The sequence below is a fragment of the Mauremys reevesii genome, linkage group 1, assembly GCF_016161935.1.
Source record: "Mauremys reevesii isolate NIE-2019 linkage group 1, ASM1616193v1, whole genome shotgun sequence".
Lineage (NCBI taxonomy): Eukaryota > Metazoa > Chordata > Testudines > Geoemydidae > Mauremys > Mauremys reevesii.
In genome coordinates this window covers 198,987,963-199,132,141 of record NC_052623.1, presented here as the reverse complement: position 1 = coordinate 199,132,141, position 144,179 = coordinate 198,987,963, and the positions used below count along the sequence as shown (strand labels likewise).

The following is a 144,179-nucleotide window of genomic DNA, read 5'->3' as shown; positions in this document are numbered from 1 at the left end:
CATTAAGCAGATTCCCATTGGCTTTAATAGGCTCTGAGTGAGACCCTTAAATGACAGATAGAGACTATCTGCCCTTTTCACTGATGCCTCAAAATAAAATGTCAGGGTAAATTTCTCATCCCTGTCATTGGAATTGTTTTGTAATTAGGCTTGGCAGAATTCAATGTTTCTTTTTGGATAATTTTGACAGATCATATTGATGTTTATGTTTAATAAAAAATGGAAAAGATGCTTCAATTACATTTTCACAGTTGAGGGAAATGAGGGGGAGTTGTCCCTGAGAATGGGCTGGTCAAACAATTATTTAATGACAGTAGACACTGAGATCCAAAATGTTAAAGTTTTAACTGTTAAAACACAAATTGTCTATTTTGACATGTGATCTTGACAAAGTAAATTTCCATAAATCAAACCCAAATAATTTCTCAAGCAGCATTTTCCTTACTTTGTCTATTTGTAAATTTCTATTATCATCAGTGGAAACATTTTTTACTGGTTTGTGAGCACAGGGTGAAGCTGACATTTATTGATATCTTCCAACATAAATCCAACCCTTCCAAGCCTGTTTATAATCTCCCTGTTCTGATTCCTTGGTTCAGAAAGAGGATTGTGTCTGGAAGCATTTATTCAGAAATAGGACTGTAGGAATAAATGCCATCCACATGTACTACTTACCCCTCCTTTGTTACTTACTCCGGATGCTATCCTCAGTATGATATGGGTTAAGAAAGTGAAGGGTCAGGCTCTAATTTAGCTGACCCTATACAGTGACCCATCTCTGATAGATTTGTTTTGTTTTGGTCTGTATAAACAGGTGAAAAACTGGCTCCACTGAAGTCAATGGAAAAACTCCCATTCATCTAGCTGCAGCCAGAATTTCACCCAATATTCCAGTGATTAGAACGTGAACATAGAGAGAAAGAGAGAGAGGTTGCATAGGCCTTGAAACTGTCAGGATAAAATACTCTGAAGCAAAAATAACATTTTCCCTATCACTGCAATCACTTTGACCATGTGAACAACAAGGAGTCTGGTGGCACCTTAAAGACTAACAGATTTATTTGGGCATAAGCTTTCATGGGTAAAAAACCTCACTTCTTCAGGTCTTTATGGTGCCACCGGACTCCTTGTTGTTTTTGTGTATACAGACTAACATGGCTACCCCCTGATATTTGACCACGTGGGAACAAGTGTGTTCCAAATTTAAATTCTATTCTTGACACACATTTCTGGCCTGCTAATTTGAGCAATTTAAGAAAATAATATGGTACTAAAATATCTACTTTGTTATTCACAGTTCTTAGAAAAAGTGTCAGTTGTTACTCTAAAGGACATGAGAATTAGATGACAACTGCCCCTTTTTCCTCTACTTACTAATCCACCCCAAATCTTGCAGGAAGTAATGCAGTGTTTATGTTTTTGTTCTCCAGATTTAGGTCTGTGGGAGGCTTAATTTAAGACTACCACCCATTGGTATATGGTTGCTGTGGACATTTCCACAATTTCTCAAATGGATAAGAATGAGTACTGGAAGGTGTACAGTGACTGGGATGTTATTTCATGGTCTGTGGAACTACAGAAACTCAAAGAGTATACCTCACGACCCTTAGCCATGTGTATGACGAAGAAAGGGTGAGTTATAAGACCAGTATAGATGTGTGTATCTACAGTTAATATGTTTAGATGTTAAGAGCTGAGCTTTTTATTTGGGGGTACCTTTAGGCCACTACACACAGGGAAATACTGCAGCTGGACAATTGTTTCTCTCTGCTTAATGCTACTATTACTTATTTTTTGCATTATAGTAGTGCTTTTAGAGGCACCAACCACAATTGGAGTCCCTTGTGCTAGGCACTATCACAACACATAGTGAGAGTCAGCACTTGCTTCAAAGAGCTTATACTATAAACAGATAAGACAGAAAGGGTGGAAGGGGGAAGTCAATGATTGTTCAGAATGAGAAAAATCTAGGCTCTTCCTTCCTGAAGTGGGTGCAAATTCTTGATGTGTGGGAGTGCAGATATGTATAAACTAATTCAAACCAGTCCTCCAACTACGCTTTCTCTCAGTCCTTCCTTTATGATTTTTCTTTCACACAGACTCGTTGTAGGACTGAGCCACTTCAGTTTCTCTCCTCTTATCAAAAAATTAATATAGTTTTACTGGAAATCTGGCGATGGGTGACAAACATACTCTTTGGTGTGTTAATAAGCAGCAATTTTTGCCAACATTTTTAACCTAAAGCGAGGACCCTAAATCCATATTTAGGAAACTAAATTAAAGGCCTGATTTTCAGAAGCAGTGCACAGGCCACCTCCACTGATTTTGATGGGAGTTTTGAGGGTCAAATCCTGGCTCCAGTGAAATCAATGGGAGTTTTGCCAATGCCATCTACTACTGAACACTCTGTTGAAAATCAAACCTTGTATTTTATGCACTTAAATAAGGATTTACGGAACAAACTTTAAAGGTGCCTAACTCCCACTGGAGTAGGGCATCTGAATACCTTTAAAACTCTATCCCTAAGTTCCTAAACTTAAGGCAACCAAGTTTGAAAATGTTGGCTTTTCTAATTCAGAAAAAGGAAAAATGCTCTGGAGAAAGTTGCACTCTATGCTGAAGATGAACTTGAAGTGATCTCTTGAGATGGCTTTTATTTGTCTGTTAAGCAGAATGCACATTTATGGTGCAATATAAATAATAATAATGTTATCACCTCTCTCTATTCTGTTTTTATAATCTGTTTATTCTGCAAATTTCAGCAATAAAAATAAAGAAGATTTGGTTTGTGTTTTCTGTGAAGACCCATATCCATTCTTATTTTATGCAAACCAGTCCTCCCATCCAGGGTTATAAGGCACTCTGCATTTAAAGCTATCAGAGGAAAACAAAAGAAAAACAAACTACAGATGTGTTACAATAACGTTAAATAACTTAACTCCATAAAAGCAAGAGTCCCTCTCATATAATCAATTTTTCAGAAGTCCCCAAAGAAAATAAGGAGTTTAAAAAAAGAGATTCAAAGCCTTTTACCTGTAAATCACCATATTGCTACAGTAGATAGTAAAAGTAGTCATGAATTGATGGCCTACAACGGTCAATATTACATAGCAACAGTTACTATACTATGGTATCTGAGGCATAATAGTATTTCTCCATACATAGAATGGGAAATCATGAGGATATTTTGGACAATATAGTTTGGTCCATCATAACCATTGTTCATGAAATGAGTGGGATGACCTCAATCTGTTGTCTAGTGGATAGATGTCCACACTACAAAAAGACCACCAAATTAGCCCCTTTATTTGTGATTTCAGCAGGTAGTAGGGATGATTAACTGAGAATGCAGAGTGAAGGCTCATCCAGAACAGAGTAGAGGTACGCCACTGGGAGAGCATAGGGGAGGTTTGCACATCTTGCTGTTTGTGTATTCAGCTTTTCAGCGGATAAATAAAGTTCTTCAACTTCTAGGGCTGTCAATCCAGTACTTTCCATCACCAGTAAATCCACTTATGGCTTTAGAAAAAAGTACTGCAATAATTAAAGCAAAAATATGATCTGACAGTCTAGGCATTAATCATGCCATTTTGTATTAATCCAGTATTGCAGTCAGCACCTTTAAAAGCCTTCATTTATCACACTTCACTGTTTAAGCAGTTCCCATGAAATTTACAATAGTTCCTAATTCTAATGACAGGGAAATGCTGCAGATGTAATCAATAGTAAAAGTGGTACATGGCAAGGTTTTAAGAGCAACAACTGGATATTCATGTTAGACATTTTGAGGTACTACAAACACCATAAGCTCGGATCCTCCTGAGCTGTCCCCTCTCTCCCACCTGTGATTAGGGAGAGAAATGGTACAGAGGGAATCCTAATGTGCCTGGTTAAACTGGCTTTTCATCTCCTTTCCTTCACCATTCCCTTTCCTTCAATAGAGCATCACAAAGCATTTGGAGAGAATTCAGGGCTCTGGGCCAATTTCTGATCTATTTAAGACATGCTCACAGGATTTCAAAATATAAAACAGCGCTGACCTATCCAATGCCATTGCGTTAGAAATAATTTGGTGGGACAAAGTGCAGGATTGTAGTTTCACACTGAGTAGACGCTGTTTTGCATCCAGCCACAATGGAAACTTTGAAAGTTTTGTCTCCACATAAAAATGCTTCTATGGGCATTGCTCAAACATTTAGAAATAGATTTAAGTGGGTGGATGTCAAAGAGCAGTATTTGGAGTGTCTTGTCTCCACAGAGCCAGGAGCACTGGAACTTCAATAGAAGTAGAAGTAGGGGGGGCCATGAGACCCTGCCCCTCTGTGGCCCTGCCCCCTACTCCTCCTGAGGTCCCACCCCCTGGCCAGGCCAGAAGCCAGAGCCTGGCCATGGTAAGAATCACCCAGGGAGCCTCAGCCACTGTGGGGAGCCCTGGACCCTCCACCTGCCCTTGAAGGGGGGCCAGTTTGTCCAAGAGCAGCCCTGGCCTGCGTCCCGACCCCCGGGGTGCACTGTCCAGGGCAGGTGGAGGGTCTGGGGCTCCCCGCAGTGGCTTGGGCTCCCTGCGTGGCTCTTACCATGACTCAACTCTGGTTTCCAGCCTGATCGGGGCGGGGTTGCTCCGGGGAAAAGGAGGAGCAGGGCTCACAGAGAGAGGCCAGACCTTGCGGTAAAGACCCACCTCAGCTCCCCTGTCAGGAAGAGGCTGGTGCCACCAACAGAGGGCTACGCTTCATGGTGGGGGAGCCGATCACCTTGTCATCTCCCCTATCACAAAGCGCAGCCCCTGCCAGCGCCGCTCCATGCCTGCCTAAGGCTTGCAGTTTGAGGCGAGTAATGCAGCCCCCTGCCTCCCAAACTATGCTCATGTTCTGGCGCCCCTGCTCAGAGCCTGTTCCAAGCCCTTAAACTCAACAACTGCTTAAGAAGGGGCCTTAAAAATAACCCAAACTCCTTTAGTGATTGGGAATGTTCTCTTCCTCTTCTCTGTTTCTAGCTGCTTTCAAAGTCAATGGGAGCTGCTGAGGGCTCAGCGCTTTGGAATATTGGGCAAGATGCTGAGTCATCATGTGAGGACGTGTCCTCCCTTAAGTTCCACTCACATCAGAGAGAGTCAAGGGCACTCAGCACTTTGCAGGAGTGCTCAGCTCCCTGAAGGCTGAGTCCTTGAGGTATATCACTGAAGGACCTTACATATGGACCCTTCTTTTCCTCTTTATTCTCTCTCTAGAAGCCAAACTTGGATTCACACAGCTTTCCAAGTGAGTGGGGTTGGATGAAGCTCCTTCTGGGGTCTGTCAAGCACTGCTCCTACACCTGACCTCTAGCAGGATTTACTACAGATGTATACAAAGTGTTTCTGTCCCTCCTAAGGGTTTGGTGCACTTTCAGTCCTGTGCTTCCACCCTGCCAGCCCCAGGTTGAAGTGGCTTATTTAAAATTCTTTACAGAAGTACATTAGTATAAATTAGGAGGTGGAGGCCATTATCCTGCATAAAGTGTAAATTTTTATTCAAATAATTCTATTAGCATAATTATCTTTGAGAAATTAAATGTACATTATTACACTTGATGTGCCACAATTATAAAAAGCAAAATTTCACTTGTAAAGTTGTGCAGTTCTCAAGCAATTAGCCATATTGCACCCTGCAAACCAAAATTAAACACATAAATTAAAACAGCAGGGGGGGATAATAATGTTAGAGAGGGGGCATAGACTTTCTGTAGTTTGTTGCTTCCAAAGCTCATACTCTGACAAGAACGGGTCAGACAAGTGGGATTAACAGGGTTTCCCCTGACTATTCTGTCTTCTAATTTTAAAACTACTTGGCAGAACATGATGATAAAAGTATAACCTAAGCAAGTCATTGAAGTGTGTTCTTTCTACTCAGCTTGAGTATTGTTCTGATTTTTTCTCCACAGAAGAGTAAAAAGTATATTTTTTATTAATCAGCTGAAAGCATTGGTCTTGAATTCAGCACCCACTGTCTTAGTCAGTATGATTTGGACAGGCATCCTTCTAATCCTTCTGACTGTATTTATACACAGACATTTATAAACAGACATCTAGTACTTGACACACCCCTTTTGTCTGACCGGAGCTTACTCCCACCTCCACAAAAATAATCTGTATTTCAATGCACAGCCACAGAGAAAATAAAGCATCTGAACAACAGATAGAAACAAAATACAAATGCTGAAAAGACCTGCACTACCTGATGAGGTACTTCTAGAGAAACTTTATTCTATAAAATCTTCCTTATTTGGAATTTAGCGGTGTGCCCTTCCTGCTGTATCCAAATAAGACTGAGCTAATGCTATTACATAGGGGGTGAGGGAGACAACTGGAAGAAATTGCAGAGATTCTATCAGATTCCTCAGCTGAGGGAGCTCACCTAAAATTTGTTATTCAAGTTCATAACCTGAAGATACTGTTGACTGCTAAGCTGCCACTAGATATATAGGTCCCAGCTAGCATCTGCAAAGAGCTGAATTTCCTTTCAGACAGAACTTTATGAGTTGATTATGCTATATACTTTAAATAATGCTACACCTGAAATATATTCAAAAGCTCCATCCTTGCAAATGAAACATCCTACCTGGTTAATCATGGTTCTCACAAGGAACACTTTACATGAATGCACCACAAAATTCACTGACTTCCAGTTTGTTTCCTTTTACAATTCAGGGTGTTGATTTTGACCTAAGGTCCTAAATGGTTGGGTCCCAGCAACTTTACAGACCATGGCCCAGATCCTCAAACATATTTAGGCTTCTAACTGCCAGGATCTGGGCCTGTCTGTCTGGCTCATATGCTGGGGTGGAAGCTCAGTTCAGCTGAGGAGCTCCAGTTCCTTTAGTTTAAATAGGAGAGGTCTGACAGTCAAGACTGAAGTTCTTCAGTGAAACTTCTTCAGCTCTGGAATGCTTCCCCCCCTCCCCCTTGGTATGACGGGGTCTAGGTTTGTTGACTTTTAGGGCACACTTTTCTCTCATATTATCCAGAAGGATATAAGTGTGTTAAAGAAAGGTCATAGTCATGAGCAGTTTTCTGGGTAGGGAAGATTATGTTGTGGGCATTTATCTAGTTTATAATTTCAGCATGCATCTTTGTATATATTTGTTCATAGTCTCATCTTGAGAAGAGGAGCTGATTAATCCAAAGAAATAAATTAAAAATGATTCAAAGTGTTTTTCAGGAAAAAATTAGGCTTTTCCTTTACTGACTCTGCTGTGCTGAATTTGAATAAAGGAGGGAGACAACAAAAGTGGAAACAATAATTTAAAATGTCTCTCCAAGTTCTTATCAATTAGGTTAAATCCAAGATTACACAAAGTAATTGAATCAGATTGATCCAATATCATTTGTATTGCTTCTATAGTTCACTGGAAGGAGGAGTACCATTCAAATAACAGAGTTAATTCACACATTCATTTGGAAACATATAGGGTTTTCAAGCCCTGGCAAAGAAAAGAAGGATTATTCCTTAGGACCACTCTATGCCAGTTTGCAATGCTCATGCATATTTTGCTAAGAAAAAAGGTCAGCCAGCTCAGAATCTACTTCTGTTTAAAATTCATATAACTATTCCTGTGGGTTGGCAATATGTCCTTACCTGAACATGTATATCTTTGAACATACTGTAAGTATATTCAGGAGCGCTGCCAGCTTTTTTTGGCACCCTAGGCAGCAGAAGGTCCCGCCCCCGAAATACCGCCCCCCGACAGAGGCGGCGGAAGGTCCCGCCCCCAAAATACCGACGACCAGGGCGGCCGAAGATCCGGCCACTGCGGTTGCCGCCCCCCAAATGTTAGTGCACTAGGCAACTGCCTAGGTCACCTAATGGGTTGCGCTGGCCCTGAGTGTATTTGTGGCATAGTTTGATTAATTATTTCTTCTTTTTTGTCAAGTATTAGTACAATCAATCCTTGCATATTCAAACTGCAGTTAACTGGAGCTCTCTGTTATCCCAGGATTGGAGATGTCCCTCAGGGCATGCCTTTGGCACAGTAATCTTTATCCACTGAAGTATAACCAGCCCATAAGGCAACTGCCAGCACCTCCATCAATGGGGAAGCTGATTATCTATAAACAGGAGACCCTGGGTATAGACTTCAAAGCCGATTGGGCTAGTTCCCCAGAATATTCAAAGGCTTCTGTGCGTGCTCCTGAGATCTTTGGCTAAATCGGGAACTATTGCATTATTTGCCTTCATTTTCAGTTGCTACCAGGCTGTTACAGCAGAGTCTAGTAGTAGTGTAGTAGAGACTATCCATCTGTTTATTCTGGAAATGTTGTAAAAATGGGAGAAGGGCATATTTGGCTGGGATTGCCCCAATTTTCTGCATGTCCCAGGTCCAGATGAGTTACTTCCATGTCCTTAAGATTCCAGAATGACACTTTCCATCCTTCCTTTTCTCTTCTTGACATTAGGAGTAGCTATTCCATCTGTTGTTCTAGCTGCCACTGTTCCTTTCTTGCTCTTTGTTAATATGTCTATCTAAGTCCACAGGCAGGGAGGCAATCACCAGTGCTGCCTGCCTCATTCCCTGTCTATATATGTTATCCTGGGGTGGCAGCCCTCTGGCATGGGGATGAGAGAAAGGAAAATAAACCTGTAGCGGATAGGAAGGGAGACCTTTCAGGCTTGGGAGAGAGAAAAGATTGGAGAAGGAGAACAAGCTGTAAGATGAGAAGAGCGAAATTAAAACAGAAGGAAGATAGAGAGCAAGGAAATAGGAAAGAGTACATTTGTCCAGTATTGGTGCTTCAGTGGAAGCAAAGACTCTTGGAGATACAGGAGGTAGCTTAGCAGCTAACTTCCAAGAAGATGACTAAAGATGGACAGGAATGAGAGCAGGTGGGTGGGTTTTTTGGGGAGGATCACAATGCCCGGTAGGATTTCCTCTGTAGTTTTTAAGTGAACCCTGGCCCTGTGGGAGTGGGATGTAATGGTGTCTTTGAAGCTGCCATCTCATGGCACCAGATGAACTGATAAGAAACCAAATCAATCACAGCCAAACTCTGAACCTTTATGTGCCTTTTTTACTAGGTTGATGCAAGGCCGGCTCACAACATTTTGGCACCTGAGGCAGGGAGCTCAAATGACGCCCCATGCCCCTTCACTTGGGCCAAAACTTTGAAAGGTCTCAGTTCTGCCTTCTTCCTGTTCTACTCCTCTCATGGTACTGCTCTGCTACCTACTCCAATAAAGGAGAACTAACAAGTTAAAATGCCTTGTTCAAAAATGTTAAGTAACACTTAACTTTCAAATGCCTGAACAGCAAATGTAACTTTTCTTGTATGCATAGTAAACACTGGCATTTTTATCTGTTTGAATAATCAAAGTGGTGCTTTCCATGCCTTCTTGGTTGCAAAGATTTAAACAGTCTGGGCCAGCTCATGCTCTATTGAGATAGTTTCAAGGCCAACCATCCTCTCCTGTGTCATTGTGGAGCGTAGATGTGTTTTTATTAACTACAGCTTGAAGAAGCGGCATTCTCCACTGGCAACTGTTACAGGAAGTGTTATAAGTATGCGCAGAGCAACAAAAGCATTTGGAAAGAGGGTGGTCATCTTATTTGTGCACATATGTTCCAGAACAGCCTTTGGAGTTGATCCTGCTGAAATGTATCTTGAAAGGGCTTTCAGTTCACCTCCTAAATCACTTGCATCAATATCGCGCATGTCATCATGTGTCAACGTTGTCTCTAATGCCCTGCATTGCTGGTGTAGGTCTTCTTCAGGTATAGTGAGGAGTTTGGGAATATTATACCACATCCAAAATATACTCCATCTCTATGCATCTAGAGCAGAGAGAATACATAGAATCATAGACTATCAGGGTTGGAAGGGACCTTAGGAGGTCATCTAGTCCAACCCCCTGCTCAAAGCAGGACCAATTCCCAACTAAAATCATACCAGCCAGGGCTTTGTCAAGCCTGACCTTAAAAACCTCTAAGGAAGGAGATTCCACCACCTCCCTAGGTAACCCATTCCAGTGCTTCACCACCCTCCTAGTGAAAAAGTTTTTCCTAATATCCAACCTAAACCTCCCCCACTGCAACTTGAGACCATTACTCCTTGTTCTGTCATCTGCTACCACTGAGAACAGTCTAAATCCATCCTCTTTGGAACCCCCTTTCAGGTAGTTGAAAGCAGCTATCAAATCCCCCCTCATTCTTCTCTTTGGCAGACTAAACAATCCCAGTTCCCTCAGTCTCTCCTCATAAGTCAAATGCTCCAGCCCCCTAATCAATTTTGTTGCCCTCCATTGGACTCTTTCCAATTTTTCCACATTCTTCTTGTAGTGTGGGGCCCAAAACTAGACACAGTACTCCAGATGAGGCCTCACCAGTGTCAAATAGAGAGGACATGATCATTCCCTCGATCTGCTGGCAATGCCCCTACTTATACTGCCCAAAATGTCGTTAGCCTTCTTGGCAACAAGGGCACACTGTGAACTCATATCCAGCTTCTCGTCCACTGTAACCCCTAGGTCCTTTTATGCAGAACTGCTTCCTAGCCATTCGGTCCCTAGTCTGTAGCAGTGCATGGGATTCTTCCGTCCTAAGTGCAGGACTCTGCACTTATCCTTGTTGAACCTCATCAGGTTTCCTTTGGCTCAATCCTCTAATTTGTCTAGGTCCCTCTGTATCCTGTCCCTACCCTCCAGCGTATCTACCACTCCTCCCAGTTTAGTGTCATCTGCAAACTTGCTGAGAGTGCAGTCCATGCCATCCTCCAGATCATTAATTAAGATATTGAACAAAACCAGCCCCAGGACTAACCCTTGAGGCACTCCGCTTGATACCGGCTGCCAGTTAGACATGGAGCCATTGATCACTACCCACTGAGCCTGATGATCTAGCCAGCTTTCTATCCACCTCATAGTCCATTCATCCAGCCCATACTTCTTTAACTTTCGGGCAAGAATACTGTGGGAGACCATAACAAAAGCTTTGCTAAGTCAAGGAATAATACATCCACTGCTTTCCCCTCATTCCTTCATTACATATGCACCAACAGCAGACAATTTTCCACACTCTGGGTCCTAGTGGTGCCCCCGCACAGTCTGGCACCTGAGGCGGCCGCCTCAGTTCGCCTTATGGTAAGGCCAGCCCTGGGTTGATGGAGGGGGGAGATTGCAGGCTTTTATGTGCTTTTGCAATGAAACCACATCAAATACAGATGCAATGTCTCAGTGCAATTTATGGAGCAAAGACTGTAGGATTGGGGAGCTTTCTTTCTGCTTTCCCTCTATTAGAAGAGCTTTAATATCAGCCTGAAAATGGTACTGGAACCAATCATTAAAACATTAATGTTAATAAGTTCCAAAAGATAGAATGCACCCAAAGTTTTCTAATAGCTAGGGATTGCTAAACTCCTATAACCTCCTTGCGGTGGGGGTGGAGGGGGAGTATATTGGCAGTTATAGAGTGGGTGAATTTGGGATGTGTGTAAAGGACTTCACTGAAACTATGGAATGAGTCTAAGTAACCTAACTAGTAGTCAGGAGAAATAATAAAAGAAATGGATAATGACAATATTCGTGTTATATATACAAGTCTCATAACACTGTGTCAGGCATTAATCCTATTATACTTTTAGAGAGATTGAGGCTGAGAGTTTAAGGCCCAGGAGCCTAAATACCTAGGAGCCTAAATACCTCTGTGGATCTGGACCTAAGTGACGTGCTGACGGAGTCATTTTCAGAGTCAGGTTTAGGACTCAGGAGTTCCTGGCTCCCAGTCCAATGCTTTGACTAGTAGATAACACCAGTTTTCAGCAGATTCTAATCTTCCAAGTTCCCTGTAGGCTTTGTAAGTCTTTCTTTCATATATTTGAACCAAACAAATGGGGAAGATTAAGCAACCGCCATCCTGAAGAACTGGAACTGGGGTAGGAATAAAGCTAGAGGTCAGAAAGGCTCTTGGGAGTAAAAGCTTGGGATAATGAAATGGTTTGTTGAAAAGCCAGAAGGATTGTTGGGTCCAGGCTACTTAGAGCAGGTCCACAGTACACAATGGGAAAGACAAACTGGGTAGAAATCAAATCAGGATGGCTGTTAAGAAAGCCATGTTCTGTTAGTTAGTAACCGGAGATGGGTGGGGTGATATATTTATTGTAATCTGTATTTCATTTCTTAACCTTTAAATTGTTCAAGGCCAGATAGAAAAGATGGCCCATGTTCAGTTTCTTTCAGAGCTGGTTTATCCAGCCCCTACTGTTGGTGGGTGGAGTGTATCTACTGGCTTGAATAGGGAGTCAGGAACTCAGACTTCTATTGTTGACTTTGCCACTGACAGTGTGACCATAGTCAAGTAACTTCACCTGTTTTTTATACTCGCCGTCTGTAAAAGAAGGATAAGACTTGCCTATCTCACACGGATTATGCATTTACTATAATGAATGTTTACAAACTACTCTTGGATCTTCAAAGGAAAGGTGCTATAGAAGCACAAAGCACTGGTATTGATATTTCTTTTGATCTCTTCCCTCTGGGTAATGCTCCAAACAACCTATACCTTAACTGGGGTCAGGGCACTGGACTAGATAAAGATGAGAGAGAGAGCAAGTATAAGTAATAAACATGCAGGATCATGTAAAAATAAACTGGAATGCTTGCATTAGGTTGTAAATAGTTTCTAAAACTCTGAGGTGCTTGTACTGGGGGAGAAAAGGATGAAAACCTACTGTCTTGCTGTCTGTAATTTTTGTGTAAATTGCATCTCTGTGGGAGTAGAATGTACTGTTGTCCTTGAAGCTTCCATCTCATGTTTTTGGCACCAGTTCAGATTTGCTTGGGCACAAAGTCATTGTGATGGAATAAGTTGTCTACAACAAAGTTGTACTTCAAAAACGAGCATGGATGAGAAAAATCTCAGGTGCATAGAGTGCTGTTTAGTCGTAGTAGTCATCTATGTGGCTCTGTACATTTACAAGATGCTTTATAAACAGGGGTGTTATGAGGATAAATTCACTAATTTTCATCAAAATTCATGTGAGTACTCAAATACTCCTTTGACAATAGCTGCAGAAGTGCCAAGACAGAGATAGACCAGTGTAAAACACTTTCTCTGTCCCTATGAGTTTACTTTCTTTTTAAAGCAATCTAGGATATTTTCACAAAGCATAAATTCAAACGTGTTTTTTGTTGTAATCAATATTGTAGGAATGGCAGAAAATATTGCTACTATAACTAACTAGTAAATTAATACATCCCCTTGAACTAATTGATATATTTGATATAGCAACTAGTGTTGTAATGTACTTGTCACTAATTTGTTACTCAGATGGGTGGAAACATGCAGTGATGGTGCTGTGTGACTGGAATCTGAAACAACAGCACAATCTTCTATACATGCCCATGTCAGATGGTTGTGATGAATGGGTTCTTTAAATGCATACATATCCTTGAGGGACTTTGCACAGTTGCCATCCCATCATTAGCATGTTAGACTCTGTTAACCTGGTGGAGTCAGGGAGAGTCAGGGTTCTAAAAGGCGCTGAGATACAGATCCATGCACACGGGATGGGGTCTCCTCTGCTTTTGAGATGGTGAATTACACAACAAAACACCACAAACAAATAAAATACTGGTAAAAAGTACCAGGCTAGCAACCTTGGAGAATGGAGTCCTGTATGTATCCAAGCTACAGTATAGGTTTGCATTGCTACTGCCTATACCCGGCACTGTCCTGCCAGTACACTTTAACCCTGATCTAGAAGGACAACCTCCAAGTTTAACCCAGCTCCCAATTATGTCAGTGGGAGTCTTTCTAATCATGTCACTAAGCATTGGATTAGGACCCTAGAGGATAGTACAGTCTCTAATTCATTCAGACTGTGCACTGAGGCTGCTACAATGTGAGAGCTATTTGGTTCTAATTTTGATACCAGTGATGTCTGTTGGGTAATACCCATCCACTTGGATCTGGACTGAGATTATCAACTCTTAAAAAAAGCTAAACCACCACCACATGGTCCTAACTTTTGGTTAGTAGTGGCCTGGTCTGAACCTGAAATTTTGAAGTTGTGAGAATTTGTAAATGAAAGGGGCTGTGCTTCATAAAATCATGTGACATGGAGATAGGTCAAACGTGCAAGAACAAAGTGAAGACTGGCCCGAGCCACAAAGTATGGGGGTGTTGGGTCCTGGGGTTTAGATCTGCCTGCTGTAGAGACATGGATTGCAGTTCTGGATCTGAACTTCAAAGCTAGAGATTATTAAGATTTGGAGGCCTTGGACCAGGCCCATCATTAGATCTAATTGTGGAAAGAACTGGATAGTCAAGATGACGGTTCCTTAACTTGAGAAGTCATTTCCTCAGAGTGCTCCCCCCACGTAGTGCTTAACTCAATACAATGCATCACAAAGACCACACAGAGATAAGCATTCCAACATGTGTAAATTCCAGAATGCGGGAGACAGAGGAATAGGCTTGAAATCAAATTAACTCAAAGCAATGCTGATTAGAATGATATGATTGTTGTAAGTCATATTAATAGCTAAGACTTGGCAGTGAAATCATTCCCATATCTACACTGAGTGCTCTGGTTTGGGATTGTAAACATCTTGGCCAAAAGTCAGAACTGACTTTATTAATGTTGATATTTCCCCCCCTCTCCTGCAGCCACCGGGATGTTTCCCATTCGCAGTGTCAGAATATATATAAGGAGCTGTTACTCATGTAGTTTGACATCTGGCAGACTGCAGCTTGGACTGGTTTGGTTGTTAGTGTTAGTTTGACAGGATGGCACAAAGATTGACATACAGTTCTGACTGTCTCCTGTTAATAATGGCCTTGCATTATTTATCTTATCATACTTTATCTTATCAGTCGCCCAATCTATCCATAGTTTAGTAATGCTAAAGCAATAATATATTGATTGATAGTTATATCATAAGGGGGGGAATGCTTAGAATTCACTGAGCTATAATACTGTGGAATAAGCAGCTCAGATACATTAGGGCAGTTAAGAGAGGTGCCCTTCACATGGATCGGCCCCATCTCAACAAGAACAGGATGCCCACTGTCTGTGTGACACACTCTGCTCCATTGTTATGGGAGAGCCACAGTTGAGCATGTGAGGAGCAGATTGCACATTGTTCTCGTCCCCACCATGCATTAACTTTCTAGTTACCCTATCCACACTGGGAAACACCTATTTAAAAGCTGTGCCCTGAGGCAGCTGTCACTAAGGAATCCTTTGCCAGAGCAGCTGCAATGGAGCCACACAGCATAGGATTAAGTGGGAGTATTTTAGCCTGCACAGAGCCACCGTGCAGATGGCCTCGGCCTCCTCTAAATTCCCCAGGATTTATATAGAACCTGTGGCTTCTGATGACTGTACTGTGGGGGAGAGGCGCAAACCCCTTCAATTTTCCCACAGAACCATCCCAAGATGACTCTGCATGGGGATCCTCCTGGACACATCCTTCCATTCCTAACTCCCTCCCAGAGGTCCTTCTGCAGGACAGGACATTTTGACCACAAGTCAGAAATAAAGAATTGTGTGTGCCACTGCAAGGCACGCTTTCAGCTCATGCTTCTATTCTAGCTGTTGCTTATTTTTGTACAGTGAAAACAAATCGCTGTAAAATGTTACATGCCTCTAAAGTTTGAACATTTCAACCTACTGTCAAGTCAAGTTTTCCAAACCAAAGATTCAGACTGCTGAGATAACACACAAATAATAATATTAAAAAACCCACCATCTGTCTGCCTAAGCACTGATAACTTACTAATCACTCTTGGGTCTGAACGGCATACAAATAGATCATGCCTTATAGTACGTGTTATGCCATTCATATTATAAATGTTGGTGTATTGTTCACTATTTTAGGATTTTATAAAATACCTAAAAAGCATCTGCATGCATGGACCATAGAACAAGACGAACAGTGATTGCTATCATTCTGGCTTTGATGATACTAGCTGTTCCTCACAAATGACAAATATGAGCAAAACAAGAAAATCCACATGCTTGGAAGGGGTAATAAAGAAGGGTGATTTAAATGGTCAAGGATGGACTGACTGGAATATAAAGACCCGGAACCAAGATTTTAGCTGTGGAGGGTCTCCAGCTGACCATCTCAGAGAGGTAGTTCCACACACTTGAGAACTGCTTAACTGAGAAGACCCAGTCCCCAATTCAGTCAAGATAGAACCTTGCAAAAAAGAGAGCAAAGATTAGAGCAGGTGAATAAGTGATTTTTCAGGTTCACGACAGTTCCACAAAATAAATAAATAACTTTGGATCAAACCAAATCTGAACATTTCTGGTTAATCAAAAAAGTGCATTTTGAGGTGTTCCCCCCCCCCCCGGGAGCAAGGATTTAAACCAGACCCTCCCACATCCCAGCTGAGTGGCCTAACCACTGGGCTTAAAGTTATAAACTGGTGAGGGGGGAGAAGGGCGGGTAAGGTCAGCAATAGCAGCAGCACCACCACCTCCTCTTGTGGTTTTGTAAGTTTCCAAAACCGTGTGCGTCCAATCCACAAATAGTTTTGGGTCGACCAAAAAAACATATTTTTTTTTTGGAGGAATCAACTACTCATCCAAAAAAATTCTCCCAGCTCTAGTAAGGACAACTCAGCCAGTCTCAAAAACCTTAAATGGAACATCAGGTAACCCAGATGACCAGTGTTACTCTTTGTGAGCAGAGAGAAAGGGGAGAATGGTCATGTATCTAAAGAGAAGAAGGAGAGGGAGTTTGGTCTAGTGGTTGATGTAGAGCAGTACTTCTCAAAGTCGGGCCGCCACTTGTTCAGGGAAAGCCTCTGGCGGTCTGGGCCAGTTTGCTTACCTGCCGCATCCTCAGGTCCAGCCGATCATGGCTCCCGCTGGCCGCGGTTCGCTGCTCCAGGCCAATGGGGGCTGCGGGAAGGGCAGTCAGCATATCCCTCAGCCCGCGTGGCTTCCCGCAGCCCCCATTGGCTTGAAGCGGCAAACCACAACCAGTGGGAGCTGCGATTGGCCAAACCTGTGGACATGACCAGTAAACAAACTGACCTGGACCACCAGGGGCTTTCCCTGAACAAGCGGTGGACCGGCTTTGAGAAGCACTGATGTAGAGGACATGGGTTTCATTCCTGGATCTGTCACAGAATTGTTCTGTGCCCTTGAGCAGTTCACTCCATTTCTGTGTTCCTCATTTTCCCCATCTATGAAATGGAAGGTGCTGTGAAAATCAATTAGTTCTGTAAATCATTTTGAGAAACTTGATGGCAGGCATTGTAGAAATATAAAGTAAACGAAATTGATTAGAAACATTTTCTTAGATAATAGGGTAGGGGAGATGTAAGTACAGGAGGTGGCAGATAATGTAGTTTTAAATTTGGATTTAACGTATGTAGGATATAGTCCCCTACGGTGGAGCTCACTCCTGTAGGGGGCATTGCAAATGTTTCTAGTCCCAGAGAACACCATGTACTGGTGCAGATAACTTCACTCCTTAGTCAAACACTGACCGTGCGATGCTTCTTACAAAGTTGCACCCCAAGGGGACTAGATGTGTAAGTGCTTTTCCAAGCAATTATACATAATTATATTGTGATGCAAAGTGCCATAAAATGAATGAGAAAAGACATTTGCAAAAGAGCACAGTTATCTCTGTCACAATGTACATGCAGCAGAGTTTATACAGTTCATGCCAATCAGGTGTTTCCCATTTCTCCAAATTTACATTGCTGTATATTCTATTGATGCACAATATTAATTGAATTGGTTCCTCTTCTACACAGATGTAATATTAGTAAGAACTAAACATCTGAAAAAATGTCAGGTGTATCTTGTTGATAGTGGGTTCTCAATTGTTCTTCAGTCTCAGCCTTTGTTTGGGGGGGGGGGGAACCTAAATTATAGCTGTTATGGTGTGTGTGGGGGGGGAAATCAACTGTGACTCAAGTGCAACTGATGGAGCAATGTCTGTCTGAGTTTGCAGAGAGCCTAGAATAATGGCTCTGAGATGTCAACTGTCCCATTTATTTCAAATGGGTACTACTTATATGGCAGTTAAGGTACTTTAAGTGGTACTGTTCCACTGATCAAAGCATATAAGAAAGGAGGGGAGATGTATCACAAAGGTCTACACAGTATATGCTGAGTGACCATTCATTTTGGGTAGGACTTTAAAAACACATGGCGGGATTGAAGGGAGATGTGATTGGTTCCATTTTCCTGATCTGTGCTCAGCTGGCACAAGTTTGGAAAACACTGCCCTAGTGCACACACAATACTTCAACAAAATCAAAATTTGTGAATTGATTTCATTCTTTTTTTAGAAAAAGTATTTTGTTTCACCACCATGCTCTGTTTACATAAAACTGTTTTAAACTAAGAATCAGCCATAAGAGAAGTTAGCAGGTTGGCTGAATGTACTTAAGATAAAAGCTTGAAAGCTTGCACAGTAAATTTAATTCATTACATCTTAGCAGAATTTTAGAAGTTAATAACCTATTATAATCGTGTTGCTCCTCTGCTGAAGAACTTTTCTATACACATAAAAAACTTTACTTTTTCTAAAGCAAGTAGCATTGAAAAACAAATGTCACATTATACTTTAGTATTACCATTAACCATTACGGCACTGAGGACGAGTTTAGGTGTCCCTAGTGATATGTCCTAAAGATGATTAAAACAGAAACCCTCTTCTTTAACCATCTTGACAACCACCTGAAAGACCCATAACTCATCCCCAACCCATCAAAGCTAATGTCCTTCCTCTCCCTTCCCAATGCCCAATGCCACTCAATGTGCTGCCAACTAGGTTCCTTCCCAACCTCTACAAACCCAACACCCAGTTGATTCTATTGCCCCCTAGTGGTTGGCGGGGTTGCAGAATGACTTAGCACCAATAGAAGAGGGCCAGATCACGTGGGATGGAGACCAAGTGCTGATGGTTTCCAGCAGTGAAGAGAGAAGGCAGCTCAGGACTGACTCCAAGCAAGAATCCTAAGATGCTTCACTTCCCACTGCTGGAAATCCTTCTCAATCTTCAGCTCTAGTGCCCCCTTCCTCTCTTCTAAACTGCTCATTGGTGAAGAATCAGATCAGGAACAGAAAGGCTTTGCTTTACCCTCTTTGGGTGCTGTGTTTCACTTCACAGACTTTGGACACTCCTATGAATCGGGCACTCCTTCTTTCTTTGGGCATATCAGCTCTGGAACAAAATTTCCTCATCTCCATGCCACTGAAGTAATACCAGCTGACAGCAGCTGGCATCTTCTGCAATGGCTGCCAACTCTAAAACATCCTAACATGCTAGTCCTAGGGATGTGGGCAGTAAGATTCTTTAGATGTTCAACAGCACGCCCTCCCACAATTAATGCTAGATCCAGAGCCCATTTCAAGCCCAGCATAAAGAGCTTAGGCCCAGCGTTTTCAAAAACAGGTGCCTAAATAAGGTTTCCAAGCCCAAATTTACCTATCTATGGTAAATCACCTCCTTGTCTAACAGGTCTGCGGCATCCCACAGTTCCCACTGAATTTAATTGAAGCCATGGGTGTTCAGTGCTTTTGAACATAAGGTCACTTATTTAGAAGCCTGATAAGGACATAGGAATCTAACTTTAGGGACCTCTTTCTGAAATTCTTGGCATTGGCCCTTTGCTGATATATGATATGTGAATTTGCTCTAAAATTTGACGATAGTGACACCCTAGGAGCCCCTTTAGGCCAATTCGCAAAGGAGCACCCGACACACAATTGTCAGAATATTTAGCCAAATAACATCTTGTGAGGTATCATGTGACACCCTGGTCATTAATATTATTGTTTGATATATGTATACGTACTGGAAATATTGTTATAATATTATAATCCGAGTAGAGCAGATACCATTGACAGAGAAATGGTGTTTCATCTGTTTGCCTGTATCTCCAACATAAATTGAGCAAGGTAAGGCCAGACACAATGGAAATACATTTACATCTGAGGCAGTGGTGGGCAACATGCAGCCCGTCAGGGCAAGCTGCTGGTGGGCTGCCAGACCATTTGTTTATATTTGCATGGCTGCCCGCAGCTCCCAGTGGCCGGGAACGGCGAACTGCAGCCACTGGAAGCTGTGGGTGGCTGTGCAAATGTAAACAAACGGTCTGGTGACCCGCCAGCAGATTACCTTGTCGGGCCACAGGTGTCCCACCACTGATCTAAGGTAAACAAAGTGATTAAGCCAGTTGAAAAAGCAAACTGACCAAAGATGAGGAAGACGCATGGCAGCTACATACCAGTAGGGGAAAGGAATTTGTCTGGGTTTACTTTTAAAAAAACAAAACAAAACAAAAGCGTTTCAAAGGTTTACTGACTGTAAAAAGAAGGAGAAAGAACCCTTAGTTTTCCATCGCTTAGGGGACAGAGGAGAAAGTACCCTGATTCCATGACCCTTTTGCAGGAAAGGCTGGAGATGTTGGTCAAAGTCTTAGACAATGAAAAGGATGTTTTATTTTGTTGGTAACCATTTTCTGGTTTTGTTCCATCTTAGGGTATGTCTACACTACAAGAGTAGTTCGATTTAACTTAGGTCGAATTTGTGAATTCGACCTTATGAAGTCGAATTTGTGTATCCACACTAAGGACACTAATTCGACTTTGTAAGTCCACACTAACGGGGCAAGCGTCGACATTGGAAGCGGTGCATTCTGGGCAGCTATCCCACAGTTCCCGTAGTCCCCGCTTCCCATTGGAATGCTGGGTAGAGCCCCTATGCCTGCTGGGGGAAAAATGTGTCAAGGGTGGTTTTGGGTAACTGTCGTCATTCAACCGTCACTCCCGCCCTCCCTCCCTGAAAGCGCCGGCGGGCAATCTGTTCGCGCACTTTTCTGGTCAGTGACAGCGCAGACGCCACAGCACTGCAAGCATGGAGCCCGCTGCGATCATCGCTGCACTTATGGCCGTTGTCAACTCCTCGCACCTTATCATCCACCTCTTCCACAGTCAGCTGCTGAGAAATCAGGCGAGGAGGCTCCGGCAGCACGGTGAGGACATGCAGTGTCAGAGTAGCACAGACCTCTCACAAAGCACGGGATCCCGCGCCGTGGAGATCATGGTGGCAATGGGTCAAGTTCATGCTGTGGAACGGCGATTCTGGGCCCGGGAAACAAGCACGGACTGGTGGGACCGCATAGTGCTGCAGGTCTGGGATGAATCACAGTGTCTGCGAAACTTCAGGATGCGTAAGGGCACTTTCCTTGAACTCTGTGACTTGCTGTCCCCTGCCCTGAAGCGCAAGGACACCCGGATGCGAGCAGCCCTGACTGTGCAGAAGCGAGTGGCCATAGCCCTTTGGAAACTTGCAACGCCAGACAGCTACCAATCAGTAGCGAACCACTTTGGCGTGGGCAAATCTACCGTGGGGGTTGCTCTGATGCAAGTAGCCAACGCAATCATTGACCTACTGCTCACAAAGGTAGTGACCCTGGGAAACGTCCAGGTTGTCATAGATGGCTTCGCTGCGATGGGATTCCCAAACTGCGGTGGGGCTATAGATGGGACTCACATCCCTATCCTGGGACCAGCCCACCAGGCCAGCCAGTATATTAACAGAAAGGGCTACCTTTCAATGGTGCTGCAAGCACTGGTGGACCATAGGGGACGTTTTACCAACATCTACATCGGGTGGCCAGGTAAGGGTCATGACGCACGTGTTTTCAGGAACTCTTGTCTGTTTAGACGCCTGCAGGAAGGTAGTTTCTTCCCGGACCACAAAATAACTGTTGGGGATGTGGAGATGCCTACAGTGATCCTCCTGGACCCAGCCTACCCGCTAATGCCCTGGCTCATGAAGCCCTATACAGGCGCCCTGGACAGTGACAAGGAGCTCTTCAACTACCGGCTGAGCAAGTGCAGAATGGTGGTGGAGTGTGCTTTCGGACATCTCAAGGTGAGATGGAGGACCTTACTGACTCGCTCGGATCTCAGCAAAACCAATATCCCCATTGTTATTGCAGCTTGCTGTGTGCTCCACAATCTCTGTGAGAGCAAGGGGGAGACCTTTATGGCGGGATGGGAGGTTGAGGCAAATCGCCTGGCTGCTGATTACGCTCAGCCAGACACCCGTGCCATTAGAAGAGCCCAGCGGGAAGCGCTGTGCATCCGGGAGGCTTTGAAAGCTAGGTTCCTCAGAGAGCAGGGTAACCTATGACTGTCCAGTTTCTTTACAGAGAAGTTGAACCTGCCCCTGTTTCAGTTACTGTTGACTTTTTTCTGCGGTTACATACCCCGTTCACCAGGTTTCCCCCCTTCCAACAGACGTTTAAAAATAAAGTTAATGGAACATTGTTAATTAACAAAGTTTTCTTTACTAATGAATTCGCGTTAAAGGGTTCAAACAGGGATGCAGACTGTGGTGGGTACGGTGTGCAGTGATGTACAGACCGCTTCTACACTTGAGGAATGACAGGCTCCTGCTCCTACAGCGGTCTCTGGAGGGAGGACGCTTACAGGAGGGTGTGCAGGAAGGGGTGGGTTTGCAGGAAGGGGTGAGGGGTGTGTGGGAAGGGTGAGTAGGTTTAGGGAGATGAGGGCTCTGGCTGGGGCTCACGGCATCGGAGAGGCTCATGGCTAGGGTGGAAGGGCATGGTAAGGGCAGCCTGCCTTGCCATTTGTGGATGGCAGGCGCTAGGACCCTGGGGCAGCATACACCTCCCAGACTGACCTGGGGCAGCAGACACCTCCCAGAGTGACCCGGGTGCCTAGTGACTGCACTCTGTGTGTGACCTGCTGTTGATCCTGCCCCCATGTCTGTACCCTGTTAATGGTGGCTGTCCTATGCAATTAACAAACCCCTCCCCCCCCTTCACACAAAGTCTTCTGCAAAGAAAGATGACGGAAACAGTACTTAACAGCAAACTATTTTTAATACTCAACTACACAGTTGGGGGATGAAACTGGGATTTGGGATTGGGTGAGCCAGGAAGGGAAGCACTTCTCAAAATGTAGGGAATGAGAGCTGTTTGGTACATGAGCGCTCTGCTGGGGTGGAGTGACAGTTTTCACGGCCCCTAGCGCCCCTCCTTCTTGTTATTTTGGGTGAGGGGGGGACAGGACATTGTGGCGGGGGAGGGCGGTTGCAGATACAGTGCAGGGGGGCTCTCTCCTCCTGCCTGCGGTCCTGCAGAACATCCACAAGGTGCCGGAGCGTGTCCGTTTGCTCCCTCATTAGGCCAAGCAGCGTTTGAGTCGCCTGCTGGTCTTCCTGCCGACACCTGTCCTCCCGTTCGCTGTGTGAGCGCTGCTGCTGAGAGAGGGTCTCCCTCCACTGGCTCTGCTGGGCCGCCTCGGCTCTGGAGCAGGCCATCAGTTCAGCGAACATCTCGTCCCGAGTCTTTTTCTTTCGCCACCTAATCTGCGCCAGCCTCTGTGAGGGGGATGCCGGGGCAGGTCAGGAAACAGCCGCAGCTGTGTGATGGGAAAAAGGAAGTGATTTCCTTGCAAAGATACATGTTTGCGAACACTGAACACAGTCTAGTCTGTCTCTGTGAACAAGACCATACACGGCACCTATCTCATGCGCTCTCAGGACAAGTTCGAATTTTCAGCCTTCGCTTTCATTGCCTGGGGTCTTGCACTGGAGATCAGACAAGCGGGGCAGGACAGCAGAATCCGTGTAGCAGCCAGGCATGGTAAGCCGTAAACTTTAGGCTGCTTAAAAGTTAATGTATAGCAGTGCCCTCCTGCTGCAGGCAATCTGGAAAGCATAAACTCTGACCCTGTTCCACCCCCTCGCGGCTGTCCCCGGGAAAGATCCCTGTATGCTTCCCCTCTGCAGCCTCCACCACGTGGCTGTTAAACGACGCTTATTGTTATGCAAAGGAAAAGTGAAGCATTCCCAATAGTAACATTACACTAATTCCCCTAATTAGATGCAGCAGTCGCCGAGCGAGATCACCCTGAGGCGGGTCACTAAGACAGACAGAGAGTGCATGCTGCGTGAAACCCTGCACAGACCAGGGCACTATGCTGCCATGCTCATCGAGGCAATGCTCCCACAGTACCTGAGGATAGCCTGGCGCGGAAGAGTGTGCTTCCACGGAGCACCCAATAAGGCACCTCTCCCCAGGAACCTCCTGCGGAGGCTTTTCGAGTACCTCTACGAGAGCTTCGTGGAACTCTCCCAAGAGGATTTCTGTTCTATCCCCATTTGCATTGACCTTCTTTTCATATAGTTTTTATTCCTGTTTTTAAAAAAATAAATGTTTACATGTTTATAGCACTTACCGACTGATCCTTCCCCTGATTCAGAGTCCGGGTTAACGGCCGGGGAGGGTTGGTAGAGGATCTCTGTGAGGATGATGAAGAGATCCTGGCTGTCGGGGAAATCAGTATTGTAAGCGCTGTCGCCTGCCTCATCCTCCACAAACCCTTCCTCATCTTCCCCATCCACGAAAATGGCCGAGAAACTGCCCGTCGACACTGTCCCATCCTCAGAGTCCACAGTCACTGGTGGGGCAGTGGTGGCAGACCCATCGAGAATGGCATGGAGTGCCTCGTAGAAGCAGCATGTCTGGGGCTGGGCTCCGGAGCGTCCGTTTGCCACTTTGATTTTTTGGTAGCCTTGTCTCAGGTCCTTGATTTTCAGGCGGCACTGCGTCGCATCCCGGCTGTATCGTCTGAGTGCCATGGCTTTGGAGACCTTCTCGTAGGTCTTGGCATTACGTTTGTTGGAGCGCAGCTCCGAAAGCACAGACTCATCGCCCCACACAGCGATCAGATCCAAGACTTCCCGGTCAGTCCATGCTGGGGCCCTCTTTCTACTTTGAGATTGCATGGACCCCTCTGCTGGAGAGCTCTGCATCGTTGCCGGTGCTGCTGAGCTCGCCCCGATATCCAACCAGGAATTGAGATTCAAACTGGCCAGACAGGAAAAGGAATTCAAATTTTCCCGGGGCTTTTCCTGTATGGCTGGTCAGAACATCTGAGCTCGGACTGCTGTCCAGAGCGTCAACACAGTGGTGCACTGTGGGATAGCTCCCGGAGCTACTAAGGTCGATTTCCGTCCACACATAGGCTAACTCGACATAGCCATGTCGAATTTAGCGCTACTCCCCTCGTCGGGGTGGAGTACCAAATTCGAACTAAAGAGCCCTCTAGGTCGAACTAATTAGCTTCCTGTTGTGGACGGTTGCACGGTTAAATCGAATTAACGCTGCTAAATTCGACATAAACTCCTAGTGTAGACCAGGCCTTAGTATCACTTCAGTTTCTGTTCTTTGTTAATAAACTTTAGTTTTACTATAAACCATCTCAGCGCTGTTACACTGAATTAATTCCAAGTCCTCAGTGAAACCAACTGACCGGTGTGTGTACACCATCTCTTTGGAGGCAGTGAACTTAATAATTTCTGAGTGTCCCCAGTGAGAGGGAACTCGGGGACATCTCTGGGGAACTCAAACTGGAGTTCACTGAGTGTTACTGAAAAACAAGGTAAATTCTGGCAGGGTACTGATGATTTTCCTGGTGAAGCAGACACACTGGTATGACAAGGACCTGACACATATGGTTTAAGCTCCAGCAAAGCTCTCCCTTGCTAAGGCAGGGGAGTAACAGTCACTTGCAGTTCTGGGCTGCCTCAGGAGAGCATCACATATAGAGAGGAGCCACATCAGTAATTCATTTTGAGCTATAGCTTTCATCCTGCCCTCACTTTCTCAATCAGTGATGTGCCGTAAATACCACAGTTGGTTTTCTAATAGCATGCATTTTTCTATATTCAGTTTGAGTCCAGCAGCCTTAATTGCCGTCAGAGATTGTTTTAACCTTACATTATGTCCTTGCTCAGACTTCCCATAAACTGAAATGTCATCCATATAAACTTAGACTCCCTCTAGCATCTCACTCTTTCCCTTTCAAGATTTTCTGAGCTGGGTGACAGAGATGCAATGACAAAGAGGAGGCATCAAAAGAAAAACTTCCGAATGACATTTTACAGCCTGTGAGCTTGGCATTGTCAGGATGGAGCAGAACTTTCCAGAATCCACTATCTGCATCTAGTAAGGGGACTATCATTGCACCAGTTAACACCAAGATTCTGGGCCCTGTTACTGCTCTGGCAGTTCACATGGGCTGTAAAACTGCCTCACTTCAAAGACTAAAGCAGCTCTTAGCCGCCCTGGAGACATATTCCCACCTTTGCTCCCTCCAATTGGCTCCTGTGCCAAGCAGAGTTCAGCCAGAACACCAGGATCTCTATTTTCCACAATGGGAAGAATATATGTATTGCTTCTCGCTGCTTCATTGAGCCTCCTTATTCTATGTAGTTATGAATGTGCTCATCATTTGGATAACAGACACCATAGGTGTTCTGAATTCCCTCCGTTCACTGTTCAGGCAAGTTCATCCTTCCCTTGGGAAGCAGTGGGATTGGCATTCTCCAAGATGTGCTGACCGGGTAATATTTGTCCCCCTCTTTCAACAGAATCTGTACTGTTCCTCCTTGAAGCACATCCTTCTCATCAGGCACAGTACAGCTTCTTCTGTGCGTTTTATAAGCCCCTTGTGAATGGCTGTGGTTGGATTAGGAAGTGACGAAGAGGTCAGTCAGATATTCTTTGTAGCTTGTAGGAGCTTGGGATGGACACAGGGAATCCTGAGCTGCTGCAACTTTGCCTATTTACAAATCAGCCACCTCTGGCCCAGAATCAATGCTAAATTCAAGGCCTATGTTCCAAGGCTTGCAGTCAGTAGTCAAGGACAGTACATGAACGTTGCTTTTGGACACAGATCCCAGAAAACAGTCAAGCACAGGTGAGTGTTACCTATCTTCCAGATTCCTTTGCTTTGATACACACATTCCCAATATCCTAGTCTCTTACATTTCATGCACATGCTTGTACTACAATAAATTGGCATGACCAATGTACCTTGTGTACTATTCATTACCTTGTACCTATGCCTCTATACTGTCCCCTCTAATTCACCTTTTCTTCCAACCCAGAACAAAGGAATTTATTAGAATAAGAAAAACAATATCACTAAAAGCTACTCTTCTCTGCCTCCTTCATTGAATAGCTTCTTCCTAAAAACCTTTCCTCAGCTCCTTTATCTCCTTACACAAAAGAGTCCACTAAGGCTTCTTGCCCAGATGGTGGGGGAACCTGACCACACCCAGCTTTCAGCACAGGCCCTGGCTCCTTACAACTTGCAAGGGACCCTTTGCAGACCTTCTTAAATCTCTCTGGCTTACCCTGGTAGTTCACTGTACTCTCTGTAGGGTCATGGTGAAGGGCTCCAGGCTGAGAGTTCCCTCTCTAGGTCCAGGAATCCTGCAGCAGTGTCCTGCTTAGGGCAGTACTGGTCCTCCCCCCACCCCATTTTAAAGACCTCCTCCCACACATGACAGACAAGTCCAGAAGGGCAGTGTCAGTCCTAGCCCCTAAGGCCTCTCTGGCACCTTCCTTGTCAGTGTGGGGTCTATACTCCCCATCACACCTTACTTTAAAAGTGTAGCAGAAAGGTAACTGTGACAGGTTCGGTCACAGAGACCCCCTTGGAACTGTCACCTGACATGATGGAATTACCTCTGAACCCATTTTCCACTGTCAGCTTGAGACTCCAGAACCCTGCCTTGTTGAACCAGACACACCAGTCTGCTGCAACACAGACCCAGGTCTGGTCCACACCCCCAAAGCTGCAGACTTTAACCAAAAAACTGCTCAGCAAGTCACCTATCTTCAAAACCCAGACACCCAGCTCCCAATGAGACCCAAACCCCAAATAAATTCATTTTACTCTGTATAAAGCTTATACAGGATAAACTCAAATTGTCCACCCTCTATAGCACTGACAGAGAGATATGCATAGCTGTTTGCTCCCCCAGGTATTAAACACTTACTTTGGCTTAATTAATAAAGAAAAGTGATTTTATTAATTATAAGAAGTAGGATTTAAGTGGTTTCAAGTAATAACAGGCAGAACAAAGTAAATTACCAAACAAAATAAAACAAAACACGCAAGTCTAAGCCTAATACATTAAGAAACTGAATACAGGTAAAATCTCACCCTCAGCTGTTCCAATAAGCTTCTTTCACAGACTAGACTCCTTCCTAGTCTGGGCCCAATCCTTTCGCCGGTACAGACCTTGTTAGTTCCAGCAGGCATCTTAGGTGAAAAGCAAAGGATTTTACATGACTAGGACCTTCTTTGCTCTGTTCCACCCCCTTTTATATCTTTGGCATAAGGCAGGAATCTTGTATCTCTGGGTCCCCACCCCTCCTTCTAAATGGAAAAGCACCTGTTTTAAGAAGTATTCCAGTATCATGTGACCTAGTCATATGTCCTGTGAGACCTCATTGTTCATTACCCACCTCAATTACACAGGAATGCTTGCAGGTAAACAGAGCCATTTACATCCAATTGTCCTAGTCAATGGGAGCCATCAAGACTCTAAACCACGATTAATGGCCCATACTTTACATAATTACAATAGGACCTCATAGTTAACTTCATATTTTTAGTTTTAGATACAAGAATGATACATACATACGAATAGGATGAACACACTCAGTAGATTGTAGGCTTTTTTAATAATACCTTATAAGAGACCTTTTGCATAAAGCACATTCCAGTTACATTATATTCACATTCTAAGCATATTTTCATGCAGCATATGGAATTCAACATCACAGTAACAATACACATAAGCTCACAACCATATATTATCAAACTGCTTTAACAAGATGGGCCACATTTTTTCAGAGTGACTGTGCCATGGAGCACATCTCTTCTCATTCAGGACTACAACAGACTACCTGCTCTTGCGCTGATGATCACATAACAGCCTGTGCCAGCTACAGCAATCGATTATATGGAAAAAGTAATGCTAGGGAAGTATTTAACATATGTTTACTTTCTTTTAATGTCCTTTAGCAGCTGGAAACAAAGAAAAGCCAGCACCATGTGACCACTTAACTCCCCGTGGACCATCAGCAAGTGCTCTGTAAACCACAATTTATCCACAGGTCACAGTCTGTGAACATCTGCTTTAGACCGACTCATGATACAGATAGTAGTATATATTTTTGCCTCAGCTTCTAAATATAAAGTAGCAATGACCAAAAGAGGTTGCAGCCAACAGAGTGGGTTAAGGAATGGAGAGGGTTATTCCCTGAACTGCTGGTTGCACAGAAATCTTCAAGACCAACTACACTCAGAAAATTCCACAATAAACATTCTAATCTCTGCTCAGGTGAGAATATGACTCATTAGATACAAATCTATTGAGAGTGCCTATTATTTGTTTGTTCTCAATGTATTTCTTATAACTCTGGGTAAACACATTTTGTTTTGGCCTAATGCATGACTCACTATTGTTCAAATATTAAAGTTAAGTGGAAGCAGTTTCCTTATCTAGGCAGCTTCAAGTTTGTGTCTTGGTTCTTTTGTATCTATCGTGATTTGGTTGGTATAGGAGTGATACTGCTGCTGTCTGCTGCCTCCCTGCCACTGCTGTCTGCGACATCAGATTATGAGGTACCAGCACTTAACCCAGCTCTTACTGATTTCAGCAGACGGTGGGGAACCTCATTGCTAGTGCAGTTTCTGTGTTGTCTTTTGCTGCAACACTGTCCCCACACAAGATCTAAGGCTTAGCCCCTAGACCTGCTTAGCAGTGGAGCCAGCTGCAGGAATCATCAACCAGAAAGAAGGACTTTCGATTAAGTCTAATTGTCTCTCTCTCTCTCTTTAAATGCTGGAGTCATGTCAAATAATAGCTAATGCTCTCTAGTCCACACCAGCAGATAAAAATACCTATCCCTACCCACTCCTCCATCCAGTGGGATTTGGCATCTTTATCCCTTGCTTAGCAAAATAAGGTTCAGTTTAGGGTGACACTCTCCCATCCAGTCAGGCATGGTAAGCACTGTTCTGCTGCCCTTTACTCATGCAATAAGGATAACAATATTCCATCACCCCTGATTTCAAATACTGAAGTGATTTGTAACCCAAAACCAGTCAAAATTGATCATTTTGGCAGAGCAGCTCCATCTGCCCCATCTCTAGGCTTAGTAGACATGTCTACGCAAACACCATCTGCTCCCAAAGGCTTTTTCCCCAGCGCATGACTAGATGTCAGGGGAGTTCATTCAGCCCCTGCTTACACTTGCTTGCTTATACTGAGAATTTTTAGTGTACACATTTAACATTTCTTTACTGAAATGCATATCTAAGAAGCATCATAGAGATTCCTACTACATCCAGCAGGATTTCAGTGTTACAGCCTTGGGACCTAATTCAATGGAACTGCTTGCAGAGTGAGTTACTGCTCAGCATAAATAAGCATGGGGCTGGAACAATTTCTATAGTGGGGGTGCTGAGGGCCATTGAACCAAACTGTAAACCCTGGATCCAATGGAAACCACTTCAAGCCATGGGGTGCGGCAACCAGGGCCAGCTCTAGGCACCAGCAAACTAAGCACCAAGGACGGCAGAATTCCAGGGGCCGCATTGTAGTTTTTATTTTTATTTTTTTGCTTCAGCACAGTTGTGCTCTCTGAGGTGTTTTTTTTTGTTTTGGGGTTTTTTTTGTTGTTTTTTTTTTGCTTGGGGCGGCAAAAAACCTAGAGCCGTCCCTGGCGGCAATGCCTCAGAACCCCTAGTTCCAGCACTTATGTGAATAAGGATGGCAGGAATAAACCAAAAGGAGTCCAGTGAAAGAAAGAATCTTTATGCCACTGTATCCAGCTATATCTATCACTTGGGCTTTTATGCAAGTCATGCCAGTTTAACCTGAATTAGTTTTAAAAACAATTTAGTTAAACCGGTGTCATCCCTGTATAAACATCCTTGCTTTTGTAAAATTGGTTTATTTAGGTGTAGTTTAAACCTGTTTCTATGATACTGTTATTTTTAAATAGAAATAAAAGAGTCCATACAGACATTTGCACCTGTTTATTGAACTGCTTTTAAAAAAAAAGTTAAACCAGTATAACTTTCTCATGTAGATGAAGCCTAAGGAGTTCTCAGGGCTGGTCTACACTTGGAACTTACATCATCATAGCTATGTCTCTCAGAGGGGTGAACAATCCTCACCCAGACAGACATAGAATTCTTCTGTCAACCTAACTAACACCTCTCAGAGAGGTGGGCTACCTGTGCCACAGGGAGAACCCCTACCATCACCACAGGTAGAGTCTGCGCTGAAGTGCTGCTGTAGTGTTTAAAGTGTAGACAAGCTCTCAGACTTTAAACCAATTTTTCATTGTTTATGCACTTTGAAATTTCTGAAATCCATTTATATACTCTTGGGGTCTTTTCTGATTTCCATGTGATCCATAACATTAGACACAAACAGCATATGCAGACATTTTTCTCTTGGTGAGAAGCAGCATCCTCAGAAGGGACACTCAAAAAATGATCTTTAGAATCAATAGAGAATAAGGCTAAGATTATGACCCTGGAGCTGTCAGCTGTGACCTCCATGACATTTTCTGCTTCAGCCTCAGAGTGGCAGGGCTGGAGCTGTCAGCTGGGGGAGCTGGAGCTCCCAGCCACAGTGGGGGGACCTGCAGCTCCCAGCTGCAGCAGAGGCCCCAGCAGCTCGCAGCTGCTACCAGTGTTGGGGGGACCCTGGAGCTGTCATCCACAGCAGTGGCAGGTGCTCCTAGACCCCCTTCTTCCCTCCCACAGAAGGGCTTGGGCTGAGCTCTATTTTGTCACAGTTATTTTTAGTAAAACCCAGGGACAGGTCACAGGCTTCGGTGAATTTTTGTTTATTGCCCATGACCTCTCCGTGACTTTTGCTAAAAATAACCATGACAAAATCTTAACCTTAAGAATAGTTATTCTGCTTCAGCAGTTCATTTCATATTTGCTGTGGTTAACCTAGGAGTTTTTCAGTATCTTGCACAATTCCATATTATAGCTGCCCCAGGTCTTCCACTGTGAGATCTGTTTTTCAGTTGCTTATAACTTTAACCATTTGGGATTAAATTTTCCCTGTTCGGTGTCTGCGTTAGACTGGGCTGGGGTTGGAAAATTGCAGCCAAAAAGGATAAGCTGTTCCAAAGAATGAAGCCAGGGAAAGGTACTTTTTGGCCACAATAAAAAGTTCTGGTGACCTTCTCTTTGATATGGTCAAGGTTGAGGGAAATGGACAGAACCAGGAATAAACCCAAGATTCATGAGTCTCACCCTTCCTCTGCTGTCAGCAAGTATCTGACACATCTCTGGTAAACTGTGTCTCATCCCCTTTAATATTGGTCCACATAGAGGATGATAACCCACTATTGCCATCAATTACTCCATCAACTCAAGTGGCAGTTGTGCGGTAGAACTAAAGGTTCCAAATCTACTGATGACCCATGTGGCTGTCAAAATGATACCACATATGGAATGTCCTATTTATTAAGTTTGGTGTAAACAAAACCAACTTCCCACCCACCCCCTAAAAATTGCACACAATAACTGCATTAAAAGAACATTAAGGTTGCAAAGACAAGCACTCAGAAGTCTGGAAACACCAGACTTAAGGTTCCATGTGCAACCTTAATTTAGCCCCCTTGTGCATATGAATTAAGATACAGACTTGCCAGGTGATCAAGGGGACAAATCACTTCCTCTTGCTGTATCACAAGATATACTTTGAGTGATGAGGATATAAGCACTCACCACCACCCTCTCCTGGGGGCGTTCTGACCCTGGAACCGTAAAACAAAGTGCTAGCTGCACATTCTATCACCATCCTGCTGTTCTGGCTGTAGGGAGAAAACTACTGCCCCCTTCCCTTGTCCTGGTACAATCCATGCCCAGAGTATCCTAGCCCCTCACAGATAATAGGATTGTCCTTCCATTGCCCCCTGGAAGGGAAGGAACTACTATCCCATTTTACAGACACCAAACTAAGATGTCAAGTATCAGAGGGGTAGCCGTGTTAGTCTGGATCTGTAAAAGCAGCAAAGAATTCTGTGGCACCTTATAGACTAACAGACATTTTGCAGCATGAGCTTTCGTGGGTGAATACTTTGTCGGATGCAAACTAAGATGGAGAAAGTCCCCTGGCCCATGTGACACACACCTGGTGGAGAGCTGGTTGCTGAACACGGCCCCTCTAATGCTTTACCCACAAGGGCAGATTCACCACCTCCTGTCCTTTATCCTCTCCTCCTGCTTAGCCCTTTTTCTGTGGAGTCTCTGAGCATGAAACTAACTGGGGCTTCCTCCTCACTCAGTCTTCCAGGCTCTGCCCCAGCCTCCTACAACCATTGCAGCTGGCCCAGCTAAGGGAGGAGTGAGGACAGGTGACCTCATCCTGTCAAACGAAGCAGTGTTGGGTCTCACTGACTCTTAGATGGAAAAAATCTCATCCACCATCTGGAGGTAAGAACTATTCACTCATGTGGGCAAGGAGGACTCTAGGGATGGAGATGGGGTCCTGGCTACATATCATGGCTTAGAGCTTCCCTACCCCTAGAAATTTGTCCTGGGACAGAAACATCTTTATCATTGTGCCATCCTATTTCTATTCCCCAAAAAAGCATTCCATGATAATGTTGTCATCTCCTGTAGGAGGTTTCAGCCGCCATCACAGACAGAGATCACTATCTTGCATAGAGTTTCTGTCCCTCCTTTTTCTGCCCTCCAGCTCTGCTCACTCCAGCAGGACAAACCAAACCCTTAGCTCACTTCTGACTTTCTGATATCCAAGGGCTCACAGGAAGTAACTCTGTTGCCCCACCATGTGCTGCTTTTCTTATATGAGCAGCGGAGAAATCTCTCCTTTCAGAGCCAGCCCACTCATGAATTCCAACAACACTCATCTCCTCTGAATGGGTTTGCTTACCTGGAAATGGAGGCTTCTTTTGAAAGACCTTTGTGTATATGTGTTGGGGTAAGTGTAAGAAACCGAAGCTTTAGCAGTTTAGCCTGGAGAACCACCCATTTTATGACCTGACTAGGGCTCACCATCACAGTTGCCAACTTTCATGTGGTAAATAAGCACCCCGACTTTCACAATAAGCCAAAAAACAAGCTAATCCCATTTCAAAACAAGGCCAAAACAAGCCAGTCCCTAAGAACACTATGTGACTAGATCCCCCCAGCGTGTAGTCTGGGACTGTGATGGGCCCACTGTGCAACTCTGACTATCTCCCTGCCTTGCCCCTGCTTGCCGAGAGCCCATCAAAAAAGAAGCAAGAAGCTACAAGCCGATTAAGCCAAAACCAGCCCAATTTCTGCAGGTTTGGCATGTGTGCTCACCATCCCTGATGGAAGCTAGACTGTTCTCAGTGGTACCTCATGACAGAACAAGGAGTCTCAAGTTGCAGTGGGGGAGGTTTAGGTTGGATATTAGGAAAAACTTTTTCACTAGGAGGGTGGTGAAGCACTGGAATGGGTTACCTAGGGAGGTGGTGGAATCTCTTTCCTTAGGGTACGTCCATACTACCCGCCCAGGTCGGCAGGTAGCGATCGACTTCTTGGAGTTCGATATATCGCGTCTCATCTAGACGCGATATATTGAACTCCGAACGCGCTCCCGTCGACTCCGGAACTCCACCACCGCGAATGGCGGTGGCGGAGTCGACGGGGGAGCCGCGGACTTCGATCCCGCGCCGTCAGGACGGGTAAGTAGTTCGAACTAAGGTAGTTCGAGTTCAGCTACGCTATTCGCGTAGCTGAACTTGCGTGCCTTAGTTCGAACCCCCCCCCCCAGTGTAGACCAGGCCTTAGAGGTTTTTAAGATCAGGCTTGACAAAGCCCTGGCTGGGATGATTTATTTGGGAATTCGTCCTGCTTTGAGCAGGGGGTTGGACTAGATACCTCCTGAGGTCCCTTCCAACCCTGATATTCTATGATTCTATGAAGCTGATATTTTGTCCATGGAGCACATCTTTGTGGGAGGTGATGTCTCTACATCACAAAGAGCCAGCAGCAGATACACTACGCATGTCCAGGAATGGGCTAATCAGCCTGTAACAAAGGGTAAGTAAAATCATGGTTACATATAGACACCCTGAACAGGTGCAGGTCGGTGGGGATTGAATTTGGGCCCTCCACAACCCAAAGCACAAGTTCCTGTCACTGAAACTAAAGTCATTGATCAGACCTTTGCCATCCCTGCTGTTACTCCACTTTTCAGAGCACGTGTTTGGGGCTGAACTGGAGATACCAGAGCTAGACACTGCTGACCTTACTCAACGTTATCTGACTGCAGTCAGGGGAGGTTCTGTTTGAATAAGGTCTGCAAGAAAGGTCCCCATCATGCATAGGTGATATTGCTCCAGTATAACCAGGTGCTGCAGAGCCCTTTTGGCTTCTGCCCCAGTTGGGCTAATAAAGTCACTCAGAGATCCTGGGTTCAGTAACCACCGGTGCAGTTTATTTACAGGTTGTGCACCCACCACCTTTTCGCCATACAAGTAGCCCTTTACCATCTGCAGGTGGTGGGGGGGGGGCACAGTGCAGCACTACCTCCCTGCTTCCTTCTTCCACTCCCTGTGCTTTCCCTTTCCTCCTGCTCTGCCCTCAGCTTTGTGCCCGTAAGGCTTTTAGATAGCCCCAGCCTAATTCTGCAGCAGCTCTCTCTGCAACCCCAATTAGGACCAGGTGTTTTAATCAGCTCCAATTCTCCTCCCTTAATTGGAGCTGGAGTGACAGAGGGCTGGCTTAGCAGTTCCTGCTTAGCACTCTGTCACACCTCAGTACACAATTCCTCTGACCAGGGTAGATGCAAGGGTATTTAGCTTTGGAAAGAGGTGGTGTCTAAAGCTAATAACTTTTGAGATGGCTGGGTGGAAGGTGCTAGAGATCTGTAGATACTAACTCATGATCCCTCCCTCTGGAGTAGATCAGTATTTTCCCACTATCTGGGGCTAATAGGGAAAGTGACTGGCTACAAGAACACACACAGCATCATTGACATAAACAGGAACAAATCTCATTACTAGCAACCAATCCAGCTCCAATCCACTTCAGGAGGTATAGAACCCAGGACATGTCACTCTCACACCTAGGCCTTCCATCACAAGATCAAACATCCTCCCTTTCAAAAGACCATAGGAAGCACTGCCTGCAGAGACCCCCACCCCATCTCCATTCCCATTGCCAGAGCCCACTGCAAGTGAATGAGCAGGGAACTTCTCTGAGATAATTCTAGCATCTGCACAGTCTGGTTTCACTGTAAGGCTTCTGGGAGCCGTTTAAAGAGTGTTCCACTGAAGAGATTTTCCTTCTCTAACAAAGTGTTTCTGTTCTTCAGCCAGCAGAGTCTTCTTGCAGAATATGACAAAGCAGTTTAGTGATGGGCTGGAGGATTCATGCTGGTGGTAGCAGCAACTGCCATGGACCAAACTCTGTACCCCTGGCAACTCATGGTAGCTCTCATTCTCTCAGTGGAAGTTCTGCTTGTCTAATTAACTACTCTTGCCTGTGCACATTAGACAGAGGACTCAGATATTTGCACAAGGCCAACCCATAATGATCACAGCTACATTCAAAGAAGTGAAGAATATAAGTGAAAGAGTGAAGCTGGGGCATCTGTTGAGTTGATGCACTCAAGCCACCAGAGCCAAGAGAGAGAAAAAGGAAAATTCTCTAAGGTGGCTAGCAGCAGCACTGAGAAGACGCCCGAGATTAGAAATAAATATGAAATTAATACCAAGGGGTTTTCCTGTGTACTAAACCTCAAAATATCCTGCTATAACTTCAGAAAGGGTCCACAAACGTAACCAGTCACTCTAGTAGTTTGACGGCTCAGATTCAATCCCTAAACAAACACTTCTACCACTTGAGCTCCACAAAATTCCTGAGGTGGTAGCAGTGGTTAGTTCTTATCCTCTTTGCAAACTATCCGCCATGGAGAACTAACAGTCCAGGGACCTAAGGAAAGAGAGAAGCATAAGAGTCACCTTCCAGACTTGCTTTCTAATGCTACCCTTGTTGGGATGCATAACAGGAAATTGTGGATGGGGAAGGAGCCACATAGCTCCAAATCTGGATCCTGAGGCCCCAGAGAACTCTGTTCCAAACCCTAAAGCTTCCTCAGGAGCCAGACTGTTTTCTGCCTCCCTCCCGCAGCAGCATAGAATAAACTGTTTGCAGCCATGTCAAGTATCACCTCCTGAAACACTCACCTGTAGGTCACTGATGCATTCACAGAGCCCAGGCTGACGGTCAGGTATTCATGTGGGCTCTGAGAGGCTGGAAGATGTCATCTGCATTAGATCTTCCTGGGCAGCTGCTGAGGAGGCAGCCTCTCTACTCCCCTTACTAGTCTCCTGCCCACAGGAAGCAGCGGAGAGGGAAGAAGCAGAGCTAAATGGGGAACAACCAGCCATTCCATAGCTTTCCCCCTAAGTTCATCCCTAGCTCTTTCCTGCCACAAGTCAGACCCCAGGTTCTACAAAGCTGCCTCTGGCGCTCTCACTGCCCTGCTGTGAGTGAGGGAAGAAATGAGTCCCTGCCTTCCAGCCCTCAAACAGTGCTTGGGAATCCTCTAAGAGCAGTCAGTTTACGGCTTTTATGCATATTTATAAACTCATCATATTGCAGTGTCTTGGAAGAAACTGCACAATCCTTGGCAGCTCTGTGTTTGGAGGAACACTAATTCCCACATGGATTTCCGACAGGCAATCCTCAGGACCCTGTGTTAATTTAGAGGGAATAAACTGGCCCAGGGAGGCAGTGTTAACACGACCCTATCACTGTACAACACCAAGGGCATGTCTACACTTGCAAAGTTACAGCGCCGGCAGTTACAGCGCCACTCAGAGAGCACTGAAGGGAAACCGCTGTTGTGTGTTCACTCTGCCAGCTGCCTGCACAACAGCGTGTTCACATTTGCAGCGCTACTCGGAGCGGTGCACTCTGGGCATCTATCCCACAGAACATCTCTTCCTCTTCTGCTGCTAAGAGTTGTGGGAAGGCAGAAGGGGTCGTGGGGCACCCTGGGTCCTGTCTCAATGACCCATGATGCATTGCTTCACATCCCAGCAATCCCTGTGCTTCCATCTGCTTTGGCGCCATCTTTCAACAGTTTGTTTACTGCGCACCGTGCCTCTTCGGGCTGCAGGAATGGATCCCGAGGTGTTGACCAGAATGCTGCACACACTGACCAACACATCATGAGGGGCAGTGGAGTTATTCCTTAAACTACAAAGGCAAGAGGAGTGCAACATTGATCTCACCACGCATACTAGCTACAGCACGAGAATGCTTGTGGCGTTCACGGAGGTGCTGCCCACAGTGGAATGCCACTTTTGAGCTCAGGAAACAAGCACTGAGTGGTGGGATCACATCATGATGCATGTCTGGGATGACCAGCAGTGGCTACAGAACTTTCAGATGAGGAAAGCCACATTCATGGGACTGTGTGATGAGCTCGCTCCAGCCCTGAGGCGCAATGATGCGAGAATGAGAGCTGCCCTGTCACTGAAGAAGTGTTTGGTGATTGCACTGGCTATTCCAGACAGCTACCGATCAGTCACTAACCAGTTTGGAGGGGGAAAGTCCACCACTGGAGTCATGTTGATGGAAGTGTGCCAGGCCGTTATTCACATCCTGCTTTGAAAGACCATGACTCTGGGCAACATGCATGAAATTGTGGATGGCTTTGCACAAATGAGCTTTCCTAACTGCAGAGGGGCAATAGGTGGCACGCACATTCCAATTCTGGCACCAGACCACCTAGCCACCGAGTACATTAATTGCAAGGGGTATTTCTTAATGGTTCTCATTATGGGCATTTCACAGACATTAACGCAGGCTGGTCTGGAAAGGTGCATGTTGCATGCATCTTTTGGAACACTAGAAGCTGCAAGCAAGGACTTTCTTCCCAGACCAGAAGATCACCGTAGGGGAAGTCGAAATGCCCACTGTGATCCTTGGAGACCCCACCTACCCCTTAATGCTGTGGTTCATGAAGCCATTCATGGGGCAACTTGACAGCAGCAAGGAGCAGTTCAACAACAGGCTGAGCAAGTGCAGAATGACTGTGGAGTATGCATTTGGCCATTTAAAAGTCCGCTGGTGATGCCTGTATGGGAAGCTGGACATGGCCAATGACAATATTACTATGCTTATAGCCATGTGCTGTACGCTCCATAATATTTGTGAAGGGAAGGGTGAAAGCTTCACTCAGGGCTGGACCATAGAGGATCAGGACCTGGAGGCTGAATTTGAACAGCCAGAGACCAGGGCTATTAGAGGGACACAGCACAGGGCCTTAAGGATCAGGGATGCTTGCAGCAATTTGAAGCTGAAAGGCACTAATATTTGTTTCCATGCTCGGGATTGCAGTGCTTGTAATGCTAGGAGGTAATTGGTGCACATGATGCAAAAAGGGATAAAAGAGAACTGGATAAATTTAAAAGAGAACTGGATAAATTCATGGTGGTTAAGTCCATAAATGGCTATTAGCCAGGATGGGTAAGAATGGTGTCCCTAGCCTCTGTTCATCAGAGGATGGAGATGGATGGCAGGAGAGAGATCACTTGATCATTGTCTGTTAGGTTCACTCCCTCTGGGGCACCTGGTATTGGCCACTGTCGGTAGACAGATACTGGGCTAGATGGACTTTTGGTCTGACCTGGTACGGCCGTTCTTATGTTCTTATGTTCTAAGGGGCCTTAAGATAATTGTATGTTGCTTTGCAGTGCTCTTTTTGCATTCACTTAATAGAATAAAGATGGATTTCAAAGAAAAACAATTCTTTTATTTAAAGACAACAACCAGAGGAGAGAGTCAAATGAAAAAAATCATCAGCAGGGAGGGGGATGGGGGAATGGAAGGTCTCAAGAGGAGGAGGAGTCCCGGGACAGCTACAGATGTGTGTATGTCCAGGGATCATACCCAACCTTCTTTGGGGTATGATGCAGTGGGTGCTGTACTTCAGCCTGGCCACACTGAAGAAGGATGGGTGTTGAGTGCAGTGGGTATTGGGAGTCCAGACATCTGGACTGTGAGGAGGGAGGAGTGGAATGCTGTGGGTAGAGAGTGGAGCCAGGAGGTTGGTAAGAGTGTGTTGGCAGTGTGGGGGGAGGCACATGGGAAAGAGTTTTGCGACACAAGCTGCAGGGGAGGGTGGGCATGGAGTTGCTTGGTTTGAAGAGCTAGTATTGCCTGGAGCATGTCCGCTTGGTACTCCATAGCTGTTAAGAGCTGCTCCGTGGCTTCTTCTGGTATGCCGCATTCTCCTTTTGTTCCCTCTTCTCACTGTCCCGCCACTCCTTCAATTCCTTTTTCTCGGCAGTGCATCATAAACTCACACATAATGGAGCAGGCATGGTCACCTGAAAAGATGTACTGAGACCACTGCATGCATCACTGAGCAAACAGGAAGGGGACTTCCAAATTTGCAAAGGAATGTATGGGGTGGGGCTGACGGTTGGTCACCTGAGGGCAGGGCAGTAGAGTTCAAACCGATGGCCAGAGAGGTGAGAACAGGCATTGTGGGACACCTCCCGGAGGCCAATCACAGTGCTGTAACCGCCCTTGCAACCCCCCTGCAGCTTCCTTTTGGGTCAGGACCCCCAATTTGAGAAACACTGTTGGCCAGGTACCCAACTCTGAAGGGAGTGCCCCACCAGCAGCAGTGCAGATGTAAGGGTGGCAATACCATACCATGCCATCCTTACTTTTGCGCTGTTGCTGGTGGCAGCTCTGCCTTCAGAACTGAGATCCCTGCCAGCAGCCACCACTCTCTGGCTGCCCAGCTCTGAAGGCAGCACTGCTGCCTGCAGCAGCACCGAAGTAAGGGTAGCAGTACCGCAACACCCGCCCCCCCCCACCACACACATAATTACTTTATTACTCCCCCAACTCCTTTTTGGGTCAGGACCCCTACATTTACAACACCCGTGACATTTCATATTTAAATAGCTGAAATCATGAAATGTATCATTTTTAAATGCTCTGACCGTGAAATTGACCAAAATGGACCCTGAATTTGGTAGGGCCCTAGTTATAAGCAGAGCTGGCCCTAGACCAAGTGGCACCCCAGACAACGAGCATCTTCAGTACTCACCCCCCTCAGAAGAGATGCAGCACAGCTGTTAGCCCTGTCTTGTGCTGATGAACTGGCATTACTATTTCTTAATCCCTTTCAGAGTGAGCTCTGAATGTGCTAACACCTCCTCCCCCACATAGGAGCATGGCTCAGGGGAATTCCCAGGGATTGGGTTCGTCCACCACAAGCCAGGGAGTGGAGTTGAGATGCTCCATGGGTGCTGTGAAGGGCTGTAGTGAGAGAAGGGACTGAACCAATGTAATGCATGTGTCTCAGAAGGAGGGGGGTAATCTTCTGTGGATGGAGACTTTGTGGAGCAGCCAGAGGGGCATTAAACTAACAGAAAAGGAGGTTGCTAAGGTGTGAGGTTCACACTCAAAGTGTCATGAGTATGTTGAAGGGAGGTGGTAAAGAATGAAGTGAAGAAATGGAATTGTATTCACACTAATGCTAAGAGTGTGGGTAATCAGCAAGAGGAAGTGGAAACTCTCACTGATGAGGGAAATTTAACATTGCTGAGACTTGGTGGGACAATTCATGTGACTAGAATGATAAAATTGCTGGTTACAACCCATTTAGGGAGGACAGAGTGGGTGAAAGGGGGGAGGATGTCACTTGACACTACAGCCACCATTACCTGTTTTAAAGGCATCAGTAATTCAGAACTGCAAGCTCTTGAATACCTGTGGATCGATGTACTAGCTAACAAAGCCCAGAGGGAAACTGGTGGCAGTCAGTTACAGACCACTGAACCAGACAACAGGCTGAGTTGCTTCTTAAGCACCTGCTTGTAATGTGTAGAAAGAAAACTGTGTTATCCTTGGGGACTTTAATTGGTAAGACATACACAGGAGGGCTCATGCTGCCAGTAGTAAAATGTCATTGGAGTTTCTAAAAATTATAGACAATTTTCTAACTCAAAAGATATTGCACCCAACAGTAGGTAATTATTTTGGACTTCATTATGATGGCTAAAGATGAATTGATCACTGGACTGGAAGTTGGTGGTTCCTAGGTACTGATGATCATTACCTGATTACATTCATTATATAGAGAGAACAGTCCCAACCAGTAATATTTATACTTGGTGATTCAAAAGGGTTCATTTTCCAAAGGTGAGAAATGTTGCAAATGACATTGCTTGGAAGGAAAAAAAAATAGATAGAGGCATGTGAATGAAAATTGGGAGTTTAGTAAGTTTGTTAGAAGGGCAGAAGGACACATTCTCTAATCAAGAGTGAGGACAACTTTGGCTAAAACCCGTCCTGTGTAAGTGGGGAAGCCAACTGCATTTCTTGCACACTCACTACTGGGAGGAAGGATAGGGAATAGCAATATGGGGCAAGCACATCATATGGCTTCCAGCATAGCACAGAGATGCCCCTGGATCAATGGGACTGGGGACCAATTTTCTACAGGTCATCAGTCCTTGTGCAGTGCCCAGGTAATAGTAACTATTAGACACTGACTCCTGTCATGTGACAAGGGTATTTCCCTTTGTAGACTTGATCCAGATCATGTGATAGCCCATGATACAGACAGTCCAGGAAACATGTACATATGCAGGAGACCAGACTAGAGGATCTGGTGATTCCTTCTGGCGTTACACTCTAAGACGCTATGCACATTATGTCCATAAGACCCTGTTTTCAGTTGCTTACAACTGTCAAGATTTAACTGAAATTCTCCAGGATTGGCATCTGCATCTGTTTTTTTGCTGTTGTTTAATATTTTAGCCAAAACGGTTCAGCTGTTACCAAGACTGAAGTCATAGCCATGGTAAAAAAAATTCTGGTGACCTTTTATTTGAAAACCTCTAGTAACCCCTTGTTTTGGGCCAGGGACTTGAAATTTGGCAGTGGAGCGGTCTTTGTGTCAGGCACATTCTAACCCCAGGATATATGGCCAAGTTAAAAGCCTTTGAAAAATAGCAGTTTGCACATGCCTGATAGAGACTTAAGGGAATTTAGCTGCTAAACTCTAAGAAGATTCCATCTGCTCAGAGCAGGACTTTCCCTGCAACTGGACCTCTGAGTTATCGTGTGCTGCACTGTGTCCATGCACCAGAAATGAGAACAGGGAGTCTGTCTCTTCTGTGCTCTCACTGACCGCACTTGATGGGCCCCAACAGTGTGGAGGAGAAAGCTGCCCACGACTAATGCAGATGGGACAAGAGAAAGTCTACAGGAGGGAAAGTGAGGGAGAGTAGACTGGGACAGAGATCCTTAAGGAAAGGAGAGAGTGGAAACTGGGACTGGAGGCTGACAAGTGAGGGGGAACTCTAGGGCTGTTTGGGCAAGTAGACTGTGGGGGTGGGAAGAAAGAGGTGAGGGTGATGGGAGGCAGAAGTTCTGATGAGGAGTTAGGATGCAAGGGAAAGAACTGGAAATGGCTGAGCACAGAGACTGGGACAAAAAGTCTTGGGTTTGGGGGATACGGGGGGGCGGGAACAGAATGATCAGATAAGGAGATGGGATAGGGTGCTGGAACTGACTGGGCAAGGGACCGGGGAGTGTGGGAAGAAGTTCCATCCTGTGCACTTATCAAGGCAGGAGTCCTGTGGAAAATATAGTCAGTGATTTGTAATTAGACCATATCATAATGCATACACACAAAGGAGCTAAATTACGGTTGCATAGAGAGACAGTTCCAGCTTTTGAGAATTTTACTTTGCAACCTTAATAATGTTCTTTTAATGTGTTTTTGTGTGTAACTATATATATTAAGCAAGCATTTTTCTGTGTTACAGCTCCAACATTTGTTAACAACCTGTCATATATGTGCCTGTTATTTTTTTCTGCGGAGGTTGGGGGCAGTGATGTGTCTGTAAAAGAGTGGACTCATGATAAGCATGCCCCTTCTGCCAATAGTCAGTCCACTCCTGTAGTGGAATCTTCTCCCAGCTCAGCCTTCTGGCCAAAGTGCATTTTAGTTCCACATCTCTGAGGTGGACAAAATGTCCAACAAATAATAATCCTACTCCTTATATCTGGTCTTTAGCCCTCAACTCTGGGCCCCATGTGCCCTACATCCCCTCGCTCAGGGCTTTCAGTCACCTTTATCCCCTACTCAGGGGCCTCACACCACCTTCCCCACTGGCAGGTAAAGGAACCTAGGCCCTCCCATTACACTGGGTTCCAGTCCAGAGACCTTATAACAGCACACAAAGGCCTGGTCTACACTAAGCGTTTAAACCGGTTTTAGGAGCGTAAAACCGATTTAACGCCACACCCGTCCACACTGAGAGGCCCTTTATATCGATATAAAGGGCTCTTTAAATCGATTTCTGTACTCCTCCCTAACGAGAGGAGTAGCGCTAGTATCGGAATTACCATATCGGATTAGGGTTAGTGTGGCCGCAGATCGACGGTATTGACCTCCAGGTGGTTTCCCACAGTGCACCACTGACTGCTCTGGACAGCAATCTGAACTCGGATGCAGTGGCCAGGTAGACAGGAAAAGCCCCGCGAACTTTTGAATATTTCCTGTTTGCCCAGCGTGGAGCTCCGATCAGCACGTGTGGTGATGCAGTTAAAAATCAAAATAAAGAAAGAGCTCCAGCATGGACCATGCGGATGTGATTGCTGTAAGGGCAGGCAAATCTGTTCTATCAGCGCTCCATTACAGAAGACGAAATTCAAAATCATTTAAAAAAAATCTCCAGACAGACGCCATAGCAGGGACTCAGCGCACTGCTGCGTGACAAGCGTAACGGAAAGCCAAAAAATCAAATGGACGCTCATGGACTGGAGGACTCAAGCTATCCCACAGTTCCTGCAGTCTCCGAAAAGCATTTGCATTCTTGGCTGAGCTCCAAATGCTTCATGGGTCAAACACAGTGTCCACGGTGGGTCAGGGCATAGCTCGCCAATTTACGCACCCCCCCACCCACCCCCAGAAGTGAAAGGGAAAACAATCCTCTCTTGACTCTTTTACATGTCACCCTATCTTTACTGAATGCTGCAGATAGACGGGATGCTGCAGCACTCAACACCAACATCATTGCTCCCCCCCACCCCGCCATGGGTGGCTGATGGTGCAACATGACTGATATCCATCGTCATCATCAGCCTATTGGCACATGGGGCAGTGCAAAAGGACTGGTAACCATGCCGACTAGCATCAGTGAGGTCAATCAAGGGCGCCTGCTCCTAATTTTTCTTGGTAGATGGTGCTGTATGGCTAGTAACCGTCTTCATCATAGCAACAGGGGGCTGAGCTCCATCAGCCCCCACCCTTCATGTGTAAAGAAAAGATTCAATTGCCCCTGGACTAGCAGTGGGATGCTGGGCTCCTCTTCTCCACACTGCTTACTGTCCTGTCTGGACTATCATAGCAGCTGGAGGCTGCCTTCCACTCATTTCTCACTAACAAGTCAGTGTGTCTTATTCCTGCATTCTTTATTACTTCATCACACAAGTGGGGGGACAATGCTACGGTAGCCCAGGAAGGCTGGGGGAAGAACAGAATCAACAGGTGGGGTTGTTGCAGGAGCACCACCTGTGAATAGCATACAGCTCATAATTTCTGCAGGATCTGACACAGAGCAGCTGTGCTCTCTGGTTCTATGATACAGTGGTTCTCTAGTACACTTGCCCATATTCTAGGCAGGACTGATTCTATTTTTAGATACCAAAAAGGAGGGATTGACTCAGGGAGTCATTCCCAATTTTAGCTTTGCGCCTGGCTGATCTCAGCCAGGGGCACTTATGACAGCAGCAAATGGTGCAGTGCAAAAGGACTGGTAACCATGATCATCTTATTACCAATTTATGGTATGGTAGATGGTACAGTATGGCTGGTAACCATCTCTGCTGTCATGCAAAAGCAAAAGCATGCTGCTGTGTAGCGCTGCTGAATCGCCTCTGTCAGCGGTATCTAGTACACATACGGTGACAGTCACAAAAGGCAAAACAGGCTCCATGAGCGCCATGCTATGGCATCTGCCAGGGCAATCCAGGGAAAAAAGGCGCGAAATGCTTGTCTGCCATTGCTTTCCCAGAGGAAGGAGTGACTGGTGACATTTACCCAGAACCACCCACGACAATGATTTTTGCCCCATCAGGCACTGGGATCTCAATCCGGAAATTCCGGGGGAGATCTGCGGGAACTATGGGATAGCTACGGGATAGCTACCCACAGTGCAACGCTCCAGAAATCGACGCTAGCCTCGGACCGTGGATGCACACCACCGATTTAATGTGTTTAGTGTGGCCATGCGCACTCGATTTTATACAATCTGTTTTGCTAAAACGATTTATGTAAAATCGGAATAATCCCGTAGTGTAGACGTACCCAAAGTCTGTTAAATCAGACTCCTTGCTGTTGCCTCCATTGCCTCCTTTCTTCAGGCCTCTTCCCCAGCCCTGTTTTTGGGCTCTTTGTACCAAGCAGCACCTCCCCTGGTTTGTCCCCGGATATCTGGTTCCTGCCCTTGTGTCAGGATCAGCCACAGCAGTTTGCTCAAATCTTGTGTCTTGCGGATATCTGCTTTCCTCCCCTAGACTTTCTCCTCACCCTTCAGGAACCTTCCTGTTCCCCACAGGTCACATTACCACCAAGAGATTAACTAGAGTTCTTCCCTCTCCCTACAGCACCCTTCTTCTTCTTGGGTTTTGTGGCATGGCAGATTCACTAGGACCACCATTCACTGGATTTCAAAGATTGGTTATGGCTTAAAGTCTGTCATCTTTCTCAGTATTCTTAAAGAACTGCAGAATAGCTTGTTTAATTTGGTCCCATTTTCCTTGTAGTCTGGAGAAGTATTGCAAAGAAAATGTTCAGTCTAAGGCTTCTGAGTTTTCCATATAAATATCTCCTTTCACTGGTACAGTGTTTACAGTCTCGTAAGATAGGATCTATCATTTCCTGGACTGTACATGTTTTGCATAGTCTATCCTTATGTTTATTAGAACTAGATTACTATTTATCCACAATGACCTGTTAAAATTCTGAATAAAGCCACTTTGGTCTTCCTCTCAGGCCCTTGATTTATATCAACGTTTTCAGCTATTGGGCATACTTCACAGAATTATTTCCCCTTCGATTTATGTACAGCACCCTTCTGCTCCAGACTTCCTCTCTGTATAGTGCCACCCAGCTCCACCCCAGTTGGGCTTCATCTTTGATTAGTATCAGAGGGGTAGCCGTGTTAGTCTGGTTCTGTAGAAGCAGCAAAGAATCCTGTGGCACCTTATAGACTAACAGAAGTTTTGCAGCATGAGCTTTCGTGGGTGAATACCCACTTCTTCGGATGCAAGCACTTCTTGCATCCGAAGAAGTGGGTATTCACCCACGAAAGCTCATGCTGCAAAACTTCTGTTAGTCTATAAGGTGCCACAGGATTCTTTGCATCTTTGATTAGGTTATTTGGTCCACTCTCCAGGTGCAACCAGGTGTGTTAATTGGCTCTTAAGCCCACATTAACCATTTTATCACCTGTGGGTCGGTTAGAAACCCCTCAGAGTCCAATAAAGTTGATGAATCAAGAAATAATGTACTTTAAATTTCATCATTATTGTATAACTTTGTGTTCATGCAAAGGAATCCTTCCAATGTTATCAACAACCTCAAAGTTGTTTCTCATATAGTTTTGCAATTCCAATTTTTAATCCAGAATATCAATAATTTCATTACAAATATATGTGCCAAATGTGAAATTAGCATAAAGTATCCTATCCCATAAGTTAAGGATAGTGTATTCAGGTCTCCATAAACAGGAAAGAAAAAAAAACAAAAAACAAAACACAAAAAGATACTGTATTGGGCTGGGGAAGAGAAAATTGGGTAATGAGTTATTGAAAGGATTTTAAATAACCTGTTTGATTGGTACCAAAAACTGCAAAAATAAAAATATATTTTCCAAGAGAAAGTGTGTCATTGTTCTTAGAAGGCAAGTTTGTTTTCCCTTAAATTGAGAGAAATGTTTTTCTATTCTGTCCCACTTTGGTTCAGCTGTCAAAGTAACAGGAGGAATTACTGCTGCACTTGAGAACCATGACTCAAAAAAGCCCAATGATTAAAGGCTGAGCAAGTTTTCTTAAGATCATGGGTCCATCAGAATCTTCCAAGAAAGAATGTGGAGGTCTTGCCAGCCATGCCAGCATATTTGCTGCTATATGTTAGTTATGATGCCACTGAAGAAAACATGTTTGTGCAAGAAAAAGGAATTAAACTTTTGCCTGAAAATAAAATTTATTCAAACCAAAATAAGTTTCATCTACAAGAAGGGCTTTAAAGTTCATATCTGGTCAAATCCAGCATGAAGAAGAGCAGATGGTGTGCCAGCACTAGAAACAGCATCATCAATATTTTGGGATTAAGCTAGCCTCTCTGCAACCATCCATGCAGAAGGATTATCAGCTTTCAAGATTTTTTTTTCTCCGGGTGCTTTAATATCACATAGTTTCAGAGTGGCTATACATGACAGATGATGCTTCTATCCTCCTCAGGTTTCTTACTATAATGCTATTGGGGGAAAAAAACAAGCAAGCGATGAAGATGCCTTACATTTTCAACATCATCTTTCTCAAAAGCCTGGGAAGATGGGCAGTGGTGGGGAGGAAAGAAACACTACTATATTACATTGTGGGAGACAACACATAGCCACTGTAGAATGGCACAACATTTCTGTCTCAATGTCTTAAGTGACATTTGATCTATCTTCAGCAATGTGAGGAAACAAAGAAAAGAAAAACATGATAAACTTTCTCAAAATAATAAGATCAACGTGGCAACTCAAACCTCGCAAAAAATCTAACCTATGAGATCAGATCACTCAAAATTCATGGCAAAATCCCCAATGTCACTGATCAAGTAAGAAATTGTTACTGTTGTGAGTAGCGGAGTTTATAGATCTTGTCATTTAAACCAAGCTGTTTATGTTGTCGAGTTGTTTTTCTGAGAGAGAAGAGAAAATTAAAAAGGAGGGAAGGGGAAGAAAAGCCTTGGAGTGATTGTGTTTCATTAAAAGCACATAGCATGCCATAGATACTATTTTCATTAATTGCCAGCTAATGCCAATAATTTTTGTTAAAATAAAAAAAACCAACTAAAAATACCCATAAAGAAGAGGTGAAGAGGAATATTTAAACTAATTGGTGGCAATTATAGCAATCAGGCATTTTCACGCCCACATTGCTGTTTCTCCCCATTAATGTTCATTTGCCACCCAGACAATAGCAGGCGAGGTATCATGCCATCCATCATTTCCAGAATGATGTAAGTGGGTGGCAAGGTGCCTCTCTCCCCCTACTGTGTGGTGGAATACAGAAAAAAATCCCTGTCACTCTGGTGTGCTTTAAACTATATGCCTGATAATCATGCCTCCTACCATCCCTCCTTGTTGCAGCCTCTGCTCTTTCATCAATAGTGCTGCAAGGCGTGTCATATCCTTGTGCTCATTCCCTTTCCTGGTTGATGAATAGCTGTGTCTCACCACTGAATCTGCACAACCGCACAAAAGGTCCAGTCGAAGAAACGGGTTACTCTGCAGCTGTAAATATTTAGAGTACAGTCATGCCCAGAGGCCCCTGGGTCAGGATCTGCCCCCACTTTTATGTTGGGGAGTAGTACACATACAAAGATTGATATGATCCCTGGCCAGCTCATCTCCCAATCAGACTAGAGAGATACAAGAATTCCAACCCGAGGTCCCAATGCTGCACCCCCAATTTGAGTGAATAAGAATCCCCAATGGCCTCATTTGGATACACTGTGGGATTGGGCCATTAATCTATTTACTAGGGAAGGAAATTATTTTACCCTCACTAAATATCCCTAGAGCAAAATCCTTGATTCTGGCTGTGAGCATTTGGAGTATGTCTATACTACAGTCTAAGGTGTGACTGTAGAACATGTAGACATATCTGAGCTATTCGAACTAGCTAGATCAAAACTAACAGCAGCAGCAAAGCCACAGTAGCACAGACTAGCCACTCAGGTACCTACCCAGTGTCCTAGGCAGTCCTGCACAACTCATGCTTTCATGGTTTCACAGCTATAGTTAGCCGAGTTAGCTAGATCAGAGTTAGCTTGGGTATGTCTAGATGTGCTGCAGTCACACCTCTGATTGCACTGTAGACATACCCATGGTGTGACTGACAGGAGGGGTGTGTGCCCCCTTGATCCTGAGGCTACTCTGGGCTAACCTGGTTCTCAAGCAAAGGCTGTTCTAACTTGGCAACAGCTGCCAGTAGTCCAAAAGAGTCAGTATAGTAGCTAGAGATCTAGTAATGCAAGGGTACTGCAGCCTTACCAACTTTCTCCCAGCCACACCCACACCTCACTGGCCAGAGTGAGGGAGATGTTGTATGAGCAGTTATGGTAGCTCTACATCACATGAGGATCCTGCAATGGCAGGGCAAACTACACATAGGACAACTTTTTGCTAGCAGAGAAGTACACAGCTGCCCTGTCAATGAGAGAATCTAGGCCCAGAGGTATCAAGAAAGCACTTTTTGAGCACATTACCATAGAACTTCAAGAAAAGTTGTGTGGGTAATTTGTTTGTATTGTGAGCAAAGTTAGTGGCATTTGAAAATCAGGGTTTCTAAATGAGCAGCTAGTTTCAACTTTATCAACTCTGGTGACTGCAACATCTGCAGTGTGGGATATGTAGGGGATACAAGCCACATTTGACATCTAAATATCTGTTAACTTTTCATACAAGAAGCAGAGTGTCTCAGTGGGCATCTTCTCATTTTTATAAACAACCACACTTTTTCCCTTTACATCGCAGGGATACCAAATGAACATTCTTCTTATTAGATATATTTCCCCAGAAAGTAAGAGATTACTGGAGCTGTGGAATTGCTCAGGAAACAGTTGATAGAAACATGTTTGTATTTTTCTGCCTTTCTCTAATAGAGAAGTACATCTGGCTACCCTATTGCTTCCACACTGTCTAAAAGAAGCTTTATTTTTTCAGGGATGAGACAAATTCACATGGTTTTCACACTGCTGCAAATTCTGTGTGCCCTGTTAGGAGGCTGATTTAGCAAAGACTTGCCCTGTGCAAAATGCTACTACAGGGCAATGCTGCTATAGGTCAGCAACAATAGAGATTTCAACTCCTGGTACACCTACAGTACCCTTCTGGCTGCCCAGCATGAGGTTCAATAAGAAAAGATATCAGCCAATAACAAAGGGAAAAAATGCTTTTATTTATTATGCTCCAGAGACATCCAGAATGTACTTCTGTAACACTTTACAGTTCATTCAAGTTTAGCTACACACAGCATTGTATCCAGTTCAAAGTGTGCATATATAATGAAAGAGCTACCCCTTCAAGATACTCACATACTTATCCCTATGTTCATAACACCTTACATCAGTCAATACCACAAATCCGGTAGGCACATGGTGGGCTATTGTGCAGGCATGGTTGGTTGGTACCATTAAGAGCTGATGTAAGTGGGAAAATGAAGCCATCTGTACTGCACAACAACAAGAAGTTTTGTCCTACCAAAGCCAGGACCTGTACTGCTTGTTCTCAAGTACCGTCTTCTGCCTTCTTATCTAGTGAATATAGGTGACTTCAATCCAAGTTACATATGCTGGAGGACTCATGCTGCCAATACTAAAACATCCTCAGCAGTCTTAACAATTATAGATGGCATTATCCTAATTCAAGAAGTGTTTCATCCAATGCGCAGGTTGGGGGGTGTCTATACTTGTTCTTATATCCTGCCAGATAAAGAGGAAGGCAGGTGATCACAGAACTAAAAGTCAGGCCTGGTCTACACTGGGGGGGATCGACCTAAGAAACACAACGTCAGCTACAAGAATAGCATAGCTGAAGTCGACGTATCTTAGTTTGACTTACCTCGCGTCCTCATGGCGTGGGATCAATTGCCGCAACTTCCCCATCTACTTTGCTTCCGCCTCTCACCGAGCTGCAGTTCAGCAGTCAATGGGAGAGTGGTTGGGGATCGATTTATCACGTCTACACTACACGCGATAAATTGATCCCTGATAGATAGATAGATAGATAGATAGATAGATAGATAGATAGATAGATACCCGCCAATCCAGCGGGTAGTGTAGACATACCCTCAGTGATTATGATGGGTATATTTGTAATGTACAAACAGAACAAAGTACAAACTCATAATCTATATATTTGGTGCTTTAAAAGAATCAATTTCACAAAGCTGAAAACAACAATTATGAGCAAAATCAGCTGAGAGAAAAAAAATTAAACAGAAAAATGTGAATAATAATTGGGAACTCTAAGAACAGTTTACTAAATGCCCCAAAAGTCAAAATTACCCAGTTCAGAAAGAAGACTACATTGGTTAAAACCAACTTCGCTTAGAGGGGAATTGAAAGCAATTATAAATTGTATATAAACAAATGGAAAACAGGAAAAGTTGATAGCAATGAATATAAATTAGAAAATAGAAACTGTAGAAAATTGATAAGGGAAGAAAGAGGACACAAGAAAAAAATCTATGTCCTGCAGAGTTAGGGTCAATAAGAAGGAATTATTTAAAGTATATTAGAAATCTTAACAATAATATTAGCTTATTATTAGATGGAAATGGTAGAATTGTCAATAATAATGCAGAACAAGGCAGAATAAGTATTTCTGTTTTATATTTGTGAAAAGGACAGATGATGTATTCATATCTGATGATGATGAAATAATTACCAATCCAATAGTAACTCAGAAGGATATTAAACAGAAAGTACTAGAGTCAGACTTTAAAAAACAACAACAACAACAACAACAAAAAACAGCTTGGGATAACTTGCATCCAAGAGTTTTAAAAGAACGGGCCCAGGAGCTCTCTAAACTGTTAACACTGAATTTCAATAAGTCTTGGAACACTGTAGAAGTTCCAGGGAACTGAAAGAAAGTTAATTTTGTTCCAATATTTTAAAAGGGTAAATAGGATGACTTGGGTAATTATACGCCTGTGAGCTTGACATTGATCCTGGGCAAAATAATGAAACTGCTGATCAGCCATTGCACACATTAAATGGCTGAAAATTAGCAAACTGGCAATTTAACATTCTTATCAATGACCAAGATGAAAATATAAAATCATTACTGATCATGGAGTAATCTAGGCACAAGCAAACAATATGCTTTTTAATTCAACCAAATGTAAAATGTAACACATCTAGGAACAAGGAATGCAGGCCATACTTATCGGATGGGGGGCTTTATACTGGGAAGTGGTGACTCTGAAAGATGGGGGCCAGGATCGATAATCAGCTCCACCTGAGCTCAAATGTGACTCTGTGACCAAAAAAGCTAATGTGATTGTTGCATGCACAAACAACTGGGAATAGAGAAGTTATCTTACCTCTGTATTTGCCACCAGTGTGACCACTACTGGAATACAGTGTCCAGTTCTGATGTCCACAATTCAAGAAGGATGTTGACAAATTAGAGACGGGCCACAGGAATGGTGAAAGGATTGGAAAACATGCCTTATAGTGAAAGGCTCAAGCAGTTCAATATATTTATCTTATTAAAGAGAAAGTTAAGGAGTGACTGGAGCACGGTCTGTAAGTGCTTACATGGGAAACAGAAATTTCATAACAGAAGTGTCTTCAGTCTAGCACACAAAGGCACAACAAGATCCAATGGCTAGAAGCTGAGGGTAGACAAATTCATACTAGAAATAAAGCATTTTCTTTTTATTTAAACAGTGAGGGTATTTAACCATTGGAAAAACTTGCCAAGAATTGTGGCAGATTTTCATCTCTGGCAATTTTTAAATCAAGATTTGTCATTTTCCTAAATGATATGCTATAGTTCAAACAGGATTCAGGGAAATCCTTTGGCCTATTATTCAAGGTGTCAGAGTTGGGGGTGACAATAGTCCCTTCTGGTTTTACAATCTATAAGTTATTTACATACATAGAGACATCTCTTGTAATAGGTTCCCCATGCTGTAATCATTCTTACCCAACTTACTATTAAAACTGCAGGGACAGGCAAGTTGGAGCACCAGTAGCTGTCGGAAGTGGGGGAAGTCTTAGTGTGAGAAGCAACAGCTGATGGGACACAGAGTGAACCCCCTTGGAAGAAGCAGTAGCTAATAGGAAAGCTGAAGAAACCAACAAATGCTTTCTCCCTCATCCAAATGTCTCCTTTCACTCTTGTCTCACTGGGAAGGGTTGCTCATAGTGGTGGGGCCTGGCATGCCCACACCCTAAGGGTTGCCAACTTTGGTTGGACACATTCCTGAGGTTTCATCACAGGATATAATCTTTAAATAAATATTAATCTAATTCCTGGAGCCTCCAGGACAATCCTGGAAAGTTGGTAACCCTACTTTGAAGATTACATGTGAAACAAGGAGAAACCAAACTGAGGGAAAAGTCCAATGAACCCATGAAAACTACAAAGTTCTAGTTTTGTTTTCCTCTCCTGGGTAACATCTGCTCTGCTCTGCAGATTTGTTATCTATACTACAGACTAAAGAGAAGAATTTTGAATCTTATGTGCACATAACTCCCAGGAATGCCTGTGGGAGGTACCATGTGCATAAGGAGAGCAAGCAAACCCCTCTCTCTATAACATATATTGTTAAGGCAGCAAAATAATTCATAGTTTATAAAACGCAAATGATTTATCTGGAAGATCATGTTGAGTCTCAGTTATTAGTGAAGCCTGGACATATGAATAGGCTGTTAGCTGTAAAATTACTTAGGAAATCATTATTTAAAATTACAAGTCTGATACACTACCTAGTTTCTCCAGTCTTACGCCATTTCAAATCCATTGTGTTACTCTTATGTAAGAATGGTGTCATGTAATGGTGAATCAGTCTCTATTCTATCGCTTATACCGTGACCATCACCAGGGTATCAAAGCACCTTCCAGAAGTGTAATGTATAGAATGCTATCTATAAAACCAAATTACTTCAGCCAATTTTAAACTGATTTTTTCACCTCCCTCAAAAAAATACATGAAGGCATTTTTCATAACTATTGTATTATCTTTGTATTATAGATGGATAATTGACTTAAAAGCAGAAATAACTTTGACCTCTATCAGCGCAAAAAGTAAGTGCTATGAACAGATTCTCATTCACACCACATTTACACATTTCAAGCTTCTTCACACTATGCTGAAGTATAAAGGGACCTGGAAGGGGGAGTAAATTGCATTAACTAACTTTACACCTGGTGTAAAGAGGCACTAGCAGAAAAGGAGACTCTGACACAACCTGGTTTCCATCTTTGATTTAAAAAGAAAGAAACAACAAAATTTCCTGCTGGTCTGAGACCTTGTTTTGCTAAGTTTCACCAAAGAATGGAACTTGTATAGCGATGTTATTAACACTCCTTATTAACAGGAGTTAATAATGGAAACACTGACACTGTAGGAAATGATATAGTTACAATTAAAAATAAATGGAGCACACCCAATAAAACGAAACCTTACATTGCTTAAACAGCCTCTAACAATAACTGTTGGGCATCCATTCATTAAGATTGTTTAAAGTACCTGCATAAAAGAAAGGTAAAAGAAAAAAGCAAAGGGCGAGTGAGGGGGTGTTCAGAGATAAACTGAAGAAGAAAAGGGGGCCATGAATGTGAAAGAGATCACACTTCTCTCTAAATATGTTAATAGATAAACATCAGAGAAATAGATTTTCTTCTGTTCCTTTCACAAAGGTGCAGCTTGCTTATCTGAGATCAGCTTGAAGCTGGTAAGAACACAGAGTTTAATACAAAAAAATCTCCCTAGGGTAGACAATATAGTTTGGCCAGACAAGCAGTTCAGTGGAAATCTGTAAATATATAATATTCAAATGCTGGGTGCAGGAAAATAGTTCTTCTTTACCAGTTTAACCTAATGGGATCTACACTGCCTTATAAATATGTTGTTATGTAACAGGCTTAGATACCAAGGTTTTGTAGCTTTATATTTTACTGGGTGATGTCATCTTGCTCTGTGTTAATAATGAAGCATCTGGAGTATCCATATGAATAAGGCAAGAGTATCTTTCTTTAAGGTCTAACTATATTGAGTACAATCAGCAAGCCAGCCCTAACAACAACAACAACAAAAGTACATTCATCCCCTACAGGCTTCAGCAAATTTGTTTTCCGTTTCCATCTCTCATATTGCTTCATCTAGCCATCTCACATAAACCAGACCCAGCATTGGAGGCTAAACAACTAAGGGTATGTCTACTCTGCCAAAAAAAAAAAAAGGATCTGCTTTTAAGCGAGTCTTAGAGGCTGGGTCTGAAGCCTGGGCTCTGAACCCCAGCGATGGGGGAGGCAGGGTTTCATGCAGCCCTTCCAAACCGGGAATCCAGCTACTGTGGTTTGACATGGAGAACTGCTACTTCCCTTCTGCCAGGAAGTTTTATGGTGCTTTCTCACCTGACAGTGTGCAGGCTGGTTGGAGAATGCGCACTGGCTCAGATTTCATCTTCTCCCCCCACCCCCAGTTCCCTGTCTTTTATTCAGTAATGTTTTTTATTCTGATTGCTGTCTGCGGGGCTGACCTAAAGCCCACTGAAGACAATCGGAGTCTTTCTGTTAACTTCACTGGGTTGTGGATCAGGTACTGTCCCTGGGACTGAGACTGTGTGGAGGAAAATTTTAAAATGCCATTTAAAAAAATAAGGCCCTTCTCCCAAAGGGGTTATATTGTTAGTGGGTGGTGCTAGGGATCAGATCTATTGTGAAGATTATCAAAAGGGGCCTAAGTGGGTGAAAGGGTGATACTGGAAGTGCTCGGCACTCTCCTCTGCCACTGAAGACAATGGCAGTGAAGGGTGCTCAGTGAATTGTAGGATGGACCCTGAGGTTCTCAACTATCATTGAAAATTGATGGGAGTTGGGTACCTAATTTCCTCAGAGTCAAGACCCTTTGAAAATCCCAGCCTATAGCTATAGCTCTTTACACACACACACACACACACACACACACACACACACACACACAGTATCCTGGCTGTACACTGTGGGTTAATTTAGCGACAATGCAGGCTCCTTACCTTAGCGTAGGGGCCCACAGTTGAACACAACCCAGCTCATTTCCCACAGATGATTCAGCTAATGAATGTGGCCACCTGGTTGTCTGAAGACTCCTAGAGGCACATTCTTAAATCCTGCAGCAGGCCTGGGTCCTTGCAACTTAATAGCATTCTATGACTGCAGTTACGTTTCTAATCCCACTGCCTGTTCTCCTCTCTTGATCTCCTATCCTTGCTCCCAGTTTTTGATTCCTGCTCCTGCCCCTGCTCTGGCTGATACACTGGTTTGGGGGTTGGACTAGACGGCCTCCTGAGGTCCCTTCCAACCCTGATATTCTATGATTCTGATCCATGGTTCCTGATTCCTGGCCCCTGACTCTAGCTTGCTCCCTGGACTTGATAATTCTGCAATTTGGTTTCTGGTCCCTAGGCCTGGTCACTCTTGTTCCAACTATTAGGCCGACTTCCCCTCCTGACCATTAGGTAAGGCCACGCAGAGCATAGTCCATAACATTTAAGATAGCTGAAGCCATTTGCTTTTTGCCCATATTATATCCTGTATATAGCTTCTATTTCAGAAGTTCTCAAATGTTTTTTTCATAGTGTGAACCATTTTTTAAGCACGCTTTCTATGCACCCTCCCATTAGGCAATCATAACTTCCCTGTGGTCACCTTTTAAATCAGAATTCACACTGTGTGTTGTACTCAAGAAGCTAAATGTAACAAAGAGGGGGAAACATGAAGTTACAATACAAAACAGCATTTCACACCCAATAAAATAATTTAAAAACTCACAAGGCATTTCATACTTTCATAATACTCTACCAACATTCACTAATTAAGCCACAATTTCTGCCTGAGATAGATCTGCATTATAATTCGAGTCTTTCAGCTAAGCTAACACACTCATTATCAAAGGTCAGATCAAAATTTTCACGTGTGTGTGTGTCTGTGTGTGGGTGTACTCAACTGTCTGTACATTAAACAGAGATCATCCATGAAAGTCATCTGTATGAAAAATACACTGCAAAACATATTTACACAACATAGGACAGGCTACACTTTTGCAGTCATGAACACCTGAGGCAATATGCAGCCCGCACAAGTTTTCATCTAAATTGGCTTCATGGTAAGGTGTCTCATTCCCTGAAATGCACATTAAAAGAAAGTGTACAATGACTGGAACCCCAAAGTTCTATAAAAATAAATATCACCTGAGATAAAAAAAAGTTGTCATATAAGTCAATAAAGGCCCATTATGACAATAGAATTTAGTTTCAGTAGAAAAGAATGGGAAAAAATTACCACATGCATATTCTAAACATCTAAAAAATATGTATGACACAGTTGTATTATTGGAGAAATAACAGAATAAGTCAGAGGGGAAAATGTTGGAGAGGAAGAAGAGGGAAAACTGTATTCAACATTAAAAAAATGACAAAATTCAGAGAGACTGTTAGTCAGCCTGGGATGGTCCTAGGCAAATCAAAATTGCCATGGCCACAGATCATTTTAATAGATTCTAGGACTGGAAGAGACCTCAAGAGGTCATCAAGTCCAGTCCCTTGCCTTCATGGTGGGACCAAATACTGTCTAGACCATCCCTCATAGACATTTATCTAACCTACTCAAATATCTCCAGAGATGGAGATTCCACAACCCCCCTAGGCAATTTATTCCAATGTTTAACCACCCTGACAGTTAGGAACTTTTTCCTAATGTCCAACCTAAACCTCCCTTGCTGCAGTTTAACCCCATTGCTTCTTGTTCTATCCTTAGAGGCTAAGATGAACACATTTTATCCCTCCTCCTTATGACACCCTTTTAGATACCTGAAAACTGCTATCATGTCTTCTCTTTTCCAGACTAAACAAACCCAATTCTTTCAGCCTTCCTTCGTAGGTCATGTTCTCAAGACCTTTAATCATTCTTGTTGCTCTTCTCTGGCCCCTTTCCAATTTCTCCACATCTTTCTTGAAATGCAGAGCCCAGAACTGGACACAATATTCCAGCTGAGGCCTAACCAGCGCAGAGAAGAGTGGAAGAATGACTTCTCATGTCTTGCTCACAACACACCTGTTAATGCATCCCAGAATCACATTTGCTTTTTTTGCAACAGCATCACACTGTTGACTCATATTTAGCTGTGGTCCACTATAGCCCCTAGATCCCTCTCTGCCGTACTCCTTCCTAAACAGTCTCTTCCCATTCTGTATGTGTGAAACTGATTGTTCCTTCCTAAATGGAGCACTTTGCATCTGTCTTTATTAAACTTCATCCTGTTCATCTCAGACCATTTCTCCAATTTGTCCAGATCATTTTGAATTATGACCCTATCCTCCAAAGCAGTTGCAATCCCTCCCAGTTTGGTATCATCTGGGAACTTAAAAAGCGTACTTTCTATGCCAATATCTAAGTTGTTGATGAAGATATTGAACAGAGATGGTCCCAAAACAGACCCCTGCGGAACCCCACTTGTTATACCTTTCCAGCAGAATTGAGAACCATTGAGTACTCTCTGAGTACGGCTATCCAGTCAATTATGTATCCACCTTATAGTAGCCCCATCTAAGTTGTATTTGCCTAGTTTATTGATAAGAATATCATGCGAGACCATATAAAATGCCTTCTAAAGTCTAGGTATACCACATCCACCGCTTCTCCCTTATCCACAAGACTCGTTATCCTATCAAATAAAGCTATCAGATTTGTTTGACATGATTTGTTCTTTACAAATCCGTGCTGGCTATTCCCCACCACCTTACCACCTTCCAAGTGTTTGCAGATGATTTCCTTAATTACTTGCTCCATTATCTTCCCTGGCACAGACGTTAAACTAACTGGTCTGTAGTTTCCTGGGTTGTTTTTATTTCCCTTTTTATAGTTGGACACTGTATTTGCCCTTTTCCAGTCCTCGGGAATCTCTTCTGTCTCTCATGATTTTCCAAAGATAATAGCTAGAGGCTCAGATACTTCCTCTGTTAGCTCCTTGAGTATTCTAGGATGCATTTCATCAGGCCCTGGTGACTTGCAGACAGCTAACTTTTCTAAGTGATTTTTAACTTGTTCTTTTTTTATTTTATCTTCTAAACCTACCCCTTTCCCATTAGTATTCACTATGTTAGGCATTCCTTCAGACTTCTCGGTAAAGACCGAAACAAAGAAGTCATTAAGTATCTCTGCCATTTCCAAGTTTCCTGTTACTGTTATTCCCTCCTCACTGAGCAGTGGGCCCACCCTGTCCTTGGTCTTCCTCTTGCTTCTAATGTATTGATAACAAGTCTTCTTGATTCCCTTTATTCCTGTAGCTAGTTTGAGCTCATTTTATTCAATTTCTCTTAAATAATGTGGTTACTTATAGTATAATTTAGCATCTGCTCTTACTATTAAGTAAAAACTTTCTATAATGTACTGTGTCTCCCTTTCTTCATCATATTTTACTTTTTCTCCTATTATGCCTCATCTTTTTCCACTGTTTTTTTTTCAGTCCATTTTCCCCTCATGATCATTTTTCTACAAAGCATTGAATTGTTGCCTCTTTCCTTTCCTTCTGCTTTCTTTTCCTACCTTGTGTTCTCTTGCTTTCCTCCTTTTTAATCCTCCTCCCCTCTCCCTCTAACACACCCTTCTCTCTCTTTTGTGTTCCCTATTCCCAGTCTTTGTCCCTTTTCCTTCTTCATTTTCACACTCTTGCTTGCCTCCTTCACCAAAAATTCTCACACCTCATCTCAGATGCCTCCCACCCTATTGCAAGTACAATCCAGTGCAAATATATACCAGACGTGTTATGACAAGCTCTGTCCTAAAACCCTCACACACTTTTTCCATCTAGATGCTTACATGGCTCTCACAACCATAGTATCTGAGCACTTGATAATCATTAATAGATTTTATCCTCACAACACCTTTGTGAGGTAGGGAAGTATTTCAGAGATGAGAAACTAATGATAGAGAGTGGACTAAGTAACTTGCCCAAAGTCACACAGACAGCTTATGGCTAAGTCAGGAATTGAAGCTAGTTGTCATGAATCCTGGTTCAAACCCTTTGTGACAGGGTTCTCTCGCCATTGCACGCCTCCTACTGGCTGTCTTGGGAATTAGCTCTGCACCCTCTTCTAGTGGTGTCTCACCTGCCATCGCCTCTGCTCTAGGACCCATGTCGCCCCAAGGACCATGGCGTACTCTTCAGGACACAGCCCCCTGGCTGTGTCCTGCTCTGTTCTCCCCATTTCCGGGGGAACTTCAGTCCACTGTCCAGCCACTTCCTTCACTGGCAACCACAGCCAATTATTTGGCCAGTTCCTCGGTGGCAAGTGGGGGAGGAACCCAGGCCCGCCCACTACTCTGGGTCCCTGTAGGTGGTAACCACTTGCTGCATCCCCTTCGACTCCTCAGTTCATTTCCCTGGGTCACTTCCTTGTGGCCCCCTCAGCACCTTCTTTGCCCTTTCCTCAGGGCTTCAGCCTACCAGTCTTAGCAGCTAGCCATGAGTTTGCTCTAGCTTCCCCAATCCCTGCTGGCAGCACTGCTCTGTCCAGGTGCTAGCACTCCTTCCTCCTGCTAGGAGCTTGATCTTCCCTCCTGAAGCTCCAGGCAGCTACTGAAGCCACTCTGCCCAGCAGCTCTTTTTATATAGGCCAGCTGGGTCCTAATTGACTGCTCCTCTCAGCTCTTCTGTGATTGGCTGCCTCCTGGACAGCCTCCCTAGAGCTCTATTAATCCCTTAGAACCCAGTCTGATGCAGGTGCCCCATCACACCCCTATGTGCTAGGGTACACTTCCCAGGCAACTTGCCTTTGTTTTTTACTCTTGGTGCCCCCACCCCAACCCTCACTCTTCAACACAGACATGCAGCCTCCTCTCCCTCACTGTTTTCTCCTTTACCTATTGTCCCCCACACAGAGAATCATGGAATCATAGAAATGTAGGACTGAAAGGGACCTTGATGGGTCATCTAGTACAGTCTCCTGCACTGAGGCAGACTAAGTATTAGCTAGACCATCCCTGACAGGTGTTTGTTTAACCTGTTCTGAAAAACTTCCAATGATGGAGATTCCACAACCTCTTCAGGGAATTTGTTTCAGTGTTTAAATAACCTGACATATTCCTAATGTCTAACCTAAATCTCCCTTTCTTCAATTTAAGTCCATTACTACTTTCCCTGTCCTCAGTGGTTAAGGAGAACAATTTATCATCCTCCTCTTTATAACATATTTGAAGATTTATGTCCCCCCTCAGTTTTCTCCAGACTAAACAAACCAAGTTTTTTCAATCTTTTCTCATAGGTCATTTTTCTCAAGCTTTCATCATTTTTGTTGCGCTCCTCTGGACTTTCTCCAATTTGTCCACATCTTTCCCAAAGTGTGGTGCCCAGAACTGGGCACAATACTCCAGTTGAGACCTTATCAGTGCTGAGCAGAGCAGAAGAATTACTTCTCGTGTCTTGCTTACAGCACTCCTGCTAATACATCCCAGAATGAAGTTGTTGTTTTTTCTTTCTTTTTTTTCTTTTTTTTTTGCAACAGGATTACATTGTTGACTCATTTAGGCCTGATCTACACTAGAAAATTAAGTTGGTTTAACCACATTGGTTTAACCACAATGATAGTGATGATGAAATGCTAAGGGAAATTAGAGATGCTATCAAAATTAAGAACTCAATAATAGTGGGGGATTTCAATTATCCCCATATTGGCTGGGAACATTTCACTTCAGGATGAAATGCAGAGATAAAATTTCTCGATACTTTAAATGACTGCTTCATGGAGCAGCTGGTACGGGAACCCACAAGGGGAGAGGCAACTCTAGATTTAGTCCTGAGTGGAGCCAGGAGCTGGTCCAAGAGGTAACTATAACACGACCACTTGGAAATAGTGACCATAATACAGTAGCATTCAACATCCCTGTGGTGGGAAGAACATCTCAACAGCCCAACACTGTGGCATTTAACTTCAAAAGGGGGAACTATGCAAAAATGAGGGGGTTAGTTAAACAGAAGTTAAAAGGTACAGTGACTACAGTGAAATCCCTGCAAGCTGCATGGGCGCTTTTTAAAGACACCATAACAGAGGCCCAATTTCAATATATACCCCAAATTAAGAAACACAGTAAAAGAACTAAAAAAGAGCCACCGTAGCTTAACAACCATGTAAAAGAAGCAGTGAGAGATAAAAAGACTTCGTTTAAAAAGTGGAAGTCAAATCCTAGTGAGGCAAATAGAAAGGAGCATAAACACTGCCAAATTAAGTGCAAGAGTGTAATAAAAAAATCCAAAGAAGAGTTTGAAGAACGGCTAGCCAAAAACTCCAAAGGTAATAACAAAATGTTTTTTAAGTACATCAGAAGCAGGAAGCCTGCTAAACAACCAGTGGGGCCCCTTGATGATCGAGATACAAAAGGAGTGCTTAAAGACGATAAAGTCATTGCGGAGAAGCTAAATGGATTCTTTGCTTCAGTCTTCATGGCTGAGGATGTTAGGAAGATTCCCAAACCTGAGCCGGCTTTTGTAGGTGACAAATCTGAGGAACTGTCACAGATTGAAATGTTGCTAGAGGAGGTTTTGGAATTAATTGATAAACTCAATATTAACAAGTCACCAGGACCAGATGGCATTCACCCAAGAGTTCTGAAAAAACTCAAATGTGAAGTTGCAGAACTATTAACTAAGGTTTGTAACCTGTCCTTTAAATTGGCTTCGGTACCCAATGACTGGAAGTTAGCTAATGTAACGCCAATATTTAAAAAGGGCTCTAGGTGTGATCCAGGCAATTACAGACCAGTAAGTCTAACGTCGGTATCGGGCAAATTAGTCGAAACAATAGTTAAGAATAAAATTGTCAGACACATAGAAAAACATAAACTGTTGAGCAATAGTCAACATGGTTTCTGTAAAGGGAAATCGTGTCTTACTAATCTATTAGAGTTCTTTGAAGGGGTCAACAAACATGTGGACAAGGGGGATCCGGTGGACATAGTGTACTTAGATTTCCAGAAAGCCTTTGACAAGGTCCCTCACCAAAGGCTTTTACGTAAATTAAGCTGTCATGGGATAAAAGGGAAGTCCTTTCATGGATTGAGAACTGGTTAATAGACAGGGAACAAAGGGTAGGAATTAATGGTAAATTCTCAGAATGGAGAGGGGTAACTAGTGGTGTTCCCCAAGGGTCAGTCCTCGGACCAATCCTATTCAATTTATTCATAAATGATGTGGAGAAAGGGGTAAACAGTGAGGTGGCAAAGTTTGTAGACAATACTAAACTGCTCAAGATAGTTAAGACCAAAGCAGACTGTGAAGAACTTCAAAAAGATCTCACAAAACTAAGTGATTGGGCAACAAAATGGCAAATGAAATTTAATGTGGATAAATGTAAAGTAATGCACATTGGAAAAAATAACCCCAACTATACATACAAATATGATGGGGGCTAATTTAGCTACAACGAGTCAGGAAAAAGATCTTGGAGTCATCGTGGATAGTTCTCTGAAGATGTCCACGCAGTGTGCAGAGGCGGTCAAAAAAGCAAACAGGATTTTAGGAATCATTAAAAAGGGGATAGAGAATAAGACTGAGAATATATTATTGCCCTTATATAAATTGATGGTACGCTCATATCTCGAATACTGCATACAGATGTGGTCTCCTCATCTCAAAAAAGATATACTGGCACTAGAAAAGGTTCAGAAAAGGGCAACTAAAATGATTAGGGGTTTGGAGAAGGTCCCATATGAGGAAAAATTAAAGAGGCTAGGACTCTTCAGCTTGGAAAAGAGAAGACTAAGGGGGGATATGATAGAGGTATATAAAATCATGAGTGATGTGGAGAAAGTGGATAAGGAAAAGTTATTTACTTATTCCCATAATACAAGAACTAGGGGTCACCAAATGAAATTAATAGGCAGCAGGTTTAAAACAAATAAAAGGAAGTTCTTCTTCATGCAGCGCACAGTCAACTTGTGGAACTCCTTACCTGAGGAGGTTGTGAAGGCTAGGACTATAATAGCATTTAAAAGAGAACTGGATAAATTCATGGTGGTTAAGTCCATAAATGGCTATTAGCCAGGACTGGTAAGGAATGGTGTCCCTAGCCTCTGTTTGTCAGAGGATGGAGATGGATGGCAGAAGAGAGGTTACTTGATCATTGCCTGTTAGGTTCACTCCCTCTGGGGCACCTGGCATTGTCCACTATCGGTAGACAGGATACTGGGCTATATGGACCTTTGGTCTGACCCAGTATGGCCATTCTTATGTTCTTATGGTAAGGGGTGTAAAAAATCCACAGCCTTGAGCGGTGTAATTAAGCCAAGCTAAGTCCCTGTGTAGCCAGCACTAGGTCAACGAAATAATTCTTCTGTTGACTTAGCTACTGCCCCTTGGGGAGTTAGAATGCCTATGCTGATGAGAGAATCCCTCCCACCTGCATAGGTAGTGAAGTGCTGCAGTGGCATAGCTGTGCTGCGGTAGCATTTCGAGTATAGACAAGCCCTTAGTTTGTCCACTATAGGTGCCAGATCCTTTTCTGCAGTACTTCTTCCTCAGCAGTCGTTTCCCATTTTGTATTTGTGTGATTGATTATTCCTTCCTAACTCTAGTACTTTGCATTTGTCCTTGTTGAATTTCATCCTATTTATTTCAGACCATTTCTCCAGTTTGTCAAGATCATGTTGAATGCTAATCCTGTCCTCCAAAGTGCTTGCAACCCCTCCTAGCTTGATATCATCCCCAGACTTTATAAGTGTATTCTGTATACCATTATCCAAATAATTTATGGAGATGTTTTAATGGAACCAGACCTGGGATAGATCCCTGTGGGTCCCCACACAATATGCCTTTCCATCTTGACTGTGAACCAGTGATAACTAGTCTCCTAGTTTTCCAACCAGTTATGCACCCACCTTATAGTAGGTTTGTCTAGGTTATATTTCCCTAGTTTGCTTATGAAAAGGTCGTGTGAGACAGTATCAAAAGCCTTATTAAAGTCAAGATATATCACATCTACTGCTTTCCCCCTATCCACAAGGCTTATTATCCATCAAAGAAGGATATTTAATTAGTTTGACATGACTTGTTATGGATAGATCCATGTTGACTATTACTTGTCACCTTATCTCCTAGGTGCTTACAAACTGATAGCTTGATTATTTGCTCCATTATCTTTCTAGGTCCCAAAATTAAGATGACTGGTCTATAATTCCTTGTGTTGTCTTTATCCCCCTTTTCATAGATAGATAGCCTGTCTGCACTTCTACAGTCCTCTGGGATCTCTCTCATCCTCCACAAATTCTCAAAAATAATTGCTAATGGCTCAGAGATCTTTTCAGACAGTTCCTTAAGTATTCCTGGATGTACTTCAACAGGCCCGACTGACCTAACCTGTGTAAGTAATTCTCAACTTGTTCTTTCTCTATTTTAGGGCATGGCTACACTTGCGAGTTAGAGCATATTAAAGCAGCCCCATACTCTCTAACTCGCAAGGGGCCATGACCGGGACACACTGAAGTGCAGGGTTGTGAAGGAGCTGTGGAATGCCTACTGCAAAACCCGCGAGGCAAACCGCCACTCCAGTGCTTCCCCCATGACCTGTCATTTCTACAAAGAGCTGAACGTGATACTTGGGGGTGACCCCACCTCCACTCCAAGGACCACTATGGACACTTCAGAGCCCAGTTCAACAAGGCAGGAGGAGGAGGAGGATGAAACAGGAACGAGGGTGCTGAGGAGGAGGAAGACACCCTGGAATCCCTAGATACATGCATCCAGGAGCTGTTCTCAAGCCAGGAGGAAGGTAGCCAGTCGCAGCAGCTGGTGCTTGGGGAAGGACAAACACCAGGGGAGGTGCCCAGTAAGCGGCTTTTACTTTGGGAAGGAAGTTATTCAGTGCGGGATATTGGGGCGAGGAGGATTAGGGCTGCATTCATGCCTAGATGTGGAATAGGGCATTGATGTGCTCTCTCACATCATGGTTATTCGCCTCAGTAATCTCTTCAAAAGTCTCATCCAGAACTTGGGCAATGCGTTTGCGCAGGTTTCGTGGGAGAGCCACTGTGGTCCTTGTCCCAGTCAGGCTAATATGTCCATGCCACTGTGCTGTGAGGGGCGGGGGGACCATTGCTATACACAGGCAAGCTGCATATGGGTCAGGGTGGAAATCTCATTGTAGTAGAAGACCCTCCCTTGCTTCCCAGGTCACCCTCAGCAACGAGATATCTTCCAGGAAGACGTGGGGACAGTGTTCAGTATAGGGGCCCCCCGCTGCTGTTGACTCTCCCCAAGGCACAGAAACCCAGAGGACAGTACAACCATGAAACAATCGGTCCCACTTGACCCTGTGCTTACTCACCATTTTGAGGCTCCTGTGGGTAATGTGCATTCGCTTTGGGATGGACAAATTATGCTATTGTGTAGACTGTGCTTGCCCTCCTTAAGTACAGGGGAATCATTGCTCTGTCTGGGGTAAACAATGCTGCCTCTGTTAAGTGTTGCATTTTGCCTTTACAGATGCAACCTTGAGATCTCAGCCGTCCGTGTTATCACCGGCCGAAAGACTGCAAAGAATAAGAAAGAGGCCACGTAAAAGCAAAGAAGACATGCTGCATGAAGTAATGCAGCACTCACTTAACGAGAATCTAAAAGTGCAGGAGTGGAGGGAGAGAAAAAGGAGAATCCGCCAGCAGAAGGAGGAGCTCTGGCACAAAAGCGCGGAGCTCCGGCAGCAAAGCACGGAGCGGCTGATATGCATCATGGAGCGCCAAGCGGACTCGATCCAGGCGCTCGTAGCCATGCAGGCAGAGCACTACTGCACCCGCCCCCCATGCAGCCCCTGTCTCAAAACGCTTTCCCATTTCACCGCCAACCCACTTGCCCCAACATCCGGGTTTTTACCACCACCATCTGCCTCCAACACCTGTAGATTCACCACCTATCCCTGAAAACTATGACCCTTACCCACTGCACTCAACCCCCATCACCATGCAGTATAGCCATCCTGAAGCGCAGCATTCATTGTATATCACTCCATACAGGAAGGCTGAGTATGATAACAGGACATAACGCAAATCTGTGATTGAACCGTTCCCCACCACCCCTTTGCCCTTTCTGTTTCCCAAGCAAATGTGTTTCTTTTCAATAAATGGATTTTCTTTTCAATAAATGGATTTTTTGGCTTTGAAAACATTCTTTATTATTGCATAAAGTAAAAGTTACCTTAGCCTAGGAAAGCAACGGGCACTGCAAGTCAGCGTAGCAAACGCAGATTCCTATTGACATTGTAACCGCTGCACTTCACTCCTAGGCAGGGCACCAAACATTACTGGTGGCTTTCAGCTATAACCATGGGGATGTTGTCATCGGCCAGGTCCAGCTTCCCATACAGAGAACACCAGCAGCCGTTTAAATGGCCAAAAGCACACTCCACATTCATTCTGCACAGGGTCAGCCTGTTGTTGAACTTCCCTTTGCTGCTGTCAAGGCTCCCTGTGTAGGGTTTCATGAGCCACGGCATTAAAGGGTAAGCGGGGTCTCCAAGGATCACAATGGGCATTTCGACTTCCCCTACGGTGATCTTCTGGTCTGGGAAAAAAGTCCCAGCTTGCAGCTTCCTGAACAGGCCAGTGTTCTGAAAGATGCATGCAACTGTGCGTCATGCACCTTTCCAGGCCAGCCTGCATTAATGTCAATGATACGCCCACAAGCACCTGGAGAACCATAGAGAAATACCCCTTCCAATTAACATACTCAGAGGCTAGATGGGCTGGTGCTAGAATTGGAATATGAGTCTCATCTATCACCCCTCTGCAGTTTGGGAAACCCATTTGTGCAAAGCCAGCCACAATGTCATGCATGTTACCCAGAGTCACGGTTCTTCTGAGCAGGATGCGATTAATGGCCCTGCAAGCTTGCATCAACATGATTCCAACAGCCGACTTTCCCACTCCAACTGGTTAGCGACCGATTGGTAGCTGTCTGCAGTTGCCAGCTTCCAGATTGCAATAGCCACCCGCTTCTCCACCATCAGTGCAACTCTCAATCTCTTATCCTTGTACTGCAGGGTGGGGGCGAGCTCCTCACACAGTCCCATGAAAGTGGCTTTCTCATCCAAAAGTTCTGCAGCCACTGCTTGTCATCCCAGGCTTGCAGGACAATGTGATCCTACCACTCAGTGCTTGTTTCCTGAGCCCAAAAGCGGTGTTCCATGGTGGTAAGTATGTCCGTGAATGCCACAAGCAATCTCGTTTCATTTGCGTTACTTGAGTTGATATCATCATCGGAGTCCTCACTGTCACTTTGGATGTTAAGGAGTAACTTGACTGCCAAATGTGATGTACAGTCGAGACTCGTCAGCATATTCCACAGCAGTTTGGGCTCCATTCCTTCAGACCAAAAAGGGAAGACAGAGCACGAAGCACAAAAAACATTGAAAGATGGTGCCAAATGTGGGCAGAAGCAGAGGGATTGATGGGATGAGAACCCAGAATGCCCCACACCCTCTGCTCCCTTCCCACAAGCCACAGCGCCAGAATGGGAAGAGGTGCTCTGTGGGATAGCTGCAAGTGCCGCAAATGTGGCCATGCCAGTGCACTTGCAGCTGTCAGTGTGGACAGACTGCAGCGCTTTCCCTACTGCGCTCTATGAAGGCTGGTTTAACTCAAAGCGCTCTACATCTGCAAGTGTAGCCATGCCCTTAGTTTGTGTTCTCTTTCCCCTTCATCCCCACGCACACTTTCTGGGCAGGTCTACATTAAAAACTTGCATTGGTGCAGCTGCAATGATGCCGCTGAATAGCGCTTCTGGTGAGGAGAGTTCTCCCACCAACTTAATAACTCCACCTCCCCAAGATGTGGTACATATGTCAACGGGAGAAGCCCTCCTGTTGACATAGCGCTGTTCACACTGGAGGTTAGGGTGGTATAATTACTTGGCTCCGGGGTGTGGATTTTTCACATCCATGAGCAACGCAGTTACACCAAAGTAAGTGTATAGTGTAGACCTGGCCTCTGCCTCATGTTATCGCTCTCTCTTTTGCCTCTCCTTATTCCCAGGCACTCTTGCTCTCCCACACCTCTTTCTTTCCCCGTCTTGTGTCCCCCTCCACATACTGTTCCCCTTATTCTTTCACACCTTCTTAGACTCCCTCTCATTCCCTCCTTCCTCCTTACCCCCCACCACCTGGTGCTTCCTCCTTCTCCAAGTGCCACTTCCGTGTGGGAGACAGAAGTCTGTTGTGAGGCAGGAGGAGGAAGCATATTGGCTCAACTTCTTGCCCTGCCTGGTGCAGAACCCCAATAGCTGGGTGGCGTCTGAGAGAGCTAAGACAGGGAGAGACAGAGACTGGTTTGGCCCAGGAGAATATGAAAATAGACAGGAGCAATTGCTGGAGGAGATGTTTTTAGGGGCCCCTTAACCCCGAAACATAGGGCAGGCTGACTTGAGGACACATCACAGGGGTGGGGGGAAAGTTTCTGGAGATAGGATGATATGTAGCATCTTTGAGAGATATCATTATATAATTAAAGGCCAAAGCATATAGCATGCTCAACTGGGGCCAGTGGTGAGCTGGAGCCAGTTCTCACCGGTTCGCAGGAACCAGTTGTTAAATTTAGAAACCCTTTTAGGACCGGTTGTTCTAAAAGGGCTGCCCTGCCCCCGGCCCCAGCTCACCTCTGCTTCCTGGGCTCCTCCCCTGAAGGCTCTGCCCCTCCCTTCTCCTCCCCCACCCCTGCTTCCTGCAAATCAGATGTTAGCGTGGGAAGCCTGGGACTGGGGAGAGCTCAGAACCAAGAAGCAGCTTGGCAAGGTAAGCGGGGGCGGGGAAGGCGGGAGGGGTCCAGGGAGGGGTGGTGTGGCCTAGCCCAGTCCTGCTCTGGCCGAGCGCCCCAGCTCCGGCCCCAGCTCCAGGCCCAGGCCCGGCCGAGCGGCTCCAGCCGCGAGCGCCCCGGCTCCAGCCCGGGCCCAGCTCCGGCTCTGGCCCCGGCCACGAGCGCCCCGGCCCAGCGGCTCCGGCTGCGAGCGCCTCCAGCTCCGGCTGCGAGTAGCCCCAGCCCAGTCCTGCTCCGGCCAAGCGCCCCGGGCCTGGCCTGGCCCGGGCTCTGGCCGAGTGACTCCAGCCTCCGTCCGGGGCCAGAGCCACTCAGCCAGAGCCAGGGCTGGGGCTGCTCTACCAGGCCCAGGCCAGGTGAGGCCCGGGGCGCTAGGCTGGAGCAGGACTGGGCTGGGCCGCACCGCACCTCCCTGGAGCCCTCCTCGCTCCCCCACCCCATCTTACCTTGCCAAGCCTGGCTCCGGCCAAGCAGCTCCCCCCAGGCCTGGTCCTGCCAAGCAGCTCCGGGTCAGCCCCAGTCTGGTCCAGTGCCCCTGGCCTGGCCTCCAGCGCAGTAAGGGAGCAGGGAGGGGGTGTTGGAAGAGGGCAGGGGAGTTTGGGCTGGGGGTGAATAGGGGTCAGGGCGGTCAGAGGGCAGGGAATAGGGGGATTGAATGAGGGCAAGGGTCCCGGGGGGCAGTCAGGAAGGATCAGAGGTTGGATGGGGCGGTGGGGGCCAGTCAGGGGCAGGGGTTCCACTTCCAGGGGCAGTCGGGGACAGAGAGAAGGGGTGGTTGAATAAGGCAGGGGTCCCGGGGGGCCATCAGGAATGAGAGGAGGGGTTGGATGGGGTAGGGATCCGGGGGAGAGGCATCAAAGAATGTGGGGGGTTGGATGGGGCAGGAGTCCCGGGGGGGGGCACGACCCCCTCGTGGGGTGAGGAGGAGGGAACCAGTTGTTAATTTTTTTGGCAGCTCATCACTGACTGGGGCTAGAGTTAGAGTTGTATGTGCAAAAGAGTCATATGTTACTGACTCTTGAACAGAGCTAATAAAAAACCTGGTTTCCATTTCACAGGAAATTCTGAGATTTCAAAATGTATTTTCATTCCAAATCATTCAAAATGTACTGTGAAATGGAATTCTGAAGTTTTCTTCCCTTTTGGAAATATGTGGGTGGGAAATTTTGTCAAAATTGAAAATACTTTTTTTCGTCAGATGGAAAACTGTTTTGATGACATTTTTCTGATGATCTCTACTTTGGAGTGCACAATAGTGCAACCTTAATGTTTATAATGCAGTTTGTGTGTGTGTATAATATACAGTATATATAAATATAACATTTTGTACTGTTGTTCAACATGCTGTTTCTAATTGATTCTATAATCTCTTGATAGCATGTGTGTATATATATGTGTGTGTATATATATAGCGTGTGTGTATATATATATACGCACACACACATACATTATCAATTAGAAACAGCATTTTGAACAGCAAATACAAAATGTTATAGCTTTTTTTCATGAAACACTTCTACTTATTCAATTTATTCAGATGCTGGCACGTGCTCAGAAGCTGAATAATTTGCCTGCATACCAAACAAGAACTAAAAGTCCAAGAGAGTGATTAAGAAGATCTCCAAATGTTTATAACATACTATTACTACCTCAACAATGAAGCCTGATTGATTTGATACAAACATGTAATCATAATTTTTTTCCAAATAAAAAAAGTTTACAGCTCAAAAATACTTGAAAAGTTGGCACTATGACAGAGCACTGACTGACCGCATAGTGTGGTACTGCCTAGCAACATTGCCTAGCAACAGTAGGCTCTCACAGAAGAGCCTATATATCAGATTGGAGTTGTTCACTGAGTATCTGTTAGGAAAATGGTAATTATTTTCAACAGGAGGGACCGTGTCTTTTACAATTAGAAAAATGGTCCTTTCCAACTTACATTTTACTTCTGTAATGCTGTTAGTTGTGGGCTTTAGTTAGATGTTCAGATATAATGAGCCATGTAAGAAGATAGATAATATGTGAGAATATGCTTTTCCTTTCCCCAGCTTTTGTTTTGTTTTGTTTTTGTTTTCTAGTGTTTTGGACTGTAGATGGCTACTGTATTTCATTTCAAATTACAGTAAGCAGGTGATTTTGACATTTCATTTAAAAAAATTGAAATGAAACAGGAATGTTTTGCTTCTTTGATCAGATACAACTTTTTGTTTCCAGATTTATTGTATTTTAAAAGTCATTTTTATTATATTTAAGTGAAACTTTTCAACTGACTCACAGTAAGTTTCAAAATTTTGGATTTTCACTCGAAAAAACTTTCAAAATGTTGCAATTTCCCAAGGAATAGAAATTCGAGCTCCCAACCAGCTCTTCACACAAACAAAGGAACAAGCCTCCAAGCCCAGGATCCACAGATTCACACTACTGGGGCTTGTGCTAGCATTCTAAAAGTAGCTGTGTGGATGTTGCTTTGATGTTGTGGCTTGGCATACGTCCACACTACCCGCCCAATCGGTGGGTAGCGATCGATCTATTGGGGATCGATATATCGTGTCTCATCTAGACACGATAAATCAATCCCCAAACATGCTCCCGTCAACTCCGGAACTCCACCAGGGCGCGAGGCGGAAGCAGAGTTGATGGGGGAGCCGCAGCCATCGATCCTGCACCGTGAGGATGGGAGGTAAGTCTAAATAAGATACGTCGACTTCAGCTACGCTATTCCCATAGCTGAAGTTGCGTATCTTACATCAACACCTCCCCCCACCCAGTGTAGACCAGGCCTTGGTCTGCAGCTTGGGTTCCCAAGCCCATCCCAGTCCAAGGCTTCAGAGCCAGAGCTGAAACATCTAAACAGCTGCTTTTAGAGCACTAGCATGAGGCTCACTAGCACAAGTCTGCAGACAAAGGCTGGGAGGCTCACTCCCAGATGCAATGTAGACATGCACAAAGAAGACAATCCTTGCTCCATGGTGCTGACAGTCCAATGTTAGACAGGATGAAACAGAAGCAGTATTGCCAATCCCAAGTATTCAAAGATAATGAATCAGCCCTCCTTCCCCCCAAAACAGTGACATTTTTAGAAAACAATTTTGGGATTCTTTATTTGCATTCTGGTTTCGAGCCCTTAGGTTACACACAGGGCTTGTCTACATAGGGCATGTATACCAAAATAAAGTCACTTTTATTCTGGAATAGTAGTGTCCACATAGGGAGTTATACTGGCATAGCTACAGTATAATTTTTTCCCTGTGAACACAAGCCCTGTGTTGACATTTCCAAGCTTTTCTCTGCAACAGTGAGGGCTAGAAAGTTGCTTGATAAAAATAAAGAAAGCTAAGATTCTCCTGTAATAGGTATATTAGGCTCTGGGATTTAAAGTAAAACAAATATAAAATAGAAAGAATTAGCAATACTGCAGCTGGGGAAGGGAGAGAAACAAGCACAGTGGAGGTAGGTGGGAGAATGAGGTAACAAAACTGTTTAGCAGAAAAACAGAAGTCTCAGCTCATCACTTGTCTAACACATGCCAGACAGTAGTGATGTGTAGGTATCATGACAAAAGTAATTAGCTAATCTTCTAAATGACAGCTAATTAAGTCAACAAACTACAGTGGAATTTTGTTTTAGTAATCACCACTTATAGTGGTAACAGGATTCTACGGATGAAAAATTACTTTCCAAAAGCCGTTTTCTACTGTGACAGATGGTTTTCCACTTACCTATACTGTTCACTGGGCATTTGGATGTAAGAAAGTAATTCCTTTGATGTTTTCAAAGGTAGTAAAAATGTTACATGTGTTTGAGTGGCATTTATGCGCAGGAAAAAGAATGTTATAGTTTACGAGACAGCCACTTACAACCTGACTGACTTGCTAATATCTATGCAGTGTTGTTTAACTGTGTCATTCCCAGGCTATTAGAGAGACAAGGTGGGTGAGGTACTATCTTTTATTGGCCCAACTTCTGCTGGTGAGAGAGATAAGCTTCCGAGCTTACACAGAGCTCTTCTTTGCAATAGGAGAGCCCCAAGTTTGTTATAATTAGGAAAATGCCTCTTTCCCAAGCTTGTCTCTCTCACCAACAGGACTTGGTCCAATTACCTCACCCACCTTGTCTCTCTCATACACAGTGGAGCAAGTAAAATCTATGTCTTACTGGTGTGGTGTGGGGGCACCAGCTAAAGGAGGCACAAGACTTCCCCATGTACCCTCCATGTGATTCCTCACTACCCTGTCCCCAGGCCAGGGCCCCTATTCTCTTCTGGTCCCCTCCCCACATCCATCCCATGTTACCTGGGGCAGGGCTCTGTCCTCCTCCTCCCGTGCTGGAGACAGGGCCGGGGGGGATGAGGCTGGGGGGGGGGCAGTACAGCCACCGGAGGAGCTGCTGGCATTCTGCTCCTTTCCCCACTGCCCCTCCCAGCGGGGAAAGGAGAAGAACCCCCAGCCCTCTCCTGCAGCAGAGCTGCTGCTGTGTCTTTCTGGTATGCCATGCTGGTTATAAATAGCTTGCTGGTACGGTGTACCAGAGCGTACCAGCCTACTTGCACTGCTTCTCATACAGTACCTAGTCCAACTCGCACCATCTTCACTAGGTGGATATTTTGTTTCTATGCATGTGTCTGAGTTGGGGAGTTCCTGGCTGTGTATTTAGTGATCATTCAAACACTGTGGACCCTGCCATTGCCAAGCTCTTGTCTTTAGAACAATGTGCTACTGTGTAACAGTGTGGTCACATGATCAGCAGCCTGAAAGGGCATAGTTTGGTCTGTTTGAAAATGTAACAGCACAATAAATAAGGCTTAATGTGCCACAGCATCACCAGGGTCATGTTTCATTTTGTTGTCTTCATATTCGTGTTTACTTATTGGGAATGGTGTAGAAAGCAACAGACAGAACAAACAAATCCAAGCAACTACAGCCTGACATTTGATACCTGGAAGGTGGAAGTGTATAATTTTCTCTTGCTTGACCTGTTCAGACAAGAGGGAATGAAGGAAGATGAAGAAAGGGGAAATGCACCTACCAAGCTTAAGTACAAAAGGAATTAAGGATCGGAACATAAAACCTTGACAACATGAAACCTGTCCAAAGTACATTGAAATCAAGGGAAGTCTTGCTGTTGACTTCAACTGGGTTTGAATTAGGCTCAGGCCGGCATGACACAGACCACCCAGCAAAGGTTTCATTTAATATTAAATGAGTACAGGGAGTGAGCACATGCACTACATATGTGTTAACAGTAGCGGGAGGCTAGGGAAGGAATTTGAAAGGAGAGATGAAAACAAAAACACCACAGAAAGCTAACAGTTTTGTACATTTGTTTGAATAAAAAAATCCTCTTTAATCCTATTGAATGCTATTGTATTTTAGCTGAATTAAGCAAGCAATGTAATCAAAATACTTATTAATCCTCTATTGTTCAATTTCTCTATGGGTCCCACCTCCCAGAGTCTCTGAATCTATTCAGTAACAGACAGAATTATCGATTGCTTCCGTTTTGCATTTAAGAACAACAAAGCACCCAGTTGGAGTTCCTTAACAAAATGCTTAACTTTTAATGAATAGAGAAAAGGTCCAGGGAGTGAGTGAATGTGAAACAACAATCTAATCAGTTTGGAAGCAAAGACACTTTTCACTAGCTGCTGAGAGCTTCTGCCTAGAAGCGGCTCTCCACAGAGAACTGTAAGCAGCTCTTATCAGGCACACAAGCAGAAAAACAAGAGAGTGACCTTTGTGACCTCAGGTGTTCAACCCCACAAGAAGACAGCAGCCTCATGCTTACCAGTTTAGTCCATGTATGAGCTAATTTACCCGTTAGGCTGGGATTTCCAGAGGGGCTGCAGGATTCAGACCCACAACTCCCATTGACTTTAGTTATTCACACCATGCAAAGCACAGACCCAACATATTCCAGTTTTTGGCTAGGAGTTTTTTAGCTACTGTTGCCAAATGTAACCATTACTCATTTTACTTTACATTTGTGTATCTCAGACTTTTGGTGCTTGGGGATCTTTGCATGTGAGAATAGCCCTGAGGACTACACATAGGTAAGTGTTTTAGAGAGCAGGAGATCAGAACAACACTACAGGCTTCCAAACTAGCCTTCTTGCAGTAGAGTCCAAGCACTGCACCGCTCATCAAAGAGAAACAGATAGTTTCCTAGCCCTCCCTGAAAGTGCCTTATGGAAAAGTTCTTTAGAATGTAAAAGAGATTAAGGATTTGATTTGCAGAAGCATCCATCACTCTAATTGAAGTTAATGGGATCTGTAGGTGCTCAACGCCTCTAAAAATCAGGCCCTATATCAACATAGTTCAACAGAAAGTGTTCTTAAAACCTACAGAAAGTTGTACAGATTGAGATTCTTTCTGCAGGTTTTATGAACCAACGTAATAGTATAATACCTCAAGGATATAATTGTCTATTGAATTCTATAGGCTGGTTCAAAAATCCTAAAAAGTGATTAGCATTTTCTGTGAAATTCAATAGACATTTTCCCTAAGGAATTAAGGCATCACTTGTGAAGATATATAATGAAAAATGTAGGGTCGCAAGGAGGGCTGACTAAGGAATGCACTTATACGAGCTCCCCTGTTCCCTTCCCTTTGGCATTTCTGCAATGCAACTATACAGCTGAGCCTGTAGGCAGGTCAGTCCCCTGTGCAGTCACTGTTCCAGGGCATTCAGATCCTAGAAGGCCATCTACAATTTGCCCGTACAGAGTCCTTTAGCCCAGTGCAATATATAAACAGCTTTTCAACATTCTCTGTTAAATTGTTTTTGAGCCTAATATCCCAAGCAGGCTTTAGTAAGTGGTTAGAGCTGTCTTTAGCCTGCCTCTGAACTGGCTTAGCCACTTTTCAACCCATTTAAAAGGAAGCTATCTACATACTTTTCCCCGTATTTAAAAATACTTCTTCTACTCTCTTGTTGTTTATAATAACCTCTTGAAAGACTGAAAATGAAATCCATTTCCTTAAGGATGGACTTTCACTCTGGGGCAAACTTGAAATAAAAAAAAAGAGAGAGAGAATATATATACAAGAAGCAATTTGCTAGCTAAGTTCTGTATTTTCCTCTGCTATTATTGCAGTTACAGTGTTTAAACTGGAACAAGCACTTTCTTCCTCACCATTCTGTTTGGCTGAGTTGCAGTGAAGTTTACAATGTCACCATCAGTTTCAGTGGAGCAGACTGATGTCACAAATTCAATACTATGGGCCAAATGTTTTCCTCTTGCACAGGAACTTGAAAGAGGAGAGAAAGTGTTCATTAAATTATTTGAGTTCCAGGGTAGATAAATGCCCTGCTCTTAGCAAGACTGTAAAGGAGGGTGGCGAGAGGGGACACGAAAGCCCAGTTACAGGGAATGAGAGATCAAAGTGTGACCCTTGAGGCAACAGAAGGGTAGCAGCAGCCCTAAACCTGTCACATGGGAGGAGAGTGCTTGCTCTCTTTCACAAAATGTTGGGTATGTGTGTGTGATCAATAATTCCTGTCCTCTCCCCTTTCGTTGCTGGTAAGGTGGTGTCTGGTTGGTGATGTTTCATTAAAAAATAGGCCCCTTTTAAACACAGTACAACTAGGCTGGCCTGAGGGCCAAAAAGTCAGAGACAGGCTCTGAGGGGCCATATTTCATTTGCTTCAAAGACAACAGGGACAGAGGGAGACTGGAAGAAGCCATAAAAGAAATGGCAAGTGGAAAGAAGAGAAGAAGATCAGGGATTGTCCAAACTACTTTCCCCCATTGAACAGTTGTACATAAAATAAAATAAGATGCACCCACCATTTTTCAGCCAGTACATTGGAATACATTTTTATGCATCTATAACTTTGTTCTCTCTCACTCCCTATCCCTCTCCTCTCCACTCTTCTTTTGTTTTCTTCCTGGAGTTTTTTCCTCATCTCTCCTTAATATTACTATTTATTATTTACTGAGGTAACACCTACTGTCCTCATGCTTGGACCAAGGCCCCATTGTATTAGGTGTGCCACAAATACAGAACAAAAAGATTATCCTTGCCCCAAATACCTTACAATGTAAGAATTAGGCCTTGTCTACACTACAGAGTTAGGTCAACAAAAGGGAGCGAAAGTCAATCTACCTCTGTAAGGGTACGTCTACACTACGGGACTATTCCGAATTTGCATAAACCGGTTTTGTAAAACAGATTGTATAAAATCGAGTGCGCGTGGCCACACTAAACACATTAAATCGGTGGTGTGCGTCCACGGTCCGAGGCTAGCATCGACTTCTGGAGCGTTGCACTGTGGGTAGCTATTCCGTAGCTATCCCATAGTTCCCGCAGCCTCCCCCGCCCCTTGAAATTTCCGGGTTCAGATCCCAGTGCCTGATGGGGCAAAAATCATTGTCGCGGGTGGTTCTGGGTAAATGTCATCAGTCACTCCTTCCTCTGGGAAAGCAACGGAAGACAAGCATTTCGTGCCTTTTTTCCCTGGATTGCCCTGGCAGATGCCATAGCATGGCAATCATGGAGCCTGTTTTGCCTTTTGTGACTGTCACCGTATGTGTACTAGATGCCGCTCACAGAGGCGATTCAGCAGCGCTACGCAGCAGCATGCTTTTGCTTTTGCATGACAGCAGAGATGGTTACCAGCCATACTGCACCATCTACCATACCATAAATTGGTAAAAAGATGATCATGGCTACCAGTTGTTTTGCACCATTTGCTGCTGTCATAAGTGCCCCTGGCTGCTCTTAGCCAGGGGTGCAAAAGCCAAAATTGGGAATGACTTCCTGAGTCAATCCCTCCTTTTTGGTATCTAAAAATAGAATCAGTCCTGCCTAGAATATGGGCAAGTGTACTAGAGAACCACTATATCAGAGAGCACAGCTGCTCTGTGTCAGATCCTGCAGAAATTATGAGCTGTATGCTATTCACAGGTGGTGCTCCTGCAACAACTCCACCTGTTGATTCCGTTCTTCCCCCAGCCTTCCTGGGCTACCGTAGCATTCTCCCTCCACTTGTGTGATGAAGTAATAAAGAATGCAGGAATAAGAAACACTGACTTCTTAGTGAGAAATGAGTGGAAAGCAGCCTCCAGCTGCTATGATAGTCCAGACAGGACAGTAAGGAGTGTGGAGGAGAGGAGCCCAGCATCCCTCTGCTAGTCCAGGGGCAATTGAATCTTTTTTTTACACATGAAGGGTGGGGGCTGACAGAGCTCAGCCCCCTGTTGCTATGATGACGATGGTTATCAGCCATACTGCACCATCTACCAGGAAAAATTAGGGCCAGGCGCCCTTGATCGACCTGACGGATGCTAGTCAGCATGGTTACCAGCCCTTTTGCACTGCCCCATGTGCCAATAGGCTGATGATGAGGACGGGTACCAGTCATTTTGCACCATCAGCCACCCATGGCAGGGGGGGGAGCAAGGATGTTGGTGTTCAGTGCTGCAGCATTGCGTCTATCTGCAGCATTCAGTAAAGATAGGGTGACATGTAAAAGAGTCAAGAGAGGATTGTTTTCCCTTTCACTTCTGGGGGTGGGTGGGGGGGTGCGTAAATTGGCGAGCTATGCCCTGACCCACCGCGGACACTGTGTTTGACCCATGAAGCATTTGGAGCTCAGCCAAGAATGCAAATGCTTTTCAGAGACTGCAGGAACTGTGGGATAGCTTGAGTCCTCCAGTCCATGAGCGTCCATTTGATTCTTTGGCTTTCCGTTACGCTTGTCACGCAGCAGTGCGCTGAGTCCCTGCTATGGCGTCTGTCTGGAGATTTTTTAAAAATGTTTTTTAATTCGTCTTCTGTAACAGAGCGCTGATAGAACAGATTTGCCTGCCCTTACAGTGATCACGTCCGCATGGTCCATGCTGGAGCTCTTTCTTTATTTTGATTTTTAACTGCATCGCCACACATGCTGATCAGAGCTCCACGCTGGGCAAACAGGAAATATTCAAAAGTTCGCGGGGCTTTTCCTGTCTACCTGGCCAATGCATCCGAGTTCAGATTGCTGTCCAGAGCGGTCAGTGGTGCACTGTGGGATACCGCCCAGAGGCCAATACCGTCGATCTGCGGCCACACTAACCCTAATCCGATATGGTAATACCGATATTAGCGCTACTCCTCTCGTTAGGGAGGAATACAGAAACCGGTTTAAAGAGCCCTTTATACCGATATAAAGGGCCTCTTAGTGTGGACGGGTCTGGCGTTAAATCGGTTTAATGCTCCTAAAACCGGTTTAAACGCGTAGTGTAGACCAGGCCTAAGCATCTTCACCAGAATGTAGCTCCCACAGATGTAACTCGCCCACTACACCGACTTAATAACTCCACCTCCGTGAGAAGTATAGCGCTTAAGTCGATGTAGTTAGGTCAACATAGTGTCAATGTAGAAACTGCATTGCTTACATCGACTGTTGCTGCCTTTTGTAAATTGTCCCACAGTGCCCCACACTAGCAGTTAAATCGGTGCAAGCGCTCCTGGTGAGGATGTCCAGTGTCGACACTAGGAGCATAATGTGGACATGCAAAGCCAATTCAATTACTGTGGTGGTTGTACATCGATGTAACTTAGGTCGACTTAACTTTGTAGTGTAAACTTGTCCTAAGATAAGAAACAACAAGTACCTACAACGGAAGGGCGATCACAAGTTAACAGTGAAAAAATTCCAGTCAGCATAAGGAGTAGTCACAGCAGAATATGGTTAGGCAGCTCTTCTTTCTTCTAGTTTCTTTCTCTCTTCTTTAAACTTTAAGACTAGGACTTTCAAAAGGGCTCTATCTAATCTGTCTATCCATCTCAGGGTTTTATACTGCTTGCTGTCATCATAGTTTCTAAGCACCTTCCAAAAAAATCAAGTGGTGATAGTGAAGTCCATAGTGGGCTTCATGGAGGGGGCCCAATATCTAAGCCAGTGGGAACCTGAGAAGCACAAAGATGGCTGCCAGTGAGGTGGAAGATGAACAGGCTGCAAGCTCAAGGTGGAATACAGGTGTGGAGCCTGAGCTGGAGCATGGTCCACACCTGGCCTGGGACTCTCAGACTGAATTTGCAGACCAGACCAACCTCTGAGACCATGAAAATGGGAAAATGAAAAAAAAAATCACAAACATGGAGGCTGAACTAACCTTTTTGGGAAAACTCACCCTCCTATTTCCAAAGTTCTTTTTTTTTTTTCATTTTTTCCATTCTTCACATGCTGCTAATGGTTGGTTTCCCCTCAGGCAGCAGTACTAGATACAGTCTTCCTGCCTTAGACCAAACAACCTTGAAGGCCTCAGGTATGCCTTTTAGTTCATCTTTATTGCCTGTTGAGGATGGAGCCCATAAATCCTCACGCAAAATTTCAGAGTTTTATTGAATTTAGCCAAATGCTCCCATGTTACTCACTAAAAAATTAGGTGAAGCAACTAGGGTGACCAGATGTCCTGATTTTATAGGGACAGACCTGATTTGGGGGTCTTTTTCTTATATAGGCTCCTATTACCCCCACCTCCTGTCCTGATTTTTCACGTTTGCTGTCTGGTCACCCTAGAAGTAACAGAAAGCATCTAGGCTTCATGGCATGTAATCAGAAGATTATTCTTTGGGAGCCAATAAGCTGAGAAGGAAAAATTAAGATGAAGCATATTTAGTATTCTCTAGAAAGCTACTGGATAATGGTCAGTGTCCCAGTGCTTTATTAAGGGAGGATTGCAGCTGTCCATCATCAGCACCAAATGGAGTCCCTCTTAGACCCGAATGCTCAGAAGCCTCAGGATAGTGAATGAAAATGGAAAGGAAAAAAAACCCAAACTAACCTGCAAAAATGGTCAATTAGTAAAACTGACATTCAATATTAATTGGTTTAATTAATGGAATGTTCAATTACACAAACACTCCGCCTTCTCTAGGAATGACATTTCAATAGTGGGCAACAAATAAAAGTCCAGTTAATATTAGAAAGCAAAACTAGAAGATTAATAGCCTTCAGGAATAGTAGGTTAAAAAAAAACCCACCAAAGTCAGCCAGTCAATGGAAATAGGTGCCTGAGAAATATCCCAATTTTGCACATGATTATTTATGAGAGATGGAGGGCAACAGTTCACACACATGCCTTGCTTTACATCCTTGATTCAGACAGAAAAGACTGTAAGTAAAACAACTAGAGTTGCCAGTGGTGCATTTGTTAAGTGTTAGTAAATAGCTGCCCCACACACACCCTTGTTAAAATGAGAGAATTTTTGGACTTTGAACCCTAACAGAAATTTTAACATTTTATAAATAACGCATATTTATCATATGGTAAATATTTAAACATGTTGAATAATTTAGCAAAAAGAATATTTCTCTAATTTCACTTTAATGAGGGTTTTATAAAGTCAAAGCCTGCAGAGGCTTGGAAACTGTATCATGAAAAATACAGGCACTAAGAAAAAGGCCCTGTCTCAGTAAATTCAGGAATGGAGTGTCTGGAAAGGCAACTCCAGTCCCGTTAAATACAATAAAATGTTCAGGAATTGTGGCGAAATCAAAAAAAGAACTACAAGTTGAACAAGGCCCTACACTATTGAAGTCAATGAAACTTCTAGGCTATGTCTACACTAGCACTTTTGTCGGTAAGGGCATGGCTACACTTGCAAATGTAGAGCGCTTTGAATTAAACCAGCCTTCGTAGAATGCAGTAGGGAAAGCACTGCAGTGTGTCCATGCTGACAGCTTCAAGCGCATAGGTGTGGCCACATTTGCAGCACCATTGGGAGCCGTGCATTATGGGCAGCTATTCCACAGAGCACCTCTTTCCATTCTGGGGCTGTGTCTTGTGAGAAGGAGGTGGGGGGTGCAGGGCATTCTGGGTCCTGTCCCAATGCCCCGTGATGCATCGCTTTGCATCCCAGTAATCTCTCTGCTTCCATCCACATTTGGCGCCATCTTTCAATGTTTTTTGTGCTTCGCGCTCTGTCTTCCCTTTTTGGTCTGCGGGAATGGAACCCGAACTGCTGAGGAATATGCTGACGAGTCTCGCCTGAACGTCACGTTTGGCAGTCAAGTTACTCCTTAACATCCAAACTGACAGTGAGGACTCCGACGATGATATCAACTCAAGTAACACATATGACACGAGATTGCTTGTGGCATTCACGGACATGCTCAGCACTGTGGAAACGCCACTTTTGGGCTCAGGAAACAAGCACTGAGTGGTGGGATCACATCGTCATGGAAGTCTGGGATGATGAGCAGTGGCTGCAGAACTTTCAGATGAGAAAAGCCACTTTCATGGGACTGTGTGCTGAGCTCACCCCTACCCTGTGGCACAAGATTGAGCGCTGCCCTGATGGTGGAGAAGCGGGTGGCTATTGCAATCTGGAAGCTGGCAACTGCAGACAGCTACCAATCGGTCGCTAACCAGTTGGAGTGGGAAAGTCGACTGTTGGAATCGTGTTGATGCAAGCTTGCAGGGCCATTAATCGCATCATGCTCAGAAGAACCACGACTCTGGGAAATGTGCATGACATTGTGGCTGGCTTTGCACAAATGGGTTTCCTTAACTGTAGAGGGATGATAGATGGGACACATATTCCAATTCTGGCACCAGCCCACCTAGCCTCTGAGTATGTTAATTGGAAGGGGTATTTCTCTATGGTTCTCCAGGCACTTGTGGCTCAACATGGGCGTTTCATTGACATTAACGCAGGCTGGCCCGGAAAGGTGCATGACACACATGCATCTTTCAGAACACTGGCCTGTTCAGGAAGCCGCAAGCCGGAACTTTTTTCCCAGAGCAGAAGATCACTGTAGGGGAAGTTGAAATGCCCATTGTGATACTTGGAGACCCTGCTTACCCTTTAATGATGTGGCTCATGAAACCCTACACAAGGAGCCATGACAGAAGCAAGGAGCGGTTCAACAACAGGCTGAGCCAGTGCAGAATGACCGTGGAGTGTGCTCTTAGCCATTTAAAGGGCCACTGGCGCTCTCTGTATGGGAAGCTGGACTTGGCCGATGACAACATCCCCGCGGTTATATCCGCGTGCTGTACCCTCCATAACATTTGTGAAGGGAAGGGTGAAAGATTCACTCAGGCATGGAACTTGGAGGTTCAACTCCTGGAGGCTGAATTTGAACAACCAGAGAGCAGTGCTGTTAGAGGGGCCCAGCATGGGGCTGCAAGGATTAGAGATGCCTTGAGGGAGCAATTTGAGGCTGAAAGCCACCAGTAATTTTTGATGCCCTGCTCAGGAGTGAAGTGCAGCAGTTCCAATGTCTGTTGGAATCTGTGTTTGCTACACTGACTTGCAGTGCCTGTTGTTTTCCTGGGCTAAGGTATCTTTTACTTTATGCAATAATAAAGAATGTTTTCAAAGCCAAAAAATCCATTTATTGACAAGAAACACAACTGCTTGGGAAACAGAAAGGGCAAAGGGGTGGTGGGGAACGGTTCAATCACAGATTTGCAAATGTCCTGTTCTCATATTCAACCTTCCTGTCTGGAGTGCTGTGCAATGAGTGCTGCACTTCAGGATGGTGATGGGGGTTGAGTGCAGCGGGTAAGAGTCGTAGTTTTCAGGGGTGGGTTGTGAAGCTACAGGTGTAGGAGGCAGCTAGTGGTGGTAAGAACCTGGATGTTGGGGAAAGTGGGTTGGGGGTGACATGGGAGCACTAGGAAAAGAATTTTGGGACAAGGGCGCGGGGTGGGCAGGCGCGGTAATGGATTGAGTCTGCTTGGCACTCCATGATTCTTGTTAGCCACTCCAAGCTTTGCTGCTGGAGCTCCGCGCTTTTGTGCCAGAGCTCCTCATTCTGCTGGCGGATTCTCCTTTCTCTCTCCCTCCACTCCTGCACTTTTAGATTCTCGTTAAGTGAGCGCTGCATTACTTCATGCAGCATGTCTTCTTTGCTTTTACGTGGCCTCTTCCTAATTCTTTGCAGTCTTTCAGCCGGTGATAACACAGACGGCTGAGATCTCAAGGTTGCATCTGTAAAGGCAAAATGCAACACTTAACAGAGGCAGCTTGTTCACCCCAAACAGAGCAATGATTCCTCCGTAGTTAAAGAGGGCAAGCACAGTCTACACAATAGCATAATTTGCCCATCCCAAACAGGGGCGGCTCTAGCGATTTCGCCACCCCAAGCATGGCGGCACACCGCGGGGGCGGTCTTCCAGTCGCCGGTCCCGCGGCTCTGGTGGACCTCCCACAGACATGCCTGCGGAGGGTCTGCTGGTCCCGCGGCTCCGGTGGACCTCCCACATGCATGCCTGCAGAGGGTCCGCTGGTCCCGCAGCTCCGGTGGACCTCCCACAGGCGTGCCTGCGGATGCTCCACCAAAGGCGCGGGACCAGCAGACCCTCCACAGGCACTCCTGCGGGAGGTCCACCGGAGCCGCCTGCCACCCTCCCGGCGACCGGCAGAGCGCTCCCGCGGCATGCCGCCCCAAGCACGCGCTTGGCGTGCTGGGGTCTGGAGCTGCCCCTGATCCCAAAGCGAATGCACATAACCCACAGGAGCCTCAAAATGGTGAGTAAGCACAGGGTCAAGTGGGACCAATTGTTTCATGGTTGTACTGTCCTCTGGGTTTCTGTGCCTTGGGGAGAGTCAACAGCGACAGGGGGCCCCTATACAGAACACTGTCCCCACGTCTTCCACAGGAGTTCACCCTGGAGGATATCTCACTGCTGAGGGTGACCTGGGAAGCAAGGGAGGGTCTTCTACTACAATGAGATTTCCACCCTGACCCATATGCAGCTTGCCTGTGTATAGCAATGGTCCCCCCGCCCCTCACGGCACAGTGGCATGGACATGTTAGCCTGACTGGGACAAAGACCACAGTGGCTCTCCCAAGAAACCTGCGCAAGCACATTGCGCAAGTTCTGGATGAGACCTTTGAAGAGATCACAGAGGCCGATAACCGCAATGTGAGAGAGCATATCAACGCCCTACTCTGCATCTAAGCATGCATGCAGCCCTAACCCTCCTCACCCCAAGAGCCCGAACCAAATAACTTCCTTCCCAAAATAAAAGCCACTTACCGGGTACCTCCTCTGTTGTCTGTCCTTCCCCAAGCACTGGCCACCGTGATTGGCTACCTTCCTCCTGGCTTGAAAACAGCTCCTGGCTACATGCATCTAGGGATTCTAGGGTGTCTTCCTCCTCCTCCTCAGCACCCTCGTTCCTGCTTTCCTCCTCCTCCTGCCTTGTTGAACTGGGCTCTGAAGTGTCCATGATGGTACTCAGAGTGGAGGTGGGGTCACCCCCAAGTATCGCGTCCAGCTCTTTGTAGAAATGGCAGGTCGCAGGGGCAGCACCGGAGTGTCGGTTTGCCTCATGAGTTTTGCAGTAGGCATTCCGCAGCTCCTTCACTTTAACCCTGCACTGCAGTTTGTCCCGGCCATGGCCCCTTTCGATCATGTCCCTTAATATCTGCCTGAAGGTATCGTAATTCCTATGGCTGGAGCACAGCTGGGACTGAACAGCTTCCTCACCCCAAACACTGATGAGGTCCAGCACCTTGCCATTGCTCCATACTGAGGATCGCCTGGCACGTGGAGGCATGGTCACTTGGAAAGATTCACTGATAGCACTCCAGGACTGGTTGAGCAAACAGGAAGGGGATTTTCAAAATTCCCAGAGAATTTAAAGGGCGGGTCTGGCAGTTGGTCACCTGAGGGCAGGGTAGTAGAGTTCAAAGTGATGGCCAGAGTGGCTAAAACAGGCATTATGGGACACTTCTGGAGGCCGATTAGAGCGCATTAACTGACCAGGGCATCCACACTGGCGCCACGGCGCTCCGGCGGGGGTGCATCAAACATTATTCCACTCGCCCGGGGCTGCTTTAATGCGCTGTAAATCACAAGGGTAGCCAAGCCCTAAAACTTTTGTTGGTCAGGAGTGTGAAAAAACCACTCCCCTGACTGACATGTTTCATCAACAAAAGGCCAGTGTGGACAGCAATATGTCAGTGGGAGATACTCTCCTGCTGACATAGCTAATGCCACTCACTGGGGTGGTTTAATTATGCCAGCAGAAGAGCTCTCTCCCACTGGCACACAGCAGCTACACAGGAGACCTTACAACGTAAGATCCATAGTGTAGACATGGCCTTATGGGACCAGGTCCAGTGGGTGGAACCTCCTAACACCCTATATGGCTTTGTTGAGATCAATGGGAGATTTATCACTCACTTCAATGACAGCAGGATCTGAATGTTTGGACCACTAAAGTCATGGAAGGTTGTCCATGCTGTTCAATCAGAGTTGGACCGCACCCATAGGTGTCAATTTAGAAAGGTACTTTAAGCATATGCCCAACTTTAAGACCATAAGAACATAAGAACGGCCATACTGGGTCAGACCACAGTTCCATCTAGCCCAGTATCTGTCTACCGACAGTGGCCAATGCCAGGTGCCCCAGAGGGAGTGAACCTAACAGGCAATGATCAAGTGATCTCTCTCCTGCCATCCAGCTCCATCCTCTGACAAACAGAGGCTAGGGACACCATTCTTACCCATCCTAGCTAATAGCCATTTATGGACTTAGCCACCATGAATTTATCCAGTCCCCTTTTAAAAATTGTTGTAGTCCTAGCCTTCACAACCTCCTCAGGTAAGGAGTTCCACAAGTTGACTGTGCGCTGCGTGAAGAACTTCCTTTTATTTGTTTTAAACCTGCTCCCTATTAATTACATTTGGTGACCCCTAGTTCTTGTATTATGGGAATAAGTAAATAACTTTTCCTTATCCACTTTCTCAACATCACTCATGATTTTATATACCTCTATCATATCCCCCCTTAGTCTTCTCTTTTCCAAGCTGAAGAGTCCTAGCCTCTTTAATCTTTCCTCATATGGGACCCTCTCCAAATCCCTAATCATTTTAGTTGCCCTTTTCTGAACCTTTTCTAGTGCTAGAATATCTTTTTTGAGGTGATGAGACCACATCTGTACACAGTATTAGAGATGTGGGCGTACCATGGATTTATATAAGGGCAATAATATATTCTCAGTCTTATTCTCTGTCCCCTTTTTAATGATTCCTAACATCCTGTTTGCTGTTTTGACCGCCTCTGCACACTGCGTGGACATCTTCAGAGAACTATCCACGATGACTCCAAGATCTTTTTCCTGACTCGTTGTAGCTAAATTAGCCCCCATCATGTTGTATGTATAGTTGGGGTTATTTTTTCCAATGTGCATTACTTTACATTTATCCACATTAAATTTCATTTGCCATTTTGTTGCCCAATCACTTAGTTTTGTGAGATCTTTTTGAAGTTCTTCATAATCTGCTTTGGTCTTAACTATCTTGAGTAGTTTAGTATCATCTGCAAACTTTGCCACCTCACTGTTTATCCCTTTCTCCAGATCATTTATGAATAAATTGAATAGGATTGGTCCTAGGACTGACCCCTGGGGAACACCACTAGTTACCCCTCTCCACTCTGAGAATTTACCATTAATTCCTACCCTTTGTTCCCTGTCCTTTATCCAGTTCTCAGTCCATGAAAGGACCTTCCCTTTTATCCCATGACAGCTTAATTTACGTAAAAGCCTTTGGTGAGGGACCTTGTCAAAGGCTTTCTGGCAATCTAAGTACACTATGTCCACCGGATCCCCCCGGTCCACATGTTTGTTGACCCCTTCAAAGAACTCTAATAGATTAGTAAGACACGATTTCCCTTTACAGAAACCATGTTGACTATTGCTCAACAGTTTATGTTTTTCTATGTGTCTGACAATTTTATTCTTAACTATTGTTTCGACTAATTTGCCCGGTACCAACGTTAGACTTACTGGTCTGTAATTGCCTGGATCACACCTAGAGCCTTTTTAAAATATTGGCGTTACATTAGCTAACTTCCAGTCATTGGGTACCGAAGCCGATTTAAAGGACAGATTACAAACCTTAGTTAATAGTTCTGCAACTTCACATTTGAGTTCTTTCAGAACTCTTGGGTGAATGCCATCTGGTCCCGGTGACTTGTTAATGTTGAGTTTATCAATTAATTCCAAAACCTCCTCTAGTGACACTTCAATCTGTGACAGTTCCTCAGATTTGTCACCTACAAAAGCCGGCTCAGGTTTGGGAATCTTTCTAACATCCTCAGCCGTGAAGACTGAAGCAAAGAATCCATTTAGTTTCTCCGCAATGACTTTATCATCTTTAAGCGCTCCTTTTGTATTTCGATCGTCAAGGGGCCCACTGGTTGTTTAGCAGGCTTCCTGCTTCTGATGTACTTAAAAAACATTTTGTTATTACCTTTGGAGTTTTTGGCTAGCCGTTCTTCAAACTCCTCTTTGGCTTTTCTTATTACACTCTTGCACTTAAGCTGGCAGTGTTTGTGCTCCTTTCTATTTGCCTCACTGGGATTTGACTTCCACTTTTTAAAGGAAGTCTTTTTATCTCTCACTGCTTCTTTTACATGGTTGTTAAGCCATGGTGGCTCTTTTTTAGTTCTTTTACTGTGTTTCTTAATTTGGGGTATACATTGAAGTTGGGCCTCTATTATGGTGACTTTAAAAAGGGCCCACGCAACTTGCAGGGATTTCACTTTAGTCCCTGTACCTTTTAACTTTTGTTTAACTAACCCCCTCATTTTTGTATAGTTCCCCCTTTTGAAATTAAATGCCACAGTGTTGGGCTGTTGAGGTGTTCTTCCCACCACAGGGATGTTGAATGCTATTGTATTATGGTCACTATTTCCAAGCGGTCCTGCTATAGTTACATCTTGGACCAGCTCCTGCGCTCCACTCAGGATTAAATCTAGAGTTGCCTCTCCCCTTGTGGGTTCCCTTACCAGCTGCTCCATGAAGCAGTCATTTAAAGTATCAAGAAATTTTATCTCTGCATTTCGTCCTGAAGTGAAATGTTCCCAGTCAATATGGGGATAATTGAAATCCCCCACTATTATTGGGTTCTTAATTTTGATAGCATCTCTAATTTCCCTTAGCATTTCATCATCGCTATTACTGTCCTGGTCAGGTGGTCGATAATAGATCCCTAATGTTATATTTTTACTAGCGCATGAAATTTCTATCCATAGAGACTCTATGGAACATGTGGATTCACTTAAGATTTTTACTTCATTTGAATCTACACTTTCTTTCACATATAGTGCCACTCCTCCCCCTGCACGACCTGTTCTGTCCTTACGATATATTTTGTAACCTGGAATGATTGTGTCCCATTGATTGCTCTCAGTCCACCAGGTTTCTGTGATGCCTATTATATCAATATCCTCCTTTATCACAAAGCACTCTAATTCACCCATCTTATTATGTAGACTTCTAGCATTTGTGTACAAGCACTTTAAAAACTTGTCCCTGTTTATTAGTCTGCCTTTTTCTGATGTGCCAGATTGTTTTTTATGTGACTGTTTATCATCTGATCCGGACCTTACTTTATCCTCTTCCGTCCTCTGCTCCTGACTATAACCTGGAGATTCTCTATCATCAGACTCTCCCCTAAGAGAAGTCTGTGTCCGATCCACATGCTCCTCTGCAGCAGTCGGCTTTCCCCCATCTCCTAGTTTAAAAACTGCTTTACAACCTTTTTAATGTTTAGTGCCAGCAGTCTGGTTCCACTTTGGTTTAGGTGGAGCCCATCTCTCCTGTATAGGCTCCTCCCATCCCAGAAGTTTCCCCAGTTCCTAATGAATGTGAACCCCTCCTCTCTACACCATCATCTCATCCACGTGTTGAGACTCTGAAGCTCTGCCTGCCTACCTGGCCCTGCGCGTGGAACTGGGAGCATTTCTGAGAATGCCACCATAGAGGTCCTGGATTTCAGTCTCTTCCCTAGCAACCTAAATTTGGCTTCCAGGACATCTCTCCTACCCTTCCCTATGTCATTGGTACCTACATGTACCACGACCACCGGCTCCTCCCCAGCACTACACATAAGTCTGTCTAGATGCCTCGAGAGATCCGCAACCTTCGCACCAGGCAGGCAAGTCACCATACGGTTCTCCCGGTCATCACAAACCCAGCTATCTACGTTTCTAATAATCGAATCTCCCATTACTAACACCTGCCTTTTCCTAGAAACTGGAGTTCCCTCCCCCGGAGAGGCAACCCCAGCACCATCTGGAAGGAGGGTCCCAACTACGGGAAGGTTTCCCTCTGCTCCCATTGACTGCTCTGCTTCCCTGGTCCATTCTTCCTCCTCAACAGCGCAGGGGCTGTCTGAGCAGAGGTGGGATAATTCTACAGTGTCCCAGAAAGCCTCATCAACATACTTCTCTGCCTCTCTTAGCTCCTCCAGTTCCACCACCCTGGCCTCCAAAATCCATACATGGTCTCTGAGGGCCAGGAGCTCCTTGCACCGACTGCACATATACGCCACCCGCCCACAGGGCAGGTAATCATACATGCAACACTCAGTGCAATAAACTGGATAGCCCCCACTCTGCTGCTGGGCTTCTGCCTGCATTGTCTCCTAGTTAATGTAAACTGAAGTCAATGGGACTAAGTATATGCTTAAAATTAAGCATATACATAAGTGCTGTGCTGAACAGTAATGGACTTAACCATGTGCTTAAAGTTAACTATGTGTCTAACTGTATTGCTGAATCAGGACCTTATTGGGAGCTGTGGGGTTAAGATTCTTCCTAGCAAATTTTAAAGTCAAACATCATTGTTCATAGCCAACCTGACAGCAATATAAATGAACAAGACATATTTCTGAGCGCCTCTAAGCACATACTGGTCTAACTACTAAAATAACCAAACGCACCTGGCAGTTTGAGACCCAGTAATTTATAAATGTTCAAATCCCAGTCTGAAAAAAAGACAAAAAACAAAACAAAAACCTGCTTTTAAAGAAAATATAATGGCATGCATTCCAGAATAGTTCTACAAATCTGTTAAGCAAAAATCTCTGCCTTAAAAATAACCTCTGGTTATAGCAATGCTGCAAATATGTTGTCTTTTTAAAAAAAAAATCAGTGAAAACATGAAAAAACCCTCCAATTTTTAAAGATAAACACTTTATTTTTTCATTTATACAGGAATGACTTTGTTGTATGGATACCCTTCAATAAAATTACAGATTAGATTTAGGAGTCTGGTTTTGAGGCCTTATATTTAGTTTTTTATCTTTCTTGATTTAAAAATAATTCAATAAAATTAAGAACCAGGGATGTAATTACACACACACACACACACACACACACATTTTTTTTTAGTAAATCATAACCCAGAAACTTATCTAAATATTTTTTCAACAGATATACCAGAAGCTATGCTCTCCTTAGAAGTAGTAAGAGCCCCACTGGAAAATATCTTTCAAATCTTACGAATGAACAAGTCTTTGAGAATTGATATCCTGCAGGTAAGATTTATTTTTTTCCAACTTTTAATCCACTTTATATTAAAGTCACAGGATTAAAAAAAATACTTTGATTTTAGGGCATTTGCTATTAGCTCAGCATGCTCCCATATGTAAAACCATAATAGATCACTAATTTTACTTACTTTATTAAAAGAATACAACTAATGTGCTTCTTAATAACTACTTAACATTTTCTTCAAAAGCACGTCTGTTTGTTACTTGATCGCACACTACTTACTTCTACTCTTTGACCTGATTCATTAAAAATGTGTTCTAAACTGCTACAAGTATATGTCCAGAATATTTAATACAATGCAAAGTAATTATAATCTGAAGGGTTTGAAATATAACTGAAGTAGATCCCTAGGGCTATTTCCTTATAATTAGGTATGACATAAATAATCATGATTAATTATGTTTCTAGATAGTCATCTGCCTCTGATGAATTATTGTTGTTCCTGATAATACTAAAAGAAATGAAATGCGTTTAAACAGGGCATTTTCTTAAACCTCATGTGCAAGTGAGGCATGCAGACTATAAATGGCTTTGATGTAGCTCTGATCTATTGTGCCACTGCAGTTCCTATTCTTCATTCTTTGAGCACATTAAATAACACTGTCTGGCAATAAATCAAAAGCCAGTAAACCACAATAAAAGCAAATACTTTTATTTGATTAGTTTCAGTTTAATAGGTTTTGAATGAGAGCATGGTTTTTCTCAAATTCTGACCAGTTTATTAAAGATGTTATGAAAGGGTTGGCATTTGTATTTGTGATGTACCTTGGCTATCAACGTATCAGCATAGGTTACAGGCCGGTATGCAAATCAGAGATTGGGCAGATTGAGGTTGTTTTTTGCAAAACCTCAGTCATTGTGTTTGGTTTGCAAGCACAAAAGCAAAACCAAGTCTGGTTCTGGTTTTGGACTCATGGCATCAAATCTGTCCTTATTCAACAAATCCCAGAGCCCGCTGCCTGTTTTCTGCTTCTTGATGTATGGTCATGATTATTCTTTAAATACCACTACCACTTGGGGCTCAGCTCTCAGTTGGGCCTCCATACTGCAAGACACACATGTAATAAGAGAACTCCCTGGCCCAAAGAGCTTACAATCTAAACAGAAAATACAGATAAAGGATGAGAGAAAGGAATATTATTATCTCCTTTTTTACACATAGAGAACTGAGGCACAGAGAGATGAATTGAACTGCCCACGGTCACACAGAAAGTCTGTGGCAAAGCCCAAAACAAACTCAGATCTCCTGAGTACCAGTCCCTGGCCTTATCTATAAGACCATCTTCCCTTGGTGTGCTGGCTACCTGCAATTGTAAGGCAGTTCCTCCACTGAGCTACCTCTCACCCTTTTTGCAGGAGGCTGGAAATGCAGTTCCTTGAAAAAGCCACTGCACAGCCATAGGCAGCAAGGTGCTAAAGAGAAAATCTGAAGGTGACTTTGACCTTCAGGCAGGGTGGTCTCTCATGAATGATGGTTTCAAACTGGTTGCCATAGGATTCATGTGCCTCTAAGGAGACATGAAGAAACCAAAAGAGTTCATCTGAAGAGTAGAATTCTTAACAAGCCACAGTGGTTTAAGGGAGAAAGCAAGAAGGCCAGTGGAAGCTGTAGTAGTCAAGATGAGAGATAAAAAAGACAGAAAAATAGGCTTACTTGCAAAAAAGGAAGGGGGAAAAGGGACAAGTTCTCAAAGCAGTAACATGAAACTGACAAGCAGAAGCAACAGGTGAGCAGTGGATGAAAGGGTGAAAAGTTAAAAATAACCTCACAATTATGAGCAGTCACGGTAGGAGTGAAAGTAGAGGAATTTGTATCAATATTAGTAGGTAGAATGCAGAGAGGGGCAAATATTGGAAGGATAATTCCGTGGAAGTTTATTTTCTGTTACTTTTCCACTAAATGAGTTTACTGCCAAGAACACTCACTGAAATGGAATTTTAAGTGAGTCTAGCAGAATATCCAGAGAAAGCAAATTGTGAATTTGTAATCATGCATATTCTCTCCAGAAACCTGATGTTATGGGATTTTGAAATCACATTTGATTTGCTTCTGACAGAAATATCATATGGTAGGAAATCTTTTCTGCCTTTTGCGTTGGGTGCAATGTAGGAACACAATAACCATCATGAAGAACATTGATTTTAACAGATTTGCACATCCCATTTCTGATTTTCAGAAGCTAGATAAAATATTGACTATGCCAAGTTTGCTGCAAGTAAAGGAAATAGAAGAGGTTGCTAATTGCTCTATCATCTTGCCAAATGCTTTTAATATATTTAACATGCAATTTGCACTATTGCTATTGACATGAACTCTGCTTGTGCAAACATTTAATAAATATGGTCCGAAGTTACCTCCAAAGCTCATATGCCAGTCTGCAGTTGAACTTTGTCCAAGCACTCTCTCTCTATCTGATTGAGAACTCTTAATTTTTAATGTGGCTTCAAAAATAATTTAAGTGACAGATGTGAATGTGCTATACTAAAGTACCTGATATATGGAACTCTACCCATAAAACCTGCTAATCCAGTTGCTTTAACACTAACGTCATTCCTAAAAGTATCTTTTTTTAGAGAGAGACTCTTTTGCAAATAACAAAAAATAAAACAGGATTTTACCTCATGAAGGCCCTTTTTTTATCCCCTGCTGCTCTTAAGCCAGGCATCATTTTCCTCCCAGAACAGGTGAAAACATGAGGATGAAAACTCTCTCTACCCAATTAAAATCCTGATTCGGCAAACCCTTGGTCTCCTGAGTAGTCCTTAGACAAGCAAGTATTTGCATGATTAAGAGCTACTTGGACAAATAGGATCAGGCTCATATTCCCTAAATCTGACCTTATCTGAGACTGAGAGGGCATACTGGGTAAGTAAAATATACTCTCATCTACATTCCTGGGAACCACATTCAGCCCTCAGGTATGTACAAGCATCACACGTTTACTTATAATGGGAGTTTTGCATGTGTATCAGAAGACAGAATTTTCCCCTTTCAGAAAACCTACACCCTCTTTCCACTGATGAAGATCCCTTGATGATTTTTCTCATGGCTTTGTATTGGTTTGTAGTTTCCTGGTGCGTATTTGTAATGGTTTGAGTCAGGTATGGTAAATGCTTACCTTGGTGTGTGTCCTATTGTCTTGTTCTGCCTCCTGCATTTGTGTTCTAAAAATCAGCAACGCAGCCTCTCTTCAGAACTCTCATTCCATCAGATAAACCAGCACTTCTTAATTGCTCAGAAATGAGTAAAAACATATGTTCTCTTATGGAAATAATTAGTTGTTTATTCATATGCACACTCTGTATTTAATTGCAGCTGTACGCTCTGGCTTATACACATTGTATCTATTATATGAAAATAGTTAATGATATACCCACTTCAATTAGAAATATGTGCAAAGCAAAAGCTTCATTAGAAGTGGTAGAAACAAAACTTCACTATTGAAACCAATAATTTCCAGCATGTAACTTATTTTTCAAAAAAATACTCTGCACAGTACTTTCTTTTTGGATGTTACCAACACTTGAATCATAAAGCACCTTTCCTCTGCTTAAAACAGCTGACATGACAATGAAAGACCTCTGCTTCAGGACAACCACTCTTTTTTCCTCCTATATAACAAGTGCTAGTCAACCATAGGTGCTCTCAGAGAAGTCTACTTTTAGTGCTTTTTCCCAGTAAAAGGTAATTTTTTTGTCCATTAGTATTTTATTCTTTGTCTCGCAATACTTTTAGCCACCACTCAACGTTCTGCCCACAGTTCCCATTATGCTGAATTTTTATTTATTTATTTCTATGCACATTGCTGTAATGTCAGAGCCTCACAAACATTAATTTCCAGTGGAAATTGTTTCTTTGCATTTTCTTAAATGACTAAGATCAGGGCCACAGCCACTAAAATGGATCTAACAGCAAAAAGAAGTCAAACATAAATTAAACATTACTATGTTCATTGATTTATCCTGAGAATCCCAACACCAGAGATCATTTCTGGGGCAAAATCTGTGAAAGTGTATGAGCTATTAAGTGCTCAAGATCCAGGGCCGGCTCTAGGCACCAGCGTCCAAAGCAAGTGCTTGGGGCAGCACTTTTCAAGGGGCTCCACTCCGGCCCTTTGGGGCGGCACTTTTCAAGGGGCGGCATTCCAGCCCTTTTTTTTTTGCTTGGGGCGGCAAAAAACTGGAGCCAGCCCTGTCAAGATCTGCTAATAAAACAGTATTAAACCCTAACCTAAGAGTGTGCTGGATTTACCTTTAACAAGACATTGATTTCAGAAGTGAATGGGAAGTCTAGAAATTCCCGTGAAACAATAAATCCAGCTCCTGCTCAGCTCTGCTCTTTCCATCTCACACATCATCAGTAATCTTGACACAACTAAACTCAATGTACATCAGCTGTATCTCTGCTATATAAATATACATATGCAAAGGGGCAGGTGGGAGAGGAAGAACAGAAGGCAATGCTCAAGAGATGCTTGTATTTTGCATGCTCTGTAGGGAAAAGTACAGGGGGGCCTTTAAAATAAGAACACACAATCAAAGGTAAATATCTTCACCTGTAGAAAGAATGTGAAGAAAAGAATAATGATTGAGCAATCTGAAGGCATCCAAATCAGTTTTAAAGTGCTTCATTTTCCCTTCACATGTGAGAATGCAGCCATTTCTGATGGCACTGTTGGGTCAGTGTTCCTTAGGGAACGCATATTTGTGGGGCAGACTAGTTTCATACTGACAATGCATGTCTTTGCTTTGCATTTGGATGGATGTGTGTTGTTTGGTGTTCAGCATTGAAGCACTAAGTGTTGGAGCCCAGTGTCTGTGATATATCCTGTTCATAGAAGATACAATTTCTCTTAGGAGGCATGGCTGCTGAACCAGATTGGAGAATTTCAGTCGCTAACCAAAATAAATTGGAAATATTATAGTCAGTGAGGGCTCATTCTACAACATTCTACAAATACATTAGAAGCAAGAGGAAGACCAAGGACAGGATAGGTCTGTTACTCAATGTGGGGGGGTGGGGTGGAAATGGCAGAGGTGTTCATTTACTTCTTTGTTTTGGTTTTCACAAAAAGGTTGGTGGTGATTGGATGTCTAACATAGTGAATGCCAATGAAAATATAGTAGGATCAGAGGCTAAAATATGGAAAGAACAAGTTAAAAATTATTTAGACAAGTTAGATGTCTTCAAGTCACCAGGGTCTGATGAAATGCTGCCTAGAATACTCAAGGAGCTGACTGAGGAGATATCTGAGCCTTTAGCGATTATTTTTGAAATGTCATGGAAGATGGGAGAGATTCCAGAAGACTGGAAAAGGGCAAATATAGTTCCCATCTATAAAAAGGGAATTAAGGACAATCTGGGGAATTACAGACCAGTCAGCTTAATTTCTGTACATGGAAAGATAATGGAGCAAATAATAAAGCAATCAATTTGCAAACATCTAGAAGATAATAAGGTGATAAGTAACAGTCAGCATGGATTTGTCAGGAACAAATCATGTCAAACCAACCCAATAGCTTTCTTTGACAGGGTAACAAGCCTTGTGGATGGGGAGGAAGAGGTTGACATGGTATATCTTGATTTTAGTAAAGCTTTTGATACTGTCTCACATGACCGTCTCATAAACAAACTAGGGAAATACAACTGTAGATGGAGCTACTATAAGGTGAGTGCAAAACTGGTTGGAAAACCATTCCCAGAGAGTAGGTATCAGTGGTTCACAGTCATGTTGGAAGGGCATAACGAGTAGGGTCCCACAGGGATCAGTTCTGGGTCTGGTTCTGTTCAATATCTTCATCAATGATTTATACAATGGCATACAGAGTATACTTATATAGATTGCAGACAATATCAAGCTGGCAGGAGTTGCAAGTGCTTTGGAAGAAAGGATTATAATTCAAAATGATCTGGATAAACTGGAGAAATGGTCTGATGTAAATAGGATGAAATTTAATAAGGACAAATGCAAAGTACTCTAGTTAGGAAGGAACAATCAGTTGCACATACACAAAATGGGAAATGACTGCCTAGGAAGGAGTACTGCAGAAAGAGATCTGGAGGTCATAGTGAATCACAAGCTAAAGTTGAGTCAACAGTGTAACACAGTTGCAAAAAACGCGAACATCATTCTGGGATGTATTAACAGGAGTGTTGTAAGCAAGACACGAGAAGTAGTTCTTCCGCTCTACTCCACACTGATTAGGCCTCAACTGGAGTATTGTCTATCCTGTCCAGTTCTGGATGCACATTTCAGGAAAGATGTGGACAAATTGGAGAAAGTCCAGAGAAGAGCAACAACAATTGATTGAAGGTCTAGAAAATATGACCTACAAGGGAAGATGGAAAAAATGTGCGGAAAAGAGAAGACTGAGAGGGGAAAGGGTAACAGTTTTCAGGTACCTAAAAGGTTGTTACAAGGAGGAGGGAGAAAAATTATTTTTCGTTAACCTCTGAGGATAGGACAAGAAACAATGGGCTTAAATTGCAGAAAGGGAGGTTTAGGTTGGACATTAGGAAAAACTTCCTAACTGTCATGGTGGTTAAGCACTGGAATAAATTGCCTAGGGAGATTGTGGAATCTCCATCATTAGAGATTTTAAAGAGCGGGTTAGACAAACACCTGCCAGGGATGGTCTAGATAATATATAGTCCTGCCATGAATACAGGGGACTGGACTAGATGACCTCTCGAGGTCCTTCCAGTTCTATGATTCAAAGGTTTCATGTCTAAAGTATATAACAGGGGAGGCCAAACTTACTGACCCTCTGAGCTGCATACGACAATCTTCAGAAGATTGAAAGCCAGTGCACACTTACCAGGGCTCAGGTCTTCAGCCCCAGGGGAGGCACCTGATGGAGCTTGGGGCTTCAGTCTCACTCCTGCTGAACCCCTGAGCCCCACCAGGTGTGAAGCCCTGAGGCCCCCCCACCTCCATTAGGTAGCAGCCATGAGACACCCCCCCTCCTTGCTGGGCAGAAGCCCCTCCCCACCACCCCACCGCAAGGCAAAGGTCCAAAGCCCCTCCTTCCAGTCTGGATAATGTGTGTGGGGGGGGACATGGGAGTCTCTGCGAGATGCATTTTAACAGTAAAAGAGCTGCATATGGCTCATGAGCCACAGTGTGGCCACCCCTGGTATATAAATCCCAGAAAAATATAATATATCTGTAGAGATAAAGAGAGAAAAACTAAATATCTGGAGTGTTGAGAGAGAGACCTGCAGGTAACCTTAACGGACATTGACTGCAATCATCTCTAATATGACATTATATGTTTTGGCTGATCTCATGAGCCAAGAAAACTGACATTAATTTTTAAAATGTATGTCACTCAAGGAAAATTGACTAGAATTAGAATGGCCCTGTCCTTAAAATGCTTAAAAACTTCACTGATTGGCATTTCATTTTACATCTCTGGCACCTGTGACCCAAAGGACTAGATCTCAGCTGGTGACTGATGTAGTTCTGTTAACTTCAATGGAGCTATGCCAGTTTATACAAGATGGGGGGTCTAGCCATATACTTTGGAGTGGCCATACTTAATGATGTATCTCTCTCTCTCTCTCTCTCTCTCTCTTTCTCAGTGTGCCTTCATTTTGATTTGTTTTTTCAGCAGATCTTCAAGTCAATGGAACTATGCTGAGCCCGGGCTACAGTCTGAACATAAACGTCTACACCACAAATAAACAGCCCCTTAGCCTGAGCCTCACAAGCCAGAGTCAGATGGCCCGGGCCAGCCACGGGTTTTTAATTGCAGGATAGACATACCCTTAAATTCTTTAGGACTGATCAGCCCAGACTCTGATCCCATTTACAGTGAGATATATCAGGAGTAACTCATTTACTTAATGAGAATCTGGGCCTAGGTGAGTGAGGACAAGAAGGAAGCAGAAATAAACTGCACAAGTTTTTAGCTTTCTGTTTTTTTCAAAAGTTTTGATTTTTTCCTCTAGAAAAATAAAAGCCTTACCTGCAATTCAGACAGAACTCTCATACGTGTGTGTGTGTGTGTGTGTGTGTGTATCTCTTTATTTTTCCTGTATTGAATCAGCCCCACAGTAATTAGAGATGAAAAGTGACATTGCTGCAGCAAAGGTGCAAATTCAACTCAGAAAGAAAAGTGGCATCAATTTCAAAGTCTATAACTAGGTACGCTTCAATATCAAATGCTCAGTGGGAGGCCAAGAACTTCAATATTTATTGAGCACATTATACTTTCTCATTACACGAATACGTATTGCGCTACAACACAAACATCTTGTATTCACGAAAGACATCAGATGGCATCATTTGAAATGTTGCATTAACATTCAGCTTAGCTTTGGTTGCCAGAATGAATGTATTAATTCATGAACCTTGAGGTCACAAGGTCTTCAGGCAAATACTCAAATTTACCCTTCTCATATATATACAGTATTCACAAAACATATTAAATGTACACACTTCAAAACGAATAAATTGCAAAATAAATGCTGTCAGATGATCCACTAACCTCTGGTGATTGTGTCAATTACCCTCTGCACAAGTAATTAAAATAATTTGCAACAATAGGGGATGAATATCAAATTCATCTCCGGTGCATGGTCATTGATGGGTAGCTAAGTAGCTGCACTTTAGCAGGATACTCTGAATATGACAAGAAATGTAATAAGAAGGATTTTTATCATATGGAACAGTTTAGCTTTTCTGGTATGTTAAATTGTTTGAATAATGTTACACTTAACACTTTTACACTTATCCAGGCTTGACAGGGAATTTACAGTGAGCCAGACAGACGCATTAGCAACTTTATGGCAGACTTCAGTTGCTATCATCATCTTTAAAGAAAAGAAGGGATAATTGCAAGAAATTAAAAGGAAGATTACATCATTTTGAATTCACATCAAAATATATTATTGATTCAGTTTTATGGCAATGATGGCTGTTTATCTCATAAGTTATTTATATTATTTACTCAGAGGGGTTTTTTTTGTTGTCATCGTGGCTCCTTTCATATCCTTTCCTGGAGCTAGAAAGAAGTAACTGATGAAACACTGTTTCTCTTTGTGTTCTGCGCTAAAAGAAAGTATGTATTTTAACACAGATTTGTCTTCCTACAACGTTCCGTAGTATTGGACAACAAGCCAATCAGAGTTGAGATATTTAGCCATTTAGGGGTAGTGTCAAGTCACATCAACTGAGTAGGTGTCATGCTGTACCAACTCAAGCTGCACTCCCTTTAATGGAAGTTGTGTATCCTAAGGGACAATCCATCCTATGGAACACAGACAAATTCTGTCAAATCAGCTTCAATGCAGCTACACCAATATTAAACAGCTGGCCAATATGTAGAAGAGGCAGGCAACATATGAAAGTGGGAAGCCATGCAAGAACCCATTCTCAGCAAAGATCAAAGATTTCACTTGTGTGCCCCCGAGGCATTTTTTAAATGTTTTGATCAAAACTTGTGAAATGAGTTTCAATTTAACTGCTACTTAAATATGTGTATATTGACAATGGTATTCAAGTCTCTTAAAAATAGAGACCATGTTATCTATAATTAGGAGTGTTCTCAAATCAAATCTCCATAACCAAACAATCCTGAACTTAGAGAAAGATTAAATCTGGATCTGGACTTCGTGGCTCTGGCCCATCCTTGCTTTTAAAGGATGTCTGTGGCTGCGTTAGGTTTAGGAAAAGAGGAGGAAATGTAGATGGAGAAAATAAAGGTTTTCTTCTGGCCAGAAGAGTCCTCTCATAGAAAGGAAAACAGGATAGGGGAAAATATGCAAGGAAGAAACACAGTCTTGATTGACATGAAGCATGTACATGCTGTGCCCTAAACTTCCTATGCCACATTAATGGACTGACATGGCTGTCACTATTAAAATAGTGTGTGTGCCTGAAGTACCATACTTAGCAATTATGCAGTCCTATTCATCTTCTAAGTTCTGTACAAAACTTAATCACAACCACTATGAGGTAGCTAAGTATTACTCCAATTTTACAGATAAGGAAACCAAGGCAGAGACAGATTATTATGATGTCCCCAATTCAGTAAAGCACTTAAGCACATGTAACTTTAAGCACTTGAGTGCTTCCATTGATGTCATGAGCTTTAAGTTAGGCACAACCTTAACTATATTGCTGCATCCAGACCTAAGTGACTAATATAAGTCCAGGAAGGGAATTAGTGGAAGAGCTGGGATTAGAATTCAGGATTTCCTAATAGTCTTATGCTCAGTCCATTAGAAGACATTGGCATGCCTTAACTGTAACAACTCCCTTAACTTGATATTCCTTTAATGACAACTTTAAGTTTTAACAGACTAGCTCACTGTCAGCTCACAATCTGAAATAACCCAAGAAGAATTTATCTGCTCAACCAACCGGCCTGGTACACTGTTTATGAGAAGGCTGGCAATAAAGCCAAAAGAAATGTTACAATCTTAGGCCTGGTCTATACTAGGACTTTAATTCGAATTTAGCAGCGTTAATTCGAATTAACCGCGCACCCGTCCACACCATGAAGCCATTTAATTCGACCTAGAGGGCTCTTTAGTTCGAATTCTGTACTCCTCCCCGACGAGGGGAGTAGCACTAAATTCGACATGGCTATGTCGAATTAGGCTAGGTGTGGATGCAAATCGAACTTAGTTGCTCCGGGAGCTATCCCACAGTGCACCACTCTGTTGACGCTCTGGACAGAGCTTGGATGCTCTGACCAGTCACACAGGAAACGACCCGGGAAAATTTGAATTCCTTTTCCTGTCTGGGCACTTTGAATCTCATGTCCTGGTTGGACATCGGGGCGAGCTCAGCAGCACCGGCAACGATGCAGAGCTCTCCGGCAGAGGAGTCCAGGCAATCTCAGAATAGAAAGAGGGCCCCAGCATGGACTGACCGGGAAGTCTTGGATCTGATCGGTGTGTGGGGCGATGAGTCTGTGCTTTCGGAGCTGCGCTCCAACAAACGGAATGCGAAGACCTACGAGAAGGTCTCCAAAGCCATGACAGACAGAGGATACAGCCAGGATGCAATGCAGTGCCGCGTGAAAGTCAAAGAGCTGAGACAAGGCTACCATAAAATCAAAGCGGCAAACGGATGGTCCGGAGCCCAGCCCCAGACATGCTGCTTCTACGAGGCACTGCATGCCATTCTCGGTGGGTCTGCCACCACTGCCCCACCAGTGTGCGTGGACTCTGACGAAGGGATAGTGTCGACGGCCAGTTCCTCGTCGATGTTCGCAGATGGGGAAGATGAGGAAGGAGATGAGAAGGGGGAGGCAGTCGACAGCGCTTCCAACGCTGATTTCCCCGACATCCAGGATCTCTTCATCACCCTCACTGAGATCCCCTACCAACCCTCCACAGCCGTTACCACAGACCCTGAATCAGGAGAAGGATCAGTGAGTAAGTGCTTTAAACATGTTAACATTTATTTCTTAAAAGAACAGGAAAATAGACTAGGCGAACAGAAGGTCTATATACAGGGGAATGGAACAGGCATCTTCCGCGGAGATCTCCAGGAAGCTCTCCTGGAGGTAGTCGAAAAGCCTATGGAGGAGGTTCCTGGGGAGAGCTGGCTTATTGGGTGCTCCAAGGTAGCACACTTTTCCGCGCCACGCTCTCAGCTGGTACTCCGGGACCAGTGCCTTGACGAGCATTGCAGCATAGGGCCCTGGCTTGTGCTGGCTTTCATTCAGCATGCGCTCTCTCTCTCTCTGTGACACCCTCCTCAGGGTGATCTTGCGCGCAGACTCCTGCATGTAAGTAGAGTAATTTGTGTACTATTAGTATTGGTAGTGCTTCACTGTTCCTTAGAACAACAAGAAGTGTCACTTTAGAGCCACGTGCTGGAGGCTACAGAGTGGCAGCATACAGGGATCTTTTCCAAGGGAAAACCGCGAAGGGGTGGAACAGGGGCAGAGTTTATGCTTTCAGGATTGCCTGCAGCAAGAGGACAGAGCTGGACATTGACTTTTAAGCAGCCAAAAGCCTTTGGCTTACCATGCCTGGCTGCTCCACGGATTCAGCTTTCCTGCCCCGCTTGTCTGGTCAGCAGTGCAAAACCCCAGGCAATGAAAGTGAATGCAGAGAAATCGAACTTTCCCTGAGTGAGTGCGCATGAGATAGATGCCGTCCATGGTCTGGTTCACAGACTATGAGTAGACTATGTTTCATTTTTGAGAAAATGTATCTTTGTAAGCAATTCACTCCCTTTTCCCCATCACACAGCTGCAACAGTATCCCAACCTGCTCCACCATGCCCCTCACAGAGGCTGGCGCAGATTAGGCGGTGTAAGAAAAGGACATGGGACGAGATGTTTGCTGAACTTATGGGCTGCTCCAGAGCAGAGGCGGACCAGCAGAGCCAGTGGAGGGAGAACCTCACACAGCAGCAGCGCTCACACAGCGAACGGGAGGACAGATGGTGTCAGGAGGACCAGCAGGCGACTCAAACACTGCTTGGACTAATGAGGGAGCAAACGGACACGCTCAGGCGCCTTGTCGATGTTCTGCAGGACCGCAGGCAGGAGGACAGAGCCCCCCTGCACTGTGTCTGCAACCGCCCTCGCCCGCCACAAAGTCCAATACCCACCTCACCCAGAATAACAAGAAGAAGGGGCACCAAGGGCCATGAAAACTGTCACTGAACCACAGCGGACTGCTAAATTACCCAAAAGTTCACAGTCCCTAGATTTTGAAAAGTTCTTACCTGTACTGTGTTGTCGAGTATTAAATGTAGTTTGCTGTTAATTACTGTTTCTGTCATGTTTGTTTGCTGAAGACTTTCTGTGAAGGGGGGAGAGGGGTTTGGTAATTGCATAGGACATTCACCATGAACAGGGTACAGACATGGGGGCAGGATCAACAGCAGGTTACTCACTGAGTGCAGTCACTAGGCACCCTGGTCAGTCCGTGAGGTGTTTTTAAAGTTCTGTTCATAGGCGGCAGGTGCCCTGCTCCAGGTATATTTGGAGGTGGGTCTCTCCCCCGGCCCTGTCTGGATCGGGCCCTGGCCCACGTGGGTCTCCAACTGCCCCGTCAATTCCCTGCCTGGAGCAGGTCCCAGCGCCCACCTTCCACCCCTCCCCTGGCGTGTCGTCTCCCCCCCCCCCCGCGCTGCGTCCCTACCTGACAGTAGAGCGGCTACCAGCAGAAATGCTGTCTGCTGCCCCAGGGTCCTAGAGCCTGCCAACCACAAATGGCAAGGCAGGTTGCCCTCACCCTGCCCTTCTACCGTAGCCCTGAGCCTCTACAATGCCCCAAACCCTCAGCCCCAGCCCCAGCATGCAACCCCCTACGCCTCCTCCCCCTTCCCACACACCCCTCACCCCTTCCTACGCCCCCACCCCCAGCCCAGAGGCTGCACCCAAACTCCGTCCCAAAGCCTACACCCCTCACCCCTTCCTGCACACCCACCTGTAACCGTCCTCCCCCCAGAGACCGCTGTAGGAGCAGTAGCCTATCATTCCTAGAGTCTAGAAGTGGTCTCTACATCGCTGCACACCCTACCCACCACAGTCCGCGTCCCTGTTTCAACCCTTTAACACTAAGTCATTATTAAAGAAAAGGTTTTTAAATAACAATGCTCCATTAACTTTATTTTTACACGTGTGTTGGAAGGGGGCAAACGGGGTGAACGGGGTATGAAACTGCAGAGGAGAGTCAACAGTAACTGGGTAAAGAAACAGGGGCAGGTTCAGCTTCTCTGTAAAGCAACTGGACAGTCATAGGTTACCCTGCTCTCTGAGGAACCTAGCTTTCAAAGCCTCCCGGATGCATAGCGCTTCCCACTGGGATCTTCTAATGGCACGTGTGTCTGGCTGAGCGTAATCAGCAGCCAGGCGATTTGCCTCAACCTCCCATCCCGCCATAAAGGTCTCCCCCTTGCTCTCACAGAGATTGTGGAGCACACAGCAAGCTGCAATAACAATGGGGATATTGTTTTCGCTGAGATCCGAGCGAGTCAGTAAGCTCCGCCATCTCCCCTTGAGACGTCCGAAAGCACACTCCACCACCATTCTGCACTTGCTCAGCCGGTAGTTGAAGAGTTCCTTCTCACTGTCCAAGGCGCCTGTATAGGGCTTCATGAGCCAGGGCATTAGCGGGTAGGCTGGGTCCCCGAGGATCACTGTAGGCATCTGAACATCCCCAACCGTTATTTTGTGGTCCGGGAAGAAACTACCTTCCTGCAGGCGTCTAAACAGACCAGAGTTCCTGAACACACGCGCGTCATGAACCTTGCCCGGCCACCCGACGTTGATGTTGGTAACGCGTCCCCTATGGTCCACCAGTGCTTGCAGCACCATTGAAAAGTAGCCCTTTCGGTTAATGTACTGGCTGGCCTGGTGGTCCGGTCCCAGGATAGGGATGTGAGTCCCATCTATAGTCCCACCGCAGTTTGGGAATCCCATGGCGGCGAAGCCAGCTATGACGACCTGGACGTTTCCCAGGGTCACTACCTTCGAGAGCAGGAGTTCAACGATTGCGTTGGCTACTTGCATCACAGCAACCCCCACAGTAGATTTGCCCACGCCAAAGTGGTTTGCTACTGACCGGTAGCTGTCTGGCGTGGCAAGTTTCCAGAGGGCTATGGCCACTCGCTTCTGCACAGTCAGGGCTGCTCGCATCCGGGTGTCCTTGCGCTTCAGGGCAGGGGACAGCAAGTCACACAGTTCAAGGAAAGTGCCCTTACGCATCCTGAAGTTTCGCTGCCACTGTGCAGCACTATGCGGTCCCACCAGTCCGTGCGTGTTTCCCGGGCCCAGAATCGCCGTCCCATAGCATGAACATGACCCAGTGCCACCATGATCTCCACAGCGCAGCGTACCGTGCTTTCTGAGAGGTCTGTGCCAGTCTGAGACTTCATGTCCTCACCGCGCTGCCGTTGCTTCCTCACCCAATTTCTCAGCATCTGACTGTTGAAGAGGTGTACGATAAGGTGCGAGGAGTTGACAACGGCCATAAGTGCAGTGATGATCGCAGCGGGCTCCATGATCGCACTGGAGTGCTGTGGCGTCCGCGCTGTCACTTATAACAGGAAAAGTGCGCGAACTGATTTCCCGCCGGCGGGAGTGACGGTTGAATGCTGACAGTTACCAAGGACCACCCTCGACACAGTTTTCCCCCCAGCATGCATTGGGTGCTATACCCAGAATTCCAATGGGCAGCGGGGAGTGCGGGGACTGTGGGATAGCTTCCCACAGTGCACCGCTTCCAAAGTCGAAGCTTGCCCCGTTAATGTGGACTCACAAAGTCGAATTAGTGTCCTTAGTGTGGATACACAAATTCGACTTTGTAAGGTCGATTCCACAAATTCGACTTAAGTTGATTCGAAATAGTCTTGTAGTGTAGACATACCCTTATTGTTTATAAAAGCAAGAGAACAAAAGTGTGTGTGTGTTTGTGTGTAAATGAGTTGGCTGCCCCTGTGTGCACCCTCACGTGGCTGAGGTGCCTCAGCCCTGCCCTTTATTCTTCCTCTGACAGCCCTTTTACAGAGACTCCACACCCTTGCTCTTCCAGTCACCACTGTTCTTGGGGTGTGGGTTTATTCAGACAAATGACTCAAAAGTTAAACTCAAAGTCCCAAAAATCTTTCCCAAGGCAAAGCTCAGGTTCCTTCATAGAGAACCTCAGGGCCCAGGTTCCTTCATAAAGTCATTTTTAATGAGTTCTTAGAGGGACACCCATCCTGGGGTTTGGCTTACAGCTGTTCTGCTCAGTGGTGATTCCCTTGTAGACCTCCCAGAGTTAGCCCCCTCAAACAAATGATTTAGCTCTCTTATAAGGAGCTGAATGCTTGAGGGTCCCTCCCTGTGCCACATGTCTCTGCTTCGTTCATTTAGCAAGCCTGCTCCAGGCTTCAAGCCTCCTGCAGGTTACTCCCTCACTCCCTCTGCTCTCTCACAGTGGGTCGGTCAAACAGAACAAATTCTTTATTGTTCTTCTTTCAGATTTCTGATGTCTTTAAAACAGACACCCCAAAATGACAGATGAGTATATCTTGTGACAAACATGTGCTGTGGTATTTTCCATCACCCATTATACAATTAATATGTACTCTAGAGGTGAAATCTTGGTCCCACTGAAGTCAATGAGAGTTTGGCCATTGACTTCACTGGGACCAGAATTTCATGCCATGTATTTTGTGTGTGTATACAGGATGTATATATAATCCGCAGCGTATACTTTTTCTTATATAGGCCCCCTTCCTGCAAACACATAGGCCTTGTCTACACTAATGCTGTAAGTTGATCTAAGTTATGCTGGTTAAGTTATGTAAATTACGTAATTTAAGTCAACGTAGCTTCCATTGACTTAACGGGAGATACTTTCCCATTGACATAGCTTCCATCTCTCTTTAAGGTGTTTTAATTAAGTCGATAGGAGAGGGCTCTCCCGTTGACTTATCGCATCTTCAGCGGCACCAGGTTAGCCCATATTACAAAATGAAGATCTGATTTACAAAGATTCCAATGTTTGACACTGTCTAGATCCATGGTTATGGTTTGAGCCATTAGGAAAATCACCATTTGAAAATTTGGGTCTAGATCCTTATGCACATGCTTAATTTTACTCATGTAACTATTCCTTTTAATTTGGACTGCTATGGAACTACACATAGTGGTAACATTGCCTAAGTGTGCTTAAGTGTTGCAGGATTGGTATCACAATATTTCAGCAGCCAGCTTTGTATAGAACTAACAGAACTAGTTTACAAAGCTCACTATCTCTGTTATTAGAGACAGTATATACATAGCCTAGCATAATGAGGCCTTGATCCAGATTGTGGCCTCTAAGTACTAACCTAATGTAAATATTAAATAATCATAGTTTGGCTTTGTCTAGTTTTTACTTGTTTCTTCTTCCTGCTCTCTCTCTCTCACACACATACACACACTCTCTTGGTTCACTCCTTTTTTATTCCTTGTCAGTGGTTGGCCTGAAGCAAAACATCTGGATCCTACCTGGGTGTTAGGAATCCAAATTAGAATCCAGGCCCGAATTTTCAAATGGCTTTTTTCCTCATGGCCCAAACCATAACCATGGATCTAGACAGTGTCAAACATTGGAATCTTTGTAAACCAGATCTTCTGTTTGCGATTTGAAACTCTCTCTCTCTTTCCTTCTGTGTCTGGCTGTCCCTTTCCCTCAAATTCATTGAAATTACACTGAACCCCAGGCTTAATTTGTGCCAGGGCTTGCCAGGGCTCAGCCCTGGCACCTCTAGGCTTACCCCAGCACCTCTGGGCTTGCTGCATCAGTTATGAAAGTAAAGAAAGTGCTTGAGCCCCAGCTCCTAATTGCTTGAGCCCCAGCACCTATTTCATTACAAATTAAACACTGACTGAATCCCTGAAATTCTGATCTACGTATGTGTCACCAGGAATAGATTTTTCCTACTAGTTCTTTGCAGGAGACAGTGGTGCCACCACTGATCCCTTGGCCCCCTCTTATCTCAGGAATATGTAAGTGGAAGAGGTGGCCAGGATGTGACTCTTACTAGCTGTTGTTTCAGTCCTTCAAAGATTTAAGCAGGTACATCATCATCGGAATTCTGAGTAATCCCACTGAAGTAAATAGCAGAGATGGTTGGAAAATGGGCTTTTTACCCCCATGGAAAATTTCAATGAAAAATTGTAAAAAAATGGGAGTTGTATTTCAGGTGCTTCATGCTCCCATTCTCTTCTGTAGGTCAGATTTGCTGGTGGGACTGCATCACTCATGATGCCCCATGGTTTCATCTTCTGGTGAATCACAAGTGATTATGATGATTCATTCGAGACGTAGTCTGGCTAGAATGTCCAGCCCATAGAGGAGAATGGGGACATGAAAAGAAACCATGAAGCACTGCAGTCCAAAAGCCTAACTGAAATATTTCAATTCTGGGGCATTTGGTTTTTCAATAAAAAAATCAAAATTTTCCTCAGAAAGTGGTAACTTTTAGAGAAAAATCATTAGTCCCTAAACCCCCAAAATAGTGTCAATGGAAAAATTTGACCAGCCCCATCCAACAGGACTACTCACAGTGCATAAAGTTCAATAAATGTCTAAGTCTTTGTAGGATCAACACAAAGAAATTACTGTTCAGCTGTGGTAATAACATGTTTTTTATAATCTTCCTTGAAAATTGCCTTATTCGGTTTTAATTTAAAAAAAAAAGGATATTTATAGCAAATAATATTTCACAATATTTTACCTGTGAAGCAAAGTAAGGAAAGCTTGACAATTTGGCTGTCTTAAATATCATTCTTAATATGCACTATTGTTGGTATCTGGGTGCTTCAGGGAACTGAGACCCTGATCTTGCATTATAGGAGCTTTGCCATTGACTTCAGTGTATGTGGGATCATGCCCTGGGAGAGAGTCTAGAGAGACTTCTACTTCTACATTACTCATGCTCTAGGAATGTAGATAAAGCTACATGATGTTTTATTACTTGAGAAATAGTATGTAATCATGTAATTAAAGGGAGTATAGTAATGCAGAGGGGCAAATTTATAATTATATGTTCAGTTTTAACTGGAATTTTCTAACTTCTGAGTGTGTAACTGTGAAGCCAACATTGCATTAACATAGTTTTGTCATTTAGTTTTCTATTATACTGTATCTATAGAGCTCTATAGACACAGAGACACAAAATGAATGAGTATGAATAATGCATTATACATTATATATATGTATAATGCATTATTTACACACATATACAAAATGAAAGGGTTAGTCAAGAAAGCTATTTCCAAAACAACTAGAAGGAACAAATGTTTTATTCTCAAGCTTGATGAAACATTTTGTATTTTGAATTTCTAAAGTGAAATGCAAAATTTGCATGTCACTTACAAACATTAAAAATAAACTTCCTAACAAAAAGAGAATTTCAGTTGTGGAATCCAGTGCTATCTATTTTAATTTCTAAAGCAAAAAGCAATGATCTCACATAAAATTAGTTTGTTGCTAAGAAAATTTGTAGGCTTTTATAACAAAAACACAAAAGGTGTACTGTATGCATTGAATTTCCCTGTTGCAAATCAAACAGATGGGCATGAAATTAGCAAATTTCAGATACCAGTATTTTAGAAATGTAGAACCCAATCACGTCATCCTTACTCAAGACTGGAATGTAATAGGACTTTTGCCTGAGGAAGAACTGCAGGTTTGGGTACTTCTCTTGTCTTTCAATATTAACTCAAGCTTTGTTGTATATGTGAAGTGCTGTGAGAGCTAATACTGAAGAGAAAATACAGAACAAGTGTTAAATTCCACTGAAAATTTTTGTGAATTTAATTTTTTTCAGGTGGATCACTGATGCACAAAAATGTTATTAATAATCAGTGATAATTATATAATTAACAAATCACCAATCACATCAAGAAGTTCATATGAATACATAAATAATTATTGTCCAAATTATGCATCTGATATTGCACCCACAAAACATTTTGGAACGTTAGTTAACAGCTTGACAGTATATTTTACGTTAGATAAAAGCAGGAGATAATTTGGATAACTAATGCCAAAATTCAGTCTGGGCAGACAACTCACAAAAAGCAGACAATTTCTGTCTCCCTCAAAACATTTCAGGAAGCTATTTTTTTCTCTGCCCCACTTGCTTAATTTTCATCTGCATTTTTTTTTTCAGAGGTGAAAACAAGCGGGGGAAATTAGAAACTCTAGAAGGCTGTGGTGGTTTTTAACTTCTCTAAACTGAGAATATATTAACTTCTGCTTGTTCAAGCACAGAGCATTTTCCAGTGCTTTAAGATGTTTCAAGGCTGTAGAATAGCTAAAACTATACAGTAAACAAGAAATTCAAGGCAAAAAGATAAAGAGAATCTCTCTCGCATTTTGCTATAGATATGCAGAATTCTAATTATTTTGTGAAAAACATTTTGGAATACAGCAGATCGCAAATAAAGGTATTGTTACAGCTGCTTCATCAGGTTGTTTCCTCTGTATTAATTTCCCTAAGCCATCACTGTGCTGAGCATATAAAATCTGGGTGCTATGACAATAACCATTTGTCTACATTGCTATTCAGGCCTGAGCAATGAAAGAGTATGAATTGTGAGACAGAAGACAAAACCTCTCTGCTAATGCGAAAGTGCCATGGATTCACGGGTTTCCATTATAAACAGCTGAATGAATTTCCTGGGTCAAGACTACTATATTTGATCGAGCTCAGCACTGAATAATCTCTGCTTGAGCTTTCCAACAGCATGTTTGTCGGGCAATGACAGAAAATTGCATAGGCATAAGAGTATATTACTGTGAAGTTTTCATCGTTGAATTTTCTCTCCTTTCTTTCCATCAGTGGGTGGGGTTCTCAGGGGATTGTAGCATTTCAGTGATTCCCGAAGCTTTAGGATAACCTATTTAATGGAAATGAGAAAACATGTATAAACCCAGTACTGACACTGCCGTAATCTAGCCCGGCTGTGTGTTCTCTCTCAGTCTCTGCGCCTGGTACTTGCCTGTGTGTGTGTGATAAGTTCTGAGAGAGTCACCAGGTAATGGCGCACACCACAGGCTCCTGCAGGATGTGTGGTCACTTTAAATGGACTGCTGAGGTTTAACTCTTTGAACTCAGAACAGTGAGAAACCATCAATGCAGAGGCTCCACACCTCTGAGGCTCTTGCAGTCTCCCTTATTCCTAACAGGGCTCCAGTGCATCCATGCTGAAAAGGCTACCACAGCCAATGGCATCCCTGGGTGCCTCTCTTTAAAGGGAACCCCTCCCCCGGTACTGAGGGAGTGGGATAGCAGAAGGATAATATACTGTGGGGCTGTCTGAACCAGTAGAGAGATGATGCAGGTGTCCAGACACGCTCGACACTCTCTTGGCCCTGCACTCTCCGTGTTTGTTACCAATGGGAATTACCTGTTCAGTTTCCAGGATGAAGAGATAGTGACCAGAATTTAGGACCAAATCTTGCTTGCACTGAAGTCAGTGGCAAAATTCCTTTCAACCCCATTAGGCTCTGGATCGGGTTCTTAAGGATTGAAATCAAATCTTTGTAAGCTTGCATGTAAATTATTTACCAGTGAAGGAATCTCTCTTAACCCCCCCAAATTTAATTGTACAATATTTTCCGAAAGCCTCAAGATTTCTGACATGCTTTTGCATTCCAAGGGACCCAACTCCTCTGTAGTTCTCTCTGCCTGGAGAACGCCCAATTAAGGGATGACCCAGGGCAGCAGCATCTGGGAAGAGCTCCAGAAGCCTGGCTTCAAAGGAGTTGTGCTCTCAAGAAGCTGTGAAAAGCAGCAGAGAGCATTGTCACTCCTGTGGATCCCAGATACCCATGGGATTTTGGGGTGGTACCATGCCCATTCTGCAGGGAGTCAAACCCTGCCATCCTCAAGTGAACTATTTTGAGAAAACTGTGCAAGCAACCATCTGTGAGGATGACTGCAGGTAACCTTCTGGTATCTCCTTCATAGGGTTCTACTGTCTTTGTATGGATGGACAGAATGAAGAATGCCTGCCAGTGCTCCCTTGCTGTATAGCAGCACACCACCCATTATTATGGGCAGTGTCTAAATAGCACATCTTAGCCCTCATTATAGAATAAAGGATGAGCTTCCAGTTCACCAAAGCATTTAGGCATCAACTTGATCCACAGCCCATTGAAATCAAAGTCTTCTTTCACTGAGTTCAATGAGCACTGGACCAAGCCTGATGTGCTTAGCCTTAATCAATTACTTCAATGGGACTTAACCACATGCTTAAAGTTAAGTATGTGTTTAAGCACTTTGCTGAATAGGGATGAACTTAAGCAGATGCTTTAAGTTAAGCACAAATTCTTAAATGTTTTGCTGAATTCATGGAATAAGCAATTCTGGAAATGGATTTCTGACTTCACTGCAACTATTCCTACATGCATTTTGTCATTTGTCCAGTACTATGTATTTCAGTGCATTATGTTTTTGCTTACATTCCATTATGCTGAACTAGGAATAATGATGGAGATAAGGACTAATTACAAGTACACATCATTGTAAATTAAAAATGAAACAATAAAATATGCAGTGTACCCAAGAAAAGCTTCAGGTGAGTATTTTATAAATTATTCATCTATATAAACCACTATTAGTTACAAGTCTCTCAAAATCACTGAGATTGCTGAAACATCTCTCTCTCTCTCTCCTCCATGAACTGCAGAATGAGTCAACAGCACAGGCAGGTTTTCTGGGCTAGGTTTTCAAGACTTATTTTTGCTTACAGGCATTAGCAGCTATTAAATTAATTCTCTTCATTTCATATTTGATACAGAAGATGGAAAATGTGTAGGGAAAAATACATCCTCATGATGCCTGAGCCCATTAACTTTTGAGGATACTTTGTACTAGAAAGGAATTTTGTCATTTCAGTTTTATTCTCCTTCTTAACTTTGACTTCAGTGGGACAGCTTACATAAGTAAGGGTTTGTAGGAATTCATCCTTACGTTGTAATGTGACCACAAATTGATTTAACTGCAATAAGCCACTCATCTAGGAAGTGCATTTCAGGGTCCTGGCAAGAGTTTCTGGATGGGTCTGTGTTAGATCTGTACGGATCACTAATATAAACCACTAAAAATCACTTTTATATTCATTCCTTGGCTTCTTGGCCCTGTTTTTGAGGGAAGAGGAAAAGAAACTAAGGAATGCCTCTGCTAAATACTAATAAAATAATCATACTCAGTATCATAAAACACTGAACACAGAGAATCAGCCATAGGCTAAACTACTATTAGTTACACCAATAAAAATATGCAATAATTCGATAATGGAGACGATGGAATTACTCTGAATTTAAGTAGGTGAATTTAGCCCATTAGCTCTTGCCTTCAATAATTCCCTGGTCCTCTGGACATCTGGAGTGAGTCAGAGGCAAGGGAAGGGACTATTTCACTTCTGTCAGAGGCTGCCACAGAATCACTTTACCTCCAGCATAGAGTAGATACACTGTTCCCTTCAGAATTTCCATTGCTGCCTTTCCACTCAACAGCTTGTAAGATGTACTGACAGCAAATGTTGCACTCTCTCTCTCTCTTTGCAGCCTAGAATCATAAAAACATCATTGCTAAACTGCATCCTCCAGCTTCTGTTAGGCCTAGTGCAGGGGTAGGCAACCTATGGCACGCATGCCAAAGGTAGCACACAAGCTTATTTTCAGTGGCACTCACACTGCCCGGGTCCTGGCCATCGGTCTGGGGGGCCTCTGCATTTTAATTTAATTTTAAATGAAGCTTCTTAAACATTTTAAAAACCTTATTTGCTTTACATACAACAATAGTTTAGTTATATATTATAGACTTAGAGAAAGAGACCTTCTAAAAATGTTAAAATGTATTACTGGAACGCGAAACCTTAAACAAGAGTGAATAAATGAAGACTTGACACACCACTTCTGAAAGATTGCTGACCCCTGGCCTAGTGTTTCAAATAGTGACATAATACTCAAGAATATGGGAACTAACCACCTACAATAAATTCCAAATTGGGGAGGACATTCACAAGGGTACTAAGCAGTGGATTTGTCTGTCTCCCTCAGAATGCCATTATATTCATCTCCTCTGAAACACAAAACAGCTCCTGACCACTGGCACTGGCAAAGCACCTACAATTAAACCACACAGAGGCAGAGTTATAAGCTAGTGGATTCTCATCTCTGCTTGTCAGTTGTTAATGAGGCTTCCATGTACAATGTGACAAGGAAACAATATGTTTTTATCTGCACTTTTTCTCCAAAGTGAACCTAAATCCTAAAACTCGCATGGTGTTTGGGAATCCTTGCTAAAATATTCTCCCATCTGGAGTGCTATAATCTAATATTGCTTGAAGCACCACCAGTTCTAACCTTGCTCCGAATGTGGATCTCATCCAGAACACCTTTCTGAATGTGGTCAGTGCAGATGGGAAAATTACTAGAGCAGAAAAAGATGATTCCCAGTTTCCTGCTTCTGAATTATTACCCTTCAGAAAGAGCAAGGGAGATCTATGTTGGCATTTGCAACTCCGCTTTTACCTGGGGCATATATTACCAAACTACAGGGCCTTGTAGCAGAAATATTATTAACTGTCTATTCTGGTATCCACATACACAGTCCTGGATTTTGAATATTCCTCATGTCCTGCTAGGAAGTTTGTCTTTTTCAGGAACTCAAGCCTTGGTTCTCCACTACATCCAAATGCAGCTCAGATATAGTAGAGAAAGGCAGTTACAGGGAATTGGTTGTAGCTCCCTGATCCTCAGCAGCTCAGCCCTGGCAAAATTTAAAGCAGCAGGGGATCACACTTAACCTTCATGGCTGGAGTACTAGTGGAGGTCAGCCTCACCATGTCCTTGGGCCTCTCCCCACCCCATCCCTATCCCGCGCCTTCCTCCTCCTCACACTGGACCAGCCATACACTAGCAGAGAATCCAACTACAATAGGGCAGAAATTTCCTGCTACGAACCTATGGCCAGTTTTTAAAGCCACTTTTTACACAGCACAAGCTGGCCTTAGCAGCTCAGAGACTCCAACCTTCAGCGTGGAGCTCACCCTGCAGGGCAAGATATCTTCACCAAAACAGGTTGGGCTTTGCAGCCCCAGGACTAATCAGAATAACCTATTTGTAGCCCACTATATTTGTAACCATATCGTGTAGAAGCAGTTGCATTGATTCAATAGCTGTATATCATGCCATCAATCTTTAAGCAGAACTCTTCACTGAAGTCAATGAGAAATTCTGCTTAAAATTCAATTGAATGATATAGCCCATAATTAAGGTCAAACCTCTTGCTCCCTTTCATGAGCAGTTACTCAACAAGCATCCCACTGCCTATTCATGCATATTAACCCTTGCTGACTCAGGTAGGGGCCTCACAATCTGGTCCTAACTAAAGCAAATAGGAACACTTACAAATCCAGACAAATATTATATATGTACAGGGATCTCACTTAAACCATTTCTCCCATTTTGAAACATGGTACTGTTTGAGTCAATTTCCCTCTACCCAAAATGGGCAATAGTTGTAGAATCAGAGCCAACCCATGGCTGCCGATAGTGGGGGGCAGATGAGGGCAGCTGGCTTCAGCAGTGTTACTGAGCATGCTCAGTCCATGTGAGCATGCTCAGTACAAGCCAAGCAGCAAATGCAGGATGGGGAGCAGATTTCGCAACACTTTCTAAATTCAAATTTCATTGGTGAAATTATTGAGTTAAAAAAACTGAAAAAAATCTAAACATTTTATTTTGAAATTTTCTAAACAAAACATTTCAATTTGAAATGACTTTTTGTACTGAAATTTTCTTTAATTTTAAAAATTAAAATGTTAATTAAAAGTATTGTTCAAAATCAAAATAGAATGTTTTGTTGACCCCCCTTTTTTTTCAACTTTTCATTCCGCCCCCCCCCCCAAAATTAAAAATTGTTTTGGTTAAATCCAAGATGATTTTTCCCTTCAATTTTTCAAAATTGTCACTGAACCAAAAGACCTGTTCTTCACCTAGCTCTAATTGTGATACCTTCACTCATATTCAGTGGTCAGTGCCTTGTTCCACAAGCAGTTCCATTTACTTCAGTAGGACAAACTCATGATGGGTACTATTCAACATGAAAAAAGTCAATGCCAATCTGGCCCATACTTTATAACAATATGTCAGATTGTACATTTATTTCAGAAGTGAGCTATGTGAAAGTACATCCAGCACCGTGTTTTAAAAACTGAAGCAAGGGATAAACTTTATCAAAAATTAAACATCTTTCTAATTGCCCAGTGAAAGCAATTAAAAAAGCCCTGCAGTTTTGCAAAACTTTCACTAATTTCCCATTAGCTCTATAAATGACTCAAAATCAAATAAAAAAAGATCAGTATTCATATGGAAGTGCCTATTATACATACAGTGCACACTTTCAACAGATTTCTTCTTGCTAAAATTATAGCAAGTTGATACAGGCTCTCCCTTGTGAAACAGCTTTCATTCCCCCTCCCACCCCCCAAAAAATTGTTTCATTTTGAAATCACAGATGGATATTTATTTTCCTATAAAACGTGTAGACAGTCCCAAATGCCAGACTATAAAATTTACAGTATTTACAAATGTAGTACTCATTACTATAAATTGTTAGATCATTTAATTTCTAGTGCCAGTTGTTTCCTTTGAAAAATTAATGGTCATCCAATAATGACCTAAAATAAAAAAAAATACAAATAATACCAATAATAATGATATATTTGCTTGGCCATTTATAGCAGTTAGTTGGGAATGGTCCTGCTTTGAGCAGGGGCTCGGACTAGATAACCTCCTGAGGTCCCTGATATTCTATGATTCTATGAAAAGAATGCCTACTAACATGTATGTGTGTCTGTGTATCTGTGACCGACAAGGAGGGTGAGATAATATATTTTATTGGACCAACTTTTGTTTGTGAGAGAGACAAGATTTTGACCTTACCTAGAGCTCTCCTTCAGGTCTGAGAAACTAAAGATTAGTCTACATTAGAAGTGCTACAGCTGCACTGATGCAGCTGTGCTTCTGTAGCACATCTGGTGAAGATGCTTTATGCCAATGGGAGAGGCAGTAGCTATGTCAGCAGGAAAAGCTCTCCCGTCAACATAGCACTGTCCACATTGGCACTTAGGTCTGTATAACTTATTCACACCCCGAGCGACATAAATTATACCAACGTTAAGTGGTAGCGTGTACAAGCCCTAACTCAAAAAGTGTTACATGCTAATTACAAGAGTTGAATAAATTATTTATCATACTTAGTTAACACATATTTCAAGGGACCATTCAAGTGAAGTGGCCCATTAACACCCTTCCAGTCATAGGGAGGAAAGTGGGGGGCAGCAACTGGGGAGGGCATTGTCAGTGGGTTACAAATTGTTGTAATAAGCCATACATCCTGCCCCTTCTGCCCCCTCTTGCCTGCCAGATCCCCGACCACCCCGCCTACTGCGGCTGGAGGAGTACCAGCCAAATTTCCCCAGTCTCGGACCATTGGACAGCCTGCCCTAGCTGCGCTGGCCAGCCCAAGCACTGGCCAGCCCGTTCCAGCCACCGGCTGACTCCGAGTACCAGCCTGACCTCTGGGCTGCCAGCTGGCTCCGAGCACTGTCCCAACCCTTGGGTCAGCCAAGCCACCCCTGGGCACTGGCCGGCCTAAGCTGCCTGCTGGCTCGAGCCACCCTGGGCCACCCCGAACCCTGAGCTCCAGCCGCTGGCCCAAGCTAAGCCCCCGCTGCCCTTGGAGAAGAGGGGGAGTGAGGGCAGGACCTTGGGGCACAGCATGGGCGAAGCCATGGCTTTGGTTAGGGGAGGCTTAGCCTCCCCTGGCCTATGATATCTGCCACCCATGCTGATTGGTCAGATATAGAGTGATCACTTTATGAAAAGTGCTCACCAACAGTTGATTTGGTGTTTTTGTCTTTTTCCTGTGTGAGTTCATTCAAGAGTGTAGTAATTGTCTGGTTTCACCCCCACAGTTGTTATTGTGTCTATAGATAGATAGATAGATAGATAGATAGATAGATAGATAGATAGATAGATAGATAGATAGATAGACTAACCTGATCCAAGGCTGAGTCAGTTCTTTACAAGGACATTCTAGCTGGTTATAAAATTCTCAAGAGTATTTTCAGAATCTGAAAACATTTGCATGAACTTCAGTATGAAGCCAGATCATTGTTCCTGCTTCGGGTATTTTCCTTTCCCTTTTGGAGGGCATAAGGTTCCCTCAGATGTTTGGGCCAAAGAGCTTGAAGCCCCTTCTTTATCAGCAGAGCTTCCTGACTTTTTTCCCTTCATGCCCATACATACAGATAGCATGGAGGAGCTGCTCCTCCAGGCTGATGCAACCTCCCATCTAGGCAGGGCTGGCTCTGGCTTTTTTGCCGCCTAGGCAAAAAAAAAAAGGGGTGGGGGGGGTGGCTGGAGTGGCAAAGAGGGTGGGGGACATGGCACGGCTGGAGCGGCAAAGCGGGGAGGGGAACAGTGGCTGGAGTGGCAAAATTGGGGGGGGGGGGGAAACACAGCGCAGCTGGAGCGGCAAAGCACAGGGGGGAACATGGTGTGGCTGGAGCAGCAAAGGGGAATAAAACAAAAACGGCGCAGCTGGCAAAGCGGGGGGAAAAACAAAACAAAAAACCCTACAGGGTGGCTGGAGCCAGGGGGCAGGGGGACTCCCTGTGCTGCAGAGTGTGCACCGGTCTAGTGGAAGGGAGCGGGGGGGAGAGGGAGAAGGGGGCGGCCAGCACTTCAGCGGGGCGCTCCCCCCACGGCCCCAACCGCTGCGCCGCCTGCCGAGAGGGCTCCGCGCCGCTCTGGTCGGCGGGGAGGGAAGGACGCGGGCTGCCCTGCCGAGTTTGCTGCAGGGCGCTCCCCTCCTCCGCCTCCTACAGGGCGGCTGAAGCAGTGAACAACAACAAAAAAAAAAGCATCCGTGCCGCCCTAGGATTGGTCGGAATGCCTCCCTGTAGAATCTGCCGCCGCAAGCACAAGCTTGCTCAGCTGGTGCCTGGATGTGAGATTGCAGTGAAACTGAACATGTATTTTAGGGGTCTCATATTTTCATGTAGATTTTTTTCTTTGTTTTAAGAGTTGAGTCATTTACAGTAAATTCCCAAATGTCCAAACTGGAAAAAAGGGTTAAAATAAACTTTTTTTTTTTTGCTTACCAGAAACCTGAAGGCTTTTAGCCAGTCCATTCTGGCTGAAATATGTAGTCTTCAGAGATCACCTGACTCTGCTGCAATCAAAATGTTGTCTAAGTAAATACAATATTTTTACTCCTGAAGACCTTAGGAGATGAATTTGACCTCATCACCACTGCAAATACCTTATGGGCAATGGGCAAGGCTATTATATTGCCTCTTCCATTGAGACAATACTCCTTTTGAAGAGAATGTGAAGAATATATATTTTACTGCGTGTTATTTATTTTGTGATTTGGATGAATGGGAATGCTGAGCACACCTTTGCTTAGGCCTATTCTTGCTGGGAAATGCCTTTGTAATCAGTGACTTACTTTCATTGACTGCAATGGGAGCAAAAAAAGCCCTAAAAGCAGAAGCTGGGACTCTTGAAGGTCAGGTAGACAAATGATTATTGGACAAACAGGAGAGAATAAGGATGGGCTGAAGCAGGCTACAGAGGCAAGGCCAGGAGAGTCTCCTATATGCAGGGCCGGCTCCAGGCACCAGCTGAGCAAGCTCATTGAACTCTGTTGTCTGTAACCTATCATTTAAATCAGCTTCTGTACCAAATGACTGGGAAATAGCTAATGTGACAGCAATTTTTAAAAAGGGCTCCAGAGGTGACCCCAGCAATTCCAGGTCAGTAAGCCAGGCAAACTTGCTGAAACTATAGTAAAGAACAAAATTGTCAGACACATAGAGGAACATAATTTGTTGGGGAAGAGTCAACATGGTTTTTGTAAAGGGAAATCATGCCTCACCAATCTATTAGAATTCTTTGAAGGGGTCAACAAGCATGTGGACAAGGGGAATCCACTGGATATATTGTACTTAGATTTTCAAAAAGCCTTTGACAAGGTCCCTCACCAAAGGCTCTTAAGCAAAGTAAGCTGTCACGGGATAAGAGGGAAAGTCCTCTCATGGATCAGTAACTGGTTAAAAGATAGGAAACAAAGAGTAGGAATAAATGGTCAATTTTCAGAATGGAGAGAGGTAAATAGTGGTGTCCCCCAGGGGTCTGTACATATTCATAAATGATCTGGAAAAAGGGATAAACAGTGAGGTGGGAAAATTTGCAGATGACACAAAACTACTCAAGATATTAAGTCCCAAGCAGACTGCGAAGAGCTACAAAAGGATCTCACAAAACTGGGTAAGTGGGCAACAAAATGTTAGATGAAATTCAATGTTGATAAATGCAAAGTAATGCAAATTGGAAAATATAATCCCAAGTATACATATAAAATAATGGGGTCTAAATTAGCTGTTACCACTCAAGAAAGAGTTCTTGGAGTCATTGTGGATAGTTCTCTGAAAACATCTACTCAATGTGCAGTGGCAGTCAAAAAGGAAACAGAATGTTGGGCATCATTAAAAAAGGGATAGATAATAAGACAGAAAATATCATATTGCCTCTGTATAAATCCATGGTATGCCCTCATCTTGAATATTGCATGCAGATGTGGTCGCCCTATCTCAAAAAAGATATATTGGAATTGGAAAAGTTCAAAATGATTAGGGGTATGGAACAGCTTCTTTATGAGGAGAGATTAATAAGAACGGGACTTTTCAGCTTGGAAAAGACACAACTAAGGAGGGATATGATTGAGGTCTATAAAATCTTGACTGGTGTGGAGAAGATAAATAAGGAAGTGTTATTTACTCCGTCTCATAGCATAAGAACTAGGGGTCACCAAATGAAATTAATAGGCAACAGATTTAAAACAAACAAAAGGAAGTATTTTTTCACACAATGAACAGTCAGTCTGTAGAACTCTTTGCCAGAAGATGTTGTGAGTCCAAGATTATAACAGGGTTAAAAAAAAGAACTAGAAACGTTTACGGAGGATAGATCCATCAATGGCTATTACTATTAGCCAGGATGGGCAGGGATGGTGTCCGTAGCTTCTGTTTGCCAGAAGGTGGGAATGGGGGACAGGGGATGGATCACTTGATGATTACATGTTTTGTTCATTCACTCTGGGGCACCTGGTATTGGCCACTATCAGAAGACAGGATACTGGGCTAGATGAACCTTTGGTCTGGCTCAATATGGCCGTTCTTATATTCTTATGTTCCTAGTAGACTTAAAATCACACCCCTTCCTGGATTTGCCTACTCCAGAAAGTCTAGAGATGAAAACATCAAAATTAGTTTCTTCCTTTCACTTACAAAAGAATGAATGGCCTTATGGGTCTTGTCATAGCAAGCACCAAACATAAACAGATTAGAGCTTCTTGGAGGCTTTCATCAGTGTAGTGTAGCTAGCAGAATACACTCATGTTGGAGATCAGCCAGACACCAGAAACCAAGATGATGCCCAATCTGGCCTTAAAAATCTACAATTTATGTTACAGCAGAAAATACAGACAGACGTCATGCACTCTGTAGCACACTGGACATAAATTCCACAACACAACTCAATGCTGAATCCCATGGCATCTTCCAGTACATTTAACAGGAGAGTTTAACTAAATACAGTACTAAGCAGAGCATTCCTTCTCTTGTTTAGTTTGATGTTAAATAGACTACTATTCTCAAAACATTGATGGTTGGCAACATATTCCATGCCCCCCTCCCATTTTCAGTTTTCACAGAGTTGCAGAATTTTGGGTGGACAATAGAAAATACCATCGTAGAAGCTGTTTGAGGAAAGCTGAAAGGTTTGGGCTCATGAAGTTCTTGATGCCCAGGAAAAGATGGGAGGTGGCATTGGCCTTTTCACACCCTGTGAAAGCTATTGAGTTATTGTATCTCCTCCTCTTGTGAGCAGAAGCAGAGATTTCTTTTATATTATTAAATAGGCTTAATTTCTTATCCTCTGCCCCAGCAGCCATTGGTAGCAACCTGCCGTCCTTCTTCCAACCTATCAAGGTCTGTCACTGGATATAACAACAATGGAGAATTACATTAGCTGGATACATTGCTAAGATTAGTGGGAGTGAAAGAGTTAACAATGTTGAGTTTTACATGCAGGGTATTAAACCTCCCATTGACATGACTAGAGAAACTTCACTCTGCTCTTAAAGCTGTCAGTTTGTAGACTCAGGAGGATAATACTGCATTAGGCTACACCAGGGGTCGGCAACCTTTCAGAAGTAGCGTGCCGAGTCTTCATTTATTCACTCTAATTTAAGGTTTTGTGTGCCAGTAATACATTTTAACATTTTTAGAAGATCTCTTTCTCTAAGTCTATAATATATAACTAAACTATTGTTTTATGTAATGTAAATAAGGCTTTTAAAATGTTTAAGAAGATTCATTTAAAATTAAATTAAAATGCAGAGCTCCCCAGACTGGTGGCCAGGACCAGGGCAGTGTGAGTGCCACTGAAAATCAGCTTGCATGCCGCCTTCGGCACACGTGCCATAGGTTGCCTACCCCTGGGTTACAAAAGGGTCAGAGACTGAGTAACCATTGGGGCTGGAAACTTGTTTCAAATAAGAAGCTTAGATTGTGAAGCTAAATTTTGCAACAGTTGATGATTCTAAAGCCAATTCTGCAGCAATTGCAGAATCCCAGAAAACATGAAGCTGTGCATACAGTGTGTGACAAAGTTCCTCCTCTACCTTGGTGGGTCCTGCGCTTATTTGTCAGATTTGCTCACCTCAGTGATCTTCCCCACAGTCTGGGTCAACTCCTCCTGTGTCTGATCAGGAGTTGGGAGGTTTGGGGGGAACCCAGGCCAGCCCTCTACTCCGGGTTCCAGCCCAGGGCCCTGTGGATTGCAGCTGCCTATAGTGCCTCCTGTAACAGCTGCATGACAGCTACAACTCCCTGGGCTACTTCCCCATGGCCTCCTCCAAACACCTTCTTTATCCTCACCACAGGACCTTCCTCCTGGTGTCTGATAACGCTTGTACTCCTTAGTCCTCCAGCAGCACACCCTCTCACTCTCAGCTCCTTGTGCCTCTTGCTCCCAGCTCCTCACACGCACTTCCTCTCCTCTGGCTCCCCCTGGCCTGACTGGAGTGAGCTCCTTTTTAAACCCAGGTTCCCTGATTAGCCTGCCTTGATTGGCTGCAGGTGATCTAATCAGCCTGTCTGCCTTAAGTGGTTCTAGCAGGTTCCTGATTACTCTAGTGCAGCCCCTGCTTTGGTCACTCAGGGAACAGAAAACTACTCACCCAGTGACCAGTATATTTGCCCTCTACCAGACTCTTGTACCCCACTGGCCTGGATCTGTCACATATCCCTCCCCCATGCTCAACACCAAGGGGTTGGGCAGCTTGGGATGCCAGACAGTGCACACGTGACAAGCCATCGGCATTACCGTGACGGCTCCCTGCCCTGTGTTGCACATGGAACTGGAAAGGTTGGAGGGATAAGAACCACCTGGTCACCCTTGTGTTCTTCTCCTTGTTCTGCTGCATCCATTGAAGAGGGGCGTGGTCGGTCACGAGGACAAATCTGCACCAGAGCAAGTAGTAGCGCAATGCTTCCATGGCCCATTTTACGGCGAGGCACTCTCTCTCCACCACTGCATATTTTTGTTCCCTCGGAAGGAGTTTCCTACTGAGGTAGAGAATTGGGTGTTCCTCCTCCCTGACCATCTGTGATAGAACGGCCCCCAACCCTACTTCCGATGCATCTGTCTGCAGGATAAATTCCTTGGTGAAATCAGGGACTATCAGTACGGGGTTACTGCAGAGGGCAGTCCGTAGGTCTGTGAATGCTTCCTCTGCTGCATCAGACCATGTCACCAGAGCAGGTCCACGGGCTTTCACTAGGTCTGTCAGGGGGCTTGCCCTTGTGGTAAAGTGGGGGATAAATCATTGGTAATACCCCACTACACCTAGGAATGCCCGGACTTGTTTCTTGCGATGTGGTCGGGGCCAATTTTGGATGGCCTCCAACTTGTTCACTTGGGTTTTTACCAGACTTTTTCCCACAATGTTGCCAAGATATTTGGCCTCTATAAACCCTACAGCACACTTGGCAGGGTTTTCTGTAAGGCCAGCTCGCCTGAAGGTATCAAGGACTGCCTCCACCTTCTCTAGGTGGGTTTCCCAGTCTGGGGTATGAATGACCACATCGTCCAAGTAGGCAGCAGCATAACTGTTATGCAGGCATAATAGCTGTCCATGAGGCGCTGGAAAGTAGCTGGGGCCCCATGTAGTCCAAAAGGGAGGACAGTATATTGAAAAAAGACCCTCTGGTGTAGAGAACGCAGTCTTTTCCTTTGCGTCTTCTGCAAGGGGAATCTGCCAGTACCCCTTTGTCAAGTCTAGGGTAGTCAAGTACTGGGAATTCCCCAGACAGTCCACTAGCTCATCTATGCGAGGTATGGGGTACGCGTTGAACTGGGATACTTCGTTTAGTCACCGGAAGTCATTGCAAAACCTTGTGGTGCCATCAGGTTTGGGCACCAGCACAATTGGGCTGGACCACTGACTGTGGGATTCTTCGATGATCCCATTTTTTTACTTCTGCTTTTATTTCCTCCCTTTTGGCCGCTGGCACCTGATAGGGTCTCATTGTTATTCTGGCCCCAGGGTTCGTGACAATGTGGTGATATGTCTCAGTTGTTCGACCTGTTTTGTCGAGAACACATCTTGGTTCCGGAAGATCATCTCAGACACCTCATTCTTCTGGTCTGGTGTTAAATTGGGAGACACTCTCACCTGTTTGGAAGGCTTGTTTTTCTGGGTTAGGTCTTTTTGGACAGTTATGCACGCCTCTTGTGCATGCCAGGGTTTCAGAAAGTTGATGTGATAAATCTGTTCTTGTTTTCGGCATCCTGGCTGCCGCACCTTATAGGTTACTTCCCCCATGGGTTTAACCCCGCCATTGGGCCAGAAGCTTGCTTTCTGCTGTGGGTACCAACACCATCACCCAATCCCCTGGTTGGAACTGTCAGACTTTTGCCTGGTGATTGTAATGGGTTCTCTGGGCCTCCTGTGCCTTTTCCAAATGTTCCCGTACAATAAGGGTGACCTGGGCTATCCGGTCTCGCATCTGTATCACATGTTCTATTATATTTCTCCCCGCATTGGGTTCCTCTTCCCATATCTCTTTGGCAATATCTAGTATGCCAAGGGGGTGACGCCCATATAATAACTCGAATGGGGAAAACCCAGTTGAGGCCTAAGGTACCTCCCGGATAGCGAACATAAGGTAGGTCAGTAGGGTGTCCCAATCCTTCCCGTCCCGACTTACCACCTTCCTTATCATAGCCTTGAGGGTTCGGTTAAACCTTTCTACCAACCCATCAGTCTGCGGATGGTAGACTGAAGTTCTCAGGGTATGTATATGGAGCAGCGTACAGAGGTCCTTCATTAGCTTTGACATAAATGGGGTTCCTTGGTCTGTTAATATCTCCTTTGGTAGCCCACTCAGGCAAAGATCCCCACCAGCTCTTTGGCTATCGTTTTAGAGGCTGTGTTCCGCAGGGGGATGGCTTCTGGGTAGCGAGTAGCATAGTCCAAAACAACAAGTATATTGGTGGCCCCGAGCCGTCTTCTCCAGGGATCCCACTAGGTCCATGGCTATTAGCTCAAAGGGGACCTCTATGATGGGAAGGGGTACTAAAGGTGCCCTCAGGTGGGGACGGGGACTGTGCAGCTGACACTCCGGGCAGGACGCACAGTACCTCCGCACTTCTTTGTGTACTCTGGGCCAGAAGAACCGTCGTAGGACTCGTGCCAGGGTCTTCTCTACCCCCAAATGCCCCCCAAAAAGATGACTATGAGCAAGACTTAATACAGCATTCTGGTGTTTTTGAGGTACTAGGATCTGCTGTACCTTCTGCCCCTGTACTGGTGCAACCCAGTATAAGAGATTCTTCTTCATTATGAAATAGGGTCCTGGTCCCTGGGTTTTCCCTTCCACGGGGACCCCATCTATTTCAGTCACCTCCTTTCTAGTGTTGTAGTACCTTGGGTCTTCAGCCTGGTCCCGTTCAAAATTTCCTCTCTCAGGGCTAATCTGCCCAAGATCTAGGGGCCCAGTCTCTGTTGCCTCTACTGGTTCAGAAGTGTTAGGGTGGGGGATCAGACTCAGGTGCTTCTCCTTCCTGGGTGGCTTCCTTTTCAGCTGCTTGGGTCCGCCTACCTACGAGAGCGACCCTCTGGCTTTGGGTCAGTATTCGGGTTCCCAAGGCCTTAGCTGCCCTCCTTTCCCTTTTTGACTTTCTACCCCGTCTGGGAATGGAAAATAAATCTGGGGAAATTTCAGAGAAGACTAGGGGTTGACAGTCTACTGTGGATGCCTCACTAACTTCAGGGTTCCTCCAATCCTCCTACTGGGAGTAAGTCACCAAACCCTGGGAAGTTCCTCCCTATGAGCATCGGGTATGGGAGTTTAGGGACTACACCTGCTGCTATCTCAGTAGTGTTCCCCTGAATCTCGATTTTTACTGGTATAGTGGGGTAATAACCAACTGTCCCATGGACGCATGTTATCCCCGTACGCTTAGCCCACAGCAGCTGACTACACTTCATGAGCTTCCCCAAGACAAGCGTGATAGCACTCCCCGAATCAACCAATGCTGTGGTCTCTACCCCATTTAGCATTACTAGTCTGGTGTACATATGTGGGGTCAGTGAGACCCCCAGAAGGTGGATTAGGGAGCATGGGTCTGTCCAGTTCCCCAGGTTACACTGCATAGGCTCCTCAGCATTGGGACACTGTGCAGCTATATGTCCCCACTCCCCGCAGGCATAACATCTGTATGGGACCTTAGGCATTCCCCGGTCTCTTGGTTTGGGCAATCTAACATCACGATCCTCTTCTCCCTCAGTGCTCCGACTCTTTGTGGCTTCTGGTGGGCCTTCAGCCCCTCTCTTTTTCCACCTGTGATCTCCTGGTTGCCCAGTCACCTGAGCTCTAGGGCTTGGTGCTGCTAGTTTAACCCGAGGTGCCTCTTCCTTAACTGTTCGGGTCAGCTCCCTCGCCGTCCTTCGCCTCTCTACCAGTGCGACAACCTCATCATAGGTGGAGGGTTCGTTCTGGCTTACCCAGGCACGAAGGTCTGGCGGTAGCCCCCTCATGTATCGGTCAATGACCAGAACCTCTAGTATCTCTTCCGGACTCCGGGATTCCGTTCACAACCACTTTCGTGCGAGATGGATGAGGTCATACAATTGGGACCGCAGGGTTTTGTTTTCCTGGTACCTCCACTCGTGATACCACTGGGCCTGCACTGCAGTTGTTACCCCAGATCTGGCCAGGATTTCTGCTTTCAGCTGGGGGTAGTCTGCTGCAGCCTCTTCAGGCAGATCATAGTAAGCCTTCTGGGCCTCCCCACACAGGAATGGGGCAAGGATGCCAGACCACTGATCTTGAGGCCAGGCCTCCCGTAAGGCTGTCCTCTCAAAGGCCAGAAGGTATGCCTCTACATCATCCTCCCACGTCATTTTCTGCAGCCAATGGCTGGCCCGTATGATCTGCGTCCCATCATGGCCGTGGTTCATCTCTGTAAGGGTCTTTACCTGGTTTACCAGTTCCCGCAACATAGCCCGGTCTTAAGAAGCCTGGTCCATCAGCAGGTGATTAGTCTCTTGCTGCAGCCGCACTGCCTCCTGCTGGGCAGCTGTAGCTTGTATCAATGCCAGTACTAGGTCATCCATTGTGGTGAAAAAAAAAATAAACCCTCTCCTTTTTTTTTTTTTTTAAATCACCCTCCTTCTTCCGCCGTGTTGTGCACACCAAATCCCACTTCTGCTGACACCAGTTGTGACAAAGTTCCTCCTCTACCTTGGTGGGTCCTGCGCTTATTTGTCAGATTTGCTCACCTTAGTGATCTTCCCCACAGTCTGGGTCAACTCCTCCTGTGTCTGATCAGGAGTTGGGAGGTTTGGGGGGAACCCAGGCCAGCCCTCTACTCCGGGTTCCAGCCCAGGGCCCTGTGGATTGCAGTTGTCTATAGTGCCTCCTGTAACAGCTGCATGACAGCTACAACTCCCTGGGCTACTTCCCCATGGCCTCCTCCAAACACCTTCTTTATCCTCACCACAGGACCTTCCTCCTGGTGTCTGATAACGCTTGTACTCCTTAGTCCTCCAGCAGCACACCCTCTCACTCTCAGCTCCTTGTGCCTCTTGCTCCCAGCTCCTCACACGCACTTCCTCTCCTCTGGCTCCCCCTGGCCTGACTGGAGTGAGCTCCTTTTTAAACCCAGGTTCCCTGATTAGCCTGCCTTGATTGGCTGCAGGTGTTCTAATCAGCCTGTCTGCCTTAATTGGTTCTAGCAGGTTCCTGATTACTCAAGTGCAGCCCCTGCTCTGGTCACTCAGGGAACAGAAAACTACTCACCCAGTGACCAGTATATTTGCCCTCTACCAGACTCCTGTACCCCACTGGCCTGGGTCTGTCACAAGTAGAAGAAGTCAGAAGTTTCTCATGAGCTTCCTATGTAAGTCTGCACAGAATAGGGATACTTTATCCTGGGACATCCCCTCAGTCCCTGTACTTGTTCCTGTTTCCCAGGTACTACAGAAGGTACTGACAATGTCGAGAAGGGAAAAGCATAGAGATAACTTCTGATCCTGTCTGTTGATCATGCTGATCATGGTTCCACTCAAAACTACAATTCCTCACAGAGATCCCTGTGGTACTGTGGGAAGTGGCACAGTGACCAAAACAGAGAAATGCAGAAAAGGGACAGACTCCCTGATTGGCAAATGTTTGCTGAAAGGGAATCTTTGAAAAATGCAAGATTTAAGGAACAACCTGTTCAGCTCCAGTTTGCAGGCTGGGAAACATAAAATCAGTACATCATACAACAGAGTTGATAGGCTTTTTGTCCTGTAAGCAAAACCAGATTCAGGAAATAAACATTCCTTTTCAAGAGTTAAGTTAGTAATGATTAATTATCTAGTGAATAAGGTAGTAGAGGGTAAATCTGCTCAAACATATGCATCTGCTCTAGCCTCTCTTTCCCTGGGACTAAGCAGAAACAGGGAGTTTGGCGCTCTGCTCAGAACTGCCAGTCTTGCCAAACCTACTGAACAGCAACATGACTTCCCTTGAGACCCTAGTGTATTGTTAAATAATCTACATTGAATTGATAACTCCAGGTGCAACACTCAGAGATTTACTTACTGCACTGGCATGTCTTATACCTTTATGCTTGTCCACCAGGGTCTGAGAACTGGCTCTTCCAAAACCGAATCAGAGTTGGAAAAGAAAGCACCTGAGAAGAATTTCTCCATTCTGGGAAGTCTAGAACTTAATTAGATGGTAACTTTACACCACTTTATTGTTGCAGGCAAGCAAGATACAGAAGTCTGCTGGAGACTTTCACCTGCAGACAAGTACACAGAGCTATGCAAGTAATTGATTTTTTTATTCAGAGTCTGAATTAAAAAATAAAAAATAAAAAATAAATTTAGTTTGGATCAACCTGAAACAAAAAAAATCTTAAAAAAAAATAATTGGGAAGCAGAAAAATACTTTTTTGCAAATTGCAAAAAAAAATTTATATGACCCAAGACTAAACATCTTATGATTTTGTTTTGCTGGCTTTTTGTTTTATTTTGTTTGGGTGGAGGGGGTTAACTTTCCATTTTTAATAAAACTTCAGTAAAATTCAAATTGAAAATGCATTTTGAATTGAAAAGTCAAAACATTCCTTTTTTAAACTGTCAAAACAAAATGTTTTGATAATTTCAGAACTTTTTTTCCTGATTTTTTTTTAAACTGAAATAATTCAGTGAATTTGAACCAAACTTGTGAAATATTTTGGTCAACAACCCCAGGGTAGAAATAATATCTTATCTTTATTTGTCATCATATACAAATGGATGAACTTTGGTTTTACATAATTCTGTTAAAGGGAATAAAGATGTTTTAATCCCAACCCATTTATGGGCCTCATCCTCAGCCCCACTGTATACTCTTTTAAATGAAAGGGGGCTTACACAGCCGGGTGGCAATTCCTGTGGCATGGGAGAATGCCCAGCTTCCATAAGCCAATATAGCTAGCTTTATGCCACCTGCCCCTGATTCCCTGATAAATAGATCTGAGACCAACCCTACATCCCTTTGGGGACCATTACTGCAACCAGCCCAAAATAAAGCAGCCCTCAGACGACTCTAACTTGCTCTAGGGACCAGAATGGGGGGAGGGGGAGGGGGGAAGGGGGTGAAAAGGTGAGAGAAAGTAAATTTTGCCTACTGCTCCACAAACCTGCTGAGCATTCCTCCAGTGCCCCTGAAGATTTCTCTGTATGTTTAAAAATGTGTAACACAGACATCCAAGTCTTTTGTAGTTGCACCTAGCTCTAAAATCAATCACTGATGGGAGGTAAGCTCTCTATATAAAGAAACAGCACAACATCTTTGTGTGAGCCTTCATCTGACATATCTTAATAGGGAAGGTTAATATACAAAAAATTGGGAAAACGGTGAATCTGCTTCTGACCTCATCCTGCTTTGAAACTAGTCTGTTATCCCATTGACATCAATGGAGGCAACTCTTGATTTACACTTGTGAAGAGAAAATAAAACCAGAAACTGACATTTTGTGTCCTTATTCCCCTGAAATAATCAGAATTCCCCATTATTACAGGAACAGGGAATGCGTTTTTCTTTAGCTGATATTCCAACTGAAACTACCCTAAAATTCACAACAGATTCATTAAATTTAATGTGAAAATAGCAGTATCTATTTTATTTTTAATATGTATTTAGTTTGCACCACTAAGGACATGAATATTGATCTTTTTGGAGCATTAACTGCAGGATGGTTTTTAAAATAAAGTAATTAAACTCAATAAAACCTATATTTAAGAAAAACAGTTCCAGATCTTTTACTACAGGAGCCATAAGTTTAGCACATATCAGCTGACTGGCTGAAGAAAAAGCAAACCATTGAGCTGCTTCAGACAGCAGCTTTCAGAAAATTAGGCTGTAAACTACATGGTTCAGTGGGTTGACAATGAGATTCTGAGTCGTTTGGTTTTAGTTCATTGGTTAGAATCTGGTGCAGGGTAGGTTAGTAGTGGCAGAGGTTTAAATCAAGGCCTATTCTCCTAAATTCTGTTGAACACAATGGAAGTTTTGCTGGCATAGGGACTACAGGATCAGTTTCAAATGGAGGACATTGGGTGCAATTTTGAAATGAGTTTTGTTGTAGTAAGGACTATAGGATCAGTCCCAAATGGAGAATCAGTTTCAGGGCCTGTAGTCATTCAAGACAAGTTAATAAAGTATAGTTGTCCACATTACAACAAAACCGCATCACAAATGGCATTGTCACTCTTACAATGGAGGGGGCCAGAATCCCAGAACCTACACTGAGGATCTGGCACAATGTGTGCAAAGTGAACTGTCCTTATAGATGGGTAAGAACTGAAGCACACTGGTCGAGCTGTATTGAGAGGCTTGTACTGTCATTGTACCTGTTTGGTGGACAGAGAAGTTCCATTTTCAGGTCTATCAGTCTGGTTCATAGTTCCTCTAGAAGGCATCCACTGATTCCTTGGACTCCCTCATGGAGTAGTAGGTAGTGTCCACTTGGTGTCCTCATCCAGTTCCCTTGTTTTTAACCTGTTCCTTTCCCTCTCCTCCACCCCAGTTGGGTTTTTTTTTCTTTCATTATTTGTCCCAAGGACTCAGTTGCATTCTGATCTCCGTGACTCCAACCCTCAGTTGAGAAGATGGGCCTTTACTTTCAGGTGACTTTAGATCCACCTCCCCCAGGATGCAAATAGGCTGATTTTCATGATCGTTTCATGACTGTGGGCAGAGTTACCTCCTTGTGAAATTCTTCCTGGCACTGACCAAGATGGCCACCCATCAGTCCAGAAAGAGGAAGTTGAGCATGGGAGGGTAGAGGCAGTGCTCTGCAACTGTGAGTCCTTTACCTGCTCCCTTCACTGTGCACACATCTGAGCAGAGTTCCCTTAGGTGTCATCCCCTGACACTCACACTTCTTCTGGGAGCAGTGGGCACTGTCCAGGTTTCTCTGCTCAGAGTCCCCTTCTGCTTCCCTCACTTTCACCTTGTGACTTTCACCCTGTCCTATTTGTTCATTTTTTTTGTTCCTGTATTTAATTAAATTCTGGTCCCATGGCCCTTCCAGCATCTGAGGCAGCAGCCTTCCATGACATGGGTGGGATTTAAATCAGCTAGTTCCTTTCACAGGTACTAAGTTCACTGATAAACCCCTATAAAACCTCCTTAGGTGAAGACAGGGCTCCACTTCCAAGGCAGAAGCATCAATCCTGGCTTGTCCCCAGATCACCTGTAGGGAAGGTTTACACCTGACATAAGGATAGAGATTCCCCAATGGGAAATAACTTACTTTATGTTCATCCCAAAACTTAAGACAAAGAGGATAAGAGGATGCGGTGGAGGCAATGGCTGTATATCAATAGTCCTTTCACGAAAGGGCCAGAGTGTCATTGGCCCAGTGTGAGTATATGGGGTAAGAGGAGGGGGCAGGGAAGGAGTGAGATTCTCCCCTTTTAGAGTATAGGAACTTCTTCCTCTGCACTTGTGGCATCACGAATCACCCAAAAGAGAAAGGAGGCCCAGACCTGAGCTGACTGGATGTGCAAAGGGGAGCAGGAGGCATTGCCCTGGAGGATGTCAAGCTTGCATACTCCTCACCATGAAGTAGGCAGCATGGAGAGGGATTGTGCTTTCCTCAGCTCCCTGTGAGGACAGTGCAGCTCCATACAAGGCTCATTGCCCTGGAGGTACAATCTGGTCCATAGTGAATTTCTGAAAAAGTGAATCTAAAGAAACTGATGCATGAGCTGCTGGATGAATGATTTATCTCCACCGTTGATCAATGAGGGATTGGGTGATAAAAATCTTTTGATGCTGGGATGAGTTTACAATACTAATCTTGGAAGGGGGGTACACAATTAGACATTTCCTAACATTAAAGCCAACACACAGCAGAATGCTGAATCTAGATGAATTTAGATGATAGAGAATATAGAGGCGTGGCAGAGTTAGGAATGAAGACAAAAAGATAAGATTATGGAACAGAACTGTCACTGATGTCAATGGGAGTTAGGCAAAAAGTTCAAGGGAAAAAAACGGCACAAAGTTTGTAAGACAAATGGACCAAAATAGAAGAAGCAACTTTTCTGCTCACTTGTGTGCCCTGCTTGAGCCACCTGCATTGCTACAGCTTACACTGCTGCTCAGCTACCATCGCCATTCCCATGCAGGTGGGCAGGGAGCGGATGGGAAGCAGAGTCCAGACTGTGACTCTCAGATCAGTCTGGCTGCTGCCTTGCCCCTGGGGCAGGGCAGCGACACATTGTTCCTTACCAATCCAGCTTTTAATGATCTGTCCTTTACTTCTTAACAGGCAAATTCTCAAATGCTGCTCCATTTGCTGAGCTGCAGTCCCTTTAAATCAATCCAATGTGAAGAAGTGCCATTTAAATCGATAGCATGCATTTGCAGGCAACATTGGTTTTAAATTTATTACATGTTATGGCTCACTGTGACAAGACAGAACACATCATAAATTTTAAAAACAAAAAGGATTTTCTGGAGATAATGAACCACTGGACTGAAAGGGTGTTTTGTTTTGTTTTGGCAGGTGGAAGGAATGCTCACGGGAAGAATATCAGAATTTGCTGTACCTTTTAAAAAAATCATTTACATGTGCAGCTATTTTATTTAAATCTCAACCATACTAACTACAGCATATGCTTTTTTTGCTGTTCTTGACTTGCCCACTCATGTAATGATCTATACCTAAGCATATCTTTAGAAAATGAGGAAGAATATGATGTTTTGGGTTTATTTTAAAAACTGCACATGCATATCCAAGAGTTCTTCCATTGCACTAGCATAATGTTTCAAACCTACACTGTATGCTATTTATTTATTAATTATTATCACTACTGGTCACACTTAGATAGACAACAGCTTGTGCCCTTTCTATGCACCCATTTTAAACATTTACCCCATGGTGGCGTCTTTGCTGAACTAAGGAATGAAATAGATATATTCATAGCGAGACACTGCTTCAAAATAATACCTACCACTTTGCATCAAAAGATCTCAAAGTAATTTACAAAGGAGAGTAAATATCATCACTCCCATTTTTGCAGAAGGGAAAACTTAGGCACAGAGAATTGAAGGCCAATAGTATCAAAAGCATCCACTAATTTTAGGTGCCCAACTCAGGCTATGTCTACACTACACAGCTTTTAGCAACACGGCTGTGCCTCTAAAGCTGTGTTGCTAAAAGGAGTGCAATGTAGCCGCTGTTTGTCGACAGGAGAGAGCTCTCCCACAGACAAAAAATATTCCACCCCAATGAGCGGCGGTAGCTTTGTCGGCAGGAGCATTGTTGTTTTTCATGGTGTGTGTGTGGTTTTTTAACACCTCTGAATGACAAAAGTTTTGTTGTTCACTTGCCAGTGTAGACAAAGCCTCAGTGTCAGCTAAAGCCTGTTTTTCTGACGTTTGAGTATTTGTAATTGTCATTTGTAACAGGACTCCTTTAAGGGCCAGAGTCCCAGGGTCAGCTACTCTGGTCAATTATCAGACTCATCTGGAAAGGGAGTATGTGATTTAAAAACTCAGCAAGGTGAATGGGGGACTGCAGAGTGATGCCTTGTCTACACCAGTGGTTCTCAAACGAGGGCCGCCGCTTGTGTAGGGAAAGCCCCTAGTGGGCCAGGCCAGTTTGTTTACCTGCTGCGTCCGCAGGTTTGGCCGATCGCGGCTCCCACTGGCTCCAGTTTGCCGCTCCAGCACAATGTGGGCTGCAGGAAGAGTGGCCAGCACGTCCCTTGGCCCACGCCCCTCCTGCAGACCTCATTGGCCTGGAGCGGCGAACTGCAATCTGTCAGAGCCACAATCAACCGAACCTGCGGACGCGGTAGGTAAACAAACAGGTCCGGCCCACCAGGGGCTTTCCCTGAACAAGCGGCAGCCCTAGTTTGAACCACTGGTCTACACTACAAAGTTTTGTTGGCAAAAGCTGCCTTTTGGCGACAATACAGGGGAGGTGCACATAGGCGGCAGGTTTGTATAATTTTTGGTGGGGCCCAAAATGGTGGTGCCCCCCCGCTCCCGCCCTGTAAGCCGATATAAAATGAAGCTACAATGCGTCAGTGCCACAAGATTACAAGGGTCAATTAAAAGTGGAAAGTCAGAAGCAGCACTTGCCTACTTCAATATACAGTATTATATTTTGTTGCATCTGTTGTGATGAAGTGGGAATGTTCTTAATATTTTCTCTGAATACTGTGTGGGTGCCTCAGTTTCCCCTGCAAGATGCCAACTGAAGGTGTTGGGGACAAAGAGATCAGGTGGCCTCCTTGTCCAGAAGAGACACAGAGGCCAGAGGAGGGAGTGTCAGTTTGGAGCTGGCTGGGGAAATTGGGAGAGACCCAGAACTTGGTTCTGGGCTCCCCACCCCGCAAGATGGACCTGACAGAGGGGTTCTGTTTTCTGTACCAACAAGCTCTGTTTAAACTGTGTTCCCGTCATCTAATAAACCTTCTGTTTTACTGTCTGGCTGAGAGTCACATCTGACTGCAGAGTTGGGGTGCAGCGACCTCTGGTTGCCCCAGGACCAGCCTGGGCAGACTCACTTTGGAAAGTGCATGACGTGGAAGGGCATGCTGAATGCTCCGAGGTCAGACCCAGGAAGGTGTAAGCTTCTTGCCCTGGAGACAGTATGCTCCGAGAGAGGAGGCTCCCCCAGAGTCCTGACTGGCTTTGTATGGAGATGTTCCAAAGCATCACAGCATCCCCTTCCACACCGTGCACTTCCCAGAAGTCCGCACAGGCACTGACACTCCGGCCTTTGTCTCTTTTCCAGGCATTAGGAGGCCACCTGATCTCTCTGTTCTCCAACACCTTCAGTTGGCACCTTGCAGGGGAAACTGATTTGGGAGAAATGAAGTAAAAGCTGCCCAAACCGAGCTTGAGCACTCCTGAATTTTGAGGTGTTCAAATCTGGAAGGCAGGTGCTGGGGGTGGGAGAGGGCTGTGGGCTCCATGGGGGAGCATGGCAGCAACTGTCTGGAGCTGCATGGAGCCAGATACGCTGGTCTGAGTGGCACAGTAAGCAGTTTGGGGGTTGGAGAAGAGGTAGGGAGTTCCGGGGGGCAGTCAAGGGACAAGGAGCAGGGGGGGTTGGATGGGGCAGAGGTTCGAAGGGGCAGTCAGGGGACAGGCAGCAATTGGATAGGAATGGGAGTCTAAGAGGTTTATCAGGGGACAGGTAGGGGTGCGGTCCTGGGGAAGTTGGGTGGGGCCTCAGGCGGGGGCAGTTGGGGACAAGGAGAAGGGAGGCTTAGATAGGGGCTGAGGTCCCAAGGGGCAGTTTGGGGCTGGGTTCTCGGGAGGGGGTAATTGGGGAACAAGGACCAGTGGGGCTTAGATAGGGGGTGGAGGTTCTGGGGGCAGTTGGGGCAGGGGTCTGGGAGGGGCAATCAGCGGACAGAGGCTGGGATTCAAAGGGCTCTGGGCTGCTGGCAGCCGAGGATCCCAGAGCCCTTTAAATCCCAGCCCGGCTGGGAGTCAGAGGACTCTGGGCTGCCTGCAACCGCAGGGAGCCCAGACCCTTTTAAATCCCAGCCGGGCCGGGAATCAGAGGCTCTGGGCTGCCCGCTGCGGCGGGAGCCCAGAACCCTTTAAATCTCAGCCTGCTGGGATTTAAAGGGCTCTGGGCAGCCTGCAACCGTGGGAGCCCGCAGCCCTAAAAACTCAGCCGCGGCAGGGATTTAAAGGGCTCTGGGCTGCCTGCAACCGGGGAGCTGAGACCTTTTAAATCCCAGCCGCGGCCGGGAATCAGAGGGCTCTGGGCTCCCGCGCAGCAGGCAGCCCAGAGCCCTCTGATTCCCGGCGCGGCTGGGATTAAAGGGCTCTGGGCTGCCTGCAACGCGGGGAGCGCAGAGCCTTTAAATCCCAGCCGCAGCTGGGATTAAAGGGCTCTGGGCTGCCTGCAAACGCGGGAGCCCAGAGCCTTTTAAATCCCAGCCGCAGCCGGGAATCAGAGGGCTCTGGGCTTCCTGCGTCGGGGAGCCCAGAGCCCTTTAAATCCCAGCCGCGGCCGGGAATCAGAGGGCTCTGGGCTGTCTGCTGCGGCGGGCAGCCCAGAGCCTTTTAAATCCCAGCCGCGGCCGGGAATCAGAGGGCTCTGGGCTGCCTGCAACCGCGGGGAGCCCAGAGCCCTTTAAATCTCAGCCGCGGCTGGGATTTAAAGGGCTCTGGGCTGCCTGCACCCGCGGGGAGCACAGAGCTTTTAAATCCCAGCCGCGGCCGGGAATCAGAGGGCTCTGGGCTGCCTGCAACCGCGGGGAGCCCAGAGCCCTTTAAATCTCAGCCGCGGCTGGGATTTAAAGGGCTCTGGGCTGCCTGCAACCGCGGGGAGCCCAGAGCCTTTTAAATCCCAGCCGCTGCTGGGAATCAGAGGGCTCTGGGCTGCCTGCAACCGCGGGGAGCCCAGAGCCTTTTAAATCCCAGCCGCAGCCGGGAATCAGAGGGCTCTGGGCTTCCCGCTGCAGCAGGCAGCCCAGAGCCCTCTGATTCCCGGCCGCGGCTGGGATTTAAAGGGCTCTAGGGAGCCCTGGCGGCGGCGGCGGCAGCCGCGGGGGGCGCTCCAAGCAGGGGAGAAAAAACATTGGTGGGGCAGAGCCCCTGCTTGGGATTTATTCATGGGGCTAAAGCCCCAGAGCCCCATATAAGTCGGCGCCTATGGAGGTGCATACACTACAAAGCTACTTTTGGTGGCAACACTCTGCTGTTTTGCAGACAAAATAAAACCACCTCAGCTCTGCTCACTATTTTGATCTCTGCTGCCCTACAGGCATGCACCCCTCCCCTTTCAAGGCTCCAGGAAGTATCTGACAGCTGAGCGTGGGGAACAAAGAGCAAATCACACTAGGAACACAGCGGCAGGCAGGATGCTGCTGCAGGGAGCGGATATCGGGGGGTGGGAGAATGGGACTGCTGGGCTGCTTTGACATTCCTCAGCACAGATTGTTCACAGAGCTGCTCCAGGCAGCTGAGGAAGCTGTGGAAGAACTCAGAGGGAATCACAGAACCATAGGCAGGCAGGCAGAGCAGGCTGCTTTGGGAGAGACTGCTGTGCCGAGTAGAGCCGGGGGGGCTGATGTGGGGGGGTGTCCCCTTCCCCTTGCCTCAGGATAGGTTGGTCAGTCTGCTGTCTCCCCCGCCCCAGACACACCACTCTCCTCCCCACCACACACACACTTCAGTTGAAAAGGGGCTGAGAATCTACTAGGATGCCCTTGGAACATTGGGATTGAGAAACTTGCATCATGTGATGCTGTATCTGCCCCATGAGGCACTGCAAACCCTTCCCAAAGCCCCCTGTGGCCAGTTGCACCTTGGGATAGCTACACACAGTGCACTGCTCTCTGTGTTGATGCAAGAGCGGCAAGAGGGTGGATGCATTCTGCTGACACAAGGAGTTAGTGTGGATATGCAACAGCACTTTTAATTAAAGCAGCATAACTTTTGCCAACAAAACTTTGTAGCGTAGACAAGTCCTGAAGCTGCAGGAAGGGGAGTTTCTTGCAGTAAAGAAAGAAAGAAAGAAAGAAAGAAAGAAGAGCCCTAGGAATTGTGGTTGTGTAGGAAATCCCAGCTGGAAATTTTATTTTCTTTTTGTAAAGTTTGCGGTCATTTTGATAATACATTCAGGTCAGAACCAAGGGCTAAAATCTAATTTTGGTGAAACTGATAATTCTGCAGGCTGCTGGGGAAGTCAGTCTTATTACACAATAAATTTCAAATGGAATTGTGGGTGCTCAGCTCCTCAGAAAATGAGGCCCTAGATACCTCAGATTGGCACCCAAAAATAAATGGACACTCTTGAACATATGAGCTTATGTGACTTGGACAAAGTCACATAGTAACTCAGTGGCAGAGCTGGGTACAATATACAAACAAAGCTGCCACTCATTTCAATCTGGCCTTTTTTTCACCCAGTGTGCCCTGACTCCCAGATCTATGTCCTCTGTTATGTCAGGATTCTTCTAAATGAGCATTTGATTATGGTGGACAAATATAAAATGTTATGAAAATATAAAAAAGATCATTTGAAATCAGCAATTTGTAGCATATTCTTAGATATTTAAATATAGAATTGTTAAAAGCTGCAGGAACTTTATACTTTAATAGCATACCAAAATGCATAAGCAAAACCACTGTGGAATTGTACTGTACTGAAATTATTCTGATCAATGCATCAGTTCCGTTTTAACATTCAGATAACTGAGGTTAGAAAGTAAACCTGCTTTTGCATCTTAAGCAGGGAAATGGAAAGTGTTTTATAGGCTTTCAAGCTTTATTTGAAGATTAGCATAAAGTGAGAACTTTCATATTGCAAAGGCTCTAAACAGTAAACCTTTAAGGCTGCCTGACATTCATCGCAGTTTTTTCAAAGAATTATCTGGTCTGTATTTTCCGTTGAGTTGAAAGTATCAGCATCAAAGTGACATTTCCACCTTTTAAAATTAAGAATTACACCAACAAAGCCACCCTGTACACAATATATTTACATTGATTCTGTCAACACAGCCTCTTAGGTCCTTTCAAAAATATTGATTTTAATAACTATTTGATTTTAATAAACTAACATGTTCATGGATTTCAAAGCAAACTTGATATAGTGACACTCTGGGAATGAAACATGAAGTTATGCAGCAGAGAAGTGAATAATCAGCATTGTTCATTGACACATATTTGCTGTATGAATACTTGCCTAGATCTATATAAACATGATAAAACGTGTCTTGTAACCATTGTTAGAGCTTGTTAGGAAAACCTCTCAAAGAAGCAGTGCATTGGGTGCACACTTGACATGCCCCCATTTCTTAATAACAGTCGTTTTTAACATTTCTTTAGAAACTGTAATTAGCTAAACTTTTTGTTGGACAAGATGACTGAAAAGTGCTGAAACACAGAGAGATTTTTATCTATGATATCTCATGAGGCAAATGAATTCCTCCTTGACTGATAGATCAGATTTTTAGAATTTAAGCCTAAATCCAATAGATGAAACTAGTCTACCAAGGACTTTAACAAGGGGGTGGGGGAGGGAAGTGTTATGCTACAAAGCCACATCATCATAACTAGACAGTGGATAGAATAGGCAGAGACAGTTTGCACTTGTAGCAACTTAGATCTCATGAAACCATGTAATGGAATAAAAACCTTAACAAAGAATTAAAACAAAGATGGAGGACTTTAATTGAAAACTTGATCAATTAGCAGAGAGGCCATAAGAAGGAGGCAACAGAGCATGAAATTTGATTAAACAGAACCATACGTCCCACTTCATTTCCAGCTATGTTGTGAAACTGCTGACCTTGAAAACAGAAGACATTTGAAGAGTGGGAAGTAGTGGTTATCTCAATGCTGGTTAAATCAGAGAAGTGATAATAAATGTACAATATAAAAGTCTTAAATTACAAATCACATACATTTAGAATTGAAAGGCGGATAGTAATAAATTCGGATAATTGACATGCAATCCAAATTTATGACAATGGATAGAGGCAGAGGGAATGCGGAAAAGTGCCCTCACTTCACAAATTTGACAAACGGAGCAGAACATACTGTAGCTTGCTGACTAGTCAAATTATTGTCAGACAGTTTGGCACAGCTCTATTGCACTGTCTGATACTTTGGGCATATTCTTGGTATTTAATCTACTTCATTCCACTGGCAGAGTTGATATAGTGAGCACAGTTATTTTGCTGTGGTTATTCCCCTCTTTTTTCCCCTGCAATGAGTTCACAAAATGACAAGAAGTCCTTTGCCCCAGTGACACTAACACAAACCTTTTAACACGTCTCAGTTTCCGATAGCCATAGGTAAAACAGACTGAACTCATCTCAACAGGGCACAAAAACCACATCCCTCTTCTCCTCCTACCCAAGTGATATAGTGGTGGGGGTTTTAAAAAATCCTCAGGGTCTCAGCTCTCATTTTAAGTCAATGGGAGTTCTACCATTGACTTCAATGGGTGCAGAGTAATGTCAGTGCTGAGTTCTTTTGAAAATTCCACCCATCCACTATCAGATAAAATCACAGCAAATACATAAATGCAATGTGATAGTGTGGTCATCATTGTTCATCCAAAATAAAGCATTTCTGATAAAACATCATGGTGTAGTTTGTAAAAGTTTTGATGAGACTTAAGCCCATTATGACTATTATGCCTGCCTCTTCACATGGATTGCTAACCTTATCCTTGCAGCATGGACCTACTTTATGAGGACCACACATGCATAGTGGCATCAGCTCCTAAAACTTTAAGAAACAAGACCCAGGTAAAGAATATCTATGTTACAGGAAATTGATGGAATTTGTGTATTCGGTGTAGTTCTAAACTCTGTAGAGCAGTAAACCTGTTAGATTGCAGATAGCTTTTAAAAAGAAGTGGTGAAACACTTAGTTAAATGTAATAGGCCAGATCCTCAACTGGTGTAAATCAGAGTCACTCCATTGCAGTCCACCTACATGCAACTTATGAATCCTGTCTGATATTATGAACTTGCTGTATGTTTGTCTTTTGCTGCAGTTTTGCATTATACATCTTGTAT

The 144,179-nt window shown here is 44.4% G+C and overlaps 1 long non-coding RNA gene across 2 annotated transcripts; it reads left to right on the top strand.

The window, feature by feature from the left end:
• Nucleotides 1-72,532: 72,532 nt before the first annotated feature.
• LOC120395223 lies at nt 72,533-136,280 on the top strand. 2 transcript variants are annotated; one of them, XR_005592532.1, is made up of 6 exons: nt 72,561-72,590; nt 72,795-72,838; nt 76,710-76,765; nt 92,890-92,993; nt 131,879-131,942; nt 136,178-136,280. It is a non-coding gene; the product is annotated as an uncharacterized LOC120395223 (long non-coding RNA). The 2 variants fall into 2 exon arrangements; XR_005592531.1 differs by lacking the exon at nt 72,795-72,838 and having other exon boundaries at nt 72,533-72,590.
• Nucleotides 136,281-144,179: the final 7,899 nt, after the last annotated feature.